Source organism: Anguilla anguilla, chromosome 2 (assembly GCF_013347855.1).
Source record: "Anguilla anguilla isolate fAngAng1 chromosome 2, fAngAng1.pri, whole genome shotgun sequence".
In the NCBI taxonomy this organism is placed as follows: domain Eukaryota; kingdom Metazoa; phylum Chordata; class Actinopteri; order Anguilliformes; family Anguillidae; genus Anguilla; species Anguilla anguilla.
In genome coordinates this window covers 38,286,864-38,431,042 of record NC_049202.1, presented here as the reverse complement: position 1 = coordinate 38,431,042, position 144,179 = coordinate 38,286,864, and the positions used below count along the sequence as shown (strand labels likewise).

At 40.2% G+C, this 144,179-nt stretch overlaps 3 protein-coding genes and 2 long non-coding RNA genes across 8 annotated transcripts in view; 1 reads left to right on the top strand and 4 right to left on the bottom strand.

The window, feature by feature from the left end:
- The window catches only part of LOC118221850 (protein HEG homolog 1-like), a 22,080-nt gene extending 12,899 nt beyond the window's left edge, over window positions 1-9,181 (bottom strand). For 2 of the 3 annotated variants that reach the window (XM_035407262.1, XM_035407263.1), the window contains exon 1: window positions 8,948-9,181. In XM_035407262.1, coding sequence (XP_035263153.1) covers window positions 8,948-9,008 — 61 coding nt within the window. In that variant the 5' untranslated portion in view covers window positions 9,009-9,181. The remainder of the gene's footprint in view (window positions 1-8,947) is intronic. The other variant, XM_035407261.1, reaches the window with a different exon arrangement.
- Window positions 9,182-32,086: 22,905 nt separating this feature from the next.
- On the bottom strand, window positions 32,087-42,507 carry znf281b (zinc finger protein 281b). Of its 2 annotated transcripts, none has more exons than XM_035407213.1 (7): window positions 42,325-42,507; window positions 38,130-38,541; window positions 36,405-36,518; window positions 36,122-36,245; window positions 34,421-34,513; window positions 34,062-34,180; window positions 32,087-33,895 (listed from the first exon to the last, which is right to left on the bottom strand). In XM_035407213.1, the coding sequence occupies exons 2-7, from the start codon at window positions 38,493-38,495 to the stop codon at window positions 32,303-32,305; spliced, it is 2,409 nt and encodes an 802-aa protein (XP_035263104.1). In that variant the 5' UTR covers window positions 38,496-38,541; window positions 42,325-42,507; the 3' UTR covers window positions 32,087-32,302. The 2 variants fall into 2 exon arrangements, with proteins under 2 accessions (XP_035263104.1, XP_035263105.1); XM_035407214.1 differs by having other exon boundaries at window positions 34,421-34,504.
- Window positions 42,508-47,449: 4,942 nt separating this feature from the next.
- Window positions 47,450-51,258, bottom strand: LOC118219520. The gene is made up of 2 exons (XR_004763786.1): window positions 51,091-51,258; window positions 47,450-49,420 (listed from the first exon to the last, which is right to left on the bottom strand). It is a non-coding gene; the product is annotated as an uncharacterized LOC118219520 (long non-coding RNA).
- A 120-nt stretch (window positions 51,259-51,378) lies between these two features.
- On the top strand, window positions 51,379-90,202 carry LOC118219519 (G protein-activated inward rectifier potassium channel 1-like). The gene is made up of 3 exons (XM_035402737.1): window positions 51,379-52,386; window positions 78,759-78,975; window positions 88,707-90,202. The coding sequence occupies exons 1-3, from the start codon at window positions 51,721-51,723 to the stop codon at window positions 89,369-89,371; spliced, it is 1,548 nt and encodes a 515-aa protein (XP_035258628.1). The 5' UTR covers window positions 51,379-51,720; the 3' UTR covers window positions 89,372-90,202.
- Window positions 68,072-138,171, bottom strand: LOC118219521. Its single transcript, XR_004763787.1, has 3 exons — window positions 138,055-138,171; window positions 71,199-71,242; window positions 68,072-68,155 (listed from the first exon to the last, which is right to left on the bottom strand). It is a non-coding gene; the product is annotated as an uncharacterized LOC118219521 (long non-coding RNA).
- Window positions 138,172-144,179: the final 6,008 nt, after the last annotated feature.

Genomic DNA, 144,179 nt, shown 5'->3' with positions numbered 1-144,179 from the left:
AGGAAAAATAAAAGCCCTGAGCCAACAAGGCCTCCGCTGCCCATTTCCTCAAGGTGAGGGCAATGATGGGCCACGTAGCACCTGACTTGACATCAAAGCCCGAATGGTAGAGGAGGGAGGCCCGAGGCTGTAGAGGCCACTGGTGCCAGGTAATCCACACCTCCTCTTTATCAGAGACTGCCCCCACACCCCCGCCCAACTACCAAGCTGATGATGCTCTCCACTGGTGGGACCGGCCTGGGCTGGGCTGAGCTCTTATTTCAGGAGACTTGAGTGCAGGACATAAAAATAACAGGAAGGCTTAAGCAGACCTTATGCTTAAACCAGCGTCCTCTATTCTATGACTCACACTCCAACCCCAAACGGCTTTTCAATTAAAATAAATATCCCATATAACATATAAGAATCCTCAATGCCAAGAGATGGGAGTCAATGGCTTTCAGTCTATATTCATGATGAGGGATGGTGGGGAAAGTATAGCTCAAAAACACAAAGACGGCTTGAAGAAGGAAACCATATATGGTTGAAGAGGCAGCTGAAGTCCCGCCTCCATGGCAATGCACTGCAAGGCTTCGGGACTGAAATGGGAGCCTCCCTGAGGATCACCATGCTGCTGAGCAATGGTTAACCACCACTGACACTGATGTTGTCATGGAAACCTAACCAAAAATCAGATCACCGTGTGGACACAATGACAAACAGTGAGGGGGGAATGACCAGTGACCCTTTCCTATATTCACTCCATAGGTTTCTGCTTTGTTCAATTGCAGGATTACTGCCAATACAGTACTTACCGCTCTGTGAAAAGGTTGGTCATTATTTTCCTTATTAAAAAAATATATTTTTTTACATTTTTTAAATATATTGGTATCACATAAACAACTGGGTTGTGCACCTCACTGTGCAATGTTCCTCCTCCTGACCAACCACACTTGTGTTCAGTGGTCCAGTTGACAGAAGTTTAAAGAATAAGCTTACAGCTGAGATTAGCCTATCAGCACTCACAGTTGTGTTCATGCTTCCTCATGCATAAACTGCTGAGGAGTCCCACAGACCAATGGCCCCAAGCAAAGGGGCACAAAATTAAACTGTGATTTAACCATTGCTAATTCACATTCTCTCCACAGCTGCATGCTCTCAAATTCAAAGGCACAATTAAATTTTAATATTAGTTTACAGACCATTTATACTATAGGTCCATGCTATGTCAAGTCAATGGCTTTTTCGCCCCTTATGCATTTGCACTGTTGTGTTGATATATCAACATCTGGTAACAAACAAGAACAAATGTGCATCAACAAGACGGATAGAGAAATATGATGTCCTGTTTAATTGGAGAAAGTATCCATGCTCTGGAACCACAATTTACCCTGAGCAGAATCCTATAAAAAAAAATCAAGATGTGCCTTAAGCACTAAGCTGCTTATATCCACATTTTAAGTATTCACTCCCCTTGACACATTCCATTATCCAAGATACCATCTCTAGTCAAATGTTTAAACTAGGGGAATCTTATACTATGTCCACACCTCCATTTTCACTTTTTCATTCAGCCAGAAAAAAAGATCTTTAATGGTGGCTCTCAAACAGTGAAGAAAAAACTATACAAATAACTTTTTTTCAGCACGTGACTCCATATTGGTTTTGTTTAAAAAAATGAATCATTCCTTGCAGCAGTGTGCATTCAACAATGCCACAGTCAGGTCTGTATTCAGGTCCTGTCTGCGGTGATGACGCACCTTCTGGCAGCGGCCAAACATTCACAAGGGAACCTGAAAGACGCCTATTCAGACTTGTCCGATTCCCCCCTACTTCCCCACTCATGGGAGTGGACCTGCAAGGTCCTTTTGTGTCGTGTTTGTAAAAAATTTTAAAAAAAGGATGCGGGAACAGATTCCTGTGGGCCATGCCTTAAAAGGTTTCTAATACGAGATGGCCCATTGAAAATCAGGCACAACTTCAAGAGGAGCATCTGTGTACCATAATGGTTAGGGAACTGGGCCTGCAACTCCAAAGTTTTAAGTTAGATTCTTAAGTGAGGAACTGCCATTATAGTCTTGAACAAGGTTTTTAACTTCAATTGCTTCAGTGAAATATTCAGGTGTATAAATGAATTGAATATATAACCATGGTCCTCAATTCAAAGAACTGAACACTCTCCTGATGTTACATTGCAAAACCCAAAACCATTCTCCATTAAATGTCCTAATTAATATCAAAAGTAAATAGACTGCATTTATATAGCGCTTTTATCCAAAGCGCTTTACAATTGATGCCTCTCATTCGCCAGAGCAGTTAGGTGTCTTGCTCAAGGACACTTCGACACGCCCAGGGCAGGGTTTGAACCGGCAACCCTCCGACTGCCAGACAATCGGTCTTACCTCCTGAGCTATGTCGCTTCGACATAGCGACATAGCTCAGGACAAGATTACAAGAGGAGTATTTAGCTTGTTGAGAATAAATCTTCTATTAAGGTAGAAGCAGTGGTTCTTTCCTCTTTCCAAATCCACAGCCTACGGATCGAAGTGTCATTCGGTGTAACCACAAATAGCACTGCACAGACATGCACACACATCGTACTGCCATGTGTTCTCACAGTAAATACACCCTTGCCCCAGACCATGCAAGCTCTGGCAGGTAGACAACTATAACTGTCACATAATGTTCTGGTATGTGTCAGTCAAACCCATGCCAATGTGATAAATTACACCTTAACAGGTTTCCTGCTTTTGTGAGTCAACAGGTGCACAAGATTAGTTTAGGTTCTCAGATCAATAAGAAGATGTTTGGTTGTAAGAAGGCACCACCATTTTGCGCATATTTCTGCAACCTTAGGATTTTTATTCTGCTTCTAGTGGTGTAATGCAGCCACACAATACTGCAGAGCAAAAGTTCTACAGTATTTACACATCATAACAGCTCAGGATTTTGTGAGTTAGGATTTAAATAAAAGCTAAATTTACTGTCTGTTGTGCAGAGACCAGATAAGCCATTTTACAAGAACAGCTAACATCAAGAAAACCACAAAGCGGGTTTCAAATTTAAGTCTCATTTATTTTGTGGGTTTCACAAATTGTTACGTGTGTTGCATTCCCTTCATATCAATATGAACTGTGCTCAGTAGATGGAGATTCTGCTAATTTGAAATGTGCTTAACAGGTGTTGTGAAGAGAACTAATTATTCCACTAAATTATTACACCCATGGAAGCAATTTTCAGTTGGCCGGGCATCTAATTATTGCTATATGCAAAGCAATAAGCAAAAGCAATAAAGCATGTTAAATTTCTGCCAAGGACAACTTGTACAATAGATATGATCAAGTACAAAGTTCCATTGAACTATAATATTTATTTACTTATTAACTTTTATACAAGGTAGGTCGACTGAGCATGCATGCTCTCTTGCAGCAACGCCCTGTGAACACCCCCATCCTCCCCCCGCAAGTACCCTAACTTGCATGTCTTTGGACTGCAGGACGAAACCAGATTAGCTGTAATTAAAAGCACACGACTTAAAAGTAAGTGCTGTGGCTTGCGTTGCAAGTGCATGACAAAGCACTCTCGTGTTGCATTTTGTATTGTCATAAGAGAGGTTGAGAATAGTGAGCAACGGGGCCAAACGTGCTTCAGGAGCATTCTCTGAGGCGTTGTGAAACTTTGTGAGGAAAAAAAAAGGAAAGCTTGGGCCAGTTTCAGCCAAGTAGGCCAAAGTGTAAAAAGGACCTTCACAGCAGTTCCACACAGTTGGCTTTTCTGAAACTCTTTCGGGAAGAATAATCCTTAGGGAGTCAGACCTGATACACACAGAGAAGTGAAGTGAGTCAGTTTGACCGATGAATAAGAAAGAACCGTTATAACAGCCTTTCCGTTTAACACCAGCAATACGCTTTTTCACTCACTCTGGCACAGCTGTATAGCTACATGTTGCTCATCAGAGCTGTATGGCCTAAGTCTTCTTTTTTAATTGACCACATCATCTATATAGTAATTGTTGTTTGTAACACTTTGTTAGAGAAAGAATAACATAATCACAAAATATATGATCACCATATATGCAAATGCCCAAATTTACAACACAAAATGCATTAATTCAAAGGTGTAAATTAGCTGTGGGATAGACACATGGGACTTGAAAAGGCCTGAACTGAGGAATCATGAATGCACCCAGGGCTTATGCCAGCTTCTGGAGTTGCCACAGAAACATGTCCTGCTTACTCAGGATTAGAGTGCATTCCAGAGATAGTTTGTCTCCCATCGGGCAGTTTGAAGCCACAATTAAAGAACGCAGAGAGATAGGATAGGTCTACAAGTTTACACCTACTTAGGTCGTGGGGTCAAGAACAAGCATCCTTGCGTCAAAACCATGTGATTACGCGGGGACCGTAAATAGATTTAGTGCAAATTAAGCAGTCCTTCATTAAGATCTTTATTGACCTTTTCACTTTAGCATATTGGGGTAAGCCTGTGCTAATTTACATTTTGTTTGTACAGGCCAGCAAAAGACTGCCATGGAAACAGCTTAATGTGCTGGGACAATATAGTGGCCCAGATCTCAATGTGAGGTTAAACATTACTCGGTTAAGAAGACTCAGTGCCAACTTTGTCCACCAAAGCACTGCTATACCAAATCTGTCACTCTGATCTAAAAGGTCTACCATGTCTTTCTGAGATGTATTATTTCACACCATTCTGAGGTGTGTTATTTTTCCTCCCCTGCTGTTAGACACATTCTCACCAACTGTACAGCTTCAATAATCCACACAGTAAGACTCCAGGTGTTTAGCAGATGAACACTGTCATTAAATATAACGAGCAAACCTGACCTGCCATTCTTGTCAAAGCCAATTCCATCTAAATTTCATCAATATGGGAAATTCAATTATACCCATTAATCTAAAATGCCAATAATGTTCTACAAAGATTTTTAATTCAGTTGATTAAATGGCAATTAATCTTGAATGACTTCAACTGAAATGGAACTAACCCCAACTCTGCCCAATTAGCAGCCCATTCTTAATGTTACTCAAATGTTTTCACAATGTAATGATACCCTGGCGACAACATTGCCGCAACACTGCCCTGATTTTTACCTGGAGCAAGCCCTACTCTCCTGTCCTAATATAGGTCTGGAACACAGTTAAGCTACATGCCTGTAAGACAACACCACTAAGTGTACTTTAGCACTTTCACATATAATGTAATGGATAAAACCAGGAAAATTACCTATTTTTAATCACCATACCATTAATTATGCTACTTAAACAAATACCAAAATTCTCCTTTGTTGTTGCCTCATTTCACTTTTGCATTCACTGTTGTTTTGTGAAGACATAGGAATGTATTTTAAGTGTAACTCAGCAAAATCCTCTTCTGGCTTGACTATTCCATTGAAAGTGACACATTTTCACAAGCATAGTTAGCTACATTTGGGAAGTGACAGATGGGTCCCTTGTCCAGCAGAAAAACTGTGTGTACGAATTCCTTTCATATTATAAAGGATTTCCCTATTTATTCTCCTATCTGAACTCCCACAAAGCAAATACACAAACAGCCTGGGCCTACATAATTGTGATGGAAACTCTTAAGTGTCCCACAACAGACTCTCAAACACTTGTCTTTAGCACAGGGCAAAACAATGCATGTGCTGCTCAATATCACCAGCTGATACTGCCTGGACATCCTGGCTCCATGTGGGAAGTGTTAACCAACAGGACCCAGATTAGTCAGTGCATAGATACAGGGGGTAGAGATTTCCCATGACCCAGTTAGTGGGAATCTGTCTCCCATTCTCTCACTCCAGAAAGTGCTTTGAAGAACTTGCAGGATCAAATTGCTTTACAGTCAAATCTGTAAAGCAAAGCTCCCTGATCTCATGCCGCGAATCCTGTGTATGGAAATCAGCCAACCGCTGTTCTTTGCAAACCGCTAGTCTCGGTGCAGTGACAACACCAGATTCTGAAACCAGCCACACCTGCGTTTTGGCTTGCGACATGGGCAGCACAGAGTCAAAACAATTTGCTCTGACAGCAGTAACACGTACTGACACAGTGAAAAGAAACCAGACAACTTCTGACTCCAGAGGTTCTCATTTTTCAGTGTTCCTGGACTGTACACGAAATCCTAAAAGATTTATCACAGCACAAGCCTCGGGCATTCATTTTAGATAACACAGAACCGTGGGGTGCAGCATTCTACCATTCTATCCATCCATCAATTTTGAAAGAACACAGAGAGCCCATTCATCTCTTGTGCGAGGCTCTTAATGCTTAAAGAACAGATGGTTCCCAGAAGCAGACACTGCTCTCAAGAAGCCTCACTATCGTATCCTGTAACACCTCCTACGGTCAGCATTTGTACTCCAATTACAGAGTGAGTATTAAACGTGACCATAAAACAGAACTGAGAGACCTGCCACCTCCTACACTGACGTCTGGAATAGCAGCAGTTTGGGACAAGTGAGCTGCAAAGGGGGATGTGCGAGAGACAACACTGCAGTGAGTCACGGCAGGGCCCTTTTTACAATGGTCTTGTTTTAGATCCACATTTCAAAACAAGCCTTCAAGTGGGCTCTAACTTTTCCAAGGGGCCTCTGCATTGTAATGCTCCTGTTCTCCATCAAGCCTTGGGGGAGCACTGGCTTTTCCAGAAACTCTCAAGGCCATCCCTGCTGGAATTTGTGCACCTTTGGCATTGCACGCTTATCAGGAGGGCCAGGCTGGAGCTAATCAGCGAGTGCTAAAGTATGCTGGAGTTTCGCTCCTCGTTGTGGTTCACAGCTTCCTCCTTAACCACAGGAACGTCTGGAAAAACTGTGCGGTGAAATCCCGAATGAACCTGCAGAACTACGGCTGTAGAATGTGTCCCAAGTAATTGCTTTCAGTCTTCCGGTGTCAATCTGCCAGGAACATAGATTTCAACATAGGAGCACACAGCGGCCCCCTCCCTTCATTTAAAAGCCTATGAAACACTTAAGTAGTTAATACGAGGGGTCTGGACAATGCTAGAGCAGCTCTGACTGGTCTTGGGGGGGTATTCTGTCCTCTATGGTCAGCGCATTCATCTAGTCTTACGTGACCATCCTAAGTGAAGTCAGCAGGGAAGTAAAGAGTTGTACTTCATGAGTATTGCACATAATATAATGAAACCGCATTATAACTGCAGCAATAATGAAGTAAAAAAAAACAAGTGTGCCCAACATATTTCATTATACTAGAGTAATACGGCATTACAATCATTACAACTACAGCTGAACTGAAGTTAATAAACAGGGTCTGGGCAATGCTAGAGCAGCTCTGACTGGTCTTGGGGGGTATTCTGTCTTCTGTGGTCAGCGCATTCATCTAGTCTTACGTGACCATCCTCAGTCAAGTCAGCAGGGAAGTACTGAGTCAGAGCTATGGCTCACATTTAGTTTGCCCTGCTGTTTTAGCTGTTTGGAAATACAATGAAGCACTCATGACACTAACACACCAGCAATGAGAGTTGGGGTTCAATGCCAAGAAGCTAACTCCTAACAAGCCTATTCTACTAATCCTGACAAAGGGACAAAACCTATATGTCTTTTTTGACATCATTCCATGCAGTGGATGTAAAGGAGCAGACAAGACAGACACTGGTAACAACCACTTGAACCTGAAGTCAAAATGAAAAAAACCTTTCCTAAATCCCTTGTGGTGTAATTCACCTGGTTAATACTTGACAGATTTTTTGCCTTGAGGAAGAAACGAACTTCGCTCACTGACCATTAACAAACAAGGCATTCATGAGGTAACATTATCCATAAACCACCCTCTAACTGACCACGGGGGGATATTATGAATTGTCCCAAGATAATTTGTTTCACTGTCTCAACAGAACACTTCCCAGAGAGTGTGTCATGAGATGGGCGTTGACCACTCCCTAGCCAGGATACAGAATCAATATTTCTATATCATTAAATTCCAATTTCTCAATTTTGGTTATGCTTCTTCACATAATACACAGGTACAACAATTGTGATAACCTTGCCCTTAAAAAGTAAGACTGTAGTTTAAAGTAAAATGCAGTTCAAACGCAGTACAAAAGAGTTCTACTTCATGAGTATTGCACATAATATAGTGAAACCGCATTATAACTGCAGCAATACTGCAGTAAAAAAAAAAAAAAAAAAAAAAAAAAAAAAGTGTGCCCAACGTATTCATTATACTAGAGTAATACGGCATTACAATCATTACAACTACAGCTGAACTGAAGTTAATGAACAGGGTGATAATAAGAATCCAACAAATGGAAATGTAAATTATTTGAATTATAACGAATCTAACTTTTCCTATGATAATTTTATTCCAAAGTAATAGAAAAATGGGACAACAGCCGCTATGAAAATAGCTAATCGACGCATTTACAAATAAACCAAAGCGATTACTAACTCAGCCGCCACAAAGTGGAAAACTACGTTGTTTGTGTCTAGTGATATTCCAAGGGTGTCACCATAATGTTCGTGTCAATAGTTTTCTGCATTTGACAGATATATATTTCTAAATACACTTACATACCCACACCAAGCGCACGGTTTAATTGCGACAGGGTCTACTACCGTCCTAATGTTACAGTAATACTTCACCAGGCCATTCATGTCACTCTTCTGTGAGTTACATGTCATTAAAGAGCTCAGCTGTAGCCGTTATCACGAAAGCCGTGTCTGAATAGTCTGAGAAACATTAAAACATTTAAGTATTCTACCGTCTCTTGATCATCGTCTGCATTATTAATTTAGAAATCGAAACAAATGTAATCTCATACTAGCTGATTATCTGGTTATTTTAAAATGCTGCTTTCCTCCAAGCGCATACATCTTTATAATAAGGGAACATTAATAATCAGCTCGTTAGGCTAAACAGTGCAGTTAAGAATAGACTCAAACTGCCATGCTTTTTTCGTATTTAATGATATATGTAAATTCGCTTACCCGCCTCTCCGAAATAGGTTGCCACAAGCCAGCAGAAAAAAACAAGTTTATGAACTAACATATTTAAAGTTTAATAAGTTTAACACCTAAAAAAAAAGTATTGCTTGCGTTTTAAAATGAATAAATGATACCGCTGTTGTTAAACCCTAGTTGTGCCTTTTCGCTGTTCTTATCTGTCAGGCTAAACTCGCCTGATGTATCCCCTTTTCACCAGTGACTACTCCAGGTGTTTCTGAACTCAAAGCTATATGGGACTCATAGTGGCGTAATCTTAAAAGCCACTCCTCCCTGGGGAGGGTCTAGACTTCAGCAACCCGATGAATCTACGAATTTTATGAATGTTAATAATTATCGGCCTATTTATTCTGGCCAAAATCTTTCAATCACTATCGGATACACAACTGAAGCTATTTTTAACTGAAAATGATATCCTCAATGGATCACAGTCCGACCTTAGGTTAGGATGTGTACTTTTACGGCAGTCATGCTTGTAACCAACGACTTCGTTACATCCCTTGATAAGAGGCTGTACTGCGCACCACACGTCTGTTGACCGTTCCATAGCGTTTGACTCTGCGGATCATGCATTAGCCTGCTTTTACAAAGACTAAACTGCATCGACCTTAGTGAAAATACAGTAGGCTGGTTCAAAAATGATTTATCACACAGAATACAATGTGTTCATGCTAAGAACCACAAGGCTGAATTTTTAGAGATCACTACAGGTGTTTCTCAAGGCTACATTTTAGTATCTGTTTTATTTTCTATTTTTATAAATTATTTAGGGAAGGGTATCCATCCAGCAATGCTTCACTTAAATGCAGATGATAGTCATCTATACAGTTATTTCCTCCCTTGAATCAAGCTGTTAGTGACCGCCAAGTTGCTTTTCATACTCTTCAAACCACACTCCTTCATTTGAAGTTAGTCTTGAATATACAAACAACTAAATTTATATTGACCAAAGGTTGCATAGAGTCTGTACAAAGTCTCACCACGTTGAGCTTAGGTGAAAACAAATTGAAAAGAATTCCTTCCTATTAATATCCTATCTTGGCATATGGATGATAAGATGGCCTTTACATACTGAAAACTTAAAAACTGAAATGGGTTTTTTTAGTTTCATTTTAAGAAAGAATAGTTTCTCCTTAAGAATTTAGTCAGATCTACATTTTTGTCTGTAATAGATTATGGTGTTGTCCTGTATATGCATGCTCCCTCCTCTTTTTTTAGCAAGATATTGTAAAGGCAGCTGGCAGCTTTGTATAGCTTTATGATCATAAATCACTTCTTTGTGTTGGTGCAGTTAGCCCAGGTGTGGACTGAGAAATATCCAGTTAGATCTTGCATGGCCGCAGTTTAGGTATAAAAGGAGTGGACACAAATACTGAAACTACTGTCAGTGTTTGGGTCAACTACATTTGTGAATCAATCTTTTCTACCCAGAAATGTAAAATGAAAGCATTGCTCTGTTCTTTCTGACACACACATGAAAGAGTTCCGCTGACTAGCTGCAAGTAAATACAATCCAGATTTAAAGTGGACTGTTGAAAGCAAGAAGTCCCGATGTGTCAAAACCAACCACATGCATGGTTAAAATTTAAAAAAAAAAAACACTGACCCATTAAAACAGTGTTTTGTCATTGCAAGTTATTGGAAGTTGTTGGTGTGTGTGCTGGTGTTTCCTGTGTGTGTGCATGTGTGTGTGTTCATACAAAGCCATTGATGTGACTCTTCGCAGTGGTAAAGCATTTTTAAGGAGTGTCTGACGAGTTAGCCACCCCTGGCCTATCCTATGTGGAGGTCCATTAATATGCTGAACAAGATGAAAAGATTCAACCAGTTGGGTAAACTCTTTTGCTGGATATTTAAATAGGCAGTAAACATGAATGTTAAAATCACTAAGAATAAGGACTCTTAGGCATGGTACAATATGAGATAGTCTGAGAACTGGGAAATAAAGTCTTTGTTTGACCTTGGTGGGTGATACACAATGGTGATTAATAGCAGATTGATCACACCAACCTTGGGTAAATGAAATTAAAAGCTAGTAAAAACCTGTGAGTTTAGCAGTTGCTAATTTAACTGCTTTTTTAAAAACAAGGGGTTATACAATGATGACACCCGTGTCCATGGGTGGAGGTTCTGGACATCCACACCAACATATCTGACCAATGGCCTGGCAGGAAGACCATAAGGCACAATCCTTAGGGCTGGATCAGTGGTCAGGATGACCGGCCTGGGGAAGGTGCATCTAGTGCCAGAGTGACACATCTGATCAGGTCTGGTATCAGGCAACTGGAAAAGGCCTTGGACCAAGTGGGAGTGGGCGAGAATTCTTAGTCTCACAGAAGCACATGCTCACTTACCCTACCTCCAGTGGAATTTTCCCTGGTAGTGGGCTGCATGGGGCAGGTGACATTCAGTGCAGTCCTTATGTATTTTAACAATGAATTTTTGTTCTTTTGGCTCTGTACTCCAAAACATTGGATTTTAAATAAAACAATGAATTTGAGGTTAATGTTCAGACTATCAGCTTTTATTTGAGGGTATATACCTGCATACAAATTTCGAGGCATTTTGTTGGATCTGATCACGTTTATGTACACTTCAGAATTCATCCTGCTGTTGCCATCAGCAGGCACATATACACCAGTTCCAGTGGCAGCCATACATGCCCAAGCCTTTACACTACCTCTATCATCTTCACAGGTGAGATGGCATGCATTGAATCATGAGCAGTTCCTTTCTCCACATTTTCCACTTTCCATTACTTTGGAGCAGGTAAATACTCATCCCCCCTGTCCAAAAGCCTTTGTTCCAGAACTGTAGTTTTTATGTACTTTTTTTTAGCAAACTGTAACCTGTCCTTTTTGTTCCTGAAAGTCACCAGTGGTTCACAGCTTGCAGTAAAACCTCTGAGGTTATGTTGGTGTGGTCTTCTCTTTGTGGTAGTCTTTGACACATCTATGCTTACATTCTGGAGAGTGTTCTTCATGTGTTTAACAGTTAGCATGGGCTTTTCTTCAAAATTGAAAGTATTCTTATTCATTTGCCTTTGCTGAGCTATCACCAGATTCCAGATGCAAATTCCACACTTGGAATCAACTCTATACTTTTTGTTAGCTTTCTTGTTAAAGAAAGAATCATGCAAATAATCAAGTTAGCAGGCAACTGTCCAATTACTTTTGGTCCCCTAAAATGGAGGAACTTTGTATAAAACTGTAATTCCTACATGGCTCACCTTGGATGTAAATACCATCAAATATCAGTTGAGTCTGCACTTTGACCTTATATCCATTGCTTCATTTCAAATCCAATATGCTGGAGAACAGAGCAAAAAATGTGTTACTGTCCAAATACTTACAGACTGCACTGTATTCTTGGTCAGCTTCCTCCTTAGCTTTGTAATCTGAATTCTATTTCTTTTAACATCTGCCACTCTAAGTCTTCAAGGTTGCCTAGGGTCAACTATGATTTTGGCAAAGTTTCCTTTTTTCATGACGCATCTTGGATAATCTACAGGAAAGCACTGATCTGGAGACATTGCCCATGGGATTTTAAACATATCATCCAAGAAACGTTAGGAAAAATTGATCCGATTGATTTAATTTATTTGCACATTAAAAGAATAACCTTATAGCAAACAAAGTTTGGCTATTTGACTACTTACCTGTGTCACGATATATGTAACTATACACAGGAACATTTGTGGCCTCTGACTTCCTGACCAAGGAACTGACCCTCGACTGAGTCACGTTCACCATTAACTTTTTCTAGTCAACCAAGCCAAAAATAAGTGCCTGCAGCCTGCCTCGTGTGACCCTGCAATAAACTCACTGCCTGGTCAATTAGACACCAGCTTGGGGCAGGGAAGCCCCTTTTAAGAGGAAATTGGGAGCCCGATTTAACATATTAATCATTAAAGCAGTAATCAATGGTTTATCTATCAGTGTTTGATTGACAGCTCCAATATCATGAGCCAATCAAATGTTTGTGCGCCCAATATAATCTACCAAACTCGTTCCAGGAAACAAACATGGGGTTTTATGCAAACTTTGTGAGCAAAAATTTAACACCCCTGCTCTGAGGGTTAAGACACTTATCTACTCGACCAGGTGTACTAAGGTAATTGATTGCACGCCCCAACAAGCATCTCGTCTGGTCATCGAGACCTGCCTGAGTTAGCCTGCAGCGGTCCGCAAAATAAACCAAGGTGGTTTATTTCTCTCCAACAGCTATTTTGAGGAACAAGTATCATCAGACTTTTCCCCCATATCTCCCTTGCAGCCAGACCCGAGTATAGATCTGTACACATCCAAATCTGTCTTGACTGAAACCCATTGTGACCCGACTTCAATGAAGAAGTCTTCCAGGAGCACCTGCAATGGCTTTGGACCAGCTGATAAGCTGACGCATCGCCTGACTGAACTAAGGACTGGCCTCCCCTTTTATTGCTGTTAAGTTTTGAAACACATTTTATTTAACACCTACATCAAACCATAGAATAGCATAAAACTTGTAATACCTAATTAGGCTATTTTATTGCTGCTTGTTGTTTTGCTATGCGTGTGTTGGTCTGGAATAGCTAATTCCCTGACCTTGTTGTTTTACATTGTTAAAAATTTATTTTATGAAACTGACTAAACAAACTAACCATCTAAATTAAAGTAGGGCATCACTGAAGCATAACACAAATTAACCTTTGTTAATGATAGTACTGTTAACCTCTATGTTTAGCAGTCAAATAATTATAATTTCCTTTGATTAAGAATTGCATAAATATTCTTGCTAATATTATGAAAATTATTGTTTTCAATTAGCCTATTCACATATTCATTTTCATGGCCAATAATTATAAATCTTTTTTCCTAAATTATTGTCTGTGTTATTTCATTGTCTATAAGTTAGGCTCTACATACATACAGAATTCTGATTGGTTGTTGAACTTCATTGTTCTGACTAAACTGAACCAAACCTCACTACACAGGGTATATAAGTGAGAATGGGTGTCCCATAATGTTAGCCTGGGCCAAATATACCCAGGACATTAAACCATTACAAAGATTTATGCAAAAAGACTCAATATACAGAAAGCTCCATAACATTAGGGCCAAAAACATATTTTTTCTTGACTTGGCTCTTTACTCACACAATTTTAGATTTTTTTATGAAACAATGCGCACGTGGTTAAAGTGCAGATTCTCAGCTTCTATTAAAGGGTATTTCATACATTTTGGTTTCACTATGTAGAAATTACAGCACTTTTTATTCATAGCTCCAATTTCAGGGAACCATGTTTGGGACAACACAATCTTACTTCCACTAGTAAAACTCTGGCCCTTGTGTTGACAAATGCCAACAGTCACCAAAATCAATAAAAAGCCTAGAATCAATACTAGATGCTGAAAGAGCTCCTATACCTGCACTAAGGAAGCAATTTAACACACCTGACTAATCATAAAAACCTGTGAAGTCATTTGACCCAAATATTATGGTGCCCTGAAATGTATAAAAAGTGCACAGGTTCGATTCCCCGGTCGGACATTTGCGCTGTATCCTTGAGCAAGGTACTTAACCTGCATTGCTCCAGTATACACTCACCGGCCACTTCATTAGGTACTTGCTAGTACCAGGTGTGGTCTTCTGCTGCTGTAGCCCATCTGCTTCAAGGTTCGACTTGTTGTGCATTCAGAGATGCTCCTCTGCACACCTTGGTTGTAACAAGTGGTTATTTGAGTTACTGTTGCCTTTCTATCAGCTCAAACCAGTCTGGCCATTCTCCTCTGACCTCTGCCATCAACAAGACATTTTCGCCCAGAGAACTGCCGCCCACTGGATATTTTCACTTTTTCGAACTATTCTCTGTAAACCCTAGAGATGGTTGTGCATGAAAATCCCAGCAGTTTCTGAGATACTCAAACCGGCCCGTCCGGCACCAACAACCATGCCATGTTCAAAGTCACTTAAATCACCTTTCTTCCCCATTCTGATGCTTGGTTTGAACTTCAGCAGATTGTCTTGACCATGTCTACATGCCTAAATGCATTGAGTTGCTGCCACGTGATTGGCTGATTAGATATTTGCATTAACGAGCAGTTGAACAGGTGTACGTAATGAGGTGGCCGGTGAGTGTATATCCAGCTGTATAATTGGATACAATGTAAGTCGCTCTGGATAAGAGCGTCTGCTAAATGCCTGTAATGTAATGTTAATGGTTTCCATTTACTTCTGCTAGACCGCATTTAACATTGAAAGTGTCATTCTTTCTTTATGTGATTTATATTTATCTTATTATATTCAAAGAAACTGTATAGGCAAAAAGCCAAGGAAATAACAAAAAAAACACAAAAGAATCCAAATTTACACCGGTTAAGTCACTGGTTATGAAATACATTTCTCAAAAGGATCATGCCTTTTACTAAAAGTATAAAAGGGGCAATTTGACCCAAAAAGAACACAAGGGTTACATGTTTCTGTAAATTAAATGATCTGATTAAGCACGTTACCATGCCAAAAGATTGATCTAATGTTAGAGGCCATTGGTGGAGGCTATGTGTATGTTTGTGTGATTGACAATTATGTTGCTCTTGATCAAATTAGTGTTCCATTACTAATCAATTAATAGTACATTTGGATATCACCTTAAGTAAACACAGCAATTAGGCTACTCTGATATCCCTATCCTATACTAAAAATAAGGCATCACGTAGGCGGAGTCTACAGGACACTATGGTGATTCTATATCGATGCACATTAGCCATAATCTTCCAGAAGTATTAAATAATTATTTGACTGACCAAGGACATTCTAAATCCATGAATGTTCAAGGGGGAAGAGTTCTGATCTTCTTTTGGGCAGAATTTTATCATAGTAAATAAACAATATATTAAATAGCGTTCAAACAAGTAAAAATCATCACAAGTTAAAAAAAGGTGGCGTGAATGATTCACTAATTTTTCCTGGCAATGAAGAGGAATGTGTTTTATAATGTCTATCAGTGATGTTTTATTCATTTATTGCCTATTGCACCATTTATGGCTTACCTATGTTGACAGGACAGCGTGTACATAAGGTTATGTTTCTATGTGAAATGTCATGACAACTTCTGTTGGTGGAATGCTCCTAGAGAATTAGACTCTAATTGCTTGCCCACACGTAGTGTTAACTGGTCCCATTAAAATGGTGATGGTGAAATCCTTGAAGAAATCCCAAGCAAGGGAAAATAGAGTAAATTTAAATAGAGTAAGAGTCCAACCTTGGATCAATGTTTCCGGGAAAGACTTCATAGCCAGATACATCATCTTCATCTGAACACAAGAACAGAATTACTATACAGTATATGCCAATAACAACCTCCAAACAGAAAGCAGATAGAAAAACACATTGATTTTCTGTGTACAGTTAGTTAGTTTTCAGCTCTCCATACAGGATTGGCCAAGTAGGCACTATGGATCCTCTGAACTCCTCATTTTCACAAATTTGATTGTGTTAATAAAGTAGGAACAATACCAGCACCAATTAATGAAAATTTAACACACAGAACCACAATATTTTCCAATAACAAAGGAAGGCATAAGATGCAATGATTGAGCTTTTGTGGGGATTTTATGGTGAAACTTACAGCTTTTATAAAATGCATTTTTTCATTAGATTGTTTATAAATATTAGTATACAATGGTATTCAGCTAAGCACATTCTAAACAGTCAAAATAAATAAACTGGTATAAATAAGCATACGCTGGTAGCTGGTGAGAAAGAGAAGGACGGGAATAAAACAATTAAACTGGTTATGCCGTTTCATTTTATTTTGCTTGGTAAAGAAGAGAGTGAAATATCTGAAATTTCATTAGAATGTAACCCCAAAGCTTTTGTTTGACTGTGCTCAGTATTATGGTGTTCTTTTTATTCTCCTCTCATTAAATGATGTACATGAAATGAGTTCAATTTAATAAAACAGTAAAAAAAAAAAACTTTAAAGAGTGTACTAGCAGCAAAATGCTTTTGGTGCTGTGTTACAAAGCAGCGTTGACCACAATGCATCATCAAGACTTCAGGAAATAGGTGCTTTTCATTACCATTATGCACAATGTGATCTATGACCTATGTTATCAGTGTTCCATAAATGACATGGTGGCTTATTCACCAAGTATGTCGACGTGCTGAATGTTGTTGTGTTTTGTGACTTTATTGTGCAGTTGTTTCCGTATAAACATAATCAATATTCTTTCGTAATATTGGGTACCCTTGACTGAGGCCAATGAGTAGTTTAATCAGGTGTTTCAGGGTCTGGCTAAAAGGAAATTTTCTATCCACACTAGTCATTCATGAACAGGACTGGGCACCTCTGCTGTAAACAAAACAATTAAATAATTCAACAATCATTAAAGATGACAAAGTCCATGCTTAACCTGAACACAGCTAACAAACAGAAACTATTTCAGTGTCTGAAAAAACAATGAAATATCAACGCAAAAGATAACATTGAACATGAGGGTCTATTCCAGATTGACGAACATACAATACAAGGATGCCGTGTCAGGGAATATGCAGCAATATACTGTAACTTGACTTTTTTTTTTTTTGAAAATACAACAATAAATAGTTTTTCATAGAAATTTCACTTATATTAAAAAAAAAATTAAAACACATCTTAATATCTGAAATCAGCAACAATTTGTATGTTTTCTTATGTACTGTGATGTGTTACAATATATTGATAATATATTATATTTCAACATAATTTCCACAACATTCCGTTTCACACAAAGCCCAGATGACAAGCTATAATTGAACTGCAGCACAAATATTGCCTGGTCATCCATGGTAATAACTGAAACTGTATTCTTGTAATGTGGAGATTAAATTCAAATTTATAATTGCAGAGTTTATCAAATTACGGAGGACATAAAAACATGGGAAACCTGAGGCCAAAAGGTCTGTTAATGTGTTTTTTTTTTTTGACCACTTTTGTAGCGGCACCTTAGTTCATTTCTTTAGATCAAAAAAGAGAGAGAAACATAAATCACTTCCCGTAAGGATTTCAGAACAAAGACTTGCTGGGTCCTTGTCACTGAACAAATCCAGGACAACATCAGTTGCATTTCTATTCAATGGATGTCACACCTTGTGAGTGTTAACGGATACACAAACATGATACAAGCCTCCAAATGAACTGCTTCAGAGTGACAAGAAGACACTCTGATTGATTGTTCTTGACATTCACATGTTTACTCATGCAGGACATAACAGAGAATACATCTGAAGGCATTCGTGTAGACTGTAAGAGAAAACATCTACATTTCCGTGTTCCGTTTGCATTCAGAAGAGAGCAAACAAAACTTGGGACAAGGCTGAAGAAAATGAAATTAATTAAGACACAATGAATGTGATACTGTACCATTTACCAAAGGTGTGGCTGTAGCTGTACATGCATACCCACCTAGGCTTATGAGAGTCTATGTTTTCTAAACTAGCGGGAAAAGTGAGGGAGCAAACAATTTTTTTCCACAATGCTTTGTTGTAGGTGACACCCTAAACTGAGAATGGACACCCAATCAGAAAAAGTTTTAAAAAATAAATAAAGAAAGTACAGGCAGGTCGATGGGTATGGATCTGCACTAAAGGAACTGGAACTGTGCATAAATACAACAAAACCTCCACTCTCTAGCAAAAGATCTGAACTACATGCCTCACTTGTTGCCCTGATCCCATTCATTACAACTGCAGGGCTCCCAGTCAATAAAACAGTTACACAGGAGATTAAAATAATATGAAGGGACCGCGTGTTTGTGCAGGAGCAGTCATGAGAGAATCTAAATGAAATGAGGAAAGCCAACTCCCATGCCATCCTGACAGAAACTGAATTTATAGGAAGGCTCATGGTTTAGGGAGAGAGATTGCCATGTTTGTATATACTTGGCACTGCAGAATGGATGAATGAATCCTTAGATGAATTCACATGTGGCAATTGTGCCTTGCAGTCATAAAGACCATAACCCTAACCACGCTACCCCAGTGTACTCAAGTGAATCCTTCCTGCAAGGAACACTGAGCATTATGACTGCATTCATAATCTCAGCAGTCTCGCTTCTGCATAAGTAGGAAGAATGTGGGTAAATAAAACAGGACTGGAAATACTGGGAGTTATGCGTGTCCTACTTGGGGAAATGTGAATGGCAAACAAGGAAGGGAGATGGGGGAGGGCAAGACAAGAAAGAAACACAATGTTCTGACAGCATCTGTGCAGAGGCAACACCTTACAATTTGTCACATGCAAGGTAACTGGCTCATTATTTAAAATGGTTGCTGGATATTACTTCTAATAATATTTTTGTGATCATGTGTCTGTTTATGACTATTCCCTGAAAACTGAATATTGTTCATTCTTTTTATAGTCCAAGTTGGAGTCTAATGTAAGGGGTCCTGAATTTGGAAGGTTACTAAATATATGGGTGGTGTATGGGTACTGCATTGTCCCACAGTATTCAAAGAATCATATACTGTAGAAGAGGAAATTTAAGAGTGGCAGGCTGTATGAGAAACAAACCATAAAAGGTTATGTATTCTAGGGGAAGGAACTATAGGAGAAATATAATCATACACAGACTCTGGTCCCTTGGTAGGGTTCTAAGATGGGAGCTATAGCTAGGACTGCGGTACCTATGAGCCCACCAACTAAAACAAACTAGATGTGTATGGGTATCCACTCCATAAATAAATTGAATCCACTCCACTACTCCTCCACATATCCCATTGGTTTTCCATAAAATCCAACCATGGCTGGAAATTTGCAACCCATGGAAATTGTAAAGCCTTTGGTTATAGTTACGTACATACAGCACAGTCCATAAGTATTTGGCCTGTGATACAATTTTTGCAGTTTTGGCTCTGTACTCCAGCACTTTGGATTTGAAATGAAATAGTGAATATGTCAGCTTTAATTTGAGGGTATTTACATCCATATCGGGTAATCTGTGTGGGAATTGCAGCCCTTTTTACACACAGTCCCCACAGTACAGTATTGTTCTTAATTTAGGGGACCGAAAGTAATTGAACAATTGGATGCTCAGGTATTTCTTGGCCAGCTGTGTGTCATTGCACCATGTACAACAAAAGATAACTAAAGATCTAGAGTTAATTATAGTTGTGGATTTTGCATTTGGAGGCTGTTGTCTCTCAATATGTGGACCAAAAAAGTGTCAATGCCCGTAAAGCAGGCCATGATGAGGTTGAAAATTCAAATTAATTAGAGATATAGCCCAAACATTGGATGTGTCCAAATCAACTGTTTAGAACATTGTTAAGAAGCAATGACCTGGTAGCCCACATAAGACCACCATCATGGATGACCAAAGATTACCTTCAATTGTGAAGAAGAACGCATTTTCAACCATCAAACAGATCAACAACACTCCAGTACACTCCACTCCATAGATGGAGCTAAAGCAACCAAGGAGTTTTTCAGGGCCAAAAAGTGGAATGTTCCTGGCTGGCCAAGTCAATCATCAGACCTGAGCATACGTTTCACTCGATGAAGACAAGACTGAAGGCAAAAAGCCCCATAACAAACAGGAACTGAAGATGTTTACAGTACAGGACTGACAGAGTACCACCAGGGAAGATACCCAGCATCTGGTGATGTCTACGGGTTGCAGACGTAAGGCCATCATCAAATGTAAAGGATTTGCAACCAAGTACTAAGTATGATGACTTGAATATATTAATTAGTCCAATTACTTTTGGTCCCCTAAAATGGGGGGACTATGTATTGAAAGGGCTATAATTCTCACACTGATAACCCAATATAGATGTAAATACCCTCAAATTAAATCAGACAATCTACACTTTAACCTCATACTGTTTCATTGCAAATCCAATGTGCTGTACCAAATACCAAAAGAACAAAGATTGTGTCACTGTCCACTTAGGGACTGCACTGTATCCAATCAAAGTTACTAAAAATACTACATCATTGGGCACTCATTTTGTTGTGCCAAACCCATTGTTAAAAAGGGTTTATTGGAGTTGCACCGAAAATAGCAAACGTCTTATCTTTAGGACAAGGGAAAAATGTAGGTAGGCGTCATATAACAAACGTTTACTCAGAGGGTGCTCAGACTTGTCTCAAAGTCTGGATGCCAGTTAAGCTACTACTTTTGATCATGCTTATAATATTGTAAGTTGGTTTTAAAAATAGCTTCACTGTCAATGTGTGTGGTGTATGCACAAAAACAAAACAAAAACTGTGGTACCTTGCCCTGGTGAATGATTCTGCATTGAAAAAATAAAAAAATAAATAATTATATTTTTTTGAAGCTTTGTAGCCATTTCTTAAGACCGAACCAATTTCTTTTCAAATGATGGTACCTTGCCCTGAGCTCAGCTCATTTATATGCAAAGCCTTACTGACCTGGAACAGTTCAGTGCTTTGTGTGACACTACTAGGGCTCTGTTTCACCCAATTTCTAACTTCCTATTACAAACAACAGAGCAGCCAACTGACGGCCAGCCATTAGGAAGATAGGCAATAATAAAAACATCCCTCTAGCGTTTTCATATATTGTGAGGAGAATGGAGAAATGTTGTGGTGAATGTGACAGAGGCCTAGACGGGGACATATTAAGTATATAATAGACACTTTGGGAAATGCAGAGGCAAAGAATACACTGAAGTGTTAGTAAGAACATTGTTGATATTGTTTAAAGCCTGACTGGGCCATTAACCAAACCCCAGAATGCCATTACAGTATAAACTAGCCCATGTAGAGTACTGATTCACCCATCACATTACGAAATGCAATGTAAATGCAAAGAAATCTAAATATTTTTTTGAAGTTAAACAGTCATTACTCATGCTTTACAAGACCTCATTTGCCCCATTGTTCTCACAAAAGAGTCAGGATCAGTCATCGTGGGACCTGATACATCCCAATTCATTTAATAATGCATTTAAACTAAAGACACATATTAAGAAGACGGGACTGAGTGTGAAATGTGTGAAGATAGTATATGTTCAGATATTTTTCCTCAGAACTTCTTGTGCCTCTCATGCTTATGTACCACTGTCCTTGATCTTTGAGGGCTTAAATGGTAAGTATCCTAAAAAATGTATTTTCTCATAAACCTAACATATGACCAGATGAAATAAATCACTATATACACCATACAATGTCTCTGTGTGTCTTACAGCATTAGCTAGTTCCTGTTCTAAAGAGGAAACTCACCATCACACCCTACACACTAGCGAAGAGATAAGGTATATGAATGGGTGTTCTGTTTTTATCTTCAGAGAACCTGTGTGCAACTTATGCTTAGACGAAGGGACAAAGATTACAGTAAACCAGGAGTGTCCAATCTTATCCGGAAAGGGCCGGTGTGGGTGCAGGCCTTTGTTGTAGCTGAATACTAAGACACCTGATTCTACTTATTAATGTCTTGATTGAAGACCACGATTTTTTAATTAGTTGAGTCAGGTGTTGAAGTACTGGGCTCCAGCAAAATCCTGCACCCACACCGGACCTTTTCAGATAAGACTGGACACCCTTGCAGTAAACACAAACTCAAAAAAGCAAGTCAGAGACTGGCACAGTTGAGAGGGTACAATCATGAAAAAGCATAATGGCATAGAGAGAACAGTCAGAGGTGGTGTGATTTCATTAATGATTTGTCTCAGTCCAAAACTTCCTCTTTAAAAAGTTCACCCCCAAATGGCGTGTATTTTTGAACAGGCATGTGGTAAATGTGGTAAAACATTGTTCAAACAGGGAAACTGGGTATACAGAACACTGAGAGAAGCAATTGTTTGGGAAGGCTGCTTTCTATAGAGACATACAAAACCAGATAGGGACTTTGGTGTTCTGCTGCTGAGTACAATTTCATGTTTATTGGGTTCTATTCAAGGTTCATGTAAATGGAGGTAGACACTCAGCAGTACAGCACTGAAGGAGCTTAGGACATTGTAGCAGGACATTAATGGTTGGATGAAATGGCCTCGTTCAGTGGTTTGAGTGGTGCAAAGGCAAAATTCACAAAGCCTACAATAAACCTGAGAAGCTGATGAATACATATTGAACACTGGCACAACAGATTCACAACTACTGACAGGACAATAAACCACCAATGTATGAAATAATCCAACAAATCGACACTAAGCGCGCATTACTGTGTTATTGGTGAAATTTTAATTTACTGTTGTATTGTCTAATGTATTGTATTGACTCTGATTTGGTGAGTAAATTAGTTTAAACCTTGCTTGGCCATTCCTCTCATGTGCCTGATTAAGTGATTACTGAATTATAAACTGAGATGTCAGTCGCGGGCCACTGAATAGCTCACTCGGCAAAACACCACTTGTAGCACGAGACTAACAATGCACATTAGTACCCATGTTTTCCATCACAATGAAGTCTTAATGTTTCGTTTATTGTGTCAATAAACAGAGTCAGATATGACACAATACTTTTTCAATTCACAAATGTTGCACACCCACAAAACCAATACACAATGGCTTGGCTGAATACTGAGTTTTGATTGGCTGAATTAAGCGAAAATTTGAAAGAGCAAGCAAGCTAACACTTACAATGTTATACTTGCAACAGAGATGTAAGATATATAAATATACGCTGTGAAACCATTTTGACTTAAAATCTGAATTTTAATATTAGGTAACCCAGTTGAGGTAGACTACTAGAAAGAGGCGTTCGTTGCTAAGTGGTAGCCTATAGGGTATGGGATATTTGCTAGAATTTTCAAGCCGTAGTAGTAGTAAATTCGCCTCTGGCAATTTCCCTCCGCGCAGGACATTAAAACTGCGTAATGCTCAGCTTCAAAAAGCATAACTGCAATAAAAAAATGTGTTTCAAAATATATATTTGCTTTATTGTATTATCTTAGATGTATACAATATGATACATTTATAAATGGAGCAAAGTTTCAACAAACAGTTATACACATAGCCTTTATGAGAAAATAAAAAAGACTGAGTAGGCTTGAATCTGACGAGTAATCGATCAATCCAATACTCGTACCCATCCCTAAACTAGACACAGAGAACACATCCCTGTTAAGAGTCTCTCAAAACAGATGGGTGTTCACCGAAGGGCACATAGGGTATGTTTTCTTCAGTGAATAATGATTTTTGACTGGTTAATCAACACCAAAGTTATATAACCTGAATCAAAGCTGGACGCATTGAAGGAAGTTGGGAGTTATGGTTACCGGACTCTTGTGTGATATGGTTTCCCGTTTAATCCAAAGTTCACAGGGCGTGGTTGATGTGGAATATCTGACTCACTCAAGAATATGACGACAATGAAATCGGCACACTGGCTGGGATTCAAAAGGTGCGGCCAGTATTGCTGCAATACCAATCTTCCAACAGACAGAGAAGTGCCACTTCATTATCCCACAGCCCATACTGGACTCAGTTCAGAGACCTGTGAAATCTGTTTGGAAACCAGATCATGATGAAATATCAATTTTGAAATAATATTTGTTACCCTCAAAGAAAACAAGAATCATTTTTAGGTGCATCAATTAATGTAGTATCATTTTCATTCAGATTTCATGGTTGTTGGCCCCCACCAGTCAGGTGATGTGAGAAAGTGGTGCAGGAGGCAAATTTGTTCTCAGTGACTGCAGTAAAATACAGTAAAAGGCCACGAACTTTAAACAGATTGCATGGGTACAAATAAACCGGCAAGTAGCTTATCAAGAAGTCTGAGTTTTCCATCCCCCATGCAAAGACATGTACTGGCATTTAGGTTACTGTCTGTTAGAGGCAGTGCATGGGTTGTTTAAAATTACCAGTGTAGGTTACCATAGCCCATAATCCATATTCAACCCATAGCCTCTAGTAGTTCCCCTGGAGTGCCCTCAGTATTATAACTTGCTGACATCACATGGAGGGCCACTCACAAAGATTGTAGAAAGAACTCTGAGATACCCCCATTCAGTATAAAGCCTACATTGTTGCTGGCTCAGTCATTGTCACTGTTGCCTATCACAGCAACATTTCAAAATATTTTTAAAATTGTTTTTGTGTTTTAATGTATTTTTTAAAAGCCTCTAAATACTATTTGAGTTTTTGGTTTCCCAGGAAAGTATTTATATAAAGGAATGTATTTTTTAAATTTGGGAAAGTATTTGGTTTTCCATGAAAATAATTTTAAAAATCAAATACAAAGTATTTCATGTGTAAATGTATTGTAAATGTAGAAATACTTCAAATATGTATTTAACTACATTTTCAAATACAAATATGTATTTGTATTTGACCCAGGTCTGTTAAATACATCATATCAAGTACTTACCCAGAATGGTTTTGTAAAGCCACGGTTGATAATGTGCATCATCCAACCAAGCCGGGTTCCACAAAACCTTGCGGCGTTTCGGTAACCTGACAGCACTGGAACGCCTCGATCTCGGCAGGGTACCCCGTCCTCCTCTCCAGGAGCCTGTGCAAACACACTCTTCAACAGCAGGGGCATTAAAATTAAAGAAAGATTATATCTTCTCTGTGCTAATGTTGCTCCATCTTTTGTGGAATAGAAGTCATCTTTTTGTTTCGAGCGGTTCGTTCATTTATCTAGCGGGCACTATGAGCCTGCTAAACCAGCTGATTTACTCACAGTGTATCTGTATAACTCCCGCTTCAGTGGCTGGCTCAATGGGTGACAATTAAATGCAGCTGAAAAGAATACAGATTAAAATAATGGAGAACAAATATGATGCGTGAATGTTTTTCCTCCTCAATTAAAATGTGAAATTCGTATGCATCGTAAGATTTTCAATAGGCCACCTATTGGTTAGGGCTTTCATTTCACAGGTAATACGCAAACATCTTCGTAACAAATCATAGGGGTCTACATCATTAATATACACAAACTCAGTAACAATAATGCGCAGTAATAAAACACCTTTCATCCTCTCTCAAGGATGTTACAGGACTTTACCGTAAAACAACGGCCATTTACTTCGACCAGCTGAGTATTAATCGGTTGAAATGCAGAGGGAAGTATTTATTTAGCCTTTCCGCAGTTGTCACTCATCTCATTCCTGCTATGCGGATATTATTGGCGTATCATTATAGCCAATAAAATATATATTATTTCACAACAGTTCCTAGAACCATTCATTCACCATCATGAGCTCATAATAGGCCTCATTCTCAAAACTTATTTTATTCTTCCTTTTGTTCTTAAAAATGTTCCTATGAAAAAAACAACATTAGATTCATGACACATTTGCAGACCTTTGGTTTTGTGCATATCCCAGGTGAATGAGATGATGAATGTTGACTGTAAATTTTATGCACAAGCCTGTTCATGGGACTAGCAAAAAGAAACAGCCAGGAAGAAATACAAATAAGAAAAAAAAAAAGATGAACGTCAAAATGTTCCAAAATGTTCCTTTCACACAGTTTACGATTCAATGCGATCGTACACGTTTGCCTGAATGAGGCCCAATGACTCAGCACACAACTTTTGAACCTATTTCAGACAAACGCACAACACTTTCTGGGAATTTTTTAACAGCTTTACAAGGAAGGAAATCGAGATGGTGGTAATGGGTACAGGAAGAGGCTACAGGTATAAGTCCTTATAGCACAGATGACACATGAAAGTTTCAACCCGTAAGTGACTGAATAAATGCAAGTTGGGTTCCATTGTTTGTTCAGGTGCACTGTTTCTTATTTGACATGGTTTTGTATTTTGAGGAGGGAAAAATAAAACAATATGCTGTTATCCCAATTTCAGACAAGCCCGCGCATAAAAGCTGATACTGTACTTGTTGTTTCAGCCATGCTCAAACACACACACACACACACAAATAGGTGCAGGTCTACTGTATGAAAAGTATCTCTGTGATAAAATCCGTAACTGCTTTCATTTTCAGGCTGCCTGCCACCTGAAGAACTGAGAAATGACACTTCAGTATCTGGGGGTCAATTGAAGGGTTTGACTTTCTCTGTAACCTAACCAGAAAAACCTTTATCAGAAAAAAAAAAAACTGATATTATATCACTATATCATCTTATATTTGAATAATTTTGCCATACTTATCCAGAACAGGGATTTTCCATTTTTTCAAGACCACAAGACTGAATGAGGGAATTTGCGTTATTTTAGTCACCAGGAAAAATTAGTATATAAAAATTAAAAATTAAAATAAAAACAGGAGTAGGTGCTTGCCCAATGTGTCGGCTGAGCATTACATTACACACACCACTATGTATGCAAAATCAGAGTGTACAGACCATTGTAACTGGGACCAGTAAAAAGCCTAGGTAGTCAGAGTAAATTGTGTCTGATGAACAGAAAAATCCATCTGTTGAAATAAGCACATGCATCATGGCCATGCATTATAAACATTGTTGGATATAAACAGAATACCTACATTACACATTTATACACCTGTTCACTGTATCAATTCAAGCACTTTAGACAAGGGTAGAACAACAAGGTAGCCCCACCAGAGATTTAACAAGACAAACCTTCAGGTTACAAGGCTAGTTCTCTAACCACTATATCACACTGCCACTGTTAATGCATTCCTTCACTTTCACATAAGCGTCATTATTCCATTTCAGCTTGATTTCAAGTTTTCTGTATTGGCGGTGTGGCCAACATGACCAGCAATAACAAGCATACCAGCGTATTAGATAATAATAATGTAAACAAAACAAAGGAGTTCCAAAACCTAAATGCTGATATTCATTTGAAGCAAACATTGCCACTTAAATGTACATTCATATTTACTGTAAAACAGTACAGTTTCATTCAACAAGTATGAAAATACTTCAATTCATACCCCACACATTCGTGCCAAACTTGGTTTTTTTTTTATTTAACTGGGTCACAAAAATGCCTTTGGGTGCTAAGACTTAAGAAGTACACTTCTGCTTTGAAGCACCACTGCCATCTAATGCCTGAAGAAGGAAGGTGTCTAGTCTTGGTGCAAAGCTGCCGGTGGGGATTACTGCAGAAACACTACAGGTCTTCTAAAACAGCTGAAAATCAAGTGAGGACAAATATAGAGATGGCACTCCAATAACCCTTTGAATGGATGACTGCTTTCTGTAAAAGCAGGCCTTGCTTTTCGGGTTTATAAGGAATTAAGAATGATGCTGTGTGTGCATAGCCTCATAGACACCATTTTACATGGAAAATTGCCTAAGTGATCAGACAGCTATCCATAGAAAACAGAATTTTTCAGCAGGGCATCACATTGGTAAAAAAATTAATTAAAAAAAGATCTGGTAGTGCAGCACATGTTCCTCATCCACTTTACTGGCAGGGAATAGATTAACAGGGCATGGTTCAGAATGCTGTCAGGCACTTATAAGTACTACATGTAACTACTACATGCATTTCATGTCATATTTAACATGTTGCCAAATTTACCTTTTAAGAGAAAGCGTAAATCAAAAAAATGCCACTCGTACTGATTGTACTAAAACGAACTTGTTTTACTAGCTGTAGACTGTGAACCTGTGACAAGACCTTGGAGCTTATGTAACATGCTGTAATTAACAGGGATATAGATTCTTGACCCTTACTTCTTCAGGTGAGGTGTCAGCGTTATACCCTTCTTACGTAAACTGGCTTGTGAAACTGGCAAACATTTGCATTTGGTGCAGTTAAGGTGAGCAAATGAGGAAAGCAAACTGTGGTTTATCAACAAGCTAAAGATCACTGGGTGCCCAAGATAGGTTTTGCGTTCCTGGGTTTCTCATTCCTCTAAACACAGCACCTCTATGGTTACCGATAAGGGACCTGTCCATATCTGATGCACGTTCACGAATAGCTCTGGCTTGAAATCAAGTTTGGGGTCACGCTTAGCTTCTACCATGCCTGCCACAGTAACTATTCAAGTATTCTATATTACTGGGATAGAAAAGTTTCTGAAGGTATAGAAATGGCTAGCATGCACAACATAATGAAGCTGAATGGCAATGACATGTAAATGGTATTCTGGTGTAAAATAACCTGACGGCCAATTCAATACTTTCTAAAGAGCAAACACAATCCCCAATAAAACAACGGTTGGCAGAAAACAGCTGTTGGGAGGGGAGTTCACCAGTCATCACTAACCACAAGGGGGAGCCATAGAGGACCAAAAGGAGCCCATTTTGTCTCCCATTAAGGAGCAGCTGGGGTAATGTATTGCATACCACTATATACGAAAGCGGTTATATAAAATAGCAATTTCTCTTCTCGCATAACCTGTTCATTGGCACCCCCTACCATAACAAGCTATGGATAAAAGCATAATTGTTTTGGGGTCTCTTATGTGCATCTTACATTGCCTTTGAGGTCATTTTATAGACACTACCGTGTTACCTGGCAGACTGAGTACTCTGAGGACAGGGACAGTCACGCGAAGAACGCGTTCGCGCATTTTGCTCTTGTCTCCTGCTTCGCTACTCTGTAAACGGTCTTTTTGACATTTCCCTGAAAAAAGCGCTATCCTATACAAATAAAATTGAATTGAGTTTGTTGCCACACTTTAGGGACTGAAATGAGAATTCCCACTTGCTTGGCTAGAGAGCAACTGCTTTGAACATTTTCCTCAAGAATCGAGGCCTCTCTTCACCTGTATCCCTCAGATTTAAGCTAGAAAGCAGGACATTCAGTCATACCTTCTGATAAGCTTTCGCTCCAAACATTAACACAAAGGCGATTTCCAATATGAGCCTCCGAAAGCTGAGTGCACCTTCTCCACGAATGACTTGTCCTTCCTCGACAACTCTCAAAATCAAGTCTGCATGGGAAAAGAGCTGATAACAGATTTTTTATTGTTTTCTTTTCTAATCATTTATAAACTCATTTAACAGGTACAGCCCTGCAAATCATGTCACAAGAACTAGAACAAAATAAGCAAATGACAAAAATAAGAGAAACAAAATATCTGCTACAAATTTGGTGTTGTGGTAATCATCAAAAAAAAAAGTTGTACAAACCCTTTCATATCATGCATATTTGAGAGAGAAAAAAAGATCAAAAATACACATTTTTAGTGTTTTTTGTACAATTTTGTAAACAATAACTGTCTAGATCATATTAAAACACATTATGGCAAGTAACAAAAAAACATGAACAAGGAAATTCTATGTGATAATTACAGACTGCAACACTGCTTGGCATAAATGCTTTACAGAGCTAAAAAAAAAAAAAAAAGTTTAACAAATTCATCTCTTTCCATTATTGTAAACACTGTTTACATAAAAAGATGTAATATGGTTATACAATATGTTTAATACATACTACAGTAATTCCGCTACATACATGAACACGTGTCCCTGGTTATGCTTAAACAGTGATATGAGGTATATAAAGGTCAATCCTAATTATTATTCTTTATTTAAAAAACGTAGCGCATGGTTTGAGTGGTCAGTCATTGTTCCCCATCATCTTACAGCTTTGCAGTCTCATACAAAGGGGATGGAGGGGACAAATTTACACAGGGAGCAAAGGAAAAATTCATTTAAAAAATTTGCTGCTGTATTTCAGGGACACTGAACCAATAGCACTGGAAGACAAAGCAATCACTGTTTATTTTGACTTGCTACAGGACTGCAGACAAATAATACTCATGCTCACCTCTCCTTCCTCTCTGAAGCATAAATAGGTCCAGTTGTTTAGGTCCAGTTCTTCACATTAAGTGGCCTATATTCATCTCGTCTCTTGATAACAGCAACTTAAAAAAAGGAAATGTACACTTTTTGCATACGTTGGGGAGTAAACGATCGGTTGGCCTGCTCGGAGGTAGGATGTGAATTACAAAAGCTGGCACCGGTGTGTCATTTAGGAGTCTGAATTTTTAATGTCTCGTCTTCCTGTTAGAGCTGGTTTAATACTTAATAGAGGTCCTCATCCTCTATTCTAAGTTCTTCTGCATGTCTGATAACATCCACGTTATAACAGCAGCAGTGCTCCAGCAAACCCCTTGACCTTAGCCACCCTAAACCATGAAAGATAAACCCCCCCCCCCCCCCCCCTTTGATAAAGCCCATGCCCCCACCCCCCCACGCCCCGACCTCCCACCCGACACCTCCCACCCCACACAGCCGCTGGCCAAAACATCACCTTAAAACAATGGCTCGCTTTAAAAATCGCATCACTTTTCTATTCTGAGCTGTCCACAATCTGACTGGGTTGTATATTTAAAATACATGGCAAAAAAGTGCTCACCGGATTCATTAAGGAAACGAAAAAGAGGGAGGAGAAAATAAAAATTCAGCCATCAGTGAGCGGTGCCTTACTCTCCACCCACTGGGCGGGGTTTCTACCCTGCAGTGTGTGTGTGTGTGTGTGTGTGTGTGTAACTGACCGGTCACCCCTAAGCTGCTGCTGAAATGTAACATTTTCCACCGAAGGGGGCCTACCGATGGCTGGGCGACTGCGTCCGTGCACATGCGTGTGCGCCAGTGGTCTGAGTGCACCCGGGAAGTGTGTGGGGGGGGGGGGGGGGGGGAATCGTATCTCCGCAAACCACACCATTGCATGCGTCTCTAACCGACCCGGCAGCCACGCCGTTGCTCGACTCTTCAAAGACAGAAGGACCCCCACGTTCCTGCCCCCCCCTCCTCTCTCACCTCGCAGTCCCCCAGAACAATTCAATGTCTTACATATACTTATAAATATCTATGGCCCTTGTAAGAAATGTGAGTGTTTCACATTGACAGAAAAGTACCATAATCTCTATATAGCTAAATGGAAAGTGTTATCAGTGTAACCCAACAGGCAGCAGATTCATAATTTGTTGCACTCATTTGTAAAGGAATAATCAAAGCATCTTCTTTGTAATTGCAAACTTACACCTCTAAAATGAGTGCTTGCCGCATCTCATAATAAAATTCTCCATATTACACTTTTTTTCCTGAGTAATACTTTCAATTCTTGTAACAGACAATATCTATTTTTTTGCTATTTTAAATCTGGGCTATTCCCTGCCATTATCTTCATTATTAATTAACGTTATTAATATCTTACAATTTTAATGCTGATTGCTAAAACATGAAGGTTCATTGAAAAATAATCAAGCCAGTCCTTAGCTACCCTCTATTTTCACTTAAAATGACTTTTCGATCAGACCTAATACTACCCTAATACAAATAAAACCGACTAAATACAGATTTTTTTTTTTTTTAACTAAAAAAAATTGCATTTGAAAAAGTCTGTGAAGACTTCTCTTGGTAGGGTATTGTATAAACATTAAACGGCAGTGTAATAATTAAAAGTTAACCTTGCTTTAAAAAAACATAAGAATAATAATACATGAGGAAACAACGAAGACGGGGGGGGATGGGGGTAGGGGAAAAAACTTCCAACCAGGTCCGCAACCTCTTACCTCACCTGTAACTTTGGCTTGTCGGGGTCTTGGATCCTGTACTAACTGGCTCACTGACATCAGCTAACAAACTTGTATACCCTGAGAATTCTGACACTGGAGTCCTTATTCTGTGGTCAACCTCTCCACTAGAGTCAGTGCTGTACGCCAGGGGAACTCGGCCGCCCGACTTGAACTGGGACCCGAAGGCCTGGGCGAAGTTCTCGATCTGGTAGGGAGAGCGGATGTCCACGACCTTGGAGGGGTCCAGCTGGGCCAGGTCCTGCGGGGACAGCTGGTAGCCGGAGGCGCCGCTGCTTTTGGGCTGACGGTCCTTCTGGCCGGCCAACTCCTGGGGCGCCATCTGGTAGGCGGGGGAGTGCTGCTTCTCGATCTGGTCGGTGAGCTCCTGAGAGGGCGTCAGCTGCTGGTGGGTGGGCTCCAGGCTGCTCAGGTGGAATCCGGGCTGGGAGGAGCCCACCAGCATCCCGAAGTGGGACTTTGGCAAGGAGTTGGGCAGGGCTGAGGTAACGGATTGGCTGAAGCCGCACTCCAGGGGGGACGTAGTGTAGACCTGCTTGTCGGAGAAGAGCGAGCCGCCGGGGTGGGAGCTGCTGGAGACGAGGCTGGGGAAGGGCCCGCTGGGGCCCAGCGGGAAGGCGCTGCTGTGACTGGTGCGCTCCAGCGCCTGCAGGAGGAACTTGGAGTACTCGTTCATGATGACCGCCTTGTCGCCCGAGGAGCTGGGCGAGTCCTCGTCCGGGCCCAGCTCGGGCGTTCCGGAGGGCGGGTGGAGGTCCACGTGCTGGTCGGCGAGGTCGAAGGGCACGTCGTGCGAGCCGTCGGGCTTCTGGGAGTAGTGGTCCAGCAGGCTCTGCAGCACCTCGTCGGGGATGCCCGACTTGTCGTGCTTGATCTCCACCCCCAGGGGCGAGGAGTCCAGCAGGCCGAGGGACGCCTCGCTGTCCATCACGCCCTGGATGACCGTCTGCTGCGGGGGCATGTGCACGGCGGGGGCCCCGTAGTCGCCGCCGCTGTTGACCGCGTGCAGGTACCGCCGCTTCTTCAGGAACTGCATGGCGTCGTCGTAGTTGCTGCTGGTGGGACCCTGCTTGGCCCCGGGGCCCTGCAGCAGCCCCATGCTGTCCATGCCCGGTCCTCCAACCAGGTCGAGGGGACTGGCCTTCTGCTGCAGCATCTTCTGCCCGTGGAGGCCGCCGGGGCCGTCGCCGAGGGAGAGGCCGCCCTTGTCGCCCTTGCGGCCGGCCTTCTTGAACACGAGCTTGGGGGCGCGGCCCTGCTGGACGTGCATGCCGGGGCAGGGGAGGCCGCTGTTGGACGAGGCGGAAGGCATGTCCACCGCGTAGTCCTGCAGGCTCAGGCCACCCGCCATCGTCGCCTCCGCGGCCTTCTTCTTTTTGCGCTCGCCGCCCTCGCCCGCGTTTTTGGACTTGCCCCTCTTGCGCCCGGAAGCATTCGCGTTTCCCTGAGTGATTGCGTAGCTGCCCTGTCCCATCTCTCCGCCCTGGTCCAACATCCCCGGATCCAGTCCTTTCTTTATGGCTTCTCCACAGGTTCTTTTGTGCTTCAGTAATCGGTCTGTCCTGGAAAAATACTGCAGGGAGCAAGCAGGGGATGAGGTATGAAACCAGGTCGTCATCTGGAGTCACTCTAAAAGAGGCACTCAAACAGCCATTTCACACTGAGAAAATAACTGCAGACAATTAAGCGTCATTACGAACTAATGAGGCGAGAGGAGGCAGTTCTGCCCACGGACTCACCTGTTGGCAGGTGTCACATTTGTATGGCTTTTCTCCACTGTGGGTCCTCTTGTGCCTCTCCATATGGTACTTCTGAATGAACCGCATGTTACACTGGTCACAGCTGAAGGGCTTCTCCCCTGTGGCACAACAGCAAGATCAGGCACAGGCACATTTAACTATGAAACTCAATATGGAGTATATGAATATATGAATATGTGAGAGATTTCAGAGAAATTTCAGAAAAAGGCAGAGACTGGATGCTACACAGAGAAATGGTTCCATAAAAAAATACACGTATAAATTCAAAACGAGAGCAAAGAAAATACCTAATGCGGGGTGTTGCCCTATTCTGAGGTTCCATCAATCCCATAACTCACCGCTGTGGATCTTCTCATGCCGTTGCAGAAGGTACTTCTGGATGAAGCTCATGTTACACTGACTGCACCTGAAAGGCCTCTCACCTGTGCCATCAAAAATACAAAGAGCCATTCCTCACATTAATTGCACTGCAGTGGTATGGACAAAAGAAAACTTCTTAGGACTTGGCATTTAAGCAAGTATCTGAAAATTTGTGAGTATTCAATTTCTGACTGGTTTTTACGATTTCTTCATATATTCAAATCTTAAGACTAGGGTCTGTAAAAACAACAAATGTAACAGCAGAGCTGCATTATTACTTATACAGTTAAACCAGAACCACAAAAGAACGTTATACCAGGGGCTGTAGCCCAAACTTAAGGACAGCACTCTTCTTATTTACAAAATCAAGGGAAAAGCTAGAAACCAACACATTTCAGGGACAAGCTCAGGGACAGAGGCGTTCTCTCAGCTCTGTCTAAGCTTGTAAAGTTCCCTCACCCTTCATCTCATTAGGCTTCTGTGCATCCAACACAGGCACTAAATAATGTACACAATTTTCAGTGTACATTATTTAAGTGGGCAAGGAGGGCACCAACATTTCTGGAGCTGGACACATACGTTTCTTTCACATTTGTGCATCACGTACCGACGTGCAACATACTGGCTTTGGCTGTCATCTTTTAGATGACAGATGGGAATTAACACACAGATTCACTGAGCACAGGCCTTTGGAACGATATGACATACATACATGACATGATCAGGCATCTGAGCTCCGTATCGACCTATGCAGTCACAGACCTGCTTGAGGATAAATCAGTGTAGTAAGCAGGTCTTCATTCCACTCGCTAATTCTCCACTTAGTTGCAATAACACCCTGCTATACCTGTAGAGCTGATGTCAACTCCACAACAGGTTTCCTAATTAATGACTTATAAGATTAACTCTCATAGGACTGGGCAATATGGGCATATACATCATGATATTTTTCATATTACTGACGGCATGGCAACGTTTGGTTGTCCAATACAAATTACACGAAGTAAACTGAAATATGTTGTACCTGTAGGGAAATCAATCGAAATGCAGTAATAATCCATCAATTTCACTATTTTTATTAGGAACAACAGGAGGATTTTTAGGAAAAATTGGACAGTGACATTAAGAATACAAAATATTCAAGCAAAGATCCAGGCATCTAGGTCTAGACCAAACGTCCTCTTTCTCCCCCCAGTCATTTCTTCTTTTTAGGACTGAAAATAGACGTCCGGATGGGGTCCCTAAATTCCTAAAAGATTTCTTACGTTTTGCTCCTTCCATAGACCGTATAAACAAGTAAATAGTGTAGCATTATGTTCATAACTTCTAACCACCCCATCCCCATATGATCATTCCAAATTAAACGAAAACATACTCCCATGGGCTGGGCGACAAAAATATGGACGATTATCAGATTTTTTTTTTTCTTTGCGTAGCTGCCGAATCTGGCCAATCTTCACCCATTTTGCGGGTTCTCACGCACAGAACAGAACAGATACTATCATTGCTGTTTTTACCCAGAGGACCTTGGTATCAGGTATAGTATTCTGAGACAGGAATGCTACTTTCAAATGGACAACAAAACGCAGGTGTATACAAGTACACAATACAAGTATACAAGCATACAATAAGCGCTAGCAGGGACAGAGGGTGGGGGTGTGTCCCTGAAAGCTTCTCACCTGTGTGGATGAGCACGTGTCTGCGCAGGTGGTAGGAGCTGCGGAAGGCTGCGTTGCAGTGCTCGCAGATGTGCGGCTTGGAGCTGGGAGAAAGGTTCCCTGCGTCGCCGTCCAGCATCAGGGACTGCAACGACCACGCAAGAGGGTCAACGTCAGGGTCTGCAATTACCTTAATCATCCTTAATTACTCTCTATAGCAAACTATAACAGACCTTTGACAGTCGGCAGGGACACTGCAAAAACAAACTGCTAAATGTATTTTTGTTGAAGAACAAAAGAAGACCTTTGAGGACTCCCCACGCTTCCTTCTGGGCTTCCCCTCCTGTCCGTCACCATTCGATCTCCGCCCCCGTCGCCCCGAGGCCTCCTTCGGCTCTTTCACCAACCTGCCGGAAAGCTGCCGGGGGGGGGGGGGGGGCGGGGGGGGGGGGTTAAGGGGAGAGGAGAAAGTTAGCAGGCTGAAAATGGAGGAGGCGACAGGGAGAGCTAAGCAGGCCCTTGTTCCCCTCAATTAATTGATGGCTGAGGGAGACTGCTTTGATGCAGGGCAATAAAAAAAAGAATTTATGGTCCACTTCATCTTCCTTCAGAGGTCATGCTGACATGGAGGGAGGTAAACAACGAAGTGCCTGACTTGGACACCTTGCCTAAGCTCACACAGGTGAAAATGGGATTACATTCACTCGGCATGCAACACAAAACTTCTGCTCTCTCAGGCCAATCATCTACAGTGCAGCTTGGTAAAGCCTTTTTTATTTTACAAGCATGAATATATGCAATTTATTGTGGGGGGAACATAACATTTTTTAATCTAGACGATATACAATATATCCTGTATGGAAACACCAATGGCTCAAATGGCGTTTGCACTAAATGTAAGCTGACAATACTTCAGGCCAAGACGAATTCATTTTTCTACAAAAGGCAAGTGAGTTCCCCCCCCCCGTCCCCCCCCCAGAGGTCACCCAAAAATCATCTGGATTTCATCAGGAGAAGGACTAAAAATGGCCAATCTCTCATCACAAGCACTTCAGCTCAATTATAAAAATGAGCCATTTAAAAAAAATTTCCTGTTACATAAGCCATTTAAAAGCACATATGAAAAAAGGGTGAAGGATCATTTTAATGCTTTTATACAACATCCAAGGTCCCCCAATTGTGTTCTGGCTATTTTTGGGTAAAGACATGAAAGTTGGCAACCAAGCATCCGTTGTCAAGATGTCATCTCAAGATGTCAAGTACTTTGATAAATTAGTGAGTGCTAAATCTAACCGGGCTCTCTTCGGGCTGACGAAAGCAAAATGACATAATTTTATTAGAGGAAATGAGAGAGAGATTTACATTCCCCTGGCACATCAAATTTATGCTGCGGTTCTCACTATGCTAACTAGTACTGAAAGTCAAGCCAGTAGCGCACTTCTGATAGCTCCAGCCTTCTTAGAGATGCCCTGAGCGCACCGTAGTCAGATTTTTTTTCATTTTTTTTCATTTAACCATCATTTAACCAGGAAAAGCCCATTGAGACTAAAATCTCTTTTGCAAGGGGGACCTGACATGAAACACAAAGTTACCCAACAAGACTTACACCTAACAAAATGTACAAACATCACATGGGGAATGAGACAGCGGTGTAACAATAATTAAAAGTAGAGAAGATTTTAACAGTGTTCTCAGGACATGCATGTTTTGCACACAGGTAAACAGGTAAAACAGGAAGATGCTAAAAACCAATTACACAACCACAGGAGGTAGGAAAACTGAAAGAAAATACAACTATCATAATGAGAGAAAGAGGCAAGCTCTGAACTGCAACAAGTGAATGTTTATCAATTTTCCTGTATCAAACACAGTTAATGCTTACGGAGCACTATCCTGGTCTAAGCTCTTAAACTCTGGCCATCCAGCTCTCTAGCTGTGATCAGGAACATAACAGGCATCATTCGAGATTGGACTAAAAAGGCCGTTTCGGACAAACCACCCCTTATCCATCCCACCCAGGGGGCCTTACGTTGCTCAGGCTGAGGTCGTGCACCAGGAGGCTCTGGTGGTTGCCGAGCGACATCTCCAGCAGATCCGTGCTCTTGCCCGGCCCGCCCCCGTACAGGGGCATGCGGTAGTCGTGCTCCGTCACCTTCTCCTGCTTGATGCCCATGGCGTGGACGAAGTTGCCGGCGTGGTCGGGCGAGTCGCGCTCCTTCTTGAGGACCACCTCGTGCGGCAGGGGCAGGTCCTGCATGACGGACTGGGCGGCGATGCGCGTGAAGCTGGTGACGGGCGGCAGGTGGCTGAACATGATCATGCCCGGCGCGAAGTTGGGCTCCATGCCGCCGTTGCGCAGGAACTCGTTGCCTAGCTTATCTTGAATAATACTCATGGTGATCTTCGGGCAGGAAAACTAACTGGGGCCAACGGGAAACGTCCTGGCGGAGGAAAGACGGCAGGCGTCAGTCAGCAGGAGAAACAGAGCGACAAACGTGAGAACTTGCTGCAAAGGGAGGTAGGGGGAGGCGGCGGCCATCTTAGGGAACGGAGACGTGGTCTTCCGGTTCCCTTTCGTCCACACGTTAAGGCTTTATTTAACAGTGTGTCCAATCCAGAAACATGATATACTGAGGTTCTACGGTAGGGCAGAGGGATAGCACTATACTGGAAGACAGCCATCACTGCAGTCCATCGTGAGGGGGGGGGGGGGGGGGGTCACAATCTGAATAGATGTCGTTTGGCATAAACATTGCATGCTAAAATTAGTCCTGTATATCCACGTATGTGTTTACAGGTGCACCCAGAATTTGACCTTGTCTGTGAGTTATGGGGGGAAAAAAAAGCTAGATTCAACGGACAGAAATGCAACTCGGGCTGAAAAGTTAGTTTACCATTTGGATATTTGGCACCCACATACTAGGCAGGAAGTGTTCCCCTTAATTCTATGCATGGCTGACCTACTTAAGAAAGCCTTTTTTTCCCCCTCTCCATGAACCTATGTTTTGTTAGGTTTAAAGCAGGCAGGGAACAGATTCACAAATATTGTTTGTTTTAATGTCATATAATGTCATACACTTATGTGACTTCTAAATGTTCACACATTCATAGATTTTATATATGAACAGGTCCTATGACTTAAGTCCCATTATGTATGTGCATTTAACAGAAACACTTTATATATTATCCGTTTGTTTTTAGGTAACCCTGGGTAATATCTTTTGCAACTTATTTAAAATGGCAAAACAGTTTATATTAGTTATCTATGAAAAGCACAGTAATACTTTGGCTAAAGGTGCCAATACAAGCAGATTTTAATGCTGACATTACGTATATATAGAAAGGCAGTGATACTGTTATCACAAGGCACTGAAATCAAAAGCTAAAAATGGACGTGCTTGCTCCATAACACCAGGACACTAAATATCAAAGGCTACTTAAGATAGACTAGAAAACTCATAACACAGAATATTGGGTCCCAATGCATCTACATAGGCAGGAGGCCAATAACATCTCTAATTTTGACAAACACCCTTCAAATATTCCTCAAGACAAAGCCACAAATTAAAACGAGAAAAAAGTGAAACCATAGACTGGCTATTTTAACCCTGAGAATATTTTTCATCTCAAATTATCTCCAACCAAGTACTAAATATTTACAATTCTTGTCAAACACCTATTCCTAGCCAGAGTGATCTGAGAGCTCTGGAATTTTACTTTACCCGAACCACAGCACAATCCATTAGTGTGCACTGTTACAGAAACTATGGATCATATGACATTACAGGCTGTGCCCTGACATCACTGCACTTTCAGCCAAGCAACCTTCAAACAGCCAGTGGAACAGGTTTAAAAAAAGACAGTGGTAATACAGCCTAGTCATACTTAATGTCATATAATAGGCTGTACCTTGAAATTACAAATATTTGTGAAGGAGTATTGACAGAATTGATACATTTTACACTGTTGTCTAAACAGCTTGCAATTTATATGAGATAAATATGATGAGATAAATCTTTGATTTCAAACTTGATAAAGAGCAAGTCAATAGTAGGAAATTGCTAGTGTGCTTGCAAAGGAATAAATGTGACATGGACAGCTCAGGTTAAACAGCTAAAATCATAAAAATTGCTCAGGTTCGATGCAATAAATTATTGCAATAATGTGACGATTTGGCATTAAAATACACATTATTGCAATAATGTGACAATTTAGTTTAAAATACAGCCCACATTAGTTTATTTTTAATATGCAATATGAATCACAAAGAATTAACTTGCATCAATTTCAAGTGGTCTACAAAGGCTCAAAGGACACAACTGCAACCTCATTTTTGTGCGATCAATGAAAAAAGACACCATTGACTATAAAATCTGTACTTGTGTATATATACAGTTCTGACTCAAATAATGGAAACACTGTGCTTAAATAAGTTTAGTACACGTAAAACATATCTGTGCCCTTTCTTTTGCTGTTGTTTCTATGAGCCACTTTTGTCCGTAGAAATGCATCCTTAACAGTTATCTTATTGACCACGAGTGGTAACAACATTGTGTGTCCATCAGTAATTTTAAACATTTTATGTAGAAATTACTGGAAAAAGAAATAAATGTTCCAGCTCATTTAAAAATTTCCAATAGAAGACACATTAGACTGCTCAAATATAAGAATGAACTAATGGATATCACAGAATGTGTAATGACTACTAGCCTACTTGTTTAACACAAATGCCAATTATTTCTTCACTTTTGTGATCTACACTTTTCTTTATGTAGATATTTGTTCATTACATTTATTATGCCAAAGAGAAATCGTTGCACAGCACTGCATTAATCCTCAAACTCTGTTTATAAATGCAGTGTTTCCAAAATGTGTGAAAGTAATAAGTCTCGCTCTTATATATAGTACAGCTGTAAATTACAGTATAATAGAACTCGTAAACATAGTAGAAGTATCGATGGTATACGACCAGCGTTAGCCAGATAGTTGCTGATCTTCACGGGTCACGTACTAAAAAAAAGGGCATGAAAACGATGGTTGATCTAAACGTTAGCCTACGTTACTACCAAAATATCTGACACAACTATCACTGTGTTTAGAATGTATAATGGGGGAAAACTATTTACGTTTAATTTAGTTAATAAACCTAATCTACCCATTTTGGTTAGTATTTTCCGCCACATGTCACTAATCCCTGCTGATCAATCAAACCCGTCTCACGATTTGCTAGCTGCTAAGTCGATTGTCTGGCAACCACTGGTTTCGTATTTAAGCTAATTAAAAGGAAAATTAATCGTTATATTATCTAATAATATAGCTTATAAACTAGCCAACTTCAAATAATGTCTGTATAACGTCACAATTAGGTAGTTACAATTGTGTAACAGATTGATATGAAGTGTGAACGTTAGCTAACTGGTTAGCACAATTTGGAAATAACATCACCGTCTTGAGCGTTCAAAATATTTGCATCAGGGCCTTGGCTTTGCCGGTTAGCACGCTAAAGCGTGGAATATATGTTGAAGACGGGGGTAATTAGCTAGATAGCATTTGCTAGCTAGAATATGAACAAAGTATCAAGAACGTTAGCACTAGCTAGCCGGCTCAAGCTAAATACAAAGAAAAATACAAAGAAAAAAAAGACTGAAGCAATACTATACAGGGCATATTAGTCTAATGCATTCATAAGTACTGGCCATCTATCGTTGGATATATTATTTTATTGAAGGAATAGTCAAAAAACCTTGCTCGCTACATTTAAGTTCATTATTACAAAGGGCCTAGCGATTCCGCTTGGTAAAATAAGCCACAACATCGAGTAGAGGGCGCACATATTTTTTCGATCACTTTCATAATTTGAGGGGTACATGGAAAAGTAAAATAATAGCTAGCTAACAAGCTTCCGTAACAAAATCGCGAGCCAAATAGGTAACCTTATTCTAAATTGTGGTTTTAATCGTAGGTAATCTCGACATATGCACATAAGATTTGGAGATTGTTCACTGCGATGATACATCTTCGCTTAAACAGTAACCCCATAATAAACGGCCCATGCATGCAACACAACCGAAACAATGATGCTCGGCTCTGAATGCATATCTCGCGAGCTAGCTACCTAGCCTGCTAGCTTAACTGATGTGAACCTCTTTGTCGATCCTCTCTACCCAAGTCGACAATTTTACGCATTTTCGTACAAACAAAACTCGGTTTTCTATCGCACTTACCAGAACATGACCGCTGCTAGCTAGCTCTCTTTATATTTTTTCCTCTTACTCTTTCCGTTGAGTCTTTATAGCCCAAACATTGTTCTCCTGCAGCTGCTATTCTCCTCCATCTTGTCTCGGCGCGGGGAATTATGGGTTCGGCGGACGGGTCCTGAGAGGAGACAGACGAGTGCTATGATCTAGGCCAGGGGAGCAGTGGCCGACAATGAACTGCAGTCGGGGACAGATGGCTGTGGGAACCTCCTTTCCCGACAAGGACAAATGAAAATTTCTCGAGTTCCAAAACGTAATTTCAACGAGCCCACCCATTTGACCTAAAATGTTAATTTCTTCTGTTGCACGCTATTTTACCAATATATTTACTTCCTTTCAGGCAACATATTTAGATGCATTTTCACTGGTTGTATATAGCAGGCTACATTGGTGAATGTGACCAGCAAACAATCGTTGCCTGTGTGGTGGGTCATCACTTTGAAACAACAATAATATTCAGATGTGTAGTAGAATGCAGTAAACTATGCACGTTACAAGTGTTATGAACTGTACTTACACTCTCATTCTGATTTATCTATCTATAACCCTATTGGTGTGCAAAATTCAATATCACTATTAACTAAAATACAATTTTTAGGTAAGGTTATGCAAACAAACATCGAAACACTTTTTATTGCTGTTGCTGTTTTACTTTTTTTTTTTTGAAAAAAAAATGAACATGCTCCAAAAACATGGCGACAACAGTGTTTCAGCCTACAACAGTGTTTGTCACAGATAGCTGTAATTACTTTTTTATAATATAAATCCAAACTTCAGTACAGTTGCATATTGCATATTTAATTTTACTATAACGTATCAAGGTAGTTATGGAATAAGCGTGTTAATATAACTCAGAAAGTACTGTTTATATATAAATTAACATGGGAAAATGACTAAATGTGTATGTGTTTAAAGCAGTTTTACTCTGAAACTGTGTTTTTTTTTTTTTGTTTGTTTTGTTTTTTGTTTTTGTTTTTTACCTGTAGAGGTTCCTGCAGAATATGGTCACATCCCTTTTGCAGTTTAATAAATAATTAAATTCCAAAGGGGATACTTCATTTCTTAAAAAGAAATTGTTGACAAAGTTCTCATTTTACACTGCTAAAGTATGTCAAATTTGATAAAGAATTATTATTCCAGGAATAGTTTCATGCTAATTAGTACAGATTCTCAAGTGAATATCTTCCCAGCTTGGGGCAATACAATCTAGTGATGACGTGAGTTTGCGGGGCGGTTGCGAAATTGAATATTTAAAGCAACTGTAGAATGAATGTTACAAACAAACTTGTTGAGCTGGAATATTTTTCAAGAGTTAAGCATACATCATTCAGTAAAATGAACAGCAGCGTTCATAAAATTCAATAAGCTTGACCCTTCCAATTTTAATCAGCTGTGCCAATTGACTGCATGATGACCCAATTTATTCAGCAAAGGGGTTAATTGAATTGAAAACTGCAAAATTAATACAAGCAAGGTCAGTGAACTCACTCGACAGGGATTTTGATGTCTTCTAATATCTGTATTAAAACATACACATTGTCCTTTTCCTGGAATTTTGAATGTTTAAGCAGTCATAAGGGAACTGGTAGTTCATTCTGTCCTAGTTCACGGACAGGCCCCACAGTCCAAGATTGAATCCTAGCTTTGCCAGTGTAAACTGTGCCCAGTAGCCTTGCAGGGTGATGCATAACTGGAGGTAGTGTAACCCATTGTTAGGGAGTGTTCATATGGCCAGAATTGCCATCTCATCTGTTTGTAGAAACCTCCACTGGTCTGCTTGCTAAACCTGCACATGATGTATTTCCCTTAAACTCGTGTCTATGCAAACTTGGTTTGTGGGCTGTGGTGTGAACAGAAGCAGCTGTTGACATCAGATGCCCTGGAAGAGAGTTTTTGCTTGTCTACACACTCCTGCATCGGTTTGGAAATTGCAATATTTGGGAATTCCAGACTGGGGAGAAAATGAAGAAAAAGTATTTTTAAAAATCATGAAATTCAAATAACTTTTTTCTGCACAGAATGACTGTACCAAATGTGTGTATCCCAGAGCAAATACTTTTCTAGTTGGGAGGAGGCAGAGGCTATATGGCACATTAGCAAAATAGTGTTTGTAATTTCAGTCATGAAAAATGTTTCAGTTATTTGTTTGGTACAACTACATGCACATACAGAGCTCTATATATTATGCTGTTTGAGACAAAGAGATATTTTTTTTGATTTGGCTCTGTACTTCACAATTTTAGATTTGTAATCAATTCACATGTGGTTAAAGAGAAGATTTTTCAGATTCTCAGCTTTATTAAAGGGTAGTTTTCTGTGCTTTTATCAAACTGCATTTTTTTCACATTTTTTTTACCCCATGTAGAAATTACAGCACTTTTTATATATATTCCCCCATTTCAGGGCACCACATTGTTTGGGACAAATGGCTTCACAGGTGCTTCTGATTAGTCAGGAGTGTTCAATTGCTTCCTTAGTGCAGGTATAATACAGCTTTCAGTATCTAGTCTTGATTCTAGGCTTTTGATTGTATTTGTCTGTTATTGGGGTTTTTTAAGACAAGGATCAGACTTGTGCCAATGAAAGTTAAGGAAGCCATTGGGAGGCTGAGAGGTAAGAAGAAAACAGTCAGAGGCCAAACCTTGTGCTTACCAAAATCAAATGTTTGGAGCACTGTTGAGCTCAGCCATTGCAAAGGGCATGGTTGGCCAAACAAGACATTTACAGTTGATGACCAAAGACAATGGTTATTTTTCCTTCAATAGTGAAGAAAATCCCCCGAACACCTGTCCAAGAGATCAGAAGCACTCTGCAGGAGGCAGGTGTGGATGTGTCAGTGACTACTGTCCACCGAAGACAGTACAAACAGAAGTACAGTGGTTACAATGCAAAATGCTAGTTAGCTGCAAAAACAGGATGGCCAGGTTACTGGACAATGAACAATTGTGGACAAATGAGACCAAGATGAACTAGTATCAGAGTGTTGGCAAGAGCAATGTGTGGAGGCCAAGAAGAACTGCCCACGATCTAAAGTCAACATTTTTTTACCTCATCCATGAAAAATGGTTGTGGGGGTGCTATGGTTTGGACATATATGGCTGCCACAGGTACTGGCTCACTGGTCTTCACTGATGATGTAACTGCTGACAGCAGCCATGGGGCTTCGTCCTACACCTAAGCAACATCTCTGTAGACCAGTGCCTATGGTTTTTGCACCACTGAACTCTCAAATGTGCATTCATCTTTCTAATAAGGGGTTTATGCACTCCAACCCTACTATAATATCCCTCTCTATGTAGTTGTCGATGGACTGTTCTTGCTGACACAATATGATCACGTCCTGCACTGACATTCTCAGTCACCTGAGGAAGAGTTCTTCTGTTTCTCCTCACATATTACACTAATGCACAAGCATCACGGTCATCAAATGTGTGCTTTCAACCACAATTTCCAACCCTATTTACTGATGTCTTTCCGATCTAAATGCAAATGTCACTTTAGTCACTGTTCCTGTTGAAACACTAGCCAGCTGAGCAGTCCTTGTGACTGAAGCTCCTGCCATCCATGCCCCAATAATGAAATATCTTTAAAAGTCACTTAGATCTTTTCCTCTCTCCATCTTGATCCAAAATCGAGATCAACTGGGCCTGTTCAGCATTTTTATACATACCACAGAGCATCATAGGATGTTGATTGATTAATTGTATCATGCAGTACACCTGTATGGAAGAATCTGCATTTGATGTTTGGATGTGTATCAGCGAAAAAGCCCTTGCTATGTGCTGTTAACAAGAAGAAAACTCCAGTGGGTCAAGCACCATCAACACTGGAACAAAAATATTGGGATAAGGCAGATGCGTGTCCTTTTATACCAGCAGATAATAGTTGCTGTGTCACAGTAGTCAGGAGATTTGGTTTCTCTCCAGCTGCATTGAGTTAATCCTGCAGTTGTGGTACAATTTTATAATGGTTTCTTTAGCTAGACACCACAAGTTATTTGTCTACTGGCTTTTGATCTTCACGGTCTTCTCCTACTGCCCATCACCTGGACCCTTCAGAGTGAGCACTGAACACTGCTCCTGGAAATCTTAAGTGACCGCAGTTTCTCGTGGGAAATAACCTTGCCACAATATCTTTATTTGTCCCCGCACATCTAAGCCTAATGCCTTCTTCTTTGCTATATTACTTGCAGCTTCAGTGCCTATTTTACTTAGACTACAGGCCAATGGTACTAGGCTATCCATGGTTTAAAAAAAACTAAGGTAGATAAGATTTCAGTCAAACCCCTCCACCTCCCTCCAAACTCCCATCTGTAAATGATTGAATAGACTTCCAATAAATTTTTTAATTGTAATTAAAGCCAAAGGAGTTTTGAGGAAGGTCGTGTCTAAGATTATTTTTGAGTAAGATTCATCTTTTTGTGTTATTGTAGGTAGAAATTCCAAAGAGGTCTGTCCTAGTGTTTTCCTGTCTTTCATAGGTTGACAAGCTGAAATAGAAATAAATATTAGATAATGTCCGGCCCAGGCCGACACATCAGGAATTTAAACCAGGACCACTGGCAACCCGAAGAGTGGTAGATGAACTGTCAATAAAATGCAACCCTCCAAACGCATCTATAATTCAGCAGTTTGTTCAGCAGTACTGCTCTCAGAACTCCTCCTTTTTCCATCACAGAACTGTATAAAATTGGTTTTTTAAACACTTTTTTTGCACTGCTTATTGACTTTTGGAAGCCATACAAAATGAGGTCAGGCAACTGGTTTGATTTCCCTTGTCTGGGAAGCAGGCTTTGACAGCTGCTCACCAAGATCATTAGGGACCAGTTTAACAAAAGTCACTCAAGGCATTCTCAGAACCTACATGAAACTGAACTGGGCTTTTCAACCCTAGGTCGAACACTGTTCCCAAAAAATGGAGCTGTCCCAGGACACAGGAAGAGCCATGGCTCATGGGGTACATTTTATTTTAGGAGAGGCAGGTGTCATTCATTTTTCATACAAAAAAGGCAGCATTCACCAAAGCCTGATCCATTGAGCCTTCCCACTCCATTGGCTCATAATACAAGCATCACTCTGATTAGCATTTGTCATTTTTTTTTTTTTTTTTTTTTTTTTAATTGGCAGTGCAGGCAGTGTCAGTGAGTTGGCTCTAAGTAACATCTGTAACAATGTTCTGTGTCCAGTGAGCCACATTGTAGTTCCATTGTCCAGAAAAAAACTACAGTCCCCCCAGGGTGGGGACCTCAGATAAATGATGAGGCAATAATACAGTAATCCAAAAATACCAGTTTGATCACAATAACTGTGAGCAGATGTGCAATATGCTCTAACAGTAAAGACTGTATCCAGCATGGCAAATACTGTGAGTTCTGACCTTTGAACTGTTTACAGAAGAACACACTCCAATAAGCATGTAGAGTTGTGGTCCCTTGAAACATTAAAGCTAAATCATGTCAACCGTCAGAATATTACTCTCCAGTGATGCGTTCAATACAATTATCATACCCTATTTCAACAGAAAAGAATTGCATAAAGGTTGAATAAAAATACTTTAAGCAGTCATTTTTTACCCTGCTTTTTGATTTTATGTTTTTTTAAATAATGGACATTATTATTAATATTTATTTATTTATATTTAATTTTTTTTTGGGGGGGGGGGGGGTGTAAAAAGGCCTGTCTTGAGTGTAAACTGTTCCTGGAGCAGGATCAGCTTCTGTATTTATACATTTACAGTATTTAGCTTCTTTCTGGGCTTTTCCCCTATTTTACTCAGGTAACATTGACGTTAGTAACCAACATGAGAGATATTGTGGCCTTACCACTCTACTTCATAGACGGGAGGGATATAATAAATTGTGAAACACCATATATAGACCAATAGGAAAAGAGAATCCAACACTGTCCAACATTTTACCCAGGCCATGTAAGCAAATGTTAATAGTCCCATATAAATTTTTGTCCTTATTAGATCAATTGATAGACAAATAATCACAGGAACAGCACAGCAGTTCATAGTGCCTAAGTAAGCATATACTTTCTCTTTCAGTAATCAATGCAACTACATGGTGCTCATAAGCAGGCTCTGATAAAACGAAACAGCATGCTTACATTGTGGAGTGACAGCCAGTAAGCTACACATAGTCTAGGGGAGAGAGGACTGGTCCCTTTAGACTGATTATCGCTGAACCTGATTTTCATGATTAGCAAGTATGCAAATTTGAGTAAGCATTCCTCATTAACATCTCTTTCTGTTTTGCGTAGTTGTGGCTAATGTGGTACCATTGCTGTCAAAGTAATCTAAATCAGAAAAATAGATTATAACAAAATATTGATTTATATTGCTCATGCAAAGACAAGTTCAGGGTTATCCCCATTCAAATACTGGCATTTCACAGATCTCTTCTCCAGAGTCACTTACAATGCAACCCAAGTGTAAAGATCAGAGGTCAAAGTGCAGTAATTTCCCAGAGGGTGAAAGCATATTCCCAAGAGAGACAGCAAGTCCAAGAATTGCAGACCCAACTGACAACCTGTCAACTGCCCTACTGAAAATGAAGCCAAGTTACACAAACCTGAAACCACATTATACAAACAGCAAAGAAAACAGGCTATGAAAACAGACAAAGAACTTACACCTAATTAGGTGTTACAGCAAGCTACAAGTTAAAGAGAGAGTAGGAACAGAGGTACCGAGGTGACGGAAGAAGTGAGTTTTTGTCAAAGCAGTCTGTGTCTGAAGATGGCCAACTGAAGGTATATAAAATAGGAACTTCCCCTGTTTGACAAGTTGACAGTTCTGCTTCACTTTGTTTCTAGATTACTCAATCTTTGACAGACCAAAAATTGAGGTTAGGTTAGTCTCTCACCACAGTCATTGGCCCTGACAGAATGTCACTTTTACACAGACGGGTGCTTGAGTGAGCCCTGGAAAGGAGCCTCTTCAGATCCTCAGGCTGGCTGCATACCCAAGCTGTGGCGGGCATCCACATAACCAGCTCATGTCAGCCACATTAGTGACAGCAGCTGTTCTGCTGATTGCCTCTGTGAATGTGCAGAATAACCTGTGAGAGTTCAGCCAGAAAAAAAATGGTTCAGAAGCACATTACAATATCAAGTTGTTTGCTCTCACACACAAAAAAACCCATGTTTTGAGATGCAAACCATTTTTTTCCCTTGCTGCCTGAGCCAATCATTATTCACTCCACCCCCTTTTCTCCACCAGCTTGGGGAGTGGTCTGTCACATGGAAAACCCACAGGCATTCCTGAAAACTATAAAATCCTGTTCTTTAATTTGCGTCACAAATGATACATTGTTGCCCCAATGTTTGACTGTGCTGAGTGTCATTTTGAGTGCACATTAAAGGGAAAGTGCACCATAAAAATTGTTTTTTAAATTCATTAATCAATTCTTTTTTATTAGTGACTACTCAAATATGCAAAAGTATACCATGAACAGTTATCACTGTGAAAAGGAATTTCTTAAAGAAATGTAATTAATTAATTATGTTCATATTTTAAAGTGAACTACACCAATGAAAAAATTAACACTCCTTATTACTCAACAACGCTCCTAAACATACCTTGAATGAGTCATGTTATTTCAGGGGGCTGCAACCTCAAAAAAAAAAAAAAAAACTTTGTATACCTTTGTGTTTTCTGGAAAATACAGATACGCCAAGCAGAGAACACCTTCTTTCCAAAAGACATGCATGCATAATCCTCCAGTTGTCTGGCTAATTATGAAATAAATTATACATCAATAATATAACAGTTTTTAAAAAATGGGGTATAAAAAAATTAGAGTAAATTATGTGCCTTAACAACAGACCATTCTTCGGGGATTTAATGGAAAACATAATACATACACACTGCATGTGTGTGTGTGCGCGTGTGCTCGCGCCTGCGCACGCATGGGTGCTTGTGCATGTGGGTGTGTATGTAATGCATGTGTGTGTGTGTGTGCAGTGCTGTTCAAAATGCACACCCTTGAAAAATATGTAAGTATAAAATAAATACAGCAAGTGAGTCCCATTCTAATTCTCAGGCATGTGGTAAGTATTCTATTTTAATAATGATCAAATGCAATCAACAAAAATAACCCAGTTATTTATTTCCCAAAAATAAGTGCAACAAATATTCACACCTGTTTTCAACGTCTAATGGAAAATATGGAGACTTTGTGCTCTCAAGATGCAACCTAATTTTTTATTTTTTTATTTAGATTTCCAAGTGTGGCCTTTGAAATTTGCTTAGCCTCCTGAACTATCTGCCTCATTGTACCTGCGTTTCTCTGAGCAACTGTATAGTAAAAGAATATAATTTTCCATACACAGTAAAATGTCCAGAGTTAATTGTTGAAATATTTTACAAAAGTCCAGAAATTAAAGCTGGCGTCTATAAAACGACATATCAAGCTTTTTTGCATAGGTTGGTTTCCTGGCATAGTTCTGTCACTTTTAACCAACCATTTATTTTCGACATGTGGAAAATAAAACGAAATTTACGCAAACTCAAGGTGTAGGTGCATTTACTACTCGGCAGGTGGCCCTAAATCCTTCAAAGAACTGAATAATAGGCTACAAAAAACCGTGTCTTATCGTCTGCTGCAGCACATCACAATAACAAACGAACATTTCGTACAACACATTATAATACATCAGCAAGCGAATAGAATCAATTAAACGGCATATGCTTTGAACATACAAAAGAAATCGGAGTTTAAAACAATACCAGAGCATATCACGGGGAAATTTCCCTCCATGACGCCGTTGTACGGCTCGCGGAGAGGAAGAAAGTGCTCCTGTTGTTCCATCCCTTCACTGACTTCGCTTCTTCCTGATTGGGTTGGAGGAACACGAGCGAATCCCCTCCCCTTTACATCTGATAGTAGCCCGGGATGCAAGTGCACCGTTTCGCGTGGACTCGCACAGAGCGCTGCATTCACTCTGATGGCATGTTTCTTTACACTGTGAGTCCCATCTCTTCGTAGAATTTTGTATATACAAAAGAGCAGAGACAGGACAACAGCCATTTTTCATTTCATTTAAATATATATTACTTTTTTTTTTCCAGAAAGCCACACACTGTCATCAAATGCCCAGAGCGCCAGAGTGTGTGGAATAAAAGTTGACGAAGGAGAGAAGAGGCAATAAAGGGGTCTTCTTATTTTCGACGCACAACTCATATTTACACTGAATAGATGCCAATGGATTGCTCTGCATTATCACTATAAATTCATCATTTATCCTAAAAGGACGCACCTCATGGATAACGACAGCAAGTAAACTATTGTCCGATAAATTAATCGGCAGATTAATCTGGAACGCCTTGTATCTTTCTCAAAATTGTTGTAGACTAGCTATGTCCGCGCTAAGGAGGAAATTTGGTGAAGATTACCAGGTGGTGAATACAAATAGGGGCACCTCTTACACGGCGCCTGTCAAAAAGAAGCGCCAGCGGTTTGTGGAGAAGAACGGTCGCTGTAATGTTCAGCATGGCAACCTTGGTGGGGAGACCAGCAGGTATATCTCAGACTTGTTCACCACATTGGTAGACCTGAAGTGGCGATGGAACTTACTAATTTTCATACTGACATACACAATCGCGTGGCTGGTCATGGCTTCCATGTGGTGGATCATCGCCTACATCAGAGGAGACCTAAACCATGGCCACGACCAGTCTTACACTCCGTGCGTTGCCAATGTCTACAACTTCCCTTCTGCTTTTCTCTTCTTCATTGAGACAGAAGCCACCATCGGATACGGATACCGCTACATCACGGAGAAGTGCCCCGAAGGCATCATTCTATTCCTCTTTCAGTCTCTGTTGGGTTCCATCGTAGACGCGTTCCTCATTGGCTGCATGTTCATCAAGATGTCCCAACCCAAGAAGCGCGCGGAGACCCTCATGTTTAGTCAGGATGCAGTCATCTCGCAGCGCGACGGCAAGCTGTGCCTCATGTTTAGGGTGGGAAACCTGAGAAACAGCCATATGGTGTCCGCACAAATCAGATGCAAACTTATTAAGGTAAGACGAATTAAGTATGCTAACTGCCGCATCTGCAACTTCGGTAGGTCTATGTGTGATGCTTTACGTTGCGCAGTCTGCGCGACGTAAAGCGACAGCCCTTGAACTAAGGGAAATGCAACAGGGGTGAAGTACGGTGGAGAAAACTACGTTTTATGCAAGTTTAAATTTAAGTTTAGTGATCGAACCCACCCCTACACACCCACTCACTCTTATCTGTATTTCATCCTTTTGCACCAGTCTCCATGTATGAAAGTAAATAAAAATGCAGATTCCAATTCAAATACAATTGTAAATTGATTGTGGTAGCATTAATTGTTAGCAGATTATCATGGTCACTATTATGACAATAATAATAATAGTAATAATAATAATACTAATGATAATAATAATAATAATAACAACAATAATAATGAGAATGATAACTATTATTATTATTATTAGTAGTAGTAGTAGTAGTAGTAGTAGTAGTAAATTATTATCATTGTTACACATTCAATGAATAAAACTATTTCTGAAACAGAAAGTGCCAGTTTTTACAAGTTTCCTCTGATTTTCTTCCACAGAACAGTATGCGCATGATAAATAAAGTATTAAGGCAGTTGAGGTTCGCCATCTATGCAAAACCATAGGTGCTTTTTTTACTTTTGAACATATACACAGATTAATTAAATCCAAGGCTGCCATTTATCAAATACTTACTTACCACTGTAGCAATTTTACCCGCCTATGTTGGAATGGTAATGGCAGTATGGATTATAAATATAGTCAGAGCTGCCATCAAGTGATCAGATCAATACACTGGAAAAAAAATCAATTGGATTTACTCAATTGAATTATGCACAATCTTTCCACGTGATTTGCTTGCTTTAAATGTACCTAATATAGTTGTGTTTGCAAGTTCACAGCTTGGACATTAAATAATTGCATTGAATAAATATAATCTAGTTGAGCACTTTCATTAGACACTCTTTTTTCAGTGTAACAATATAGCATGACACATGTTTATGATAAATAATATATAATATAGTATAAACTGCAATCATCATAATGTATAGTAGTGTGTACAATAGCTAGCTTTATTAAATAGCGCTGGTTATAAGCTAATTTTAGCAGGATACTGTGTAAGAATGTTTTGGGAAAGAGAGTTTCTAGGCGCAGCTTTTGGTCTCGATGGAAGACACAGAACCTTATTGTACTAACGTAGATGCCTATATAATAAAATAACAGTTTAATAAGACTTTAAGACTTCTGCAGTAGTCCTAAAACTAGGGAGTAGCATTACTGTACTTGTTAAAGATCTGTGAATGGTAGCAACAAGAACAGTGCACTCGGAACTCAACAGCCAGTGACATAGAAGCCTCCCATTTAAATGAGTCCCTTTATGAGCTGCCTTGATGGAGCTATTGTATTGTTTCGAGGTAATGTGGAGTAAAACAAGTAAAACTAACCCCTTTTTTGAAAAAGATGGTGTGCATCACTGTGTCACCAAAGGGATAGCATAGAATCTGTTCAAACTGATGTGCAATGGTGAAAAACTCATTTAAATCATCACAGGAACACAAAAAACAAATTGAGCCTATTCTCCTGTTTTGTTTTTGTATCTATCCAACAGACACACATGACTGCTGTTTCTGCCACTTATTGCACTTGCAGGTTCTTTTTAAAACAGCGCCCTGATGTTTGTCTGTGCTGTTTAAATACCTTGGTAAAATGCCATGGAGAGGGATATGTGTACCTATTGTAACACCACAACATGTGACCCCACCACCATGGAAAAACAGGGTTATAAATATTGTTAATGTGGGTGAATTTTAAAAAGGATTAACACTGTGCTGCTTTCAAGGTCAACCCAGAGCTGGTTTTACAATAGCTGAAAATGTTCAGTAGAAATGAAAATAAGAGCTCATTAATTACACAAGTTCTACTTTGGCATTTGTTTATTATGTACATCACCATTAATACAGTACGTTGAAGAAGAATATGAGTCAAATGAATGATGCATGTAGCATTCCTGTGTGTCTGGGATGTATTCATTACACTACACTGTGAGCTCACTGGCCTTATGCAAAAACTACTGCCAAACACCACAACAGTGGAATGATTTGTCATTTCCATCAATGACATAAGCAAAAACTCTTTAAGCCACTCTTTAAAAGACATTTGCCCCCAAAATGCTACATGCACGCAGACTCAGTTTTCACCTTGTTAACACTCAGTCATAGGTCTAACTAATTTCTGACTAAACAAATAAGAATGGTGCTACAAAGCATATTGTTAGCATGGGTGAGATTTACTGATGCACACGTCAAATGAATAATGGCATTCGGTCAGTTTTATATGTAAGCTTCACAGTGCAAAAAAATCAGCACAATAATGAAGGGAGCAGGTAGAATTGCTGTAGTCGGAGCCAAGGTGATTGATGGCTAGAACTCAAGAACCCTGATTCACTAGTTTATTTTCAGCTTGGTAGGTTGGTAATATCTTTACACTTACAATTTTACATTGTTCTAGCTTATTGTCTCTCAGTTTTTTTTTTTCCAGAAGACCTTGAACAGACCTATGAGAAATGGCATAGAACAGCCCTGTGTCATAGTGTTGGTGCATTCTGTGCTCTCTGCAGTACCACAAACGACACAATGGTGGAGCTATTGATTCTTTCCTCTGCTGTAGTCATTCTCTGGCTCATGCTATTCTACTCCATTTCACAAGTCCGGAGCTTATTAAGGGTGAAAATGATGACTGGAGTTTTTTTATTGCCTTACTCCCACACAAACTCTCTCCAGAGAAATTGCTGTAATGTGGTTTAAGGGACAATATCAGGATCGGGAGTTGCATGCTGCTACTTAAATTCATTGAGCATTATGGGGCTTCATATCTGTGTCTGAAAAGGAACAACACACTGGGTCAATTGTGGTGTGTCTAGCTGGAGTTTAAACCTCAGGTTTAATGCAATGCAGTTATGTGGTCTAGCGGTTTAACCCTGAGGTTTCAACTCCAGCTAATCACACTGCAACTGACCCACTCTGCCTGAACCAAAAATAAAATTACATAAATAAATAAATAAATAAATAAATAAACAGTACTCAAAAAATGTACAATTGTTCAGCTATAAAGAATTTCCTTTTTTTAGACAATGTTAGTGAGCTGGAGCCTTGCCTGTAAAGGAAGCATGAAACAGAATTGACAAGTTTTCTCTGGCTGGTAGAAAATATGATTGTTTGCAAATGTTAGCAAATGTGCAAACCTTTCCTCTTTGTTTTATATTCTCTCACTGGACGTACAGTTAATTTATCAATCAGACTGAATCTTGAGACCATTGAAGCTGACTGAGGTAGCTGTGTTTCCCTACACAGTAGCCTATATCCATCTCAGTGTGAACTGCTTTTGACAGCAAAGTATTCTACAGTGCTCATTCGCAGATTCGGGTTTTCACTTGACTGTGCCCCCGATTGCCTGCTGATAAGCACTGGAAAATTATCTTTGATGCTGCATTTTGAGTATTGTGATGTGTGGTGCTGCCCGCTTTCTGTGCATATAGGTGGTGTTGTAGTTGGTGGATTGTAGCCAGTGCCCTGTCAGACACTTCCTGGCACAGAGGAGAAAAAAGTGATGTGGAGTCAATCGTTACCTTTTGTTTAATGAAACTGTGAACATTGGCAGTGGTAGGAACAATTCCCATCTTGCATGATTACCAGGAGCGTCTATCTGTTCAATTTATCACGCACTCTGTCTCCCCTCACTGAGCAGTGATTTAATTTGGGATAGATCTGTTTGAGAGGGCAAGTGCACAAAGCACAAGAATTTGGCATGGCAGCTATTTATTGCAGCTATTTAAGGCTGAATGTGACCATAGAAAACAGTGAACAAACATCAGAGCTCCAATTTTCTTATGAGAAGGCATGAGTCCAATCACAAAGAGGTGGGAGTGTTGTGCTTTATTTAAAAAAAACATTGAAATACTAAAATAGAAATATTACTGAAACAAAGGTATGCAATCAATTGCTTTTAAAAGTACTTTTATCTTCTATTTTTACTTTTCCTTCAGTTTGGACATCCAAAGTTACAAAGCTGCTTGCCCAGGGACTACAGTTGAAAATGAGTCCTTTCACTAAATCTGGCATGTGTATAACAATGGGCACTGTTCCTCTTAAACCTAATAAACCTAAAATCCACAAACAGTATAAACATCACAGCCCATTATAAGGCTGTCATACATCACCGTGGACTGCTAACGTGTCGTCCAAAGAAGCTCCCGATCTTTTCTTCCGCTCTGCAGTCTGCCCTGCGGAGCTGCACTGCAGTTTTCACGTCCCGGAGCATCGCGGCACACGCCGCTGCATCAAGGACTGCTTTTAGTTTGGGGGCACCTTCCAGGAGACCACACCATTTTGTGATCACAGAGAACTGTTTACAGAAACACTTCCTGGAATACCTTTGCCAAAATTTCACTCGTCGGGTAATGGAGGGCATGTATCAGTGGCTGAAACAATCAGGGGAATTACCAGCTACTTGTTTAAAAATAAAAACAAACAAATTTTAAAAATCACTATTGCTTGGCTACTGGCAGGACCTTTCTAAAAACTGCGTACACTACCCATATGTTCCCATCCTTCTCAGTTTTCTGCTGTTCAGAGGGCGCGATGAGCACTGACACTATGATTGATTTCTGTTCTTCCTCCTTTTTCTAATAAGAGGAGAGATGCAATTATAAGTGAGGACTGGAGCAGGGTTAGAGGAGATGTCCTGGCAGACATTGATCTGGTGGTAGAAGATGAGGGGGGTAAAAGTGATAATTCTTTTAACCCCTGTGTGTCCGCAGCACAGCGCAGCACAGCACAGCACAGCGGCTGTACACAAGCAGTTGGGTTCACAATTAGCATTTAGCCTGAACTTTTGTTAAAGCTATTTGAGTCTGGTTCAGATCTTTAGAATGTGATCTATTCTGCACGTGCCGCGCATTGCTTTTTTAATGACGTGACATCCTTCAGCAATCTGAGAGCTGTGTACTGGCATCCAAGCCTTCGGAAGATTATGCAACCGGCTGCCACTCTACAGTCTAGCGGTTGAGTGGCACAGTCATGCACAGCTATCACAGGCAGATGGCTGGCGTCCAGTCAGCCAGAGGAGTCGTTATTTCACATTAAAGTGGAAATAACCCCCCAGTGTCTCATAGCTTTGCAATGAGCTCATTTTTGGAAAGATGCCATTTCAGCCAACTTGCTAGCTACAAGCAATCTCCCAATAGTAACCTAACGGTCAGAAGCACCTAAAAACATTTTATTGCTTTCTAACATTACTACCTCTCATGAAAGATATAGTTAGTTAGCTATCTAGCTGTCACAAACAATAAAAATATTATTAGATTTATGGTTCCCTTTTTTCATTTTCCGAATGATTCACTCACTAGGCTAGTTCCTCCAAATTCCCTGGAGGAATTCACATTCATTCACACAATTCACACTTGACATCATTGAATGATTGATCAGGCTCACAGAAAATCACCTGTCTCTTCTAAGGCAAAAATAAACTGTCACTGTGTGACCACTGAATACCAATTTCTCGTAATTTTTTCCAAATGGTTTTTATGGAATGAAACAGCGAGTATGCATGGGTTAATGTGTTTCCGTGGCACAGACCATGGACTTGCTGTGATTACATTGGGAATTGTCACGGCCTGCAGCAGCATTATGGGATTCTGCAAGGTGGCTGTTTGCAGCCGCTATGAATTGAAGTGGGTTACAGCTCATCCCTTGATTTGTATCCTATTTTACCCAGTTTTGCATTCAAAATGTAAACCTTTTCTGAGGTGGGTTAGAGCTTCATTATTATTAAGTGATCAATTTCCCCCTTATTTCAACACAGAAGCCTACCACGGGAAGAGGGAGAATGTACCCTCTTCATGTTGGTCAGATAGGAATGAAAAATAGGATGTAAATCAATTTGTTAGAAGAGCATTTTCAAAACAGTGAGGGGCTGATTCTAGTTTAATAGCTAAATGTTTAAAATTGCCCTATTGAAAAAAATCCCTAATATGGATTCTGGTATACAAGACTTATTTGTCATTAATGTAGAAAGTATTTTATTCTTTTCAAATAATGTTCAGCTTTACAGTAATGACTTATTGTGATATTCTATTGCAAATGCATAGACTTAGACTTCTGGACTGGGACCTGGGTGAGTAAGGAATGATTGTAGTTTAATGCTACCTGCTGTCACAATTCCCCCTGTTTTGCGATCGCAAGTGGCCCTATGGGGGAGAGGCGCAGGGCAGGCAGTTATCCCAAGGGTTGGGTATACTTTGGATTTTATAGATTCCTACTCTGATTCCGTTTCAGCTTATCGAATCGGGGTGTTATGACTGGGACTGGGGATATCGAAAATGCTATAACACTGGAGGTTACCTCCATGCTGCAGTAAATGTTTTGACATGCTGGAAGTTCTTCCTCCATTGCACATAATGAATTTACCACAGTGATTACATTTTGCTCTATCTGTATTGCTACTTTCTCTGGTGAAGCAAGAGACCATTACCGCACTTTAGACCATTTACTCCGGTCAGCTATTCTGTAAACTCAAAGCTCCAAGCTTTGATGATGCACAACATAACTAGGGATGTGGACGTTAGAGGAATACGCTTTCAGAATTTGAAGTGAATTTGAGACTCACGTTTCTAAAGAAATTCCTGGTTCCGGGAGATTTGGAACCTTTTCAAAATACCCAACCCTAATTGCCCCTCTGCACCACTTCTGCAGTAGCTCTGACACATGGAGGTATTTAAATTTGCTCAGCTATTCTTGAGGGAGCCTTTCAAGGAGTCATTGCCCACATCTAACAAGGTCATTTGACTAGCACAGAGAGCAATGACAGCACTCTGGGGCAAAAAACATACAGCCATATAGTACAGACTTATTCAGTAATCCAGGACAGATGAAGATAGAAATAAAGCATATTAGTCACACTGATAGTAAGATGCACAGACATTGTTTCATAACTGTCCTCAGAACACACTAGATAGCAATGCTTATCTTTTGCATTGCGCTGGACCTGGCACATAGACCGACAATCTGAACTGACAGCATTACTGAGGGTTGGAGTAAATTATTTCAATGAATCCAGTCTGTCTAGTATTTTCCTTTGATTAATTTCTATGTTTTTGGAACTGAGCCTTAATTACCAATTTGACAGGGACTTGCCACAGTACCTCCGCATACCTACCAGAGTGCACGGTTGACTGTCATTGCCAGGTTTCTGTTAAAATTCAGAGGATGGACAACTTCAAAGAACAGCTGGAGGTGGAGGATATAAAAAATATGCTTCAATCGCAGAGGTGTTCCGCATTGAATGCACTGACTGCCAGAACGGAATGCTGTGACAATGATTTATTGAAGGGTCACACAAGGATACACACACTGGGAATTTAGATTCTAACTATTATGGGTGACCTTTACTAAAATGCATTTGGAAAGACATTCCCAAAATGCACAGGCACCTTTCTTCTAGTAAACGTGTCCTGACTCAGTAATCTTCTTGGCATGTTAATTACTATCTACCAGTGTCTGTCCTAGTGATGAAGCCACATTGAGTGGCTAAGGACAGATACACAAGATATTGTAAGAAAACAAAGTGAATCATTTGGAAAAAAGAGAAATGAATGATGGTAAATGGACTGCATTTATATAGCGCTTTTATCCAAAGCGCTTTACAATTGATGCCTCTCATTCGCCAGAGCAGTTAGGGGTTAGGGGTTAGGTGTCTTGCTCAAGGACACTTCGACATGCCCAGGGCGGGGTTTGAACCGGCAACCCTCCGACTGCCAGACAATCGGTCTTACCTCTTGAGCTATGTCGCCCCATGAAAATGATGAAAATGAACTATGGGTGTTTGGTCTCCAAATCTATTTTAGATTTAACTGCCATCCTAAGCTTTCTATATCATGTACTATACCTTAGAAAGTGAACTCATTGCTGTACTTCTTGTTTTCCTCTTGAATGAAAAAGTACTATCTTTTGGACTTGACCCTCTTTTCTAAGGCACTACATCACACATGCAGGGCTGCTGGCCTGTCCATGCATAAAAACAGGAAGCTCATAGACCACCCAGTCTTCCTCAAAATGTGCTTTTTGAGGAAGAGTCAAATGCAGAGAGAAAGCGCACACTTAAGGGACAGCACTGAGGACCTGATGTTAATGCAATTCAATGTGCCAACGATTGCTCTGTCCTTTTGGTTTATCTGCTAGGACCTATGGCGCTTGATTATCCTGTGCCCCCCCCCCCCCCCCCCCCATTCATTCCTTCACACTAAGACTCCAACCCAGTCTTGTCAGCGTTCCTCTGCCTGATGTTACCAGCTGCTAAATGAGATCTGGATCCATACTCGTTTATTTTTTGGCACATTCAGCACACTGAGGAAGGCTTAGGCTGGACTTTCGTGCATGCTGTGCCTTAATACATTGATGCAATAAAACCATAGTTCATAATATTTAGTGAGTGCTGTCCGTTCCTCCCTTTCATTTATAGTTTGTGGGATTCAGCGCCCTATTATCCGTTAATACGCTGGAGTGAGCACGTTTATTCCTTTGATTTCCATACTGCAGGTGGGATTGTGTTCAGGCAAGGCAGCAGTTTGCGCCGGTCTCATGGGTCATAAAGGCAGACAGTGATTTAGAGATGACAGCAAGTCACAAACGCCATCTGAGAACCATTTCTTAAAGGGAGGCAGCAAATGGGAGTTTGAGAGTGAATGATGTGCACATTGGGTCCAGTCATTTTTCTTATGCCTCATGCTCAACTTAAAAATCGCTAAAGGGTGTAAAAATCTGGCAGCACCCAAAAATGACGATAATTGAACACCTATATTTTCTAAAGGTCAGAATGTTGTCAATGGAAACAAAATGATTCTGTGGGGATTCTTCAGTTGTATACTGAATCTTTAATCTATATTAATGGATGCTCAAATGTCTGCAAATATTTGCTCACAAGTTTGGTTTTCATATACAGGCTGGTCTCTCTGAATTGTCCATATGTAAAACATTCTTTGTATTAAATATAGAAAATACATTTAATTCTTTTGGATAAACATTGAAATGAACAAGAAAGGTTGTGTAATTAAATGCAATCCTGTTAATTGTTCGGTGTCATTGGACTTCTGTAATAGAACTTAAGACTTTATACTTTGATAATCTTTCATTTACTCAGTTACAAGCCTGGGGCTAGTCACCATACCTGAGAGATGATTACTCAATTATGATAACTTTATTTCCAGATGTGAACACATTAAATAAACCCTGCTTACAGCAGCATGTGATGTACCAATAAAGACAATGCAGCCAGAGCATGACAAGTTGTGTTACACATTCATAAATTCTCCTGGCTTTGAAGTAAAATAGAGAACTAAATTGCTCGGGGCAATACAGAACAGTTCTGCTGCAAAAAATGTTGTGAAATAGATGCAAAACATGTCAAATCCAAGGCGATATGCAACCTGTTCTGACTGAGAAGGTAAAGTACAGCTTGGTGACAGTTGAGGTTGAGGTCTGGTGTTTAACTATTTAAATGACATTTAACTGATATTGAAATGTGTGGATTTAAAGGATTCTGAGCAGTTAACATGTAAATGATGTGCTCATTATTTACCAAACTCTTAAATCCCTTAAAGTCCACCGAAAAGGTCAAGCAGACCTACAGCACTATGAAAATAAAGCATCTTCAGAAAGCTATCAATCTACTCTTTTTTAAGAGAATTCATATATTTATTTATTTTTTGCAGATATCAGCATCTGACAGGCCAATTCATTTTATTGCTGTATAAGCTGAAAGCTTCAGGCATTGCCATAGCTCTGGCTTTGACAGGTACACCCATAATAAATGGGAAATAGAATCTTGTACAAGGATCTTCCGCAGATTCGAGTCAGTGCTGCTCTTGGCTGCATCAAACAGACAAATAGTATGTTCTCATTGCAATTCAAGCCACGGCATATATATATTATACCCTTTTGCTTTAAGCATGTTTCACTGACTGTGCACCTAAAGCAAAAATAGTACGCGCTCAAAGTCAACTCACTTTCAAAATGAAACTCAGCAGGTTAAGGGAATTTATAGTTCGGTGCTTAAATGGCACACAAGTCAAGAGGAGCTACATACATGCATGGGGCAAATTTTGAAGGTTTGGTCCATGTTAGACATAAGCCGCGTTTCCACCAAAATTACCCGGAACTTTCAGTCCCAGGAACTACTTTACCAGGAACTAAAAGGTTCCTTCAGCCAATGGTTGTCTGCGTTTCCACCGGGGTCTAAAGTACCGCGAAGATTAGGCAAATTAGCCCACTGACGTATGAAAAAGCAACGTTGTCGTCGGTCCATCTGTCATATGATTTCTTCCGTAACCCCATACTACCACCGAAGTAGCCTACATTATTTTCTAATAACCGGGACAGCCCGGAGGGGTTTATTCCACTTATACAACGGGTTACCAACAATGACTATATATGGTTACTTTTGTATTTATTGATTTTCATATATCCTCTCAAACACATTCATTATGTTTTTATGCGAACATTCGCTTTCATGTCTTGACATCCGAAGCGACAGAATGCATTCACATTTATATGTATAACTGGCAACAACAGCAGAAAACATGCACACGTTGTAAACAATTTGCTGTTTGGTTACTTTCTCGTCGTCAATTGCATATAGGCTAATGGCAAAATGACAAGAATAGAACGAAAACTCGGACTTGCGTGAAAATGTAAATTAGTAGTGGTACAGCCACCGTTTGCTTTCCTTCGAAGTTACTGCTAGCCGAGCAGCGAAGTGTGCCCTCCAGTTGCGAACCATGCACCATAAATTAGTCCATAGTCTTCCTGGTCTTTTCGTGGAATTGAAAAATGGCAGTAAAATTGAGTAAAATTACGGCAGTCTGAAAAAGCTAAAGGGAAGGTTACTAGAATTAACCTGTTATTTTACCCAGATAAAAAGTGCGGATGGTGATTTCCAGTTTGCTTGTACTGTATCACCAATGTTAATTATGCAGAACTACCGCATACCTCACATAACTGTATCAAACGTTATGAGTAAATTACAACGGGCTAACAAAGAAAATCCGGAAGAAAATATTCAGCAACCGAATTAATCCGTTTGAATGTTTTGGTAGCCTACGTAATATGCTGTCCCAGCACGAATGCTTAGCATTTTATAAAACGAATACTAAAGCAAGAAAAGAACAGAAGAGCACACGTTATAATTCCAAGACGTTGACAGGCTATAACCAAAAGTAGGCTACTGCGCCGCATAACATACAAGTTTGATTTGAAGTTATTATGAAAATAAATTGGTTTGCCGCTGCATATTTTCAAACATGGCGGGTAATGGCGGAAAATAAATACAACACAAATGCTGCGAGTACTCGACCAATCAGAAATGTTCAGCGCTGCAAGCTCCACCCAAAAGGTTCCTGTACTTTCGGAAAGTACTACCCCCCGAGCAGGAACGTTTTGGGGGGTAAAACAAAGCCCCCAGAACTAAATTTAGACCCTAGTTCCTGCGGTGGAAACGCACTGAGTTCCTCAAAAGGTTCCTAGTTCCGGGGTATAGTTCCTGCGGTGGAAACGCGGCTATAGATAAGTGCATTCAAAATCTGATTTCTGTACTTTTTTTCCCAATGTGCATTCTATTCATAAAGGCAGAATATCTGATGTGCTCCACCAGGTAATGTTGCGCAACTACAAATGAGTTCAATTAAATGTCTCATTTCCTGTAGAATGCTAAATAAGCAATGTGGTTTAAATTGGAGGGAGATAAACACATTCTCTGAGGAGGCGTGCAGCTTTATTATTTAAAATATCAATTTGCCCCTCATTTCAACATAAAACGGCTTTCCTCTGGAGGAGGCAGACTGCAGTCTCATCACATTGGCCAAATAGAAACAAAAGATTAACTTTAAATCCATTACATAGACAGAGTATTTTAAACACGCACAGAGTACGCTTTTTGTTTGATATGCCAATATTCCAAATGGGCCCGTCGAAGACAATCCCTAATATGGATTCCCGCATACAATACTTATTTACCGTTAATGCAGAGTTTTTTTGTTTTTTTTTTCGAATAATGTTCAGCTTTACAGTGGCAACTGACGGTGATATTTTACAGGAAATGAGCAGTGAGGCCATCTATTGATCTCATGACTACTTTAATGCTGTACGTTTTCATTACTGAAGTTTCCTCTGTGCTTAGAGGAGCTGGAGATCCTAGAAATGTAGTTTACTGTAAGTGGAATTCCACTGGCGGTAGTTTTGTCTACCCGTTCTCGGCCATGTGCTTTCCCTGAATACATTCATGTTTTCCAGTAAGCACAAAGAAGCACCACCCAATATGGAAGATAAGCATTTGTGCAAAGCAATTTTGAATGCCTCCTGAGAATACGTGTTACTTTCATTTAGCAAAAAAGCTAGTGCTTCTGCAACTCTGCCAAGTCTGAACAGGATCCTAAGTGAACATGCTGTGCATCACACAGCACAACCCATATAATGTGGTTAACTGCCCACACTTTGGTGAGAGAGAGAAAGTGATTGACAGGTGAAAATCACTGGCCAGAGACTCTCCGCAGGACAGCAGGATGAAAAGAAATTGAAATGCGTTGTTGTTGAGTATCCTCATGACTCTCCTCATCTGGTGGGGTGAGAGTAAACCTGAGCCCTGGGGAAGAACAATCACATGCAAAGACAATATATATTTACATACATAGAAGCAAATATGTTTCACAAAAAAGACTGGTACAGAGAAAAGTAAATTAAAAGCAAAGGAAATTGAAGTCACTGCTTCAGACTCTGCCTTGACTAACTTTAACACTGCATTCCACTGCAGGGCTACCCCCAGTGAAGTAGCACTTTAATATAACACTTGTCTCTTTCATCTTGATCTTCTAGCACTTTCATGTTGCCCCTTGATCTTTCATCATATCTCTTGTAATCAGGGCTCACTTCTAGCTTACGACTTAAAAGCCATAGCTTTACTGACTTAGTCAAAGCTTCAGACTGTGTGAACTAGACTTGATGTTTATGACTATGGATAGCTGCTACTTTATGGGAATTGTACTTTATCTGACCTGTTTGTATTTGTTCCACTGACCTGCGGTATGCACTTATTGTATGTCGCTTTGGATAAAAGTGTCTGCCAAATGTAATGTAGCATTAAACCTTCACTGGCTCCCAATAAAACAATGGATCAACTACAAAATCATCATGTTAACTTCCAAAGCCCTACACAGTCTTGCCCCACGCTACCTCTCTGAACTCCCCCATCCCTACCAGCCTCCCCGTTCCCTCAGGTCCTCCACTGCAAACCTCCTTGCCACCCCCTCCATCCAACCTCCGCAGTTTTGGTGACAGGGCCTTTTCCCATATTGCACCCAGGCTATGGAACTCACTTCCCCCATCCATCCGAGACTCTGACTCACTCCCCCTCTTCACTTCCCATCTCAAAACCCATCTATTCAATATTGCTTATCATTAATCCCCCTCATTTCTCCTAGACTACCCCCCCCCCCCCCCCACACACACACACACTCTTCCACACACCCACACCCAGTTTCTTTTCCTGCCATTTTGCACCCCTCATTGTATTTTACTGTTGTATTGTCTTACTGTTGTTTATGTATTTTCTGTTTTTCTTGTGTTGTTCTAAATGTGTATATATATATATAGTAAAGTGTCTTTGGGTTGGGTAAAAGCGCTATATAAATAAAAATCTATTATTATATTATAATTATTATTATGCATTGAAAAGATATGTTATACTGTACATATAAGACAATTGCAGAGTACAGATAAGTGAAACATAAAGCTTCTGCTGGGAAAGAAAGCCATCTTCATCTCTGGATAATTCCAAACGCAGTTGGGAAAGGGTTACTGTAGAAGCAATGATGACAAAAAGAACCAAGTTGTAGACCCAAGGTGCATGTACGCCTGGGGAATTTACAGTCAGGGTACTTCTGTTTCCGAACATGCCAGGGCTTAGTTTGGGGCTGCTCTCACATGACTGGTTAGATTACTTCAGATAACATTTCCACTACCCCAGATGATTACATCTGAAATGGGGGATTATGTATAAAAAGTGTCATTTCATCACGGTGTGACCAAAAGGTAAAATATACCCTGTAACAAAAGCTGAGCATCTTCACTTATCCATATGTGCATTGTTTTAGTACTAATCAAAAATTGTGGTGTACAGAGCCAAATAAAAAAAAACATGCCTTTGTCCCAAACATTATGGAGCTCATTGTATATTCGTTAGGGACAACTTTGAAACATTTAAACTGGAGATTCAGTTTTCATGGTGTGTGATGATAATGGCCAGGGCAGCTACCATGAAAACAGAGAACTTGTTGCAAAAAGATATATATATTTTATTTATTTATTTATTTATTTTCTTTTTTTTTAAGATGTGTAACTGGTGAGTGTATTGTCTTTATCTGGACTAGATTCAAATTTTTGTCCAACCCTGGCTCTGGAATCCACGGCCATGAAGTAACTATTGCTGTAAACGGGCATCTATTACCAGTGCTTAAAGTGGAAAAAAATAATTGCAGGAACTAGACTGACCACATGAGAAGGGACAACAATGTGAAGGGGTTCGAGATTGCGATTGCTGGACCTGGGGGGAATCCAGGGTGGGGGAAGTGGCTATCATTGACCAACGGGTGCATGAGAGTGAGCAGTACTCATACCAAGCAAAACACAGAGTTCCCAGTACGGCGCACTGGTCTGTTCCAGCCCACTTCAAACACTATTTCCCAACATTCCTCACACAATTAAAACATTTGAGACATATGTTATCAACAATTGTAGAGATGGGAAAAGGCTCATGCTTCACACGGTGTGAATGGTTGGGTTTTTTTGTTTTGCTTTCTCTCTTGTTTTATTTCTGTTGTTTTCTCCACCAGAATTATCAGTCACAACAAACAACTGGCCTCAGTCAAATCATCATAGTCATCACATTGGACACTCTTATCCCTAGCACATCTGAAAATGGAAGTTACAGTTCGTGGGACTGGTTTCGTGAAATCTGTTTTGTTCTAGCAAGTTTTAGTCAGTGTTGTAAGTCAACAGTTCAGTTGGCATGAATCAGTGCTTGAATTGGAGCCCCACCTACACAGCATGATTCATCAGAAGGGGTGACTGAGAAGTGGTTTATTAGCAATGTACCTTCCTAGTTGGGCATACGTCTCGCTCTCATTAGTGTCAACCTGGTCAGGCTGATAGTACCATAAGGTTGTGTGTGCATTCCTTAAAGAATTGCAGGCACTTGAAGTATTAATTTAATTCTAAATTCTAAATAAAATAATTCTAGAATTATGAGGAAAAATCAAGTTCACTTTCAAAATAGGCTACAGTATTCAAGATATACACTCCAATATACAATTACCCAAACTATTTACCACAGTGCTCTTTATGTGGGTGCGGATGACACAATATTGATCTGAGAGGCACGATTAGCAAACAAATAAAGAAAAAATATTTTTTATATTTTCACTGTTATTCTGATGGCAATCAGCTCTACATAAATTACAAACCAGCATCTGCGGTTCCTCCAACTTTTCTTTTTAGCTGTTTACGTGATATCAGAATTTGGATAACCTTTCATTTCCTCAGACATGACAGTGACGAAACTGAAGTCATACTTGTTCATTCTAAATCTCATCTCTTTTCCAGTTTACGGTTTCCCAGTCTCGCCCTCCACTGGAGTGAAGAGCTTCATGTCACTCGTGACTCGTCTGTAATATACAATGCATGCAAAAGATAGTGTGAGAACTCCCTTTAAAAATCTCAACAATAATTACAAGGCCTCACTGTTGGGGATGTATCCGAATCGGAATACTGTATTCGAGAAAGCATGAATAATGTGATGGAAACAGATATTTCTTCTACCCGATAGCTGAATTGTGTTTGTTGCTTTTAGTTTCGTTTTATATGTGTTACCCTAAGCGAACCAGCGGTGCTGTACAGGGAGGCTTCTCTGCTGGGCACTATGGTGAAGTCCGAATTTGAGGTTTGTCTTACTTTCTGTTTTGTTCCTCAATAAAGTTTAATTTAGTTTCGAACTGCCTACGAGTCAGCTTCCTGATGGAGCTCTGTCTCGCTACAATAGCTTCGGCCTCACTTGTTACCTAGCCTATTAAAATTCTTTGTTTTTAGGTCAGAATGGTCTTACAGCATGCTTGTTGTCCTGGCTAGCTAGCTAACTGACTACTGAATTGTCTTAAAAACAGCAGTTACTATAACCGCAATCATTAACAAAAATACGGATGAAAATGCGTCCCGTAGCCATGAGTTAAATGCGCAACGCCTATTCTATTGTCCGAATAAGGGACGATTCCGATTTGCGGGATGCGTAAATAAAGCTAGCAACAGTAACTAGAAATGTGATTCAACATTGCCATCAGCTGTGAAACTGGACATTGAAAAGGGGAGGGGATGTAACAACAATTCAAAAGCGAAAGAATAATGTTGCTGTTTAAACTGCTTTAGAGTTGGAAAGGCAGCCTGTGTGTGATTGTTGTGAATGTCAAATGTTGCGAGGTAATGCAAAAGGGAACACAAAAGTAGCTAAAAATAAATTTTAAAAAATCCCCACCATGACCCTTATTTTTTTCATCCAGTCCAGTTTTTTTTTTTCCAGTACAGGTTTTTTTTCCTTCCAGTCCAGGATTTTTTTCTTCCAATCCAGGTTTTTTTTTCCTTCCAGTCCAGGATTTTTTTCTTCCAGTCCAGTTTTTTTTCTTCCAGTCCAGGTTTTTTTTTCTTCCAGTCCAGTTTTTTTTTAAATTCCAGTCCAGGTTTTTTTTTCCTTCCAGTCCAGTTTTTTTTTCTTCCAGTCCAGGTTTTTTTTCTTCCAGTCCAGTTTTTTTTTAAATTCCAGTCCAGGTTTTTTTTTCTTCCAGTCCAGTTTTTTTTTAATTCCAGTCCAGGTTTTTTTTTCTTCCAGTCCAGTTTTTTAAAATTCCAGTCCAGGTTTTTTTTTTTCTTCCAGTCCAGTTTTTTTTTTAAATTCCAGTCCAGGTTTTTTTCCTCCAGTCCAGTTTTTTTTTAAATCCAGTCCAGGTTTTTTTTCTTCCAGTCCAGTTTTTTTTAAACTCCAGTCCAGGTTATTTTTCTTCCAGTCCAGGTTTTTTTTCTTCTAGTCCAGTTTTTTTTTCATCCAGTCCAGTTTTTTTTACATTCTTTTCATTTTTATTTTTTTACCTTGCAACAAGTTATTTCTCAGTAAAGGGACACCTCGGCCTTTTAACAGTTCTAAAATCAATGTGCTACAAAATCAAGCATTCTAAAACAGTTTAAGGGAAGGCACCATTGTAAAAAACGATGATTTTGGTTCCATATACCAATTTTGATATTTTTTGATATTTGCTTCTATAACTTCTATAGTTTCATAAAATGAACAACTAAAGGTAAATAATCATTATAAATAGTTAATTTAGATGATAATATAACACCATTGTCAAGTACACAAAGCATAAAATGAGCTTATGACAGCATCTTTTACAGCCATTTTCTCAAAACTGTATATTGCCCATAGGGTATTCAATTTATTTCAACTTTAACAATAGATACAGCTAGCCTACATTTTACATACTGCTTCTTAAATGTTATAGCTAAGGCGTGCCAAATGGATTCAAAGAGTGTTGGTTCTGCATGAAAGACTGTCATAGTTAAAGGTTGTCTTTTTAAATATTTTTCAGCAACATTAGGTTGTTGTGACATTACATGAGTTTGATTAAGCATTTTTTTTGTTTTCTTTTCTTTTCTTTTTTTCAGATGTGATAATGTGATGTCCACCAATTTAACTGATATCCATTATTTTGAGTGGCTGAGGATGCAATATTGTTAAAAACAATTTAAATCTCGTCCATTTTTTTTTTCTTAATGTTCCAAAATGCCAGAATGTGACCTTGTGTAATCTAGCTTATTCAAGGGTGGACATGGTCCAGTGCTTGTGAAAAACACTTACAACTTAGGACCATATCAGTGTCAGTGGGTGCATTTTCACAGCAGGGATTACATCTTGTGAAGCTGTATTTAGATAAAGTGTACTAACTCATATTGTGTTTCTGTTAGGTACTTGTTTTCACTTTGTGTTTTTGAGTATTTTACTATAGCTAATACCTCATTTTAGTTCATGCCACTGTTAAGTGTTGGGCAGTAGTGTCACTACTAACATAGTTACATTTCCCAGTGACATGGTGTGAGCCATTCTCATTATCAAATATCGAGATTGATATTTCTCCTACATTAATTTATTTTCTCTGCATTTATGTCTACAACAATTTTTGAATTTAGGATTTGCTATAGTTGTTGAATAAATCCAAGAAAGAAATGTTCTGAGAACAAATTAACGTGAGTGTAATTTCCGCTTGTAGAACATGCACAGTGACCATGGTTTCCCAGTTAATTTGGATCATGTAGGTGGCCACTAAAATGACAAATATCTTCTTGCAAGCCTTTAATTCCTTGTACTTGCGCAGTTGTATAGCATATCAGCTAGAAAGCCTGCCTTGTTATAAGGAGGCTGTGGTTTGGAATACCAGGTGTACCTGCCATTGTGGCCTTGAGCGAGGTGCTTAAACTGTGCGTATTGAATTACAAGGGGCATATCTAGAGCAATCTAAGAAGTATGGATTTTGATTGTGGAATCCTAAACACCACAGTGCTCTTTATGTGGGTGTTGGGACACAGTACTGACTCAAGTGGCACAATTAGAAAACAAAAAATTAAATGGTGAAAGTTTTTCTTTAAAAAAAAAAAAAGGATAAACCTCACCGTCTTGCAGATGGTTCATCTTGTTCTTCCTGTGTTGACTCAAACTGCAAATAAAAGAAAGAACAGTCAGTCTTGTGCACCCTGGCACACCATATATTGTAAAAAAAAAAATGGTAAGTATTCCCAAGAATCACTCTTGGCTAGTTGGGGGTCAGCAAAGTGGTACATTGAGTGCTGCATGTGCACATTTACTTTATACTTCTGCCTACAGTAAATTAATATCACTGTCTCTCAGTCTGTCCAGGCCCAATAATATATAGCCTGGCAGCTTGGCTCACAGAGGCAGCTAGACAGGTGTGGGAAGGTATTTATGTTGGGAGTATTACAGATAAATATCACTATCACACACAGAGATTGTGCAGGGTTGGCTGTCAGTTTCCTCTTGTCTTTGAGGAAAACAATTAAGGACATTTAGTATGGGCCTCTCACTGGTGGCTTGCTGGAAAACCCGTATTCGGTGCTCACATTCTGATGGTAAAAAAAAGTTATATCATGCTTTAATACAGAATGGGTGATGACCGAAGCAGTAAAAAGATGGCAAACATCATGTAAACATTGCTATGGTGATTTCACAGGATAGTGTTTTAATAGTTTGGAAAGGAGCTTGGTACTGTACAATTATGGAAAAGGAAAGGAGGCACCCAAGTGAAAAAACTGAATACTTAATGTATTAAAAATATTATATATAATATACAATATAGTGTACTTATAGTTTTTTTTTCAGAGGTGGAAAATCCAGGTTCAGAAAGTAAAAGTTCATCCCAGATTTTGTTCCAGTCACCTGGATTTGCTAATGAGCACCATTCTTCAGCCAGGAGGTAGAGCTAAATCAGCTGGTTGAGTTCAGGGGTGGATGAAATACATGGCAGGACTGTTACTTTCTGACTCCTGGAATGTCCACCTCTGGTTTTTTGTACTTCATTTAAAGTATGCTTAAAATGTAGGCTACTTTTTAAAAGTACACTTCCAAATGTATGTCATTAAGTTGTACTTCAGTGTAGTTATATTATGAGTGGCATTTTAGTGTACTTATAAAATGTATGCTTTCGTTTAAGTTTACTTTAGTGTACGTATATGTATTTTCTTTAAGGCATTCATTTGAGCAGAATATACCAGAAAATACCAGAAAATTAAGCATGATAGTGACATATTGGAAGCATGTGGCACAGTACTGCAGAAGGAAGCACTGTCATCTCTCAGTAAGAAGGTGAAGGTTTTCATCTTGGCTGTGAGTGCTGTGCAACAGATTGATGATTTGTCCAATCATCAATCTGTTGTTTGCCTCTCTCCCAATGCATGCTGGGATAGACACTTGGTCTCATTGAATATTGGTATGATATTCAGTATGCCATAAAGTGCATACTGCTACCATGTGAATGCAGTATTATTAGCCAGTATAAATAACAGGACATTTTATAGCCTTTAGACAGGTTATCTTCCACAAGATTTACCAAAAAGGGTTCCTGTACAAACACTATCTCAGATTTCTTTTGTGAATATTTATACCCCCAAATGCTTGTAAAAAAGCTTGTTCTATTTAAGGCTTTATAACTCCAGATATGAGCGTGACAGAGACTTGAAAAATGGCTTAAATTAAGATTATTGTACCATTTACAATACTAACTTAAAAAGTGCCACAAATACAAAGGAATCTAGGCGAAAATGCAACAATGAAGTTGTTCTTCTTAGCTTTAGTTTGCAAAAATGTAAAGCAGGACAAACTACGCAAGTTCTGGATAAATAAATATGTACTCATACACTCCTGTACTTCAATAAAACACCACATCTTTTTGTACTCTACAGTTGCATGCCTCGGGTTGACATTTCTCTGTAGGGTGTTTCAAAAATGTTGCTATTTATGATCAGTCAATGGGAAATTTGACATTCATCTAGCACATTTCAGCACACAGTAAATTTTAATAACTTTCCATGCCCATGGAGACACTAATACCCCACAGTCTACCCTATGTACAATTAAAAGATAATATTCCATCAGGAAAATTCTGGCAATGTTCTAGCTTCATGGCAAGTTGGTGCATCAAACATAAGGCATTACTGAGCCACCTACAAACACTTATGCTGCAGTATGTGAAATGTCATCATTAGAGAACAGCGCTAACCTCTTGAAAGACACTCAATTTCATAGTGAGTGGTAGGAATTCTGATAAACCTGGCTACAATGAGCCACTACAATAACAATTAGTCATTAGCTCTTAGCATTATTAGCAAAGGCTAACAGTTGTCAATTATGACCAATGCAAATATAACAATATAAAAAATATGGGTAAGGCAAAGGTGGTCTGGAAAAAAATAACACACATAAATAAAATATTTCAAACAGTAATCCTTAAATATTGAGGAGGACATCTTTGCCATGTTCGTACAACTATTCCCTTTGAGAGAATCAGAGGCTGAGCGTAGCCTCCCTTGCTCTCCCATACCAGTATCAGCTGGGCGAGGATATGCCTTAGCTATGCTGAGAAGTTCTCAAGATTAACAGTATTAATCTTGGAAAACAACAGGTATACCTCACTGGATGCATGAATTTTCCTGCATTAGCTGAATGCGTAAAGCTGTGACAATGCAACTAAACTTGCCACTGTGCTCCGACTTCAATTGTTACTCTGGTCCAGACATCCTTTTAGACAAGGTTGGAAAGCATATACTGTCCATATACTGGATAACAGAATTGTCAGTCAAACCAGAATGAAGTGGAGCTCAATGGCTTAAACAGCATGTGTGGTTTTACGCACAGCTATCTCAGAAGTTATACAGGTATTGGAAATGAGTCATTTCACAAACAGATTGTCCAAGACCATAAATGACCACTGAATCTTGATAGGGGCATATTCTATGCGTGAAACCAAGGGTCTGATTGTGTATTTATTCCATATTTTGCAGCGGATATTGATAGAACGATATGGTATAATTATATGTAACGCCTGCCTCGCGGGACTCTGTACCAGCAGAGGTAAAGAACAAATTCTTAACTAGTATTTAAATTTTTTAAATTTAATTCTTCCCCGGATGGAAACGAGACAGCGACATCCCAACTCTGATTATGACTCATGTCTAGAGTCCTGGGCTAGCAATGTAGATGGTGAATTTGCCATGAGCTACCCTACAGTAATGTTACCATGTAATTAACTTTGGTGTTATTAAAACAACATACACGAGCCCCCAAATATAAATCACAAAACCCACAAATTAGATGAACAATAAGAAAGTTTAAAAGAAATTGTTTTACTCCACGTTGCCTTCGTTACCAATGAACAAAATACTCCCTAATACACATACATCTAAATGCATTCACAAAAAAGAAATACACAAATGTACACAAGTGGCCATTAAAATAAACCCGTTGGCGCACTTCTCCGTGGCGTTGGTGCACCTGTGGTCAGCGTACTCACTCACGACTTCCCTCAGTTCTGCAGAGCATCTGCGAGGACAGGATCTGGAGATTTCAGCATTGGAGAAGATCCTTTGAGAAACGCCTGAGTCAATAACACCCGTAGATTCTCTCCACGGTTCGAGCACAGTGTCCTCGGGATTGTAGAAATTCAGCTACGTATTCACTCGCCGTTAAGTCTCACCCAACGTTCTCCGTCCTTCTTCCAACCCACCGTGGCTCCAACTTTCACCAACTTTCTCCTATAACCCTCCAACCCTGTTTCTACATGGGTTACATATACAAGAATTTCATTTATTTTGCTATTCAGTGAGCAGCGTTTTTAACCACTACTGGCATACCTTCGTGCTATTGTTGGTTGTGTCTTGTTGCTATGACAGAATACTACTTTTTGGAGGTGAAAGAATATTTTTATGAACTCCCAGATAGACACTATAGTCCTGACTCCTGCGTCATGCTTGGAGGGTATAGTTGCAGATGAGACTGCAGGAAGAGGGTGCTTGTCATATGACCTACGTGATAATGGCACCACTTAGAATTTGGCATAGTTGTTGTGTATCATCCACTAATAAAGCCAGAACACAGAGTTTATACTCATACTTTGGTTTCACGAGCACTTAATGTCTGAGTTGAGCAATTTCAGGACATCCTAGCCACTAGGGGGCTTGTGTGAAGTGGTTCGTTTGCAGTGCATTCACTTAAAACTAGGCAGAGACACATTCATGAAGGTAATCAGCACTTCCATTTCCAGTGGTACACATCACCAACCACCACTTTAATTAGCCTTCTGCTTCATCAGAAGAATCTCTGCTAAAATCTGGGGAGAAATCTTCTGCAGGGCAGACAGCTGGCTGCCCTCCCTTGAGCACAGCAAGAATAGCTCCACATCTGGAGAAATAACCCCTCCTCCAATCACCCTGCCAACCCTCAGTGATCCACTCTCCATAGGTCTTTTACCCTCATTCAGCAATCTCAGGATAACAAGGCCTGGATCAAGCCTACTTCAGACCAGCACAGTACTGATTAAATGACAAAAACAATTAACACTGCTCTTTTGTTCAAATGGAAACAGCATTTGTGTTTCTTTATGGCAACATCTTTAATCACTTTCAGCACTGGCTTTTGTAAATTACACATTGAGGTTTTTTTTCCAAAAGGCTTATAGTTTTGCAAATCCAATTGCATAAATATCTTTCTCATTATTGAAAATAGAATCAAATTCCCCCATTGAAGAACGCTAAAGACAGGAAATTGTGGCTGTGGACAAATGTCAAGGATTTTGATTTTAGATGCTTTGACATAATTTACCTAATATTCAGGGCAATGTTCCAATATTATGTTTTAATTTGTGAGTTTTGTGGGGTGTGTGTGTGTCTGAGTTGTATGATTTACAGTTTGACTTTGATATAAATCCAAGCAGGGAAATTATAAAATGTGATGGAAGAAAACAAATTTGAACAAATTTCTCTAATTTATGAGATTTGTTCAGTCAAATTTGAAAAAAAAAGTGCGAGCCCACCTCCTGCAAAATAAAGTCTTGTGAGAAACATCTGATTAGTTTGCCCTTATCCTTGTCTTTCGTTGCAGTCGTAGACCGGCACAATGTGTACTCTTAAAGGAAATGAGAAGAGGTCATTTGATTGGTTATGAGTTAATCCGGATGCAACACACCCACCGATAATACCTTGAGCGTAATCCAGCCCATTTTCCACCTGGGCCGAGTGCTTTTAGCTGTGCGCTCCTGGCCTCTGGTCACAAAAATATCAGCATTCCCTAGCCGCACACAGTGCACCCATGCGCCGCACCAAAGATTGTGCCCATGCGCCATCCGGCATCGATTCAGGAAAATAGAGCCCTTAAACTCTATAGGGCGTCTCCGCTAGATCCCCAATCCCCTGGAGCCCAATAAAGCAGGGAAGCAGAGATCCATTTGACTCCATCGACACTGAAATCAACGTTCAGCGTATTCGTCTGAGCAGTTAAATTCTCTTGCACCAGTGCACTCTGTCAGGATCTGTCTGAACATTAGCCACGTAGAATCAGTCCTCACTGACTCATACAAGTGAAGATGCAGGGGATGGGGAGGTGAACATCACAGGAGATGAGCATTTAGAAGATGTTGCCCCGTAGCAAGGGCAGTCTTCAAGAATTATGCTTAGCCAGCTTTTTTTTTGATAGAATTATAGATTTTTTTTTATTGCTGGACAGAAAGCAAACCTGATATTGCAGCATGGATCGTACAGTATCGTATCCTTTGCCAAAATGATGGAGGTTGTGCACTGCAGCGAAGGAGGTGTCACCACAGTGCCTGTCCTGTGAAATGTGGCACCCTTCTTTCTGCGAATGCTACCAGAAAGGCGCTTATGAGCGTCTGTGCCATCTGTGATCTTGCTGGGAATTTGGGGAGGGTCTCTCAGTCAGTGAGACCACGCCACCACTGCTGCATGCCCACCAGAGCACAGGTGTCATGTATATAGAGTTGTGATTGAAAATATGAATAAAACCACAGATAGTCTTTGTCATCTTTTTCATTTGAAATAATAGTTTAAGAGGTTGGAAAGGTGTGTAGTTTGTTGTAATAGTTCGACATAAAGTGGCATCCATAAAGCAGAGTCTTAAAATTACACAGGAAAAAATAGTTTTGCTTAATATGGTGCATCAAGGTTAACTTCCAAAAGCTTTTGGTGAATCGTAATATTTTTAAAAAAATTGTTATAGCTAAGCATGTGGACAGTAATGCAGGGTAAACCAAGGAAACCTGTGTCCTATTCAGAAGACAAATTCCTGGTATGAACTACTGGCGAACCACTTCACCTACTCAGCCATTCAAGAGCCTGCACAAACTAGATTATAGGATTATATGATCACAGACTCATTTCATTTCATACATTTCAGTCAAGTAAAAAGGTTCTGTTTTAAAGCTGTCCATACATTTATCTTCCAAAATAATTGTGTTTTTAAAAAATGTATTATTATGAATCAGCATCTTTGAGGAGCATTTCTAGATTACCATAAATATGCTACAGGCAGCCATGATGGTCATATACTATATAAACACCATCACATTGAAGCCCACAAAAAGGTTTTTACATCCCATTATAAGCCATTAATATAAGTAAGCATAAATTACAGCTGCTAAGAAATATATTTTGTCCAATTATATTTTTCATTAATATTTCCATAAAACCCGGTTGCTAGGTCAAGCCATAAGTTTGTGATGTCACACCACGTGTTGGGTTTAAGGTTGTAAGGCCCACGCACGTCCATTGAGATACCAGACAGGTCAGAAGCAGATGACTAAGGACATTTCGGTAGTTGTAGTAGTTGTTCAGGAAGTAGGTGTTTTATAAATATTCAAATGAGATTGCACTCTGAAGTTTTGAAATGTTCTCTCCCACATTTACACCCACAGCCTGAAGTGTCATTGAACACACTTCCGCTTGCTCGCACAGTATCCTTCAAGCAGAATTATTTGAAAGCAGCACCTTTTTTGATACTTACCCATTTCCATCAGACAAGGATACAGAAATGATGGGTGTTTTTCCCTCATCCAATTTGTGATGAAAGTACAATGTTCAAAATGACATTTTCATTTCATTTGATCTCTGATTCCATTTGAGCACGTTCAGTAATTCCACAAGGGAACCGTTTGATTAGATAAGCTCTTGATCTCGATAATGCTCACTCTGCGATCTGGCCCTTGTGTATTTCTGTAAATTTTCAGTGATAAAGTGTGTTTAGGTGCAGCTGCACAGTTCAACCCTTTGTTCCTAAACTTCAACACTCTCAGAAAAAAAAGGTACCATTCAGTACCTAGAAAGGTACAATCGCTTGTCACTGTGGCAGTACCCCTTCAAGGTACAGAACTGTACCTTTACCAGAAAAAGAGGTACCATTCAGTACCTAGAAAGGTACAATCGCTTGTCACTAGTACCTTTAGAGTTGCAGTTTTGTACTTATACAGAATTTGTACCCTTGTGTACCTTTATTTCTGAGAGTGAAACTAGAGTCACATTCTAGTTGATTCTGTAAGTTAGAAGAGAACTTGTGTTTATAAAGATGGGGAATACATGTTGACCTTGTTCACACAGACATGTCTAGGCTTATCCTCACAGTGTGGAGGCTGAAGTGACCTGCCTTGTTGTTTCCAGTCGCGGCAGACCCCAGAAGGAGAGTTCCTGCCCCTGGACCAGTGCGAGCTGGACGTGGGCTTTGGGACCGGGGCGGACCAGCTTTTCCTGGTGTCTCCCCTCACCATCTGCCATGAGATCAATCCCAAGAGCCCCTTCTTTGACCTGTCCCAGCGCTCCCTCACGAACGAGCAGTTTGAGATCGTCGTCATCCTGGAGGGCATAGTCGAGACCACAGGTACGGGGAGCATGTTCATGTTTTTTTTTTACATAATCCTCCTGTTCACCGCTGCGCCTCAGAAATGCCTAAAGGCTGCTGTTAGTCAGCTGGAGGCCCGAGTGTGGTGCTGAGGCCTCCCACAGCCTCTCTGCAACTCGCAGAAAAAGACAGACAAATACAGACTTTTCACATTTTTGGGTAACACACTGAGCACAGCTTTTTTTTCTTTTTTTTTTTTAAAACTCATTGGACCCGAGCAACGTTACTTCCATTACTGCAGTTGTTTAGGTAGTGAGTACAGTGACCATAATCATGGTTATTTGGTTATTATGGTTATTACAATAACCATAATCATGATTATCGTGGTTGTTATGGTTATTACAATGACCATAATCATGGTTATTGTACTTATTATAGTTATTACAATGACCATAATCATGGTTATCATGATTATTGTGGTCATAACAATAACTATAATCATGGTTATTGTGGTTATTATAGTTATTACAATGATGTTAATCATGGTTATCGTGGTTATTATGGTTATTACAGTGGACATAATCACGGTTATTGTGTGAGCATAATTGTTTTTGTTGGTTTGTTGCAGAAACCTTCTCCGTGTCTCCTGAAGCATGTATAGCTGTGTAGTCAGATGCAGTGTCTTTTCACTCTACAGTCCACCCAATAAATGGGAGACAACCCCCTCCCCCTCCCCCTTGATGCTATGGATATTCTGGGATGTGTGCCCAAATTCAAGATAATCAGGTTGGGATTTTAATCCAAAAGGAACTGCACTTGTGACCAGGGCTTTAGCTCGATATGCCACCAGGGACAGCACAGAACTGCATCTGAATACACAGCCAGAAAAGAGGAATTAAATGTCACAAACCCCATATCGCGCTTTAAAAGCAGTTTGAAAAGCTTTTGGTATTCAGTTTAATATCCGACTGTTAACAACAACTCCATGAACTGCATAAATCAGCACAATTAGCCCAGTGATGTGCAATCAGACCACTAATACATTATGACTGGAAAATACCAACATTAAAAAAACCTAAGTAGAAATAGCAAATAATAGGTAGTCTACTTCTAATAAAAAGGTACCATGTGTAATAGTGCCAAAGATAAATGACTTTTGCTTTAAACTCATGGATTTAGTAAAAATAAATCAGGAAATGTAACAACTCCTGAAGCCCAATGTTTCAGCGCAACGTTTTCTTCAAGGAAGCTGACGAATATCACTTTAAAGGCTCATTTATGCTTCGGCGACAAAGTGTCGGCCGGTAGAACTTTGTAGCACGACGTTTTGCATTTATAGTTCAGCGACAGTGCGCGTTGTTACTATAGCAACCAGACGCCAAGCCCAGCAGAGGTTTGTTTACATTACGCGCAAAAATGGCAGCGCCACTAACGTTGTCATAAAAATTTTTCCCAACCGTGAAAACTGCCTGACTTGTTTACATTTTGGACAGATGTGGCTAGTGGGTAAATCTATCGCTGTTCCATCGCAGCACTTTAGACACAAGCAATATCAGAAGCGCTATCCTAAAATTTCTTTCAGGCAGTTTTCACGGTCGGGAAAAATTTCATGACAGCATCGCCAAGGCAACCTTTTTGCCTTCGTTTCAGCCATCCAATCACAGCTGCGCGACACTTAAGATGGCGTCTGCAACCTTACAAAAATCAGCAGGTACGCGACACCCGTTGCCGACCCTCTAAAAGTGTCGGCTTGACGTCAAAACTGTCGAATTTGCATTTTTTGTCCCGCGACATGTTGCACGACACTTTGTCTCCGAAGCATAAATTAGCCTTAAGAGGCTGTATACAACTACTGGTTGCTTTTATGAAATCAGGGAGGTGTAAAAATTTCGGAAACATTCATTTGTGTCCAATCAAAATAGACAAAGAATCAGCTTTTAATCCCCGAGTGATGGCATGAGCAGCGAGAACTTCCGCTAGGGCACACTGCACCTAATATAACCACTTAACAGAACAAAAATTGCACCTAATAAAATGAAGCTGTATTAGGTCCAATTCTAATTCATCCTTTACACAGTTCAATATTCTTGATTGGAGACCCATAAATGTGGCCTGTGCAACTTAACTGCTTGTATTTGAGGGTTCAGTATATTTTTAAAGGTTTGCGTGTTGGGTCAGTGTGGCGAAGAGTAGGTGACCGAGCATTAATCAAAAGCTCCCCGGTTTCAGATTTCCTTCAAATGCAAATTACACGTTTGCAAACATAATTTTCATTTGCATTTAAAATACTGCCCCTGTTTGTGATATTACGTTGGCGGAACTAGCAGATTAAGTTATCTTGCACTCATCTTTCTCATTCTCCCGCTGTTCTTAAATTATTGGAGACAGAAGATATGTCATGGAATGTAACTGGATTACTGCACATGAATGTCTCTTGATAGTTAAGAAAGCATTTGTTATTTAAGACATAATTGACAGCACTGGCTGTATATAAAAATCTCAGAAGCACAGGGTTGCCAAACACGGTGTTTTGTTTCCTCTTCCTGAAAGGGACACGCTCTTGCTACAGTAATACGAATGAGAAAGATCTTCACTGTAGACACGATGTCACCCGTGGCCATGCGTTAATGTAGACTGATGCTCCTTCTCCCTCCTGCAATCTGTGCCCTACTCCCCCGTGTTGTTCTGTGAGGGGAGCCCGTGCAGCAGTGTGAGTTTAGGCCGGGAGGCAGGCCGCCTGTGCAGCAGGGATAATGTTATTACGGGGGGGATGAGCGGCTGATAGCCGTGGAGGCAGGGGAGAGGCTGAGGAGAGGAACCATGCTTATGTACGTGGAGACAGTTTATAAAGAACACCATTCACACGGTTATTTTACTTTTATAGGCACAAACGGCGGTGCGCTGGATAGCACTGTCGCCTCACACTAAGAATCCCGGCAGGGGTTTGTGTGCAGTTTGCATGTTCTCCCGGGAAGAACTTCCGGGTTTCTTCCAGGTACTCTGGTTTCCTCTCATAGTAACCTCTCAGACCTGGGCTTGGGCCGTTTATGCACTGGGACCAGAGTCAGGCAGTGCGTTTACATTCACAGTTGAAATAGATCTATATTAATAGCCTGATTTGGCCAAAGATGAGATTTAATTGGATTATTGTAGTTGTCCCAATATATATGACTCGGAAAGAATCGATTTATTGACCGGAGGTGTGTCTGACGAAGGCTTCTTATAAATCCTGCTTCCTCCAATTTTGTTGCAACTTTTTTGAATAGTTCGCCATTCCGCGTTTTTCTTCCATCCATGTATTTTAGGATATTTAACTCCTTTAGTTGCGATACCATGAAGTTGGTCTCCTCGTTCGTCCAGAAATGTGTGTTTTTTTTGCTATAATACTAGGGAGGGCACAACAGAGCTTTATGTCGCCAGCAGTGTATGCACGTGAGCTCGACAATGCATTTCTCACAGAGAAGGTTAATGTGAAGTAGCTAGCACAGTCGGACAGCACTATCCCATAAAAATGTACTTTGAATGGTAGGCTACTTGCTCAAAAAACATTGTGAAAAAACATTTGATTATAGTCAGCGGCACCGAAATTTTCTGTCACACCCTTAATAAACGGCAAAAATCCCAGTAGAAGATTGATTTAAATCTTTTAAAGTTATATATTTTCTGGAACGTTATCAATTCCACTTGGCCACAGTAGTTGCTATGTAAATTACGGAACATGCACAGAACGCCTAGGCCAATTTTTGGCCTATTGAAGCGTATATAAGCCGTAATAAATCGACTCCCAACTGCATTATCTAGGTATGTTAGTCCGACTTAGAAAAATTTGAATTAGTACGATTTCAGTCAGACTACAATGTTTACCTGATTTTTAAAAGTCCAGTTTTAGCCAGACTAATACAATAAATCGACTTTTTCACCCACTGAGTGTTTAACTGCTGTATGTGTTGCAAGCCGGGCTGTCGGCGAGCACCTTATGAATGGCAAATAATTAGAAGTCGCCTCTCACGTTCATGCATTATCCATGGGCTGCAATTATGTCCTTTGCTTGTCCTGGGAAGAGCCCATAAGCCACTCGTGAAGACTCCGGGGGTGACCCAGAACACGCATGCTGGGGATTCAATGGAGGGAGAATGGCAAAAATTCTGCAGATGACAACGTTTGGGTCAATCCCATTATGAAAAGGCAGTACTTGAACCGCACCAATCATCAGCCTGGAGTGGCTGCTCAAGAAGAGTTATTTTCTCAGACTCCGACCCTCCCCCCCCCCCCCACCAGCCCCACAACTCACACACCTACTAGATCAAGCCATCAGGTGTAGTGGACCTCTGAAATTTGGAATCTGTATTCAGGTCAGTAACAGGCCCCTCCTCCTCAACACCTATAGCATTCCACTGTGCCCCTCTCAGTCAGGGTGTCCACACGAACAAGTTCAGTGGGAAGTCACATGACAAAGGGACGCCTGCAAGAGGGACCCCAAAACATGCCTGACTCCTAAGGGCAGGCCGAGCAGCCCAGAGAGGCATTTTTACACCTCCACAATGGCGCCCACCCACGACGTCAGCTAGCCGGACGGCCATCCTGTAAAGCGCTTAGCTGTGGAGGAGCATGCAGGCGGATAACATCTGTTTTGCGGAGTCTTAAGTGCTTATTGATTTCCAAGCCCAGAGACACCGGTAGAAAGGTCAAGGAAATCATTTTGCAAGGAACGGCAGGGGAGGCCGAGTCAAATGGAATCCATGATTGAGCTCAAACCACGGAGGAACCTCGATCTTGTTGACTCACTGCAAAATCTGTTATGTATTTTGGCCAAGGGCACAACCCTTCTGGGGAAAAAAAATACTGATAAAAAAAGAAATTTGTAGAGCAAAAGGAAAGACAGTGAATTGGTATAGTATCAGAGTTGAAATAACAGCTGTGCTTAAACAGAGAAAGTGAGAATTTAGTGGAAGGCTATATAACAGTGTGAAATGTTCTCATCATTTAACCTCTGTCCTGGATTCACAGAGGTGTGGCGAAATCCATGCCCTCTGCCCTCTGACTCTAGTTCTCTGGCCTCCCACGCCAAAAAGGGAACTGTTTTTCTCAGCGTTGCAGATAACACCCACCATCAGGCCTTTTGATTATGCGCATGAAATAATGAGTCTTTTTTTGGCTTCTGGCTTTATTCATTTTTAAAGTCTTTTTGTTTTTTTCACATTTTTCGTGGGCCATTGGAAAAAAAAGTTTCATCAGGGCAATGCAAACTCCACCAGTGATTTATTGCAATTTCATGTGACGTTAAAGTGCATTGAATCTGGTGAATTTTGAAAACTCCATCAATGACATCAATGAAAGAAGTACTGTTACAGTTGTACTGTTACAGCTGTTTTTTGTTGAAATCAATCTTTTGCTCACTTGTTGAACACATGTCTTTAAGTCCTTTAATAATTTTTCTTAAACTTATTAACACAAACCAGGTTTCGCTCATTATCATTTGGTTTCACTTAGAATTCTTCATTATCTACCAAATGGTTAGTTTTGGTGGCCAGGTATCCATACTTTCACCAATAAGGGGCTTATTGATTCACCTCAGTAGCCTTTAATTGATCAGTTAAAATATATTTTTTACTGGTTTTTATGCAATTGTTTGCAATGTAGTATAATAAGCACAGTGTGAATATGGGTTTTTACTCTTCATATCATCCATAGCTATTTCTGACAAAATGCGCCTTAAGAGGGTAAATAATCCCTCAAAACATGAAAAGCGTATAATTAAGGGAAATGAACAGCTTGTTAAAATGCTGGGTTTGCAACTGTGGTTGGAACAAAAACCAGCATACACAGGGCTCCAGGGGGTTATTTCACAGAGCAGGATTACTGAATTAGCTGGATAACTGCACTGAGTAAAACCCGGAACAATTCCAATTTCCATCCATGGTCCAGGTTTGGGAGGGTTCCAGTTTTACTCGTTATCCAGCTAACTCAGTAATCCTGCTCCATGAAACAGGGCCCAGACTTGAGTTTAGAACAGAAAATATGAATGGGATTCCTCGGTCAACAGAATTAAGGAACATACACATTATATAACAAAATGCCCTATCCTAAATGCCTACAACAGTCTGAACACTGGCATGTTAATTTTTTCTGTTTCCTGTTTCTGTAAGGTGTCTTAAGCCGCGTTTCCACCAAAATTACCCGGAACTTTCAGTCCCAGGAACTACTTTACCAGGAACTAAAAGGTTCCTTCAGCCAATGGTTGTCTGCGTTTCCACCGGGGTCTAAAGTACCGCGAAGATTAGGCAAATTAGCCCACTGACATATGAAAAAGCGACGTTGTCGTCGGTCCATCTGTCATATGATTTCTTCTGTAACCCCACACTACCACCGTAGTAGCCTACATTATTTTCTAATAACCGGGACAGCCCGGAGGGGTTTATTTCACTTATATACAACGGGTTACCAACAATGACTATATATGGTTACTTTTGTATTTATTGATTTTCATATATCCTCTCAAACACATTCATTATGTTTTTATGCGAACATTCGCTTTCATGTCTTGACATCCGAAGCGACAGAATGCATTCACATTTATATGTATAACTGGCAACAACAGCAGAAAACATGCACACGCTGTAAACAATTTGCTGTTTGATTACTTTCTCGTCGTCAATTCCATATAGGCTAATGGCAAAATGACAAGAATAGAACGAAAACTCGGACTTGCCTGAAAATGTAAATTAGTAGTGGTACAGCCACCGTTTGCTTTCCTTCGAAGTTACTGCTAGCCGAGCAGCGAAGTGTGCCCTCCAGATGCGAACCACGCACCATAAATTAGTCCATAGTCTTCCTGGTCTTTTTGTGGAATTGAAAAATGGCAGTAAAATTGAGTAAAATTACGGCAGTCTGAAAAAGCTAAAGGGAAGATGACTAGAATTAACCTGTTATTTTACCCGGATAAAAAGTGCGGAAGGTGATTTCCAGTTTGCTTGTACTGTATCACCAATGTTAATTATGCAGAACTACCGCATACCTCACATAACTGTATCAAACGTTTTGAGTCTTACAACGGGCTAACAAAGAAAATCCGGAAGAAAATATTCAGCAACCGAATTAATCCGTTTGAATGTTTTGGTAGACTACGTAATATGCTGTCCCAGCACGAATGCTTAGCATTTTATAAAACGAATACTAAAGCAAGAAAAGAACAGAAGAGCACACGTTATAATTCCAAGACGTTGACAGGCTATAACCAAAACTAGGCTACTGCGCCGCATAACATACAAGTTTGATTTGAAGTTATTATGAAAATAAATTGGTTTGCCGCTGCATATTTTCAAACATGGCGGGTAATGGCGGAAAATAAATACAACACAAATGCTGCGAGTACTCGACTAATCAGAAATGTTCAGCGCTGCAAGCTCCACCCAAAAGGTTCCTGTACTTTCGGAAAGTACTACCCCCCGAGCAGGAACGTTTTGGGGGGTAAAACAAAGCCCCCAGAACCAGAATTTAGACCCTAGTTCCTGCGGTGGAAACGCACTGAGTTCCTAAAAAGGTTCCTAGTTCCGGGGTATAGTTCCTGCGGTGGAAACGCGGCTTTAGTGACAGTGTCTCTGTAAAAAATAGCTATATAAACAAAATTAAATTGAACTGAATTCTGGGACCCCGATTACACTGTGATGGCCAGCAGTAGTGCATTCAATACTGCCAGTACTGGAAAATGCTTAATGTGAAACATTTTAAAATGTATTGGCTGGAAAAATTACGCCATTAAAATTTGATTAAAATATTGAAAAATGTTTGAATATCTCGATAGCGGTAAACTGGGATTATCTTTTCACACTGGATGTTAATGAGCCTGTGAGACAAAAACATTCAGGCTTTTCCAGAATGACCCAATCAAAGTATCTGGGACGAAGAGCAGGCAGACAGCACGACGGACATGAACACGCGCCAAGCTCCACAGGTGGCACCGCACTCGCCACGAGTGGGCGGGTCGCAAATCGACCGTAGAGATCTTTGAGAAGAAGAGGTGTCAGCAGTTCTCACAATCAACAGCAGAGCAGAGAGCTGGCGCCACACACACACACACAAAAAAAAACCCGGCAGAGAGAATTATCCCGTGCCGACGCGCACCTGGAGAGGCGCCAAGCGCAGTCGATAGGACGCTTAATTAGCTCGGGAAGGGAAGTCAGTGTACCGCCAGCCTGCTTGCTTGTTTTTGAGGTCGACCGGATGAAAACCGATCGCGGGCGAATCTCGATAGCCCTTTCCGTTTTCCCCCCACATCAATTTGAGAGCAAGCCGAAGTCTAGCAAGGTGGGGGGGGGAAAAAAACCCATTACAGGAGACACGAAAGACAGACCAGATAATCACACGAGCAGACAACCGATGCTGAAGACATTAGACGGGTGCATATCAAGTTCCCTGTTAGATTGGATGTTGTGTGGTTGGGTGCCATCTTAGATTTACCACCGAATAGGTAGATAAATCTTTCCCTGGATAGCTTTCAGGCTAGTGTTGTAGCTATAAATTGCATTATGTCCTGGGAAGTGCATTACATACATAGTGTTTTCCACAAGCAGAAGACACAAGCAAGACACTATAGCTGCTTGCATCGAAAACACAGGCCACCATTACAAATAAGGGAATATAAAAGCAGGATAATATTAAATACTTTTTCATTTCAATGAAAGAACAGAGATTGGACATGCTTTATTTGTGCATTCAGGTGTTGTCATAAAAAGAACAACAGAGAAGCTTGAATAATGCTTGGTTGAGGGTTGCCCACAATCCAGATTCCTGCCTGTGCCAGTGCTGACTATAGCCCAGAGTACCGCGCATTATGTCAAATAAATCATTCTTGGTTGAATGAGTTCAGCCCCGTGCACCAGCGTCAGGTTCCTTTAGGAGGCCTGAGCTGTAAGCTGATTGAAAGTCACTCAGTTGTGAGTTTGTTTTCTTCTGGAGGGCCCATGTGCACAGACAAGGCAGATGTGTATGTCAACACATGGATGTCCATCGAGTTCTGGAGTGTTTACGTTGCCGTATGTTTTCTTTTTTGATGAACCGCAGAGCAGCTTTTTGTGGGCTAAAATTGGAATTACACCAGTGATTCTCAAATTCGTGAATGCTGGTTTTTGTCAAAGCCAATCTCTTGATCAATTAAGGTTGTTTAAAATGTGCTTAAGCTCTACCATAATTGTGCGGTTAAACCTATTTTAACTCAATGCAGGTTTGGCTTGCTGCCATTTTCTGTCAGTAAACTCCATTCATTTTACACAAATGGTTTCAGTTTGACACTCTCAGCAAATAGGACCCAACTGATTTCACCAGTCAGTTTGTAATTGAATCAATTAAAAATAGAACCACTTGCAAATGGCATTATTTGGTACATACAGCATGGAAAATATAAACATAAGTTGGTCTGAATGATTGAAATTTGAATGTGAATACTGGACATTTATTTTTGGGGTATACCTGGCTGATGTGACTTAAAGCATAAATCGTTTTTCTGTATAAGTATATAATTAAGAGCATTTAGCAGCTCATTACAATACAGACCTTGGAATTATGGGTGGAACAAAAACCAGCATAGCCCATGACCAGGGTTTAGAAACACAGGTCTATATCCTATGACAATTCATTGACGTCATTGGAAAAACATGTCCAGTTGGATTTTTTCGGCACACAGAAAACCTGTGTGTGCTGGTACTAAAACATATGGCTGTAGTTTATTGTTTTTTTCACTGGATATTTTCCTAACTGCCTCTCCCCCCTCTCAGGAATGACATGCCAGGCTCGGACCTCATACACTGAGGACGAGGTGCTGTGGGGCCACCGCTTCCTGCCCGTCATGTCCCTGGAGGAGGGCTTCTTCCGCGTGGACTACTCCCAGTTCCACAACACCTTCGAGGTGCCGACGCCCTTGTACAGCGTCAAGGAGTACGAGGAGAAGACCTCCCTGCCCTCCCCGGCGGCCACGCCCACGCTGGGGGAGGCGCGCGGGCGGCGGGACCGGGTCTTCTCGGTGGACTGCATCGACACCATCGAGGAGCAGGCGGGGAGGCTGCCCAGCAAGCTGCAGCGGATGAGCTCCGGGAAGGAGGACCTCCAGCGCAGGGTGCTGAGGACGGGCCCGCAGCCCGCCGGCAGGGCCTCCAGCACGGGCGACCTGCCGCTCAAGCTCCAGCGCGTGGGCTCCGTCCCAGGCCCCGGCGACGTCGAGGAGCGGCTGCAGCTCCGGGCCCTCAAGCTCAGCTCCGAGCCCCTGACCCAGTCCACCGGGGACCTGCAGAAGCACAAAGCGGCGGCGCCTGCCCCGGTCCCCGCCCCAGCTCCCGCCCCCGCCCCCGCCCCTGCTCCCGCCCCCAGCCACGCCCCTCAGGCGGGAGGAAGGCCCGAGGACAACCTGCCGGCCAAACTGCGGAGAATGAACGCTGACCGCTGAACCGCAGACACTAGCGAGGCCTCAGGAATGCCCGACCGAACTCTACACCTGTACAGATGCCTGAAAGACAAACCGGTTTGTCTGAAGGGAACCAACAAACTGAGGAAGGACAGAGCGACTTTGCGACACTATTTTAACGGGGACTACTGTGATTTTTGCTGCTTTTCTCCTTCGCTTTAGAGCAATGGCGTATTCGCACCGATTCCCTGCATCTTACACTCAGAGGAGACCACTGAAACTTCAGAGGGGACCGACGCCCGTCCCTGTGACTGATCTGATCCAGCCATTTTTAGGAAGCCCCACCTGTGACTCCTCTGTCCTCTCATCACTGTGTGCATGTGAGAAACACAGACTTCACCCGATCTCCATCTCTCCTGCCCTACCACAATGCAACATCTCAATTCCTGGTTTTCAATACATTCACCACTGCTATTCTTTTGAAATAATAATAATAATGATAATTATCATAAACGGTGCATTTTTAGCTCTTTACATGCTTTAATCTTCAGTTTATTTATTTGTGCCATTTGTTTTTCTATTGACTGGATAGAGCTCAGGCTTTGTAATGCATTAGTCTTTTTGGGCACTCTCCGAGTCAGCTTTCTCCAGCAACGTTTTGTAGATATATGAATCCATGCCTCCTTAAACAGACAATCAATGCTCTCAATATTTCCTTGTTAATTTAATTTGCATATGAAATGAGATGCCTGTATGGGCTGGTTGATGACTGAATTGCAACCTGAAGTACTAATATTTTAAAAATGAAAACAAATATTTGAATATTTAACTTGTGCTCCTGGAAATAATAAAATAATATTTGCAAACTACGTATTTGCCCGGGTCAGACTAAACTAACAGTAGTGTCATTTATGAGCATCGCGCTTGGTCAGCCTTAGCAACTACAAGTTCTCATACTCAGCCAATCACACACACACGACTACATGTTCTCATACTAAGCCAATCACACACACACACACACACACACGCGCGCGCGACTACATGTTCTCATACTCAGCCAATCACACACACACACACACACACGACTACGTTCTCATACTCAGCCAATCACACACACACACACATCACTACATGTTCTCATACTCAGCCAATCACACACACACACACACATCACTAATGACGCGCCATTTCAAAGCCGACATTCAGACCTCTCCCTCGCTGCTCTTTGCATGCTTTGCTTGCTGCTGCTTACAGAATTGCACTCACCCTCCACCCCACCTGTTTGGATCTGCTTCTAGGTACTTGAATTTATTTCAGGAGCAGGACTCCCTCAATACACTAGCCCACTCTGGATTTTCTAACATCTAAACCTGTTCAAAATACAATATTATGGTGATGTATTGATAGAGTTCTTGAAAATATGAAACTTTATCATTTTACATATTCTTTTATACGATGGCATCCCAGAGGAAGGATTTTTAAATCATGGAAATGTTGTGATGTTAAAACATAGTAGCACAGTCATTTTAATGTATTTTTCTACATAGTATCAGTCCCTTCCTTGATCCTGCTATATCGCGGGGCTCATGTTCTTCACTGGCTTCAAAAATCCTGTAAAACTGTAAAATAAAAAGCACGAAGACATATAAAACAGCTTCATTCATACTGCATTCTTTCACATCTTTCAAATCTCTCACTGTTGTGAAGTTTGAGCAGAAGTACCTCTGGCTAAAATAACACGATTTGCAGTCTTGCAGGATAGTTTGATAGTGAAATTGTGAATACATCGACATTGCTTCATGTGACATGGGAAGAGGTTGAAAAGATTTCAAAGAGTGCAGTAAGAATTATTCTTTTAATAAACTTTGCCAATATCTCTACTGAAAAGAATTGTTAAAGTGAGACTGTGATCCATTAGAACAGCTGTACCTATTCTCAATCAAGAGTAAGGAGAATGACGACAAAGCAACATGAATAACAAGCTGGAAATTTGGTGTCTGAGCAAAATTAAAGTGGGTGAAACCTTCACAGTGGAGAGCCATGTCAGGGCCAGGAACTTACATTGCAAGCAGCACTGATGAACACCTCAATGCAATAGACACGGAAGGGAAATGACTGCAGAGCACTTGTGGCTCTGGGTGGGAGGTTGGGAGAGGGATTTGTAATAAAAAGTAAATAACTGCAATGTAATTTACAGATCTTAGAAATGACGGTTCTGTAGCATCCCATAACAATTCAGGCGATAACCTCAAAGGAATTCAAAAATTGAAGGAAGGAATTGAAAAATGCCCAAGAATACAGACGTCCTGTCCTGATGGAGGTAGCGCAACAGCTATTGACTCACCACGGAAAAATGTGGACATTGTTTGCATGAACATGGGGCCCACTGATTGGACTGTAATCGCATCGTTCCAGTGTGAGGGACAACTGTGGAACATTGATAGCATAATTATATTTCTTGCATGTCCACAGTTCACAGACTGACTGAACATTCTGTCTTTTCATTAGTCTCACAGAGTGCCCACATGAAGTCTGACGTCTGCCTGGTTAGCAATGGCCTCCTTTTATTCCCAGTGCAGTCAAGTCCCCGCAGTTAATCCCGCCTCACAAGCGACAATTAATCGATCTTAATGACATGAATAAGAAATGCCCACAGTGAAGGTATAATGTGTCATGTCATTGTGCCTCTAAATTACAAAGTCTTACGTTATGACAACTGTGCATAAAAATAATTACCTCAGTTCTGAATCTGGGATCTCATGACCAAAGACAGTAGACAGTTTCCCTCCATAGATGTGCTCCTCTTTATTTTCCTTGTCAGAGATTCTCACAGCTTTGCTGAGTTGTACGGCAATCCATATGAAGGGAAACACAAATATCAAGGAGGCTGCCTTTCCTCCAGCCTATCACTGTCCCTTATTCACAACATATTGTTCTGTAAGGTCCAATACCTGTAATCCTGAATGTGTGTATGTGTGTCCTGGGTTTGTGTATATGTCGACATGCGTGTAGTCAGGTTTGCATTTATGAATGTAAGTGTGTGTATGTCTACATGTATGTATTTTAGTGGGTGTCACAGATATGCATGTATTTGTGTGTGTACATGATAGGCAACATGCATGAGGCACATATGCCTTTGCACACACACACACACACGAACACACACACACACATACAGACTTGCATCATAGACCCTGTTAACACTTGGTTTTAAAATGCGTTTCGGTGATCCGAACACAAGTGGATAGCCGAGACACATTGCCGTTCACACCTGTGTCTATCATGCATCTCCAAGGTGTCCAGCTGACCACTTGTCTACAGATTTTGTTACTTCCTACGTCACTTCCGCTAGAAGGTCGACAGACAAGCGCCTGATTTGTTTCACACGGGCTAGCTAAGAAAATAAAAATGTTTAAAGAACTAATATACATGCACGGGCTATTCCAACTGTCGAGATTGGCGGGACAAAGTCATTTGCCACTTGCAAAACAACCACCACGTCCTGCATTGCTGACGTATTTTCCTGTTACGTCCTTGTCGGGGACGCATTATGACGCATTAGCATTTACACTACAAAAGCTATGTGGTCAAATGCGTCCCAGACCACCTCAGCAAGTGGTTCGAGTGATCGGATCACAATGCGTCTTGGTGGTCGTTTACACTTGTATTTAGCGCTGTCCACTTATGATCCAATCGCCCATGACGCATTTTAAAACCAAGCGTCAGAGCTCCTCTAGTATTCTTTCCTTTTGCTTTCAGCAGGCATTCCACACAGCCAGAACACAGAACACAAGGACTCTTAATTCACACAGCTTCAATTGTATCAATATGTTGTTGGGCTGCGTATTGCTGCGTATTGCTGCGTATTGCTCAGCTGCGTAATAATAATAATAACAATTCATTTTATTTGTGTAGGTATTTCCTCAGAGTGGAAATACAGGTACATACCGCTGTAATGACATTCTGAATGAAAACATTCTTGCACTCATCTCCAGACAGAAAATGGGAGCAGACCAATGTCTTATGAGCATTTCTTAAAGAAAGAGAATGGATGTGAGTATTGTATGCACTTAATTTAATCAGGTACAAATTCAAACTCTGTTAGGGGGAGGTGTATCCTGCTCTCAGTTTGATAGGTTAGTGTATGCTGGTGCATGCACAGGGAGTTGCTAAATCAAATCCATCCAGCACAAACATAAATAATTGTTTTGCATATTCATTAAAATATTTAAATACTTGAGTTTTCCTCACTGAAATGGAACAACTGAAAAATACATGCAGTGAGAATGAGAGATTATTCTTGACAATGTATTAATTTGTACAAAGGTTAGAAGGCTAGCTACAGTATAGTACATAGATGTTTGAATAATATCATAATTATCACAACACAATTAAATGTATTGATTGTCTTAATATTTTAAGGCAAAATAATATGAAAGCATAATTCCATAATGACCAGTGTTCAAAAAAAAGAAAGGATGTTGCTAACTGGTGAAAAAGACTTCAAGCTTTCAAAATTCAATGCACAACTGGACATTAACATAATATTGTCTATTTAGGAATGACCCCCTTGACTATGGATACTTAGCCTTTACCTACATCAGCAGCTGGAGACTGATGCGTGAACATAGATTCTTCATGTGGCCAACCTCATAGGAGCGGAGTGTTGCGCTTTTCATGTCACAGTCTCCATGACAACCCCCAAGATTTCCCTTCAGGCTATTAGGGTTACTTCTTAATTATGTTGTCTAACTGCCAAAGTGAATCATGAAGACGTTCATAGCTCTTTACTTGCTGGGAGCTGAAGTTCATTACTCATAATTGTGGCCGCACAAAGGAAAGAGTTCAAGCATTTTCTCGAGGGTTCTCTGAATTTCCAGGGATTCCACTCCCCTCCCACTCCCGAGAACAAGAACAGCTAGTTATATGGCCTCGTAATACAGTACCAATGCTAACCAGCGTTCATTAGTGAAGAGGCCATGTGTGGCTATGTCTGACGACAGTTAAGATTATTACTAAATTGTGCATATTTTCTGCTCAGAAAAATACTGTCTGTTCTGGACAGTTTCTCTTTGTCTTTCGGCATTGTCAGGTTAACCACTCGACATTCGACAAAATAAAAAACCCATTTAGAAATGGAGTAACTTGGCAAATTATTTCCCACCCTGGCACCACTGAACAGTGGTCACGCTTGCTCATGGAACACTGCATCTTTGGAACGTGGGACATTTCAAATTCTGCATTTCATTATGATCAATAAATGACACAAAAGTCAGACACTGACAGACAATTGATAACTGGTAAGTATTTGGTCATGGTTCAAGTCTGTGTCATCGCCCGCTGTATTCTTTAAAAAAGACCTTAAGAAACAGGAGTTGTCAAAAATGCTGAATCGTGCGTTAATGCAAGCACTGCTAAAGGAATGAGGGCTTACAGCTGCATTAGTAACACCACTGCAGTCTATTCTCATTCTATTCTTCACTGAGATGTGAAATGTATAGCACAGGGGAGACAATGGAAGCTGAGTGGAGTACGCATCCTGTTCTCTGCCCCCCGTTTTGTATTCTGTGCGAACACCACTCCCCCTAAAGAGCGGGAAGCAGCCTCACCTCACCCCACATTGATTGCAGCGCTCCGTCTAAGGCAACACTAGATAAATGTTACATATGAATAATTCCTGTTCTACTCAAGAGATGCCGCGTGCCCACGTCAGAACTTTAAAATGCGTCTGACGAGCGAAAAACGCCGCAGTTAGTGGAATGCTGGTAAGATTATGTCGCCAGCGATGATCACACTTCTCTGATTGAAGGGGATAAATGTTCCCTTCCTCGCTGAAAACAAATGTTTTCAGCTCACAGGCAAGAGTCATGCTTATTGGCTGCATGAAATGAGAATGTAAGACTAATACCTATGCTTCACACAGCACGGGGTATAACAATTATGTTCAAATCCAAGACAGGAAAAGGTGTTGAAATCTAAGCCAGATAATACATTTATAACATCATAATAGTTACTGTATGACTGTATGAATGCATGACATTGGTTTGAGAATGCATTTTTGACTGCTTTCTCAGCAAGTTGTAGCTTCCCTCATTGAAAACATAACAAACCATAACTATGGGCTCAGAACAAGCTGCCTGTGGAACCAAGCCCCTTGTGTGACAGTCAGACCTGGGGTCAAATACGTATTTGTTTTGGATTCAAATACTTTTCTATGCTTTACTGCTCTTGTTTGTGTATTGGGACCAATGAAATACTCTCAGAAAGTGCAAACCCATTAGGTGACTTTGAACATATACTACAACCATGTACCTCAATTGGATTTTATGTAAGATGACTAGTTATGAGCAATGAGTTACAACGGTTAATGTATTCCTAAAAACACTGATGATTGTTCGATTGGAAATGGCTCACTTGAGCTTTGCATGTTATATTTCTCCAGAGATCAATGTTTCTGCCAGAGAGGAGGAAAAGGATTATTTTTCATGCAAAGTAAAAAAACAAGGACAAACCATGCTATAAAAATAACATATTTTAGACCCTTCTTTATCAACATCTTGATTGATTCTCTACTACAGTACGGCCAGCAATTTCTTGGCGTGCTGAGCTGTAAAAAAAAATAAATAAATAAAAAGGCATCCGACGGAGCCATTGATTTTGTCCTTGAATTTGGCGTCTCCTTTTAAACTGTTGCAAAACAACTTAACAGGACAAAATCAATGTCTCTGTCTGATGCAGTTATGTGTCTATGGCTTGCTGGGTAATTTTTAGTTATATTATATTTTATTTCATTATTTCTTTTAAATAAATATGGCACCCAATGTGGGGCTGAACATGTCCAATTCCCACCCTAATTTTAAATGTCCAATTATATGAAACCACAGCTTTCAACCTCCCTGTTGATTCGAGAGAGTGTAGACATCCACAGTTCTGCTCCAGAACATTACTGTCTTATAAATAAATAAATAAATCAAATCAAACGAGATTCACAAACTTACAAACAAAATAATTGGTTCACAAACACATTTTAGCACTCACAAACAAGTCTCTCCTGAAAAGGAAAATGTAACTGATTCACAAATAAATGTAATTGGTACGCAAGTAAATGGAACTCGTTCACAAATAAATGTAGCTAGTTCACAAATAAATGGAACTAAATAATTGGTTCACAAGTATGTTTTTGCACTCGCAAACAAATCTCTTGTCTCCTGGGAAATGACTCGATGCACATTTATGCATCGCCCGTGGAATCGGTTGCATTCATTTGTGGATTTTTGAACCAATCCTCATAGCAAGATTCAAGTCTAGCCAATCAGATTTTAAGACATATTTTCATTAACGCCCACATTACTCCAACCAATTACAGCACATATGTGCTCACTTCAATCAATCAAGAGGAGTTAACAAACAAAAAAAAACGATGGTGAACTTGGTTGTGCTTAAAGACGTGTGAGAGAAGATTTTATCTGAGGCCGTCGGACTCATCTCAGTGTGGTGCGTTAACCATTTGAATGAAACGATTGGTCGAAATCATTTTATGACAGACTGAATGGTGGTTTTAGGGCAGATTATTTGCAAGGTGTTTCTGCATTGCCGGAGACAGAGGGATATAAACAGAACACTGCATTGGAAGATGGGAAGTGCACATCACCTCAGTCCCTATGGCTCGTCTTCCCTAAGAAGTAAAGCTGTTTATCCTTCGTCTGAAATCCTCACTTCCTCAGTTGAACTTGTCAGAGAATTCAGAGAGTTGTATGAAAACCCCATAAAGTCTGAAATCCACTGTCTTCAAAATTGAAAGAAAACTATGCTGAATTCTGATTTCTAGCTTGATATGAGAGCAATCACAGAGATGGAATAACACTGTGTAAAACATTCTGTGTAAATGAGTATTCTCTGGATGGTAAATTGACTATAGACCAAATTAATAATTAAAGTCAATCGATTCATTCATAAGTTCATTAGATTCATTTACAGAATGATGAACTGCACCAAAGGCTCATGCATAAATCAAATGTCAAATTCAACATTTTAAAGGCCTATTTTAGCAATCCAACATATGGATCCATCACTGTTTTCTCTTCAATAAGATTTGTTTCCAGTGTCACCCCCTCTGGCAGGTGCATTAACTCTTTTAAATCCTTTGAGCAAGCCCCCTAGTGGCCAGGAGGCTGGCTTGCTCAATTCAGACATTCAGTGCTCCTGAAACCATACTATGATTTCTAGTTTCAGATGAAAACAATTATAGAGATGGAAGAACACTGTGTAAAACATTTTGTGTAAATTAGTATTCTCTGGGTGGAAAATTGACTACAGACCAAATGAATAATTAAAGCCAATCGATTTATTCAGATGTTCATTAGATTCATTTACAGAATGATGAACTGCATCAAAGGCTCATGCATAAATCTAATATCTATATCCACTGCATTTGCTATCTTTCATATTGAAAGTACAAGCTCAGAAAACTGAACACAACCAAAAAAAAAAACACTAGTCTAAGCTACAGATATTCACAGAAGGCAGCAAAAAAATTATTAAAAATTATTTTTTTAGTGCTTTGAGTAAAGGTAACATGTATGCTTGCTTAATTAATGAGGGCAAAGGTTCAGCACTAAAAGTTTGTGCTGCAGACACAACAATAATACAGCCAGGACCCTTCAGGCATGTGGGAGTAAGGCAGGCCAACAGACATCAAGGGATCAATACTCCACTCTCTGAAGTCTTAGTTGTCCTATGAGTCCAGACTCAGCTACATTTGCATGAATTCAGATGTTACAATATTGTAAGTGCAGTGCCATCAGCAAAACACTGGCGCACTGTCCTAAAATGTGTCTCCAGCTTTACCTGTTACAGAGCAAAAAGATACAAAATGAAAAATAATCGAAACGCCTATTTTTCTGGCTCTCTTAGTCATTTCAAGAGTTACGATAGATCACTCCATAACATTGTGATCTATGAGTGTTAAAGTGTCCTCAATATCACTGTATGTCACCACTTCTTTGTGTAATTCTATAACCTGTTCCATATTTTTAATGGTATGGGATGGACTTACTGGATCCATGTCATATTAAATTAGAAAATAAGATCAATTTCATCTGGGAACGAATCCTACTGCTACCATTTTTAAATAAATGTAAATATGAATGAATCATTGCATTTCAGAAATAAATACCTTTTAAAGGGCAAAGTCTAGGGAATTGGGTCAATCTGGGGCCATATCATTGGTGGGCTTATTAACTATTCAGCCCATGGGCCCAAAAGTGTCTGAGACCAGGAAGTTCCCACACCAGAGAACCAGAGAGACAGAGACGGCATGAGAGAAAGAAATCGAGCTAATGAGAATTCCTTTGTTTTTTGTTTTGTTTTTTTACTTTGTTGTTAGTATTGCATTATGCTAACCACAAATCCGGATTTATAGAATTGCCCCATGTCGCTGTTCTGTACCTCCCAGTGATGCCACCACAAGTGACAAAGACTGAAATAATAAAATAAAGACTTCATTATCACCTCATAAAAGAGTTATCTTTTTCAAGAATTGAATAGGTTTATTTTATTCAATGTTTATTATTTATTAATGTAAAACCTGACAAAGGATTTTAACCTGTATAGACGATACATATTTATTCAAACAAAAATGTTAATTAATGGTGGATGTAATGTTTGGAGTATCTACCATATAGAATTAGGTATTTTAGGCCTGTTGGTCTGTGCCTTTAAATCACAAAGGAAAAATATTTTTGGATTATTGACTACATATTTACATATAATTAAGCCCTGCATCCTTTTTTGTGCAAGTGATTAAGCATTATGAGCACATATGTGGAGCATCCTTTGAAACTAACGAGAGCAAAAAAAATCTTCTCACTGACCTTGCAAGAACATGGCAGAATACAATTAAATGTACAGCCATGAAAGAAGCCATAAGGCATTTATTCGAATGGATGCCAAGGCAGCATGAAGGACACATTCCAAGACAGAGAGCCAGCTTCAGTGCCCATCTAAGGAAATCTGAGTTCGCAAACATACAAACACAACGGCGGATAATTATGTGAGATGTGTTCCAAGGAGACATGCTGTATTTCCATATGGATCCTCCCTTAGCATACTGTCACACAAGGACGCAAAAAGGACCTCTCAAAAGGAAGTCCGCTCTGCGTTATCTCTCAGAGGTATGCAGATTTTTAAAAGTCCTGTTGTCAAGGACTGTACAGCAAGTGTGAGTAACTTCCCTCCACGGCTGACTAGTTTCCATGGTTTACTCCACTCCTGGCTTCGCAGAGCCTGCCCTGTGTTGTAGCGTGAATTAACAGCGCGTTCCGCATGGCCGGTAATGCGCACGATGGGCCATTTCATGTAAAATTGCTTCCGGCAATGATATAGAAACACTTCAAACTCCAATGCAGTTTGGTACTGTATCAATTCCGGTCTCCCGCGTTGCCCTTTTCATTTAAATTCCGGCCGTGAAAAGAGTGGATGGGGGGTGGGGTGGGAGGGGGGATGGGGGGCTGTTACCCCACCATGTGTTTATAGTCCAAAATGCAGACCAGTCCAACAATCAAAGATTTCCTCAGATAATATCATAGTGCTAAACATATTGTCGCAAATTACACTCGAGCACAAGTGTTCTCTATATCATTTTACTCAGCAGGTACTGCCATTTGGAGCAAATTACAATCCTCACAATTTCACCTCGCATATAATTTACTGTAACAGCGTTAAAATTGTTTAGCTGTGGGAGAAAGCATTAGCTCCACCTGTCACTCAAATCAACGACTTCAAGTTGTGCGCGGAATGGTTTGACAGCTGCGGAAAAAAAAAAAAAAAAAACAGCTCTTCTTCACAGCAATCAATAAAGCCCCAAACCATGATGCATGCTGCGCTGGAGACCATCGGGAGGAAGCTGTCAGCCGCATTAAGCCGCTGAAACAGAGCGAGCCGTAATGGTGATTACCGTGCCTGGTGACGGGGGCGGTCCTCCGCGGGACCTCCTGAGGAGGAGACGTACAGTAGAGAGGGAGCACGTGGCCGACCTCATTAGAGACAGCCGCTCCATTAAGAGAGAGCACTGCCTTATTACCTTTTCCGTCTTTGGCAGCTTAATTGGGTTCTCTGTGGAAGAGTTTCAAAACGAAAATTACAGCCCTGCCACTATTGAATACAGAATTAGCCACTGTGGCTAAATGGGTTATGCATCTCAGAAATTAATACCCTGTCTTTACTTAATAACTTCCCATTGGGATGGCTTTGTTTCACGCAACACCAAAATTATCTTACTTGTTATTCCCTGCATAAACACATGACACATGACCTGTGGTATGGAACCTTACATCTTTGCCTAATGTAAGATATTTTGGATTCCAATAGAGGGACTACATCAAATTAGTCTCGTGTAAAAGCAGTCAGAAGGGGCAGGAGAATTTAAATCCCTTTCTCCATTCCATGCGTGAACAAGAAAGATCCAGGTCATTTCATTGCAATTTAATAATACATTTATCAAACCACGTCAGTGTTTGGAATTATTCATGAATTCAAATTTCTCATCCTCCAAAGAATTCTTCCCCATCCTCAAATTAAGATAAATCACACCACACTTGACATTCCTCATCATTAACATAAACAAAGGCATGGTACAGAAAAAAGCAATGATGTTTCCCCATTCCACAATTAAAAATACTCGGGTTGTTTTTCTGTTTGAGTGAGTGAGTCTGATTGATGGAAACAGTTGCACTAATGTGTGGCTAAAATCACAATAAAAGTGAAAATTGCAGGTTGATTCTGCCATTGGACGGTAATTTCCCAAAATGCACTGCACATGTATTCGTAACTTCCTCATAAAGCTTTGCGAATGAGGATGACCACAAGACGAGAGTAAGAACTGAAAAATCTGATGTGTTATAAGATGAGGGGCCTTTGTATCTACTACTCATGGGCATGCGCTATACGCATGCCTGGATTTTAAAAAGAACAAGGCCAAATTTTTTTGCACTGATGACAAACATGTAGTTGCGGTATACAATGACCATTTATGCATACTGTAATTATATTAGTTACTGCACTGCAAACAATGTTGCGTAGTAACCAATTACATGGAAATGGATTGCATAATCAGATTACAAAAATTAAGTAACTAATCGGACCAGGATACTTTGTCAATTATGCATAATCTTATAGGCTAATTACTTTTCTGAAGATTACCTTTTGGATCACTTGTACACACACACACACACACACACAGCATGTACAATTATATCTTTCAAAATCTTACAGATTAATTACACCAATGTTTCTAATGTCAGCCGTCCGAAGCTGAACGTTTAAAGCCGCCCTGTGTCTAGCACCCTTTGAAGACTAGCCGGCTTTCAATTAGATTCGGATCGGCAGATAGGGAGCAGAGTTACTGGTCGGTTTGCGGTACATTTCCCTTACCCATTCCCCACTCATTTTCCTTATCATACATTCTGTCACGGACTATCATACATCCTGTTATGGCCTGACCCTCGACCCTGTCATAAAACCGCCCAACACTGATTACTTATTCATTCCATGAGGACACTGATGAAGTCCTGGATCATGGTCTGCACCCCTATCCAGCTCAGCTTTGACCAAGACTCACAAACAGATGGCTGACAGTTCATTTTACATGTGTGATTCTACTAGGGAAAACCTATCCTTCAGCTGTACAGTTGCAGGTCAATGTACAGTGTATAGCATTAGCCCAGCAGATTCTAAGTTCTAGAAAAAATACAAACTGATCTGAGATTCTCCTGCAGCTCCTCCTTAACAGGTTATATTTTTGGCCCTCAAAATATGTCCCACAGAGATGACAGCTTTTCCATGTTGGTCGTAGTCTGCGGAAGTAAGCTTTGGGTTTTCTTTTTGCAGCCTGTTTCTTCAATGCGTCCACTACAGAGATACTACAAGGTTTTTACTGACAGAATGGACCCATGGGGTGAAGGGTTCAAATCCCAAGTGTGGAATTTTCAAGGAATGTTGTCATAAGCCAATCCAGTGGAATAAGCAGCTGAAAATAAATGGTTGCGTCTTTCCAGACAAGGGTATCCATAAAGGCGTTTAGTCACTAAAACAACTTAGCTGAGGATGAAAATGGAGATAAATTTAGTGGTTCTGTCCTTTTTAGTGAAGGTGCTATAAATCTCTCCAAACCATGAATTTCAATTACAATAGTGAGGCTCTCCCAGCTCCTTTATCATTGCTGCTTTGTAAACACTGCTCTTCAATGAGATCTTGATTCAGAGAAGCCCCTGGTGCATTGTAAAGCTCTTGCTTGCCTTTTGATATGCAAAACCTGCCCTGAAAAAATGACCTGCGAGACACAGTGGCTTTAATCTGCAGCATGCACAGTGTTATAACCCTCCAAACCCCCTGGGATTCGTACAGCAATCTGAGCCTCTGTTTGAACACCTGCCCCAACATGGAAAGTTCATTGTGAGCTTCCATTTTCACAAGTGGCTTCGATAATGGACCAGTGTGCAGAGCTCCTCTTCGTGATGGTTTATGCTGTACAGCTCGTACACTACTATTTCACGCTTTCAACATGCATCATCCAGAATTTGGCCTGGCATGTGCACGTGCTGCACACTAACCAACGCAATGCTTCAGGATACAGAGACTTTGAGATCTTCCAGGTACAAAATCCTGTTAGTTTTAATGGATGTTCTAAAGGATAAGCGGTGTAGCAATGATAAACTTCTTACATATTTTAAGGCGGGAACATTTCTAAAATGATTTGACCGATTAGGCCCGCTAATTAGACTAGCCGTGCTGTCACCCCACCATCAGCTCAGAGCATTTGGGTTGGAAGAGGATAGTGTGCTGTCAATACATAGCCTTTGATTCTGTACACCAAAACAGCCTGCACCACAGTTCCCAGGGCCTGCCACCATAAATAATGTCAGATATCTTATATCCACTATGAAAAAATAAAATAATTTCTTACTTACAGTAACTTGTTTACTTAATTTTTGTCTTGTTTCATTTAAATCAATTTATTCCAAACAAGCAATGCCTCCACTGTGTCAGGTAATAGGCACCTCCCTTTGCTGTATGACCCAGGGACAGCATCACTGAAAGACAAAAACTGCCTGATTTCTGTAGTTTCTAAGCTGAATGATACAAGCCAGGATAACCTTAATGTTACTCAAATACCAAACTACGATAACAAAAATATATTTAAGCAAATGCTGAACAATAGTCCTTGAGACACAGTTTTTGTTTCACATTTCAATTGGATCTAGATCACCCAGTCTAGAGAGCAACCATACAAAATCAGGGTTAGAACAGAAGATTTCCGTTTTATCTGATAGCAGTTGTTAAAGGTTCTGGGATATCTATATGGTTATAATAATCAGAAGGGTTGTCACTTTACTCAAGACACCAGATTTTACTGAGATCTTGTTACGTATCATCAGTGTAAAAGGAATATATATGGCCATGGGGTAGGACATGTGGTAGCACAGTTAAAAAAAACATCACACCAACATTAATCATTGTGATATGTACATGTATTCAATGTGGCAAGAATATTCTATTGTAGGATGATAGTCAAACCGTCTTTGAAAATGAATCAGATTTGTTTTGTAGTCAATTTAGAAGTGGTCTGCTCACTAGATAAGCACATTAACATGTGAAGGACAATTTTACATGCTATCTATATATACAGCTGGACATTGACTTGGGAATTTCAAATGGATTCAAATTCCTTATACGCTAATCCTGATAGTCAAAGCTATAAGCCATTGTTCAGTCATGTAGTTGTATTGGAATTGGGTTAGAGTGTTGGGTTAGAGTACTAATATTAACCCTCAGATGTGCTCTTAGAGAAAGACAACAAGACTGAAAAAAACCCCACAAAATCTGGTGACCCATATACTGTATAATTTCATATGGCAGCTATATCTTTGCAGGTCAAAATATTGTTTGCTGTTGTTTGGGAAGATTTAATACAAAACATTTAATTAAAAACACACACAAAGACACCATAAGCATCAATCTCTCAATTTCTCCACCAGGCCAGAAATGTTTTTTTTTTTTTACCACCTTAGCAGAGCTGCATTTCACAATTCAAACAGGAACAACTAATTTAAAATGTACTGCATTATCAGTTCACATGCCTTCCGTCACTTGCTGCAGCTCTTTTCAGCTGAAACTATAGCAGCGCCATGTAAACACAGGCAACATGTAGCCACTACCATGCTACAGTTAACGCAGATACACGTTTCTATATTAAATAAAACTTAAGACAGGCACGCAACATTATCGCAAGTTCTACTGTAGATTTACTGTTCATTCAAAAGGAGAAAACACATATATGAACAAGATATAACGCACGTAATGGGTTTCATTAAAAATGTTTATTTGTATTTCATTTTTCCTGAGGGTACTGTTGATGTCTAACGCAGCCAATGGTTTAAAAAATGAGTGTGCACAATGAGTGTGTGCAATATTTGTTATGTCATATTTTACAATATACTGACATATGCTACAGTATTCACAGTTTTAAAATAACTGGTTTGTATAAAAAGAGCCTGTTTTGGTCCAACTGAATCTCAACCAAGATATATACGGTTTTGTTTTGTTGTACACGTAATGTGCTTTTTATGGATGCCTCTGACCTTGCAATGCTATCCAAATCAGGCTTTTTAGATATGCTTTCAAAGTCCTGGAACTCTCAGAAAATAACAATCTGTTCCTATTCCAGCCCATTGATGTCAGAACCATTTGCTTTCATTAGAAAAGAGCATTTCATTTTATGTAGGATCTAACTGAAACGTAGTTACTAATGTCACAGCAAAAAACATGCGAAAAACACATTGCCTGCTATAAATAAATGGAACAGTTAGATGGATGAATAAATTACACTGAGAAGAAGGCCTAATGGTGATTACTGATGAATGTGTTTATTGTTGTGCAGAGCTCAGCCTCCTGTCTGCAAATATTTCTTGCATTAAAATTAAGATAATGATCTAATGACTATTTCCGTCTTCCACAACAGCTCACAACAACCACGCTGCCAACCACTGCTCTCCCAACATTAAAATGAACAGAGACAGACCTAACTCTCTTACTACTTGGCGTTTAAATCCATTTCACAATCCTCAAAACGTTTTCTTGAAGGACTTACCACACGCTTGTCCAAACATAATTTGTCTCTAGCAAATTTGACAAATTGCCAAAATGAATATCTCTAATTGTCTCAGAGCTCTGAGAAAAGCTGCAATTAGACAACAAACCACTGTCACGTCCATTGATAAGGCACGGGATAGCACCAGGAAGACGTAAGCCTGCCCATTAATGTACACTGGGATGTGAGACTAAGGAAGCAGTTTATGGAGGTTGGGTTACACAAACCACCAGTCAGTATTAAATCAGCTCAGATGGATTACATTCTATCACTGGGTTTTTATCTCTTATTTGGCCTGCCAGTGTTGAATTATCTCTGTTAGCTCAATGATTTAACACCAAACAGTTTGCCATTTAGCGCACCGGATTAGGCAACCGCTTGTGATTAAAGACTGTTTGAGAAAGTAGCGTATCCAGTTGGGTATAAAGACTGCTGACAAAACACATCGGTCCACAGCGACTGGATCAGATAAGTCAATATCACAGTGAACAGGCTCACGGCTACACAGAAAAAGCAGAAGTCTCACTCGCTGGAGCAAAGAAAGGGGAAACTCGAACAAACAAAAAAGACCAGGAGCCACTGCCGCCACTCTAATGCATCTTTATGTGCCTGTCATGTCTGAGCGTCGCGGAGTGCCACACTTGTCACAAAGACTTCATTTCGACAATGCAGGCACACGCCGTACAAGACCGGGGTACAGCGGGGGACTCTTCCGCAGTCTACACGAATCGCCGCCGAGCAGGCCCCAGGAGAGGATCAGAGGCAAATTGCTGTCAGCGCATTCAACACGGTCGGCTCACGTTTAGAATTTCATGAGGAAGGGGGAGAATGATCGGGGTAGAAATCGCGGGCCGGCGGGAAGCCGGCATGTTTTTCGAGCCGGAGCGCCGGCAAAACTTCGCGCACGCAGCCTCGCGCTCCCGCGTTCAGCTCGGCCTCCAGCCACCCGCCGCCCCCGCCTCCGCTGCTCGTCGGCTGAATCCTGTCGAGGTTTTTTAAAATCACATTCACACCAGTTATCGTTCTGTTGAGGCCCCCCCGGGCTCGAGCGCCCGGAGATAGGGGTGAAGACCTGGCCGTCAAAAAAAAAAAAAACGGGGCGACGGGGAGAAAAGCGAGGCGTGGGCCGACAAAATCAGAAAGCGTCCCCGCGGATCGCGTCGGCCGAAGGATGATTAGGAGTGACGTCTAAGGTCAGCGTGGCCACGAGACTGTGTATGAGAGCCGGCCGCGTGGGATTCGGAGTGAAGAGGAGAGATTTCCTCGCGTTAATACGGGGGGGGGGGGGGGTTTGCAGGGCAGAAGCTGAAAATGGCAATTAGGCCTGGAAGCGACTAGAAATGCCGATCCTCACTCTGATGAATCGGTTTAAATACGCGGTTCGAGGAGCCACGGGGCGGCCTCTGAATGCTAAATATGAACGTGCGTCTTTGCCCTTCGTTCGCCGCCATTGATCCGATCGTCTGCACGCACGCCCTCACTTTATCCACTTAAATGCGTGTAGAGAAAGACGTCTCGGGTAGTGGTGCCGCAGCATGCGTGCTGAAGAATAAAGCGATGCCGATTCATGGGTGATTTTCAGAAGGGTAGAATAACACAGATGCTGTGTCTGGAGTGGGCGGAGCCAGTGTGAGACAGGCACAGTAGAGGTGACAGTCTGGTATGGATTTCACCTTTTATCTCCATCTGTCTGTCAGAGCACATATTTGCCCTTTTACAGGGTCCCTCACCTTTAAAGAGGAGGAGGGGAGCTCAGATAACTGGATAGTTGTGTGTTGGTGTCAATGGAAATGCTGAGATGTTAGAGGGTATGGCACACAATTTCACCCGAAAATACCCAAAATTTTTTAAATGAGCAAATTTCCTAATTAAACCTTTGTTTATTTAAAGCCTTTTCAGTCAACTCAAAATGCACAAAGCCCTGTTTATGGTTTGCCCAGAATGCCCATAATGAAAGGTTTATGGATTGAATACGTCTCACTTCTGAGGAGACGTTTACATCTTCTCTTCGACAGCTTTAAGACCGTTGTACTGGCGGAAGACATAAAACGCTAAAGCACAATGCAGCTGTATTACATAGTTACTGCATCTGTCGGACAGAAATGCGTAAGAGCAGCACAGAATGCCCTGTTGAGCTTGAGAATAAATGAAGCAAGTATGGGTCACTCACAGAAGTAGGTAGTGAGCAACAGATTTATAATGCATACCTATTCCACCTGTTAATTTTGTGTACAACTCGACTGACAGTTGCTGAAAATCTGTGCAAAACCACCAATTAACAAATGCTGACTGGATTCAACGAGAACACATAAACAACTACAGAAACAAAAAAAGTAACCATTAATCACTGACTGCAAATGAGACAAGTAAATCCTTTGAAATATAAAGGACTATCTACCAAACATATGATGAAATACTTTCTCTAATACTAATCCCATCCAGAAAGAAAGTTGAAAGTAGAATGCATATGTGTTAGCATTGATTAATAAGTTGTTCATAGAACCAATAGACCGGAGAGTGGACAGTGGACAAAGTGGACAAAGCCATGATCACCCACTTATGTCCTATACCTTATGTACACTGGCGCAAAAGGCAAAACCAGGGCTTTTATTGTATTTTTGCAACCAACGCAAGCACATTGGAGCAATTGCCTTACATGCAAATTTGACACGCCCACATTTTTTCTCCACATCCTCTTGAATTCAGTCTGTACATTAGCCAGTCTAAATGCAATCGATATGAAATACAGCAAATAAACAATCCGCTACACATTGGGTTATAATCCTCAGTTTATGTAAATGAGCATAAGTGTTAAATTGAGTTACTATTAGCAAACAATGCTTAGTTAACATTAATGCAGGCTAATTTGTGAAGTTTGTGTGCAGGGCAGTATAGCTAGCTAGCCAGTGAGAGCTAGTTAAAGATAGGTAAATAGATAAATCAATAGCTAGCTAGTGAGAGAGGGTCATTCCTATGTTCCCTCAGCCCCTTGTTCCATCCATCATCTATACGTGCTTACTCCTGGGCAGGGTCGTGGAGGGTGCTGGAGCATTGGGCAAGAGGCATGAATACACCCTGGACAGGTCACCAATCTATCACAGGGCACACATACACTCACACACACATACTATGGGCAATTTAGAGTCTCCAATGAGCCTAACCTGCATGTCTTTGGACTGTGTGAGGAAACCAGAGTACCCAGAGGAAACCCACGCAAACACAGGGAGAACACCACCTGTAATTACCTAGCAGCACCCTAGCAATTACCAAGTGATGCCCTAGCAACCATCTAGTGACACCTAAATCAACATCCCGTACACCCTAGCAACCACATAGTGACACCCAACCAACCAGCCAGCAATGCTCTAGCAACCACCTGGGAACACCCTAGCAACCACTTGTAATTACCTATTAACCACCAACCAACCACCTTGTAATCATTATAATAACCACCTGGTAACATCCTAGCACTCACCTAGCAACCACCTGTAATTTCCAAGCAATACCCTGGTAATCGCCAAGTAATGCCCTAGCAACCATCGAGTGATGTATATGCAATCAACTCATACACCCTAGCAACCACCTAGCAATGCCCTATCAACCATGTGTAATCAGCTGAACAACTAAAACTTTTCTTGCGCTGCTTCCAGGCATTAAACGGACTTGCTTGTTATCCATTTTGGAAAAGAGTACAATGAATGACATGGATCTAATGTATGGAAGAACATTATGAGTCCAATGACATGGAATATTAATACTGAGCATGTGTTTCATTACATTTACATTACATTATAGGCATTTAGCAGACGCTCTTATCCAGAGCGACGTACAACAAGTGCATAGGTTCATGATGTAGAGGTGCAAAAGAAACACTAGAGTGAAGTAAGGATCGTAGTGCCAGAAGTGACCACATCGATCAGGACTCCAACCCTGTAGAGTAAGCTTGTTCAGCAAGCAAGAATCCTACCAAGTACAAACTAGCACTGGAATCACATCTAATCACATCTAATCAGACAAGTTTCTGTGCAGAGGGAGAAATGACAAAAGACCTGATCATAAAAAACAAGGCACTTCAAAGCTTACAGTTTGTAAATACTACAGGTTCGTCTGGAGGACATTTGATTTGTAAGCTGTGAAAGGGGCATGAAGCATAAATGAGGCTGTAAAAAGGAAAAAATTCCTGAGTGTGTGTGTGTGTGTGTGCGTGTGTGTGTGCGCGTGCGTGCGTGCGTGCGTGTCTGCCACCCGTGGTGAAGTTAGACTTTTTTTTGATAGCAGGGCAATTTCATGTAGGCCAATGTGACACAACAAGCTGAGGCATCAGTGATTTTGGTTCTGATTAACAACATAGCAGAACATACTTCGTGGACACAATTTCAAAATTGAAAATATTGCAAATATATAAATGTGTAAATATTGCACATATATACACGCCTGGTCGGTGTTGATATTCAGTGTAAAACAAGCGTTCTTTATCAAACGTTTTATTTCCCTTTGACATGTGTGTTGTAGGTGCCCAGAATTTCTTACGAACATCAAGCGTAATCACGTGGCCGTGTGTGATGCTTATCCAGGTTTATGGAAGGAGAAACACGCTCCTACTGTGAATTTAAGTTCGTCCGAATTGATGATTGAAATTACAGAGGAGTGCTGAAAACGTTTTACTAGACTGTTACCCTGAAGAAACTAATGTAGATTGAATTGGGCTATAGTTATGCATTCTTGAAGTAGACTGAGGATTGTTGCATTCTGTTTCATCCAACATTCAAAACAAGTTCTAGCAAGGGGCCTACAGTATCTGTCTTTCAAATCCTTCCTTCTATTAAATGTACACTTCCCTCTCCCTGTAGATTCAGTCAGTTATGACACTATCCCAGTGAGGTTTCCTACCCAGGTAATACGGCTGCAATTTTACCATCGCCCCATGGGCCTTCAGGGAGTGTTAAAATGTCTATCGTTTTGTCCTATTATTTCTGACTACGGATACAGGTAGGAATAGAATAGTTTCCATTTACAGAGCTTGAGACACAACTGAATATTTTACAACTGTCAGTCAAAAGTAGAAGATTCTGAAGACTATTTTATACAGATTTTCTATGGATCTGAGAAAATAAAGCATGTCTTTATGCTGCAGTGCCTTGTGCTTATGAGCAAACAGATGCTAGATGATCACCCAATTACAAGGACCATTTGTTGTGACTACGCAACAAACGGTCAGAACCTTCACTCACCAATGACTTAATTGCAGAGAGGATGCTATGAAGATGTATAGATAAACACCAGGGGTTATAGGGAATCCTGTTTGTTGTCCTATATTTAGAATCAGAACTGATGTGTACTGACATTCTCAGTAGCTTCTTGAGTGTTGAGAAAGGCGGACGGATAAATCTAAAACTTGTTTAATCTCACTCTTAAACCACTCGGGGACTTCTCTCCAGTGGTGCTGAGCAAATGATAAAGGTGTTGGTTTTCGGCGCGCGTGTTAGTTTACATGTGCGCCTGTTATTATGTGTCTCCTGATATTTGCGTGAATCAATATGCATGTGTCTGTGTATGTGTCTGAGAGCTACTCACACGTACACCCATGCGAGGGAGTGAGGGAGAGAGGAGGTGAATGTGGGCTGGTGTGTGTTTCAGCATGCTCTGTGGGTACCACAGACTGCCACCCTCCCTGATCAGTGTCAAACTTTTAAACTCCACAAACCTTCACACCACTGTAGATTGACACCACTTTATCCTATGATGAGAGTCTGAAACGAATGCGTCAACTGAAACCAGTGACCACTGTATGACAGGGTACTTAGCGACAGTCACGGTCTTCTTCCCCCCTCTTCTGAAGCATCTGTGAGATAGCTAAGCTATGTCAGGGTTCATCGCGGTGCACGACTGGTTCCTGAGCACAAGTGTATTATCGCGCATGCTGGCCTGCATTGTTTTGTCAGCACCTCCGCTGTCTCCAACGCAGATAACTGGAGTCCTTGCCGGGTGACACTGCCGAACAGCCGACATTTCCGAAGGACAAAAAAGTGTTTTTGAAAGGGGAATGGAATTTTTGAGTGGGGAAGGTGGTGGGCATTTTGTTTTGCTTCAAAGAGTATAGTCTTCATAGAGTACATAAATGAAGGTTAGATTTTTGTCATTCTTAAAACGGAGCAAAAAATGATATCTTGTGTCGTGGAGATAATGTGTCTCTGCTTTCTACTGTTTCACAATGAGGAGAAAAGCTAAAAAGCTTATTTATATAAAATAAAAGAAAGAGGGGAAAAAATTTAATGTGGTTATTCATAAGATCTTTAGATGACCGGCAGGTGATTAATATGATTTATATTAGCACATGTTAGTACTGGTTAGTGGGTGTAATTAGTCACATTTCTGGCAATAACAAATTAAAGGAAAGGGCATAACAAGGGCAAGGGAATTACTATAATGAGGATCAGTCCTGGACTGATGTTGTGACTTGTCAGCTCAGTGAAAACTCAAAAGTAGCTAGTTTTAAAAGTCAATTGAAAACACGTCTTTTCATATTCGCTTTTATTGTATTTAGGTTGCTTTTATACTTTTGTTCTTCATTTATTTGTGAGCTTGTTTTTATTTTTTAAGTATCCTCCTTTTATATTTGACGGTTTTTGTAGTCTTGGTACTGTATATTACTACATCATCTTTGCGTCTTTTATGTTTTCTATAAAGCACTTGTGGCTACAAATAGCTTGAATGACACAAGCCTCGTAAACAAAGCTTTAAAAAATACAGTGGTCAGAGCACTAATAAATTCTCAGGAACACGCAAGTAAATTATCTTTCTTAGCATAGCTTGCAGGACCTGGCACTCCTGATCAGGCCCTGAGTTTCTGATGCAGCAGGACTCTGCAGGAACACGTGAGAGAGAACCTTCTCATGTGAGTAACTGAGTGCAGCAGAAACTTCTCGGATCACGCATGATAAGTCATTTCCACGTCAACGGCTTTAAGAGTCAGCACCACTGATCACATGTTGAGCAACTGGCACAGGAGAACTTTCTTGAAACACGTGAGACAAGTATTGTGTCCAGGGGAGTTGATGCAGGCCATTGTAAGGCTCAAGATTTCGGATGCCTCTGGTCAGTAATGTCACTGGTTAAAGTGCTTATGCCAAAAGATCAAAGGGTGCCCAACATTCTATCCCAGAAATGAGCCATCAGGAGTGAAAATGTCTCATCTCTAGCAGTGTACTTAAGTGGAACATAAAACCAATATGTAATGCTGGAGCTTCTGGTTGAGCTTCTGTGAATCCTCCCTCACAAGTCCTCTGATTGGTTTGACGTGGCAGATGGATGTTAAAATACTGTTCCTGTTATTCTGAAACCTCTGGGTCTCTGTTCCAAAGAATGCAGTCACAGATACATGTTTCACTTAGGACTTAGATTAATCGTGCTTCAAAATGCTTCAGGTGCACTACTGGCCTTTGGTCTAAGGATGGATTATATCCGTACCCTGCCATTTTTTATATGAAGCATGTAATCCATAAATTCTGCGTTGGTCTCTATAGCGCCCAGCTGTGTTGTTCGGTCCTGATGACATGACGTGGTGCTGCCCGGTGCAAGGTCCCCGCGCTCTGGAGGAGGCTGAAGATGAGCAACAGGAAAGAGAGGGCCTGTTTGTGTCCCTCTGTGGGCTGGATTTCATGGGCGGGTTCCAGCTCGCGGGCCCGCTCGTTTGAGCCGAGCATGACTCAACGAGCATCTGGGGAGGCTCCGGCTCCAGATCCGGGGGCCTATTATGCGGCAGACACAAAGAAATGGCAACTTGCAAATGCCAGAGCAAAAATATGGGCCTGCATATTTCCAGGTTGGAGTTTAGCAAAAGCACAGCCAGAGAAGGCCTGGAGGAAAACATATGGCACGTTAAATAGCGTGCATCAGCATATTTTTTTTTTTTATTCCTGAAGGAAAGTGCTTAAAGAAATCTATGACTCTGCTTCCCACCTACTGGTTGGAACATTGTTTTGATTTGCCATTGCTGTTGGAATGGTCTCCAAGAAAGCATTTTTTTTTTCAACCTGCAACATGCATTCCATGTATTCAGTCTGACAAATAACCAAAAATAAATTAGATTTTTTGAATTTCTGTAAGACACAAGTAATCAAACATATATTTTTGTAGATTAAGATGAATCAGTAGCATTTGACATAATATCATATCATATCTTAAACAAGCAAAAACAAGTAAAGAGGGAGCTTACTAAAGAAAATGTACAGTATGGTCTCATCTGTCCGGTTCACATATGCACGAAGTGAAAGACAGGCCACCCCTGATATCCCCGGGGGACGCATGCAATCAGCACAGCAGAGAGTCCACAGCTGCTCTCTGCCAGATCAGAGCGCAGTCTTTGGCACTGAGATGAGCACCGACACATCTGTCAAGGAGGTGACATTTCGGAAGGCATTTCGCTAATGTCTGGCCACGGGGCCAGCTGTCCGTAGAAGGAGGGGGCAGCGGTCTTAGTGTGCCGTCACTGAATTTCCTATCACTTCTCATATTATGTACAATTTTCATCTCAGTATCACATTTAAAATGTAGCTACTGTACTTGTGAGGTTGTAATGTGAAGCACCAAATAAACATCAGAAGAAGGATTTGAACATGCTTAAAGGAGTCTGGTATATTCATTCACACTTAAGACTTAGGGAATTGGGTGATTCATGAGGCTGCGAAATTAGGAAGGAGAGGGAAGATGAAGGCGCATGGGGTCAACTTCAATGAATGCAGGAAAACATGGAGAGCACTGTATTGGAATTATGGCTTTTTTTAGTTTCTATGAAACATATTGCAAAAGTTTATTTGTAACTTTCAATGATTTTAATATGACTAACTTGATATTCAGGCAGATTTCTAGGAATATAGTTTGTTATAAACATGTGAAGAGTATTCATTACTAATGCAACTTTTATAAGTATGTGAGTTTTTATATAGAAGATTTTTTTTTTTTAAGTTTTTTATTAATGTCTATTAATGTAGGCAATATACTATGCTTTATTTCAGGCTAAAGCTTTCTCATACAAAGTTTCACTCTGCACATATTATCTCTGTGGATCCGAGATGATTATCACTGGTAGCAATTACACAAACGGTCAAGGGATATCCGACAGACAGGCTTTTATCCTTAATCAAGAGAAGACACTGCATCCCTCTGTACAGTAGAACTGGCCTTGAACTCTAAAAGCCTGAGTGGATTTATCCTACCAGCCGTGTCGAATAAAGCCATTAAATTGTGATACCCACCTTCAGCATGCCCTCATGTCAATTTTCTATTCCTGTTCTCTTCTTTTTTTTTTTTTTTTACTTTTTCCCACTTTGAATCAGCCAGCCTTGAAGTGAGAAGCAATTTAAACAAAGAGCAACTATCACCTCCTACAAACTTTCAACCGCAGTACCGGAGCTGAGCAGAATCAATTTCCGGAGACGCTCAGAGGGGCCGCCCAGTTGGAGGGTGCGATGAAATTGAATTCTGCCGCTCATGAAGCTTCCATTAAATCAAACATATTTCTTGGATTCTTTTCTCAATTTTGCTTAAAATGTGTCAGGAGATTGCCCTCAGGAATGCTCACTTCTGGCATTCTGAGAAAATGTACATAAATCACGAATGCAAATGGCAGCCCCGTTCTACATGTGACCTTCTGTTTGTTTCCTTGGTCCTTGCTTTGGCCTAACAGGAACCAAGTGTATTTTTCATAAGTTGCACTTGCATTATTCACCTGGAATTCTATGAATCACACTATGGATGGATGGCTAACTTGAGGTTGATTTCTACAAACTTATTCCTCACCGGTATTTTGATCTCAAACCAGCAAATGTTTTATTTTATTTAACTTTTATTTTACCAGGAGAGTCCCATTGAGACAGAATCTCTTTTACAAGGGAGACCTAGCCAAGAGGGCAGCTCAGTAAAAGAGCGAAAAAACACAGGGCCAAGTTACTTGAAATAATTTAGGAAACATTGGTTAGCAGAATTGCTTTGGAATAAGGCATGTTTACGTTGTGTGAGCTGAGATAGCCAATATTGTTTCTTGTAACGTGGCCTAATCTTGATGTCAGTACTTTCAGTACTAAATTTTGCTGGAACATTTGTGATGATGTAAGCGGCAGGAAAAAGAAGAAGAAGGAAAAAATTCTAAATCCCCTAAGTCTGGGGCTTTTTTGTGCGGACATGTGCAGTTTTTGAATTCTGTCTGTTTACACAAAGTCAGAAGGTATAGAAGTTAATTTTTTAATGGTCTGAGAAGTTTTTGGTCATTGTAGATATATTTCCGTAGGAAACCCTGAATAGTGGCAAACTCTCTGTGCTGTATAGATATGGGGTATGCCGTTCTGCCAAGGCATAACTTGTCTGGATGGCATCCCAATGTTTCTTCACCATTTGAGCAGACTGCTTTTTCTCATTTTCATAAGTTGAAAGGGAACCAGTTCTTCCATCTATTTACTGCATGTGGGCATTTACGACCAGTCATAAATCATTTGACAGAAATCCTTTCCAAAAAAGCATTTCCCGACAGTGCTGATGTAGTGTGGCTAACAATATTTACAGTATGGAGAGGAGGGGGGGGGGGCAGCAATGACCTTCAAACACTAGGGCGCAGCGCTACCGCTCATCATGAGAATGAAGCGTCAAATGAGCGTGAAAGCATACAGGGCATTCGGGGGCTTTGTTGTGTCAAAGCGTACAGGATACAGTGTGCTGCAGCCATCTTGTTCCCTGAGTGAAGCAAGCCCTAATGCCTGGGGTTGGCCCATAATATCATAAACCTCATGAGTCAAAACGCATTTGAAGTTAATGGGAAAAACGCAGTAATAGTGCATTAAGAGTTAATTTTAAAAATGTGAATAAATCTAAGAATGATGCTCTAATAAAATAGATCATACAAAGAGATGTTCTCTATAAAATAGATCATACAAAGAGCATGTTCACCAATGAAATGAGTCGTACATTGGCTTCACTTTGAACTATGTGTCCTCAGCTTGGTACACTCTCCGACTTCTTTTTAAAACAGTGTTTTCTCAGCTGCCTATTTCCGTTATTATTGTTTGGACTCTGTGATAACTTGAAATTTAAAATTCAGTGCGCCTTTGTCAGTTGCGGTTTGAATTTAAAAATCCGCTTGTCAGCTCAATGGTTCACACCGGGTTTGTTTGAACAGCGGCTGCCTCATAACGGCTGGTAAATGTTGGCATTAGCATTTTGGCATTTTGGGCAGCTTATGTGCGTGCGTGCTTGTCTCCACTTGTTTGTGCGTGCCCTGTGAGACCGTGGGATAAGGGGTACTCGTAGAGCATCTTTCATTTCTGCCTTCTCTGACCTGAATTCACCCTTTGAGGGCAAGTACAATGCTGAGAACTGAAACGAGAAATGTACCTGGACTGAGAAGACTCAAATAGAAGATTTAAAATGTGATGTTATGAATGAAAGTACCCCCATCATGTATGCTGAACACAAAGGATATGCTATTTCATTACGCTAGAGCTTTGAATGATCTTTCCAAATTATGACTGCTTGCAGACTGCAATTCTTCAGCCTGGCTTTATACCCAGTCTAAAGGAGTGTAATAAGAATGATGGTCTGTCAAAGGAGGGAGACAGCGAGAGGAACAAAGACAGGAGGAGAAAATGCATCATTTCATCCTTCAGCCACATTCCTAACTCCCCCCCCCCCCCCCCCCCCCCCCAAATATGTCTGACCAGCCATCAGCCATCATTATAGCAGCAGAGTATTGAAGGGTAAAAATAGCCAAATCCCATTAAAGAGGCACAGATCCTTGCCTGAGAGAGACATGGCCAAAAATATACCCCACGCACTACAATATCTATATTTGTTTTGAGGCTTATTACATTATCCTAACTTTCGCAAAGCCGAACTCCAGTACTTTTTAGTGTAACTGAATGTTTACATCAAGTGCCTAGAGAACACTGCAAGTATTGTTCTCATTTTTTCCCTCTCATAAATGTGTAACTTTTGGTTTAAGGGGAATTAATCTTAGAGAGTCTGAGTACAGTTCTTACTACTAATGCAGTCAGATGCGGTTGCTTTATTTATTTTTCCACTTTATTTCTGTTAATCAAGTTTTTGGATAATTATTGCTGTAGCATACTACAGTAATTTGTATGTTGAATTTAATACAAACAAAGGACTACATTTTCTTTAAATGGGGAGAGACTCTTCCATGGCTGCGTTAATATTAATTCACAGAATATTTACTGCATGTATGGTGAAAGTCAAATTTAAATAAGACAGGGATGAGAGCTCTGGGTCTCAGATATACAACAATACTTTTGCAAAGCATCCAGTTAAACACTTGATTTGATGCATGTACATTGTTTTAAAGAAATGTATTAATGTGTTAACTTGAATAATGTTATGAACTGATAGCTCATGATGCACTAGAGTGGGTTTAACTTGCATGATTATATTGCCTGATTAATCAATAAGAAACAGCTGGGCACTAGTGATAAGTCTATTGAACCCGTGAAAAAGTATTTCCCCCTTTCCTCTATTATTGCATATTTGTCACACTGAATCGTTTCAGATCTTTAGGCAAAAAGCAGTATTAGACAAAGGGAACCTAAACACAAAACACATTTGAAAAATTATTTCATTTATTTGAGAAGACGTAAAAAACTATTGCCCCCTTAAACTTAATAACTTGTTGCACCACCATAAGCAGCAATAACTGCAACCATACATTTCCTATAATTTGATATCAGTCATTCACATCACTGTGAAAGAATTTTATCCCACTTTTCTTTGCAGAACTGCTTTAATTCAGACACATTTCCTGGTTTTCGAGCATCAACTGCTCATGCCAGGTCCTGCCACAGCATCTCTATTGGGTTCAAGCCAGAGCTTTGACTAGGCTACTCTAAAAGTTAAATTTTGTTTCTTTTCAGCCATTCATATTTTCTTTAGCGTTTGGATCATTGTTTTGCTGCATAACCCAATTAAGCTTCAGCTTCAGCTCACGGACAGATGACCAGACATTCTCCATAAGAATTTTCTGGTACATAGTAGAATTTATGGTTCCTTCAATAATGGAAAGATCCCAGCTCCCAGGGCAGCAAAGCATCCCCATGCCATCACACTACCATTACCAAGTTTGGCTGTTGGTATGATGTTCACACTGTGAAATGCAACGCAATGGTTTTCATTCAGCCTACCCAAGCTACTGTATGACACATTCCTTGAGGTCAAATCCAAAAATCACACAAATGTACTAATAAAGCACAATCCCTCACCAGCAAGAAAATAGTTTCATAGTTTTTTTATAATTTAATAAGTTATCTGTTTATTTTCTTCCTCCTCAACTGCACATGCAAGTACTCTTAAAGATCAAATACATATGAGATTACATGGGTACCTTACCTATGAGGCATAGTAAGTGCTTAAAAGCATGATAAAAATGAAGCCTGGGGTTTCAAATGAAGGCTGTGTGGCAAGGCAAGTGTTCTGGTTCATGTGTACCACTGAGCCGGAACTGTTTATCCAGCTTCCAAAACAACAGTATCAATGGCCACCCAAGAATGTCTGAGAAGAACGCACAGTCAAAACAATGCTGAATATTATTATTATTGATATATAACAGCACATTTCTCACATAATACATAGTGTGTATCACAGTTTGCTGAAGTACAAAATTTTCTCTTCAGTGAATATGATGCGTATGAGCAACAGATACTGGGTTGGGCACATGTTTAACACTGAGAAAAGAGTATCAACATCGTCATAACACAAAGCAAAGAATTATACTTACTACAGATAATTTGGTGAAGAGCAAAAATAAAATAAAAACACAGAATGCATTTTTCTCTTGGATGAAAATGTCTCAGCTTCTCTTTTCAATTGTACTTCCCATAATTGTCATGCTCAGTCTTGCTTTATGCCAGGAACTGTTCTATGAAATGTGACTCTCAGAAGATAAACCTAATTTGCGGGCACGTTAGGTAATTTCACCAAGTGTAGAACATGGCTTTGTTACAGAACATAGCCTGAATCATAAGTGCTGCGATTTGCTGTACTAGAGGATTACACATCTTTTTCAGCAGGTCCAGCCAGACTGCATGTGTCCAATCAACCAGAGGAATCAGTATTGAGCAATGAGGTGGGGAACATTCTAGAACTGAAACCTTCCGTCCTTTTTATCACATTCTACTCTTGTTGTTGACCCTTGAAATTTTCCTGCAACTACTGGTTCAAGTGTGAATAGGTAGCTCAAAAAACAAATGCAGGAATGCTTTGGCTATCGTAGTTCTTAGACCGTGTGATCTCCGACAGAACTGAGATAATGGGAAAAGCACAGGGCATAGGGTCCCTGCTTTGAGAATAACGCCAACGGATTCTTCAGATTTATTTACCGCGTCTTCACCTGGAGGTGGCAATTAAAAGTTTACCACTCGACGCGGGAATCTGGAGGGAATCATCCCAACGGCACTCAGGAACCGAGAACACGTGAGCGAGTTTCGTTTTCGCATCCATTACCGCGCGCGCGGGTAACCTGAGACCGGGGGACAAGCTCCCGTCAAGAAAAGGGGCGTAACGTTGAAAGACGGCGAGGAACAAAGCTTAGCCGGCCAGCGGCTACTGAAATAAAGGTCAGGGCAGCGATTTCATGGTGTGGCAGCCATCTGGCGTGGATCAGCTGGGTCCAGCAAAAAAGCTGTCAGAGCCTCCCATCCAGCTCTGCGTCTCCCACTTCACTGCTGCCTCGGTCAGGCCTTCCCAAATCTCAAAAACACATTTACATTAAATATGAGTGTACAAATAAATTATTATAGAAATGTGTTAGTCAAGAACATTCATGCCATGAGGGGGAAAAAAAACATCAGCCTGCATTCAATTAACAGTCTGTGTTAACACAGTTAATGGAAGGTTTGGGTTTTTATTCCCAAAAATGAACTTGCTAAACTACATATGTGTAAAAATGAAGTACGTGTACTTTTCTAAGTCAAGGTACAAATGATGATTGAATTTATTTCATTATTAGAAGTAGCTAAATGTAATTTTCTTCCAAGGAAACCTTTGTTTTGGGCGGTGTCAACTAGTAATGAAAATGAAATAGAAACTATATTGTACATGAAGAGTCACATTTCAAGAAGTCACTTTAATCTACACAAAAATTAACTTTAACTTTGCTTACTTTTTAGTTTTAAATAGTTACTTGCTTACACTTGTAAATTAAGGTCTAAGTTATGCATGTCTGTAATCACATGAACTGTGGCATATCACTTCACAACGCATTGCCATGTCTGACTAAATTAATTGAGACTGCATTTCACTTCACCATTTTGCATAAACTTTACAATGACTGGGATTGGCTGTTAAAACAATTGTGACATGCACTGAAGAGTTAAAACATTCGACACCATCTTTTATTACCTCTCTGATACGTCAGTGACAGTGTATTAATCCTCTACTCAAAGTTGTGCAAGTCGCTCTGGATAAGACCGTCTGCTAAATGTCTGTAACGTAATGTACTCAGGTAAGCTCCAAGTCCATCCAGAGTCGCTCAGTGCCATTTTTGCTACAGATAACCACGGCCAATAGAGCTGCAGGTTCCCGGTCCCTTTGCTGAGGTCACGCGCGCGCTGATTTCATGCTCTGACCCATCCATCCATTCCGTCCCTCCTGCTCTGTGAGTAGCAAACACCCGAAAGGTCCAAACTGTTCCCGGGGAGAGAACGCCATGCCGAGGCCTGATGGACGCGCATGAGCTCACATATCTTTCCATATTTTAAGCCACCTCCTGCTTCGCGGGCTCGGCTTCCTTAAGCAGCGCCGGGACCAATGCGTCACGTTCCGGCCCTCGGCGCGGTCGTAAGCCCCTCTGTTTCAGCGCGGATGAGATGGGGTCGGAAACGGCGAGAAATCATTTATGTCTTTTAAGCATTAGTCAAGTGGAACACCCTCGAGGCAATTTGGCAGATTTTCCCTCCTCAAAACACCCCAGGGGAACTCACTGAACATTCGGCATTCGGTCCGCAAACACAAAAAGGAGATATGTTTGTTTACAAATACGGAATCAAAAGAGGATTACTTTAAATGCCCGGACAGATGGGAGGATGAAATGCGATGTTAGCAGCAGCAACCCGAGAGCCACTGAATAAAATTGGGCCTGCCACATCGGTGGCTAGGTTGTCGCTGGGCTCACGGCACTGCTAACACTTAGCACAAGAACAGGAAACAAATTTAGCGCAACATAGAAGGCACAAAGTGCTCCTGAAATGAGGACAGGCTACAGGTATCTGAGCCTCCTCACATTAACCAGCTGAGACGTATTTCCCTTGTCTGCGTAGCGGAGGGGGGGAAAAGCTTGTTTCCTGAAATCTGTAGTTAGCTACTCATAGCTAAACTGGTCTTGGGAGTGTTGCAGCCTTCAGAAGTATGTGGTTTCTGGTGTGTGCTGACTGCAGTCACATGGCTCAGATAGCCACACTGTTCACTGCGGAGCATTTTAAGTGTGTGGGAAGCTAAAATGAGAGCATGAGTGCCTCCCAACACACACACACACACACACACACCAGCTCTTCAGAGGACACGTGTTTGGTGTGGAGTGGCCTCTTTGCAAGCATCGCAGAATGTGAAAAGGAGGCAAAGTGGGGGAGATGTTGACATGACAAAGATAGAAGAGGAATCGCTCTGTGGAAATCATCTGCAGGAGTGCATTAGCCGTGTCTCCCAAATTTGGCATGGAAAAGAGGGGTGGGCCCTTCGTATTGTTTAAATATCCCACCACAAATAGTTTGATATGAGCAAGTACTTTACTGATCAAGTACATTTCCAACTGCTCCATGGTTTTACATGGGTTTCTTCACTTGTGTGTCATTATATAATCACTTTTTGTTTTTATATTCCATCAAACCAAACTTCCATATCTCTGCAATCTGGTTTTATCCCAGAGTCACATTGATCAGGTCGATGTGAAGGACACAAGACTAGGTTGTTATTATGGCTGGTCATTAAACTTTGAAAATGTCAGTTCTGTATCAAAGCAAATCTTTACGGTCCAATTTTCCACCAAGTAACATTTGATGCATTTTACAGTATGTGCGGCAAATGATGCAAATGTAACCAAGCATTACGCTCTCCATCAATACGCTGACATGGGACCATAGTGATGCAATAGGCATGAAACTAGGCTGTCTTTAGTAAACGCTTTCAGCATTTTCCGAATGCTGACCAAAAGTAATTGTAAGAGTGCACTCTCCAGGCAGTCAGACTACTGGTGCCACAGAGGCCTGAATATCAAACCACAGCCGGCAGCTCCCTAAGTATCGTTCCGGTCCTTCCAGATTGTGCAATCTCTGGTCTAAGATAACGAATTGCTCTCAAGCCGCAAGGCAACATGATGGGGCTAGGGGGAGGAGCAATCCACTGAACGCCAATCAATAACGTCTCGTCACAGAAAAAAATAAAAGTAAAAACGGAAGCGTGAAGGTGGCTTAGATGTACTGTACTGTCCTGCTCGTTGAACAGGGAACATGCTGCTATTAATAGCTCATGCAGTGTAGAGTGTAGTAGCCATAGCACCAGGTCACTGCAGTCCAGACCTCCCATGAGAACCGCTTTACAGAAGAGCCCGTGATTGCATATGCTTATAGGGTGAATAAGGCACCCGACACCCAAAGAACAAAATGGCATCATGCTATTCAGACAAACATGCTAATTGTAAAATCTCTCATATTCATAATATTCTCCAAAACTTGCTTTTGATCCCTTTTGAAAAAACCAGACTGAAAGGAAAAGAAAAACAAAGTTTCTAAAGAAAATAAAAGTTGTTGCAAAGTACTGTAATTGCACAGGGTTTGAATGTTTTTCATAGATATGAAAAAGGGGTTCGTTTAGCATACACAACAAGCATACATTTCAGTACATTCTGCACCACATATTCAAATAAATCTTGATTTTGTTCTTTGTGTTCTGTTCCTGGTCTGTTTTCCTTTACACATTGGCAAATTAGTTTAATTTCATCATAGGAACTCTGACAGCTGATTAGGCTTGGCACTATAGTGCCTGGTAAGCAAATTATATAAATAATTACATTTGTTATTATTCACATGTACATACGGGCAGGCCCAGATGAAGCGATATGTGCTTCTGAAGTGATGTGCATGTCAGTAAGTGTTTAGGTTGTGGGTATGACAAATCACAACTGCCCATTGTGTACCAAATCCGTTAGAACCTGAAGAACAGTCTTGCTTCCTGTGATGAGGTTTATGTCTATCACAACCCATGGGGACAAATGTGACTTGTGGAGTAAATAATGTGTGGGAAAATGGTGATTTGAGCTAATCTTAATCAATATTCTTATAAGATTAGGGCTGGAGTGGGACCTATTTAACCAATAAACAGGCAATAATCTACTCAATATTTCTGTAAAAAATGTTAAAAATGAGTTTTAAAATTTGTAATGGGAAAATTCATGGTAAAATGTTTGCTGAACAGTTAATATTCATATAATTTCATTTTCACCGGAATAGAGCTGAGAGAGAAAGAGAGAGAGAGGGAGAAATGGAGACAGATACACAGATAGTGCCAAGCAATAGTCTCTGTGAATAAGCAATCGCAAATGAAAAGCCAAAGTGTGTTTGCTGTGAGATAAAATGAAATCAAACTGCAGCCTTGGTGGACGCATTGTGCAGTCCATTTGGACCTAGAAAAAAAAACATACCAGTAGGGAATATGGGAAATGTTGCCGAATTAAGTTAAATCTAACCATCTGTGCTGGTTGAATAATTGGTTAGCCATATGTGGGCCACATCAGTGTTGTTTTAATTTTAGTTAATATTTAAAGTGGTTTAGTGGTCAGCATAAACCTTAGTGCAAGTCCAATTTGCTATAAGTCCCGAGACAAGAAGAACCAGATGATCCACCCAGGAATCCACTGTGGGTCTCCGCCTTTATTCTTCACAACGGTACTATCGTATTTGGTGATCTCTGTATAAATGTGTAAGAACTCACTTACTTCAAACAAATTATTGCCTTTAATGTAACTTTCTCACTTCAGTAAACCAGCCTTTAACCAGACTTCATGTGTACCTACACATACTTTTCTTGATGTGTGGTAAGTCGTGCATATATGGAAGCCTCCATTTGGTCCTCCATTTGAGATTATTTCATCTTCTCTTTTACATTTACATTTTAGGCGTATAGCAGACCCTCTTATCTTGAGCGACTTACACTGAGTGCTAATGAAGAAAAGGCCTAGATTCATAAATCACCAGGTACCAATTAATGAGAAGTGTAATGGTTGAGTCATAGCACCCGGGCAATAGGTTATCTTTTTTTAGTAGAATTAACATGTGGAAAGGGAGGTAGAGAGAGGATTAATTTTGAATAGCGGAATAAAGGGTAGATAGGGGGATTATTTGGAAGAGGGTAATGATGATCGGGGTGGGGAGAGGAGGGAATTTCCTGTAGCGATGGGTGTTCAGGTTACAATGGAGGGATGGGTATGCTGTTGAGGAAATGCTGTTCTGAGGTTGGGAGGGCATTCACCATTGGGGAGCCAGGCTGGGAGGAGCGATGACCAGGTCCCCGCAGGGAGGGGAGAGTTAGGTGCCAAGTTGGGGTGGCCAAGAGGTATGGGGGTGCAGCTCCTTTAGCAGGCTCTTTACACCTGTGACATCATATTGAGCAACACTTACTGTACTGACATCACGTATGACTGAGTTCCATGCATGTGAGACCTTTCCATCTTAAATTACTCTTCTGTTACTTTAATCAGGGGTGGAAGGAGTACTGAAAATACTCAAGTAAAAGTATCGCTACTTCAGAGATGCCTTAAGTAAAAGTAAAAGTAATGGTTCATGAAATTATGCAAATAAGAGTAAATAAGTTGTCATTTAAAAGTATTTGAGTAAAAGTTATGGTACAAATGAAAATAAAAAAGAAATATTTAAAGGAAAGATTTACTTTAAAATCAATTTCCTCTCATGATCTACTCATCCTCATATCAGGTGAGTATCTGTTGTGTTTTTGTTATTTATCTGAGTAAGTGTAATTATTCTATACCTCTGGCTTTCATTTACTATAGATAATTGTGTCATATGCTCTGCTGTCTCCTTAGGGAGAAACATGTTAAAGTTAATGATCACTGTAACCTTCTGTCTGTGCTATAGTCACCTTGAGCATTATTGTCTGCCTAATGTCACTAAACAAAACACTTCAGCTTTTAAAACATGTTTTACCTCTCAGGTTATTCCTTTATTTCCTTATTCCTGCTGTGGGTTGTATTCACAGCCAGTTCATATCTACAGACAAGTGGTCTGGAACCCAGGGCATTTTCTCAGAACATTATGGTCCCCAGGAATATGGTCCAGATTCTGTAAAAGGCAGTTATTGTTACAGTTTATATAACTATAAATATGGGTCGTGTATTGACCATCTCAGATGCATAGTCTGCCTCATGCACAAAACAGCCAGTACATTGTCAGGACTACACATTTCCGTCAGCACTGGGAGAAAGCAGAAAGCCAGCCCAGCTTGGTTCCTGAGAAATGAATATGCTGATACATTTGAGCCACATCAAGTCTATGCTCTGTACTTCTGCATCCTTCAAGGCATAAGTGATAGCTTTTTCTTTCTGGCAATTCCTCAGAATATAGAGTGGCAATGATGGCATGAACATAACAGGACATGCAGTAATGTTAAAGCCAGCAGTATGCCCAGCTCAGATGTGAGCTCACAACTTTGCATTTAAACACACAAAGAAAAAAACACTTCCACTCCAGGAACTCTAATTGGCCAATTGACTTAGATGAAATCTACATCTTGATAGATGCACTGACTGAGATGAAGGGACATTGATTGGCTAGTGTTATTTTCAGGACACAGCGATTGTATCAGACTTTCTGGAATTTTAGCAGGCACCTGTGATCGTCCGTATAGAGCAATAGACCGCACGGCTGGGAAAATGATCTCCCTTATCAATGTCTGTGCCTAAAACAAGTGTACGGTTCAATGTCAATTCTATTGAGAGATGTCTGGAGGTTTCAGCATGGTTATCAGGTGACCAAGGCCATTGGAAGCTTTATAAAAACCAATTCCCAGAACACAGGGATAATCACACTGACTAGATTAATAGAGATGATCTCCAAAGACATAGCACACATAACACATGAAACGTAACAAAGATGGTCCTTCCCCATGGATTATGTCTTCTATGAGTTTTAAATCAAGTCTTTTTTTTTCAATTGGTTGAATAGCAAAGAATGTTAATGGACTTCAGTTCATGGTTAGCCCATGTCTGAAGGTTCTGCCTTGTCTAAATGAAGTGAAGACTTGAAAACATCTCCTGAGGCCAGGACTGAATAATGAACTCGATATAGAAAGACAGCTTCCAGTGAAATGCAATATAAATTATCTTTCATAAATTTCAGAAAGACGCTTGTCGAAAAGGGTCGTGCGACAAAGTCTAAATTAGTCTATATGTATGCGGTTTGATTACTGTTTGTCAATGACAAATGATTTAAAAATATGTTTATTAATGGTAAGCAAAATATTTAGTAGGCCTACTTATTATAAATATTCATATTATTATTCATACTTATGAATACAGTTATTTATTTATGTCCAAACTGAATTTAAAAAAAAAAAAGGTTTTGAGGTGAAAAAGATGGCAGAAGGAGAAAGCTTGCTCACTAAAATACTATATTTCGATGGCAGATAAATGGCCTTTCAATACGTTTCACATGTACACTAATAGTATTAGGCCAGTCCACTGGTAATGTACACAACCATTCGCAAAAACAAACGACCAGCCCCAGGATGACCATGGAAAGCCAGCTAGGCTGACTGACTCCAGGGCATCATAATATGAGAATACCTGACCAGACGGTCAGGAACGGGCTTGTAGTGCTGGACTCCCAATAGTGGGCCTTATCTTATGAGACTTTGGGAAGAAAACATATTTTTCATTTTTACGTAATATATATTCATATATATGTGCTTTTATTCATATCAATGAATCAAAAACAGTTTACTAATGGTAAGCAAAATATTTATGAATTATTGTTCATTTTTATTTAGTAATGGCTTAATACGAACAAATTTTCAAGAAGGCAGTTCTACTTAAATTATCGCATTGGCTATTTCATACTCTTTTCTGAACGGAAAATTAGTCATTTTAAATTGAAGTAATTATACAGAAATCCCAGTTCTCCATACCTTTTTGAAAAATAGGAAAGAATGTTGTCATTAAGTCTATAAACAATTTAGTGCAGTAGCTCAATCTAATGATAATATGGCTGTGTGTTTAAATTGATCTGCTACTGTGAAAATATGCATCTGGATTCCTTTTCATTACTTTTCCTTGAGACTGAATTTGACATTTTTGCTCAATTTTCATTTTAACAGAGCTCAACACTGACTGTGCCCTAACAATAATTTGTAAGGGACTTTGTGTACCCTGATCATAGTAATTGCTAACATTTATTTGTATACATCAACCTTTGGTTTTGCTTTTAAGACATACATAAAGCTGCACTTTTCAGACGTAACAGATAAAATCACTCTCTCACAAATAAGCCATCAGTTTTACAACATCACTATTCAAAGTGCTGAGGTCATTGACAGAGAGAATTTTGTTGAAGCTCTAACATGGGGGAAATACATTATTTCTGCAGTAGCAGGAAATTAAATGTTGGACACAGGAGAGATGCATGCTGGGATAGGCTCCAGCACCCCCCGCGACCCTGCCCAGGATAAGCGGGTATAGATAATGGATGGATGGATGGATGGATGGATGGATGCAGGATAAATGACCAGTGGAGCCAACTGCTGCATGGGAAGCAATCCATTAGTACAGAAGGAACTATTATAACCGGCTGAAACTCAAGTGAAAGTGTATCAGAACAACATGTAAATATGTTGAAGACACATGCTAGCTAGTTGTAGAGTAGCGGTATAGAAGCAATTGATTATACAGTATGCAGCCTATTCACAATGAATAAAGTACCATATTTGAAGTGTAATACACACATGCATATGCAGTACAGCCATAGTTCCCATGCTCAAGTATGCTTTTAAAACTTTATTCAAGTTTTGAAAACTTAACATACAGTTGTGCACTATGTGCATTGACGTGCATAGCCCTTCAAGAAATTATTTAGGATGCTCAGTCCTTTCAAATTCTGTAGTAAATTAAGTTTCAAATTTGATAGTGAACTCAATTATTCATGTTGTTTAATTAAACTTTAGTGATGACCTTGTTTGCTTGGGCTAAACACCAACATTGTATTTTAAAAATGTCAATAATCATTTATAACACATCTAAATGCTGTCCTCACAATTTACAATTGAAATGGCGGAATATTGAAATTGGTAGACCTTGCGAAACAATACGGACTGAAAGGATTTGATTCATACGTTTTCTTCATATCTTCATTCTTGAGACACCGACTGGATGTCAGAACATCAGAGTTCTCCTATTGACAATCCCAGCGGCTGAACAGCCAATTACAAATAAACAATGTTTTTGTTGCTTGCAGGCATGCTGAAGTACCCATTCAGGTTCATTAACACACACCATATTGACCCTTGCCACCAGGTCCGCCGGGCAGAGGAATAGCTTCCCAAGGCTGGATGTTTAAGAGCTGATTGCTGAGAAATGTTAAAAAAAAAAAGCGGGAAGCACCATAGAACGCAACTGAGAGGTCATTTTCTATCAGCCGACTGAAGAAAGCGCACAAAACTGAATACCCATTAAGATAATGAGTCCACTTGGTGTAATTAAATCCACTTACTCCTGCAAATGTCCCAATCTATGAATTCCAACTAGTCGGCGCACGTTCTTTAAAGTGTGGCCCACAAAGAGGCTTTTAAAATGCCGAAGATTCTCCTTCCTGTGAGTCTCTCCTCCACCTGACTCACAGCGGGAGACGTTAAGAGGAGAACGCGCATGTGGAGCGAGGAGCCGCGCGGAATATGGAACGGCACATTTAATTCGCTGCAGCAGCCTGATTATTCCTGCAAGCGTGGTTCCTGCTTAATGACCTGCTTTTCGATGCAAGCCCCCTTTGTTCCGTTCCCGACACCCACGTTATTTAAAATCGGATACGCCGTACTCGAGGGGGGGGAAGGGAACGCTGAAACTTGCGCGGACTGCCTGTTAGCAAGTGATCAATGCCTGCGAGAAATTTGGACGTCCTGGCAGAGATGGATGTCGTGCACGCGGAATGCCATTAAGTAGAATAAAACCGGCGACGCCTCTGTGGTTGAGGGATTCATTTGAATATTCAATTAGGAAGCGTTGTTGTTTTTTTTGAACAGGCTGTCGTGTCACTACAGAGCGAGCGAGCCGCGGAGCTGATGGAGCCGCATCGGTGGGAAAAGCGCTGTAATCGATCTTCGTTCGGATTAATTAACTTCAGAAGCATAACCCCCCACCCCGCCCCCATGGTCCCTGCCGTCACAGCAGTGGGCAGTATGACACAAAGAGGCACGCATCGGTCACAGGCTATGACCAGCTCTGCCTGGTGAACTGATGTGAATTAAGTCTACCCAACTTAAGGGTAAACGCCTTACTAATGAACAGTGGGTATTTGCCATTTTATAATTCACGATCTTATCCTGTATATGTGGGGGCTCCAGGAGGAGGCAGTCATTTAAGCCAACTCAGCCAATGACCTAGAGCATAATACTACATAATACTGGTCAAAACTTGTTTAAATCTGTCAGGCTGCATGAAACTATGCTCAAACTGCAGTGTCTTGGGTTTGGACAGAAATTATATGTGTATGCATGGACCTTAAAAATCAGTTGCCATTGGTCAAAACGTGCCAATGCTGGGAGTCGGCTATTGAAGAAATACTTCTCGGCCTGTGTTTTGAGCATGACAGCTCAAGATGCTGAACAGATACAGCTGGATTACGCCATAGAAAATAACTTTGTCTTCCCAAGAGGACCATTTCAGACCAGTTACTGGGCCAAGCATACCTGTGACTGTGGAACAGATTTACCTGCTGGAAGGAAACGTTAAAAAAACGAAGAATACATCATCAGCTAGGCTATTCCATTGTGATATCAAGCTTTGAAACAATTGTGCTATGTGGGTCTATGCAATATGGACGCATTCCCGTTGATTCCTATCAGCTTAATGCTCCTAGACCTGTGAGAGTGCCTACCCGCATGGCCCTGGAAAAATGTATTCCCATCCATGATCACGGTGGATGCAAATTAGCGCAGAGGTCGTGTCTATGACTGCATTGTAAATGTTAGGACTGCCGGAGTAAGACTGAGCTCTGCTAAATTAGCTTTAATTGATTAATGACAGAGTAAATTGCCAAGGGATCTGACAGTCCCGTCACAGTGGGGAGGTTAACAAGCTGTTCTGTCCTGTGTGAAATTAGACTGGGTTCATGATGATCTCTTGTGTGACAATTATTTTTTTGGAATATAATTTGGGCTGTTGTTGCACAGATCCCTCTGTGGCGTTAACAACGCGCACTGCATATGTAGATCTCTGTAATACAGCGAGAGTTTCAACGCGACAGAATTTTGAATGGGAAAATGTATAGGATTTCCTGAAAATATACATGTATACGGTACCTCCTCATCACTGCCATGTGGTCGGCCAATCAAAGTGAATTGTGCCATCTGCTTATTTTTAATAATGAAGAAGCAGCCGTGGGCGAGAGCTTGCTCATCATTATCACTGACTGTGAAAAACATACCTGTTTTTCACGAGTTACATCTACGTTCCACACTTCAAGCACAGAACATCCAGACTAAAAAAAAAAAAAAATGGAAAAACATCCAGATTAAAAAATAAAAAACATTCAAATCCCATTCATTGAATTTACCATTTAAACAGAACTTGTAATTTGTGAATTTGTGTGATGCTGCCCTGGAAGAGAGTGAGCTGTGGCTTATGGTTTTGAAATTTGTATTACATTGATGTGCATAGTGTAGAAAAAGTACCCAACAATAACTTTCGGTTTACGAATTTGAATAAAGTTTAAATAAACTTAGCAAAATATAGCACCACAATATATTAGTCCCTTATGTATCATTGCAAATTGTTCTATGTGTATTTTCAAAGCAAGCAGGCCTCTAATCTGGATATCTGGAGCCTGGTTCTTCCTTTGCTAGAATCTTATCTCTGTTTATTTTGTTGCAGCAAGAACAGCCGCCTGTGATGAGCTGGGCTACAGGAAATTGCGAGCGTAACAGGATAATACTCAGTCCTTGTCTGGTACTGTCTCCTGGCAACCGGCGAAACAGGAAAACAGCATATGGGCAGAATCAGAACAGATGAGCATGTGCACACGTAGACTCGGTGCTCTGACACAGACAAGAACATCCCCAGTAAACAGAATTTAAAGTGAATATAATTATTAATACATGTAGTTCACAATGAATCATGCAGAGAGAGCGATGCAGTTGCAAAAGAAAATCCAGGTTTATTAAATAATTTCAATATTGAAAGTTTACAGTTTATTTTTATTACCATTTACTATCACTTTTTCATTCATTTTACTTATTCTTTATATACAGTGTAATTATGAACAGGAAGTGAAAAGTTGCTGTTTATTGGAGATGACAAAAAGCAAACCAGATGATTGTGTAGGCTAATGTAAGGCACATGTAACCAAGATGTGGCTCCTGGAGAACAAGTATTGCATTTAATCGTTAGCTGGATTTTCGTTAACATGTCCGTTAGAAAACTTCAGCTTGTTTGACAATTTCCTGCTTGTTATGCCAGTTAATGGACCAGCTTCTCATTAGCCTTGCTGTACAAATAACACTTTCAAACACATTCGAGCATACGTCATTGTGGTTGCAGTATGCTTTGCACATAAGCTATCTAGAATTTAGCTTGCTGTTCTTAGAACATGAGACAGGCTTTTTAGAAACAATCATTTCATTTTAGAAGCAAATGTTTCTTTTAGAAACAAGGATTTATATTTAGAAATATGGACCTCTTTTTAGAAACCAGGATTTCTTTTTAGAAAAGAGGATTTTTAATTAGAAACAAAGATTTATTTTCAGAAACATGGAGTGCACCTCTGGGCCACCATAGATAAGGAACCAAGACACAAGACAAATCTACTAATGAATATGTCAATTTTACTGAGAGAATTTGCTACTTCCAGGGAGTCAGGGTATACTTGAATCAAATACGCTATGAGGTCATATGACTGAGAAAAGGTATCTGAGTAAAATAAATACAGGAAAAAGCATTAACTTAAAAAAAAAAAAAAAACTAGATTAGCTTCCAACCCTTGCTCAGATTTCTGAATTGGCTCGAGTCAAATCTGAATCTAAAATGAGAAAAAACTCCAGCAGGGCATGTGATACTTCAGCTCATTTTACTATGCAGTGCCCATGCAAGTATAAACAATTAACAAATATAAAACTGTCACAAAAAGAGAGAGAACATAGATAATGGGTAACGCCATATGGTACAGATGTGAACTGCATAATAAATTCTGGAGATAGAACAGAAACATGCATTTCCTTAGAAAATGGGAAATCCTTAATTTAAGAAAACACAGGGAACACTTCAGGAAAACTGAAAACATGAGTATGGGGAGCAGGATGTGACATGAAATACATTTACCATACATTTTTCCAAAGATTCTATCGATCTCACATTCAACTTATATTTTTATATTTAGCAAACATTACATTTGTGTTAAATTGGCTGTATTCAAGTGTACTTAAACTTCTGTACAAAAGTAGTGTACTTAGTGAACTAGATTATCATACTAATTGAAAGGGTGATTTGTAGGTTTTTAGTACAATTTTAGTTTTTCACTACTGTGTCCAAAATATACTTTAAATTGCATTTGAGGTTATTTGATGGTGGTATAGAAGTATATTTACAGTGTAGCAATATCCCAATCTATACTATATGTTACAAGTTTGCTTGAAATACAATGCTATCATATCACAAATTCTATATTAAGCATAAAATAAATCAATCCATCCATCCAATAATTATCTAACCTGCTTATTCCCTGTTGGGATTGGGATGGGGGAGGGGGCCTAGAACGTATCCCAGTATGCAAGGGGCGATAGGCAGGAATACACCCTGGACAGGTCGCCAACACATTGCAGGGCACTCATTGCTAGGATTTGAACATGTGACCTTCATGCTGTGCTGATGTGACAGTGCTACCCACTGCAGTGCTAGACACAAGCCATGAGACAAATAGTGTTTTTCCGGTGCCACGTGGGAAGTTCGCACTGGTGAAACGAGAGAAATGCTCCATCCATAAAATTTGCGTGTTTGGGTTAATGCATATGTATTTTAGCACATTTTAGGGTAGACCGCAAAACATGGGAGGAGAGAATGGAAATTCACACATATGACCTGCTACCGCTGATTTATCATGACTGGTGACCATTTGTGGCAACGGTAATTGCATCTGTTTTTTTTTAATATGTTTTTTGGGTTTTTCCTTTATTTGATAAAACAGTGTAGAGAGACAGGAATAATTAGGAGGAGAGAGAGGGAGAGGGAGAGACAAAGTTCAGCGGTTGGATTTGAAACCCTGACATCACGGCTCGCATTGAGCTTGTGGTTAGCGCTCTACAGACTGCGCCACTAGAGGCCCCATTGCATCTGTTTTTTAACGACTGTAAAAAGTGTTATCTTCTTGCTATCCAGGTATGAAAATTAAGTATACTTTTTATAAATACACTAAAATACCGCAGTAAGTACATGCAATTTAGTATACATATATGAAGTACACAAAAGTACAATTTAAACCAAAATACACTTTTTGTAAGTATACTATAATACCACTGAAAATATATGATATTTAATATACTTATTTTAAGTTCATATTGTCCATTTTTCTCATTTAAATCTCCTGTGCAGTCTCCTCTCCTTCTCCCCTCTCCCAGGTCCAGTGGCACTCTTCTTTGAGAGTCATTGAGGGGCAGGGCTAATTAGTATATCTTTCAAAAGATTTAAGTGAAAGACTCAGATTTAGCTAAATATTTAGTTTACAAACTGAGATTTAAACTATAAGTTAAATATTTAATTTGGAACCAAAGATCTATTTAGCATGCCTGTTAAATCTGAGGGAAAAAAAGCATATTTAGCTTGGATTTAGAAAAAAATGCCATATTTATGCTAAATCGGAAGAAAAAAACCCCACAAAAAAACATGATTTGCTTTACTTGACATTTGGCGCCCTATGTAATTGAGGTGAACCAGTTTGGAAGAATATATTGTATATTAGGGGTGGAGGGAGATGCCACTATTTGTATTTGAATCTGTATTTGTTCAACCAACAAACCGGTACTCCAGTTTCCTCCCACAGTCCTAAGACATGCCGGTAGGCTAATTGGAGACCTTCGGTATGCACTTATTGTACATCGCTTAATGGGGACTCTGAATTGCCCATAGGTACATACTTTATCAACTTCTTCACACAAAAAAATGCCACAAATATGCATCTGGACTAGCAACACTATGTGTATTATATTATAAATATGATTCACTAAGATTAACTGAAAAAGCATTACAAAATCATACAATCATAAAGTGTTGTTAAATACCTAGCAATCTTACTTGCAACTATGAGGAACTGGGGTGTGATGGGTTGAGGCCAGTTTACCTTCACCTTTTTCCTCTACAGCAATGTCATTTAAGGAACTCCATCACGTTTCAGGGTTATAACAGAAACTAACAGAGCTGTTAGGATGCTTTCATTGTTTGTGAATTATATATCACGTTTTTGGCCAACATCCATACTTCAAATATAGACAGTATCCAATCATAAAAGTTTTATAGAAAAGCACACTGGTCATTAGTGAATTGTCTAATTAACAATAAGGGAAAGACACATAAACATAAGGAGCAAAATGCCATCATAATAGACAATTTAATGAGGAACTGTTCATTGGACAAAACATGAGCACTAATACCACCATGTGCATACTAATGCATAAACAATCTACTTCCATTATGAAGGATAGTTGTACAGTATGTACAACTAATGATGAAAAATAATGCATCAAATGCTACAGGAATCTCATAGGAATCAAAAGACATGCGTGATTTTCAGAAGATAAAAATTATTTTTACTCAAGTGAAACATACCCCATATGGATTTATCCATGTGAATTTGGAGCACTTTTATAAAGGACTTGGACACATTCAACATTTATTTTTCCACTAAATTCACAATGTATTAGCAATATCTTAATACGTCGTTGTACGTCGCTCTGGATAAGAGCGTCTGCCAAATGCCTGTAATGTAATGTAATGTTAATACATAGAAAACTGAAGAGAAAGTTAATAGAACGGACAATAGAAGCTGAAAAATATTTCAGATGTGCGGAGTAAGTCATGCATGGTCTTCTACAAACTGCCAATCCCTTGGGTAGTAATAAATGATGCAAGACTAGCAGGATTAGAAGCAATAATACCGAAAGATAGAATTATCTCCCAAAACAACAGTTTATTGTATTTTCATGGTGCACTCTTTGCAGACAATGAAAAATATCTTGTCATATGCTAACTACCTGTGGTGGTATGGTTCCCAGAAATTGCCCTTATGCAAATTTCTTTAAGTAAAAGTACTTAGTGTCACATGCTTGACATATTGCGGACAAAGTACAATTGTGAATCTCAAAAAAGTAGTTGAACTGCATGAACAAAGACTCCAGAACTTCAGACCAATTATTCTGCATCTGCTCAATGCCTTCCCTTTGGCTGTCTCTGACATCTCTATAGCCTTTCAGAAGAGTAACTATCAGAGTGGGTGGCTGCAATAAGAAAATCACATTTTATATTGTCCACATTTGGATGAATACACTGTAGTCGCAATTCAAATATTTAAAACGTTAAGCGCATTGTATTTTTTAGCAAATGTTCTAAATGCTATGGTTTCCAAGTGGTTGGATGGGTACACTGGACACAGCCTTGGTATTATTAAATATGGCTTTAAATGCCCTACATGTCTAACATGCTTTTTTAACTGCTATGTGTCCAAATAAATTTCTAACAATTTCTTATACTTTCTTTTTTGTTAGATGAGATTTCGCTTCAAGGGATTAAGCACATTGGATGACAGGGAATGTAAATAAACTACCTTTTCAACCTTCAGAATGATAAATGTTACCTCAAGCTTTCCTTTCTTGTCATGCTTTTCTTATTTGTTTGTTCGATACTTTTAGAGTAACCCTGTAGAGCACAATCACAAGATGCTGGCATGTGTGTTTTATCATTCCACAAGATAGGGAGGATTACCCTACGCTCACAAAAGTGCTGAAGGCAAAACAGCAGCTTAAAAAAGGTTCAATAAATGTGAAAACGTGTGGAAGTTGTCCTTTTTTAATCATTTCACAAGACAAAAGGGACAAAATTCTATATTAAATGCATTACGTGCTAGTTTTATTAGGCATTGTTAGCTTACTTGCTTCAATATGTATTTATTTGTCTTAATTCATTTGGGATTTGAATGCTACTGTAATGCATGTTTGATGGATATGACTAGCATATCTTTCCTTTCATAAGGAAGAAAACTTTGGAGAAAACTAATTTTCAGAAGGTCACATGAGGCAAATGCTCTGAAACTTCAGAGTAGAATTCACCGTCTACACTCGGAGGAACTTGGAAGAAGAACAGCAGACAGGAACACAAGTGTGACTACATTATCCAGAACACACTAATTAATGAATGTGCTTAAATAAATAAATAAATAGAATAAACATCACACTGCGGCTCTGTGAAGACTTTATGTAACTGTTGGGCCACATTCAATTCTCTAAAGACAAAGACTTGGTGGGAAACAAAGCAGACGCAGACACAAATAAATTAAGTCATTTAAGCAAAATTACCCTTCAAGTTTGTTCCTGAAGCGTGTCATAGATCAGTCGCAGGGGGGAAACTCGAACAAGACAGAACCTGTGGTAACATTGCAAGGATCCTACCTTAAACTTTATTTTTTATCCTTCATAATTTACTGGGAATGTTGCCATGTTCTTTCAAATAAATATCACTTTGCAGGTATCCACTGTTTAGTCATAGATGCAACAGACCACTTGCTTTATTGCTGTGAATATTCAAACAAAAATGTTTTATAAGAATCGGCATTGCAGATATAGGGCTCTAGTTAATTCACCACTGTCCTTAATTAGTGCTAGTGTTTTACAACTGCATGCACTGAAACACCCACTATTGTGTTGTCCAACCTCTAATCCTTTTAATTTAATCTTGAACCACACAAACATTACATAGCTTCTCTGAACAGTGGGTTTCCGACCATTGTACACATTGTGTTCCACAGAAGATCCACTGTATGATTTGCCCAATGCTATTATACCTATACTCATGTCAAAGCTACGTATATAATAATACATTTCAAAATTCAGAAGTTCATGCCTCAGCTATGTAATTAGCCATTGTTGACAGAATACACATTGCAGAGGCAAACAGTTTGGTTTTTTAACTAGGGTAACTACAGCATTAGCTCCTCCTTACTACTGTATGTACCCAGTGCACTAAGGCTACCAACTGTGTCAGTCAATGAGGAATACACTTCTTCATCAATCAGCATCACCTCTCTTGTTGTGCTGTGAATCCTGGAATGTGGAAAAGAGTTACCTTATCACAAGCAAGAGCATCAGAGGAGTGCCAGCCCTTGAAGCTCTTGGTGATCCTTGTGTGGGCGGTGCAGTGATGATTTCAGATGTGCTTGAGACTAGCGATTCCAAACTGGGAGAAAACAGGGGAACACCGATTAAAAAATGGAAAAAAAAATGTTATTTAAGCCACACACAGTTATGTTGTCCTCAACAAAAACATTTTAGCATAATTAAATGCAATTTGCACTCAAAAAGATGAACAATGGTTTTTAATGCAGATGACAAAACAGATTGCTTATGCGGCCCATTTACTGTAGTCTCCAAACTGTGTTTATTGCACCCACATGAGAATCCTCACTGTGCCATCATTAGCCCCTAACAACTCAACTGCTCTTCAGCACTGATGTATCATACTGTTATGCTCTGAAGGGTAAGAAGGTTATGCGTTTGCAGGGCGGCAATCTAAATTGGGAGGCTGCTTTCCTGATGAGCATTTTGCTTTTTGTGTTCAAGTGTTGCCACTTGCAGCCAAGGGAGGGCTCGGAATTCACCATTACGTAAACGGCGTATGTTGTTCCGCAGAATTGCCTCGTCAACATGACCAGAGACTAACAGCAGCTTTATTAATTACACAGCCATGCATTATCCTTGGGTCCACTGTATGGGTGGCTTCTGAAGAGACTTGCCATATCTCAAGGACCCAATAAAACTCACTATAGACTTAATACACGGTGTATCAGGGCTTCTTTTCACCAAGGATATAAACCATACAACAATGTAAAGGTGACTGACTCTGCCCTTATCTTCAGGCTTGAAATAAACATAAAAATTAGTTCATCGGTAATATGTCATACTGTTTCTGCAGGCACTGCTGTTCAATTCGGCTCTCAAAAGTGACACTGACTGGCTGGCTGTAGCAGCCACAATTAATTACATATGCATGAGGGCAGGGAGAGACGCTGTGACACTGTCCAGAGAGGACTGGGGTCACAACAAGACACTTGGTAATCTGTTAGACGTCTTTGCCATGACAGTGGGCTGCCAATTAACGAATGAAATGGAGGAGCCAGGTCACAGACAGAGATCCCGGACACAATGAAATTGAAAATCCTATCACAATATGAGTTGTATTTTATCTTCATCAGGGATACGGCTCCCACACAATACAGATCACCCTGCGCCAACAAAGGACAGATATACAAAAGATATATAAATCTGCCATGTTGTGTCCAGTTCCACCAGGTTTTTCAAGAACAGAAAGGACAGTGTACAAGCCATCCCTATGATAACACAGGCTTCTTTTCAAAGTGAATATTAAATAAAGTACAAAATCTTCACTTTTTTTACCAGCTTTTACATCAAAGATCATCAAAGCCTTGACACTTCACCATTATGTATTTGTGAATTCACACAAACCAAGGTATGAACGTTCTCAAGTTTGAAAAAGTTCTAATTACATTTTGACACAATCTTGTGTTTGCTGTCTGTAGAGTGCTTTTTGATGGCACGTTGTCAGTGTTAACGAAAGGTGTGTAAATTGGCCTACCTGCATCATGGCAATGTTTTTTAAAACATTTTTTAAGTTTTGTAACAAACACTTATTTCAAATTATATGATATGAAAATGAATATTATACCATAATGTTTGGGACAAACACATTTGTTTTGTGATTTAGCTCTGTACTTCACAATTTTAGATTTGTAATCAACAATTCATGTGTGGCCAAAGTGCAGATTGTAAGCTTTTATTAAATGGTACATACATTACCAACATACATTTTGGTTCCACCATGTAGAAATTACAGCACTTTTTTCTACATAGTCCCCCCATTTCAGGGCACCATAGTGTTTGGGACAAATGGCTTCACAGTCGTTTCTGATTAGTCAGGTATGTTCAATGTTTCCTTAGTGCAGGTATAAGAGAGCTTCCAGTATCTAAACTTGTCTTGATTCTTGGCTTTTGGCTGCATTCAATGCGAAGACCAGTGCTATTCCAATGAAAGTCAAGAAAGCTATCATGAGATTGAGAAATAAGAAGAAGAAAAAACTGTCATTGACAAAAACCAAACCTTAGGCTTACCAATATCAACTGTTTGGAACATCATTATGAAGAAAGAGAGCACTGTTGAACTCAGTAATCCCAAACGGCCGAGTAGGCCAAGGAAGACCTCTACAGCTGATGACCCAAGAACTCTCACCTTAATGAAGAAAAACCCCCAAACACCTGTCTGACAGATCAGAAACACTCTTCAGGAGGCACTGAGTACCATCTGCAGAAAATTTCATGGACAGAACTACAAAGGATACACTGCAAGATACAAACCACTACTCAGCCACAAAAACAGGATGGCCAGGTTACAGTTTGCTAGGAAGTACCTAAGAGAGCCTGCAGAGTTATGGAAGAAGGTCTTGTGGACAGACAAGACCAAGATTCACTTGTATCAGAGTGATAACAAGAATAAAGTGCAAAGGCCAAAAGGAACTGCCCAAACTCCAAAGCACCCCCCTCATCTATGAAACATGGTGATGGGGATGTTATGGTTTTGGCATGTATGGCTGCCGCAGGTACTGACTCACTTGTCTTCACTGATAACGTACAGTAACAGCTGATAGCAGCAGCAGAAAGTTTCCAGAAGCATCTTATCTGCTCAAGTTCAACCAAATGCCTCCAAACTCATTGGATAGCGCTTCAGCCTAAAGCAAGACATACTGATAAAGCAGCAGAGACAAAAAAAACTGTAAGATTCTTGACTGGCCAAGTTAGTCACCCACTCTGAATCTAACTGAACATATGTTTCATATGCTGATGAGAAAACTTAAAGTAACTATCCCCGAAACAAGCAGGAGCTGAAAATGACTGCAGTACAGGCCTGGCAGAGAACCACCAGAGAACATACTCAGCACCTGGTGATGTCCGTGGGTCACAGACCTCAAGCAGTCATTGCACGCAAAGGACATGCCACAAAGTACTAAATATGAGTACTTTCATTTACATAACATTAATATATCCCAAATATTAAGGTGCCCTGGAATGGGGGAAATCTATAAAAAGTGCTGTAATTTCTACACAATGAAACCAAAGTGTATAGAAAATACCATTAAACAAAATCTGACAATTTGCACTTTAATCACATGAGAATTGTTTCATTTCAAATATAAAATTGTTGGGTATCGAGCCAAATAAAGAAAAATATGTCTTTGTCCCAAAGCCTTATGGAACTCACTATATGATCAAATTGAACAATACAAATGTTCCAATTTATATTTTCTTGGTGTTTGTACGCACTAAGATAAGATATTCCAAATATATCCATGTGTGCCAAAATTTTGTTGAGTGTTTTTTTTTTTTTTTTTTTTTCAAATATGGTTTTCTTTAATGTATTCAGTGGTACATGAGAAGTCATTAAAAACAACGAACAAACAAAATGTGCTACTCTGCCAGCAATAAACTGTGAGTTAATTGCATATTTACATTTAAAACCAGATTGAGGGGAAATCATGTATAAATCATGAAATCATTACCATTATCATGATCATCACTGGCTAAAATCCTCAGAGGACTGTTCAGACCAGACTGTTCTTCCCTGCAGGTTGAAAATTGTCACAGGACTCAGCTTACAACAACACTATTTAGACCCCATCATAGGGCCTTTGCCATTACTGAAGCTGACATGTTCAAAAAAAAAAAACAATCAGGCAAACAACAAAACCCCACACTACTTTGGAAATCTGTCAGATCTCACATCCTGTAACGAGGGACACCAGTTAATCTATGTTTTCACTCCAACGTTAACAAAGCACACCACATTCAACAGCTAGAGATCTTATTGAGCTGATAATTAGTAGAGTCAGGTGTGCCAAATTAGGGTTGAAATGAAGACCTACAGAGTGGTAGATCTCTAGAAACAGGGTTGAGCAGCATGTGACATGTGAACATACGGCATGTGACCCAGAATTATTCCATCGTGCATAAGCATCTAAATCTCTGTGTGGTTCTTGCAGGCATTGGTTTCAATCATAGACTGGCATTTTTATGTACAAATAGCATTAATCATAGTCATGAACAAAGTGGAATGCTCTGTCAGTAAAAAAAAAAACAAAAAAAAAACAATAAAAAAACAGAATTGAGCAGTGAACAGATGTCATCCAAGATGTGAGGGATGCATTGTTTAGTGCAAACATTACACCAGACATCCTAAATTAGGAATTTTTAACAAGACATGCAAGAAATACACCTTGGCAGAAATGCTAAAGGCTTCTAACTCCAATAAAGAAAATATGGTTATAGACAAGTCAACAGAAGGCACAGAAAACAATGCACTGCACATTTTATTTTATCGGTGCAGAATTTGCTTCCAATTTGCAGGCCGTTGTTTAGCTCAGTCGGTAAAAGCGGTGAGAGGCACTTGCGGTACACAAGCGAGCACCACGGCCTCGGTTCAGTCTTGGATCTGACCCATGCCGGTGCTGACTGCGGCCGACAGGAGCGATGCATAATTTAGCTTTGCGTCGCTCAGCGATACAGTCGGCGGGGATAGCATTGTTCGCTGCCCGTGGCTTGCTGCCTGCGCACGCGTATGAATGGGTCTCCTCGGCCCCTGCTCTGCGCTGTGCACAGCTCGCAACTGCCGCGCGGAAATAAGCAGCTGACTGGCAGGCGTGTTTTGGAGGAGAACCGCGGGTTGCCTTCACCCTCCCGGGCCGGAAGCAGGGGGCCCCACAGGGGCCCCGCATGAGCGCGCTCGTACGTAGTTCGTAAATCTGGCATTCCAAACTCGGGTGGGACCGGAGACGCCAAATTAAAAAAATATAAGTCGTTTTAAAAATACAGCCTGTTCTTGCTGCACTGTGTGCCTTGATGCTAAGTCACGTCGCAGCCGTGGGGAGCATCATACAACGCCTCCTGAATTTTGAGGTTGACTTCAACAATATAACTGCTTTTGTCACAATCAATGCAGTTACATGTTAAAAGCATACAGTGAAACCCGCAAAGACTTCATGCAAAACGCAGTTTAATTAACAAGTAATGCTCACATTGTGACAATCACAGGTTGCATTTAGGCTAGCAACTCTTGTCTAATAAGATTTTCAAGAATTGCCAAAGCAGAAATTGGTGCTACACAGTATTATATAGTAAAATTCAGGCATGACTATAAAACTAGAAAACACTGACACTGGATTTCAGGATTTGAGGAGTAATGTAATTCTGAACTAGTTTTTGCACACAAAAACAGGGACTGCATTGACATTCCGAGAGTTCTGGGACAGAGGCAAAAAAAATCATTCCAAATACTGCACAGAAAATAGCACTTGGCTATTCCAGCCAACTCCATTGATGCAGAAAGATGAATCTCTCCCTCTAGACAAGTTTGCACAAAGAACTGCCAATTAAAGATGAAGGAGACTATTAAAGAACTGATCATGGTCAAATCTTATCACAGTTTAAACCTTGTCTTTTTATTTCATTTTAATTAATCTGTTTCAGCCTTTCATTTTTGGGGAAGCCTACACTGCTGCAAAACATGTCATTATTATGATTAGTCCTAATTAATTTTTTTGCAGCTCGTCTAATTTCCATTTTTTATGTGTACATGTGTACATTATGTGTACATGTGTACATTATGTGTATTGGGAAAAATCTTTGCAGCCCAATAATAATAAAAATTATTTGCAGCATGACTGCAGTTCAAGAAACCAGCATGTGACATTGTGGGCACACTGCTGTCAATCATCATCTGTGTTTAATTAATGGCAATTAATATAGATTACTTGTAGATTACTGGGGAGGGGAAATGGGACAACTGACTGACAAGAAGGCTTAACCTCTTGCTGAGCTTGTGTGCCTTTTTTGCCGAGACCATCGACTCTAAGGCTGCAGTATAGAAGGCTTTCCCGCCCCCTCACGCTACAGCCAATCGCACGTCACCAGCTTATGCACTCGCAAATTCAGCTACCGAGTGCAGCCAGAGATCATTTTAGTTCATAATAGATTCTGTGGTGCAGCCGCTGGAGCAGTTAACTAGCCAGTTAGCTCATGCTAATGGCACTGCAAAGATGATTCTGCTTTTCAGTTTGCTTCGCATGTCTGCGAACCACTTATTTCTTGGTTAGCAATTATTTTGTTGCTTGCTAGCTTTAATTCAAT

Bases quoted from the DNA above. Each gene is read 5' to 3' on its own strand.
- znf281b (XM_035407213.1), bottom strand. From the start codon at position 38,495: ATGAGTATTATTCAAGATAAGCTAGGCAACGAGTTCCTGCGCAACGGC. The intron at 34,514-36,121 runs GTGAGAAGCTTT...TTTGTATTTTTG, and splicing joins ACACGTGCTCATCCACACAG to ATGGCACAGGTGAGAGGCCT. The intron at 34,181-34,420 runs GTGAGTTATGGG...GTTGTGCCACAG, and splicing joins GCATGAGAAGATCCACAGCG to GGGAGAAGCCCTTCAGCTGT.
- LOC118219519 (XM_035402737.1), top strand. From the start codon at position 51,721: ATGTCCGCGCTAAGGAGGAAATTTGGTGAAGATTACCAGGTGGTGAAT. The intron at 52,387-78,758 runs GTAAGACGAATT...TGTTGTTTCCAG, and splicing joins TCAGATGCAAACTTATTAAG to TCGCGGCAGACCCCAGAAGG. The intron at 78,976-88,706 runs GTACGGGGAGCA...CCCCCCTCTCAG, and splicing joins GGGCATAGTCGAGACCACAG to GAATGACATGCCAGGCTCGG.